Source organism: Drosophila novamexicana, unplaced genomic scaffold, assembly GCF_003285875.2.
Source record: "Drosophila novamexicana strain 15010-1031.04,08,12 unplaced genomic scaffold, DnovRS2.1 tig00000770-arrow-pilon, whole genome shotgun sequence".
Lineage (NCBI taxonomy): Eukaryota > Metazoa > Arthropoda > Insecta > Diptera > Drosophilidae > Drosophila > Drosophila novamexicana.
Window position 1 is genome coordinate 1,397,110 of NW_020824821.1, and position 137,891 is coordinate 1,535,000.

At 41.7% G+C, this 137,891-nt stretch overlaps 21 protein-coding genes across 38 annotated transcripts; 14 read left to right on the top strand and 7 right to left on the bottom strand.

Moving 5' to 3' along the window:
• Positions 1-8,801: 8,801 nt before the first annotated feature.
• LOC115763887 (scoloptoxin SSD552-like) lies at positions 8,802-9,732 on the top strand. The gene is made up of 3 exons (XM_030706664.1): positions 8,802-8,918; positions 8,986-9,395; positions 9,463-9,732. Exons 1-3 carry the CDS (start codon positions 8,802-8,804, stop codon positions 9,695-9,697), a joined length of 762 nt encoding a protein of 253 aa, XP_030562524.1. The 3' UTR covers positions 9,698-9,732.
• Positions 9,733-10,739: 1,007 nt separating this feature from the next.
• LOC115763824 (coiled-coil domain-containing protein 39) lies at positions 10,740-15,227 on the top strand. Of its 2 annotated transcripts, XM_030706577.1 has the most exons (5): positions 10,740-11,061; positions 11,123-11,270; positions 11,788-13,596; positions 14,077-14,607; positions 14,668-15,227. In XM_030706577.1, exons 1-5 carry the CDS (start codon positions 10,795-10,797, stop codon positions 14,775-14,777), a joined length of 2,865 nt encoding a protein of 954 aa, XP_030562437.1. In that variant the 5' UTR covers positions 10,740-10,794; the 3' UTR covers positions 14,778-15,227. The 2 variants fall into 2 exon arrangements, with proteins under 2 accessions (XP_030562437.1, XP_030562436.1); XM_030706576.1 differs by having other exon boundaries at positions 14,077-15,227.
• A 1,087-nt stretch (positions 15,228-16,314) lies between these two features.
• On the top strand, positions 16,315-19,048 carry LOC115763788 (zinc finger protein 665). 2 transcript variants are annotated; one of them, XM_030706516.1, is made up of 2 exons: positions 16,315-17,596; positions 18,473-19,048. In XM_030706516.1, exons 1-2 carry the CDS (start codon positions 16,417-16,419, stop codon positions 18,985-18,987), a joined length of 1,695 nt encoding a protein of 564 aa, XP_030562376.1. In that variant the 5' UTR covers positions 16,315-16,416; the 3' UTR covers positions 18,988-19,048. The 2 variants fall into 2 exon arrangements, with proteins under 2 accessions (XP_030562376.1, XP_030562377.1); XM_030706517.1 differs by having other exon boundaries at positions 16,315-17,589; positions 18,473-18,736.
• LOC115763787 (RNA polymerase II-associated factor 1 homolog) lies at positions 19,010-21,089 on the bottom strand. The gene is made up of 3 exons (XM_030706515.1): positions 20,838-21,089; positions 19,803-20,769; positions 19,010-19,739 (listed from the first exon to the last, which is right to left on the bottom strand). The coding sequence occupies exons 1-3, from the start codon at positions 20,909-20,911 to the stop codon at positions 19,086-19,088; spliced, it is 1,695 nt and encodes a 564-aa protein (XP_030562375.1). The 5' UTR covers positions 20,912-21,089; the 3' UTR covers positions 19,010-19,085.
• Positions 21,090-21,972: 883 nt separating this feature from the next.
• LOC115763729 lies at positions 21,973-22,691 on the top strand. Its single transcript, XM_030706424.1, has 2 exons — positions 21,973-22,341; positions 22,394-22,691. Exons 1-2 carry the CDS (start codon positions 21,978-21,980, stop codon positions 22,540-22,542), a joined length of 513 nt encoding a protein of 170 aa, XP_030562284.1. The 5' UTR covers positions 21,973-21,977; the 3' UTR covers positions 22,543-22,691.
• Positions 22,692-29,756: 7,065 nt separating this feature from the next.
• LOC115763870 (solute carrier family 22 member 3) lies at positions 29,757-55,199 on the top strand. The gene is made up of 5 exons (XM_030706648.1): positions 29,757-30,085; positions 51,526-52,433; positions 52,530-52,684; positions 52,750-52,918; positions 53,201-55,199. Exons 1-5 carry the CDS (start codon positions 29,939-29,941, stop codon positions 54,186-54,188), a joined length of 2,367 nt encoding a protein of 788 aa, XP_030562508.1. The 5' UTR covers positions 29,757-29,938; the 3' UTR covers positions 54,189-55,199.
• A 700-nt stretch (positions 55,200-55,899) lies between these two features.
• LOC115763682 (heat shock protein DDB_G0288861) lies at positions 55,900-70,508 on the top strand. Of its 8 annotated transcripts, none has more exons than XM_030706355.1 (11): positions 59,356-60,071; positions 62,265-62,463; positions 62,526-64,796; positions 68,389-68,714; positions 68,778-68,842; positions 68,907-68,978; positions 69,050-69,154; positions 69,208-69,369; positions 69,436-69,585; positions 69,646-69,827; positions 70,179-70,508. In XM_030706355.1, the coding sequence occupies exons 1-11, from the start codon at positions 59,652-59,654 to the stop codon at positions 70,184-70,186; spliced, it is 3,960 nt and encodes a 1,319-aa protein (XP_030562215.1). In that variant the 5' UTR covers positions 59,356-59,651; the 3' UTR covers positions 70,187-70,508. The 8 variants fall into 8 exon arrangements, with proteins under 8 accessions (XP_030562218.1, XP_030562221.1, XP_030562220.1 ...); XM_030706357.1 differs by having other exon boundaries at positions 59,358-59,628; positions 59,690-60,071; positions 69,646-70,508; XM_030706358.1 differs by lacking the exon at positions 59,356-60,071 and adding an exon at positions 55,900-56,019 and having other exon boundaries at positions 69,646-70,508.
• A 1,051-nt stretch (positions 70,509-71,559) lies between these two features.
• Positions 71,560-72,636, top strand: LOC115763722 (uncharacterized oxidoreductase TM_0325-like). Its single transcript, XM_030706416.1, has one exon. It carries the CDS (start codon positions 71,798-71,800, stop codon positions 72,563-72,565), a length of 768 nt encoding a protein of 255 aa, XP_030562276.1. The 5' UTR covers positions 71,560-71,797; the 3' UTR covers positions 72,566-72,636.
• A 353-nt stretch (positions 72,637-72,989) lies between these two features.
• Positions 72,990-73,960, top strand: LOC115763761 (uncharacterized oxidoreductase TM_0325-like). Its single transcript, XM_030706475.1, has one exon. It carries the CDS (start codon positions 73,111-73,113, stop codon positions 73,876-73,878), a length of 768 nt encoding a protein of 255 aa, XP_030562335.1. The 5' UTR covers positions 72,990-73,110; the 3' UTR covers positions 73,879-73,960.
• A 136-nt stretch (positions 73,961-74,096) lies between these two features.
• Positions 74,097-74,999, bottom strand: LOC115763760 (uncharacterized oxidoreductase MexAM1_META1p0182-like). Its single transcript, XM_030706474.1, has one exon. It carries the CDS (start codon positions 74,957-74,959, stop codon positions 74,186-74,188), a length of 774 nt encoding a protein of 257 aa, XP_030562334.1. The 5' UTR covers positions 74,960-74,999; the 3' UTR covers positions 74,097-74,185.
• Positions 75,000-75,582: 583 nt separating this feature from the next.
• Positions 75,583-76,098, bottom strand: LOC115763888 (2-(R)-hydroxypropyl-CoM dehydrogenase-like). The gene has a single exon (XM_030706665.1). The coding sequence runs from the start codon at positions 76,096-76,098 to the stop codon at positions 75,583-75,585; it is 516 nt and encodes a 171-aa protein (XP_030562525.1).
• An 8,953-nt stretch (positions 76,099-85,051) lies between these two features.
• Positions 85,052-85,920, top strand: LOC115763889 (peptidyl-prolyl cis-trans isomerase A1). Its single transcript, XM_030706666.1, has 2 exons — positions 85,052-85,298; positions 85,397-85,920. Exons 1-2 carry the CDS (start codon positions 85,052-85,054, stop codon positions 85,918-85,920), a joined length of 771 nt encoding a protein of 256 aa, XP_030562526.1.
• Positions 85,921-90,457: 4,537 nt separating this feature from the next.
• Positions 90,458-91,543, bottom strand: LOC115763721 (uncharacterized oxidoreductase TM_0325-like). The gene has a single exon (XM_030706415.1). It carries the CDS (start codon positions 91,507-91,509, stop codon positions 90,736-90,738), a length of 774 nt encoding a protein of 257 aa, XP_030562275.1. The 5' UTR covers positions 91,510-91,543; the 3' UTR covers positions 90,458-90,735.
• A 160-nt stretch (positions 91,544-91,703) lies between these two features.
• Positions 91,704-93,257, bottom strand: LOC115763695 (60S ribosomal protein L13a). Its single transcript, XM_030706382.1, has 3 exons — positions 93,163-93,257; positions 92,528-92,768; positions 91,704-92,145 (listed from the first exon to the last, which is right to left on the bottom strand). The coding sequence occupies exons 1-3, from the start codon at positions 93,181-93,183 to the stop codon at positions 91,790-91,792; spliced, it is 618 nt and encodes a 205-aa protein (XP_030562242.1). The 5' UTR covers positions 93,184-93,257; the 3' UTR covers positions 91,704-91,789.
• A 409-nt stretch (positions 93,258-93,666) lies between these two features.
• On the top strand, positions 93,667-95,456 carry LOC115763696 (DPH4 homolog). Of its 2 annotated transcripts, none has more exons than XM_030706383.1 (2): positions 93,667-93,735; positions 94,875-95,456. In XM_030706383.1, the coding sequence occupies exon 2, from the start codon at positions 94,875-94,877 to the stop codon at positions 95,421-95,423; it is 549 nt and encodes a 182-aa protein (XP_030562243.1). In that variant the 5' UTR covers positions 93,667-93,735; the 3' UTR covers positions 95,424-95,456. The 2 variants fall into 2 exon arrangements, with proteins under 2 accessions (XP_030562243.1, XP_030562244.1); XM_030706384.1 differs by lacking the exon at positions 93,667-93,735 and adding an exon at positions 94,589-94,818.
• LOC115763698 (CDC42 small effector protein homolog) lies at positions 93,667-100,421 on the top strand. 2 transcript variants are annotated; one of them, XM_030706386.1, is made up of 3 exons: positions 93,667-93,735; positions 98,156-98,561; positions 99,533-100,421. In XM_030706386.1, the coding sequence occupies exons 2-3, from the start codon at positions 98,313-98,315 to the stop codon at positions 99,539-99,541; spliced, it is 258 nt and encodes an 85-aa protein (XP_030562246.1). In that variant the 5' UTR covers positions 93,667-93,735; positions 98,156-98,312; the 3' UTR covers positions 99,542-100,421. The 2 variants fall into 2 exon arrangements, with proteins under 2 accessions (XP_030562246.1, XP_030562245.1); XM_030706385.1 differs by lacking the exon at positions 93,667-93,735 and adding an exon at positions 97,476-97,647.
• Positions 100,422-101,787: 1,366 nt separating this feature from the next.
• On the bottom strand, positions 101,788-104,346 carry LOC115763825 (another transcription unit protein). The gene is made up of 4 exons (XM_030706578.1): positions 104,106-104,346; positions 103,975-104,047; positions 103,275-103,908; positions 101,788-103,208 (listed from the first exon to the last, which is right to left on the bottom strand). Exons 1-4 carry the CDS (start codon positions 104,134-104,136, stop codon positions 101,916-101,918), a joined length of 2,031 nt encoding a protein of 676 aa, XP_030562438.1. The 5' UTR covers positions 104,137-104,346; the 3' UTR covers positions 101,788-101,915.
• A 156-nt stretch (positions 104,347-104,502) lies between these two features.
• Positions 104,503-109,696, top strand: LOC115763809 (regulator of gene activity). Of its 2 annotated transcripts, none has more exons than XM_030706553.1 (8): positions 104,503-105,555; positions 106,995-107,130; positions 107,197-107,393; positions 107,460-107,706; positions 108,225-108,776; positions 108,839-109,043; positions 109,221-109,385; positions 109,457-109,696. In XM_030706553.1, the coding sequence occupies exons 2-8, from the start codon at positions 106,998-107,000 to the stop codon at positions 109,674-109,676; spliced, it is 1,719 nt and encodes a 572-aa protein (XP_030562413.1). In that variant the 5' UTR covers positions 104,503-105,555; positions 106,995-106,997; the 3' UTR covers positions 109,677-109,696. The 2 variants fall into 2 exon arrangements, with proteins under 2 accessions (XP_030562413.1, XP_030562414.1); XM_030706554.1 differs by having other exon boundaries at positions 107,460-107,688.
• Positions 109,697-109,927: 231 nt separating this feature from the next.
• On the top strand, positions 109,928-113,320 carry LOC115763640 (golgin subfamily B member 1). The gene is made up of 3 exons (XM_030706273.1): positions 109,928-110,323; positions 110,405-112,270; positions 112,324-113,320. The coding sequence occupies exons 1-3, from the start codon at positions 110,207-110,209 to the stop codon at positions 113,308-113,310; spliced, it is 2,970 nt and encodes a 989-aa protein (XP_030562133.1). The 5' UTR covers positions 109,928-110,206; the 3' UTR covers positions 113,311-113,320.
• Positions 113,321-113,411: 91 nt separating this feature from the next.
• On the bottom strand, positions 113,412-115,348 carry LOC115763641 (O-phosphoseryl-tRNA(Sec) selenium transferase). 3 transcript variants are annotated; one of them, XM_030706274.1, is made up of 4 exons: positions 115,066-115,345; positions 114,882-115,011; positions 113,795-114,823; positions 113,412-113,570 (listed from the first exon to the last, which is right to left on the bottom strand). In XM_030706274.1, the coding sequence occupies exons 1-4, from the start codon at positions 115,261-115,263 to the stop codon at positions 113,431-113,433; spliced, it is 1,497 nt and encodes a 498-aa protein (XP_030562134.1). In that variant the 5' UTR covers positions 115,264-115,345; the 3' UTR covers positions 113,412-113,430. The 3 variants fall into 3 exon arrangements, with proteins under 3 accessions (XP_030562134.1, XP_030562135.1, XP_030562136.1); XM_030706275.1 differs by having other exon boundaries at positions 113,476-113,570; positions 113,785-114,823; positions 115,066-115,348; XM_030706276.1 differs by lacking the exon at positions 113,412-113,570 and having other exon boundaries at positions 114,451-114,823; positions 114,878-115,011; positions 115,066-115,348.
• An 84-nt stretch (positions 115,349-115,432) lies between these two features.
• On the top strand, positions 115,433-121,217 carry LOC115763639. Of its 4 annotated transcripts, XM_030706271.1 has the most exons (9): positions 115,433-115,550; positions 115,607-115,827; positions 115,888-116,168; positions 116,221-117,615; positions 117,679-119,086; positions 119,398-120,075; positions 120,634-120,776; positions 120,847-120,952; positions 121,021-121,217. In XM_030706271.1, coding segments are annotated over exons 1-9 (4,299 nt in total). In that variant the 5' UTR covers positions 115,433-115,548; the 3' UTR covers positions 121,086-121,217. The 4 variants fall into 4 exon arrangements, with proteins under 4 accessions (XP_030562131.1, XP_030562129.1, XP_030562132.1 ...); XM_030706269.1 differs by having other exon boundaries at positions 115,607-116,168; XM_030706270.1 differs by lacking the exon at positions 115,433-115,550 and having other exon boundaries at positions 115,596-116,168.
• The last annotated feature ends 16,674 nt before the right edge of the window (positions 121,218-137,891 follow it).

Consider the following 137,891-nt stretch of genomic DNA (forward strand, 5'->3'; position numbering starts at 1 on the left):
TTCCCAATCTGTTCTTCAGGGTTACTGAAACACTTGTGATTTTTTTCTTAAAATTCAAGCGCCAGTCTAATTGCGCCCCTAAGTACTTGTAGCTATTGTGGTGCGTCACGAATTGACCGCGCAAGAATACTACCGGACATATATCCCTCCGTAACGCATAGGCCACATTGGCGCATTTATTTAAATTAATGCCAATATTCCAACGCTTGGCCCACCTTTCAAATTTGTGAAGATATTGCTGCAATTGTAGAGCCAGTGGGCATGTCGTAGGTAAAGAGGGTGTAGAGCATGGGCCCCAGCACACTCCCTTGAGGAACGCCAGCCCCGATTTCCTTCATGTTTGACTTAACTCCATCGCGTACTACCGAAAATGACCGGTTTACTAAATGGTATTGTACGTTGGTGGCTGTAGGCGGCTAGAAAAGTGCACTGATTTATGCGTGGTACCTATTGCTCTTTCACTTATTCATGATCTATTCTTGTGAGTGTTCGTTTCTTGACACGCTTGACACGACAGGTTGACACATAGGCTGACCAAGCAGGCTAAAATATGGAGTACATTTTAATGAGGTGCGATAATCACTACGCGAGACACTACAAATTTCTGACAAATGCTTATCCCTCTGATCGTTTTTTTCCTTAAGCAGTATTCTTAGTTTAACTAAAATTTCTCTATTTACTCTCTCACTGACATTTGCTTGAGGATAATATAAACCTGTACGTATGACATGACACGATGAGTCCTTTTGATTACTAGCAATAACTTGAGATCGTAACTCGGTAGCCACAATCGTCATAAGCTGTCTTCATCTTCAAATTCGCCTTTTCGAAATTGAACCTTTTGGTATACGAACTTGCCCGAAACACAAGTATCTGGCAGCGAATTGGTATTTTTACTAACTAGCGTTCTTAATTCGTCATACACTGATGATTGAAACTGAAAGTGAACTGGGATGTTCCAAATCAATTTCTGACATGAACTGTGGTGCATCTAAACAATCTAAATATCCCCTTGACAGAGTATCGGGCACTACATTAAGTGCGCCTTTACGGTACTCAATTTTGAAATCATACTGTTGCAATTTTAAGCTCCATCTGCCTAGTCTTCCTGTTACATCTTTTTGAGTCATAAGCCATTTAAGACTGGCATGAGCAGTTATCACTTTGAACTAGACTCTTTAATTTCTGAAAAAACGTAAGCTATAGGGTGTTCTTGGCCGTTGAATCGCATTGTGTTAAAACGCCACGTACTCCTGATCGCGAAGCGTCACATTGAATGTTGAACTCTTTACCAAAATCTAGTTCTACCAACACTGGGGCTGTTATCAATGCTTGCTTAAGATTTGCAACTGCCTCTCTTGCCTCCAGAAATAAATCCGGAAATAAATCCGTTAACGGGGCTGCTAACTCAGCATAATTTGGGATAAACTGTCTATAATATCCTCTACTTTCTCACGGTCAGTTTTCAATGTTCCTTGACCCACAATATAACCTAAGTTCACAAAATATACTCTTCTCGACATTTATAGTTAATTGTGCATTTTTCAAACAATCTGCTACTTGTCTTTGAGTTTTAAGGTGACTATCAAATTCAGAATTGCATACTAGCAAATCATCAAGATACATAACAACTTTTTCTCTCAGAGTTCCTGGTATTACCTTATCCATTAATCTACTCATTCTTTGTGCCGAATTACACAAGCCGAATGGCATAACAGTGAATTGGTATAAAGGTCTTCCTGGAATAGCGAAAGCCGTTTTTTCTCTCGATCCCTCATCCAACGGTATTTGCCATCATCCTTCAGATCTATATCCGAAATGAAGTACGTATCTTGCAATCGGCTAAGTAATCCGTTGATGTGCGGCAGTGGATATGCATCTTTCTTTGTAATAGAGTTTAAGCGACGAGAACCCATACACAGCCTGACCTTTCCTGGTTTTCTAACTAATACCATGGGACTGCGCCAAGGAGGGTGGCTTTCTTCAATTACTCCCAAAGCTAACATACGATCTAATTCTGAATAAACTTCTTTCTGTTTGGGTGGTGACAAAGGATAGTGCTTGAGCATAAATGGCTCTGATGTCCCTGTATCAATCCTTATTTAGTAAATGATGGAAATTCTTCAATAACTTCCTTAAGTTGTCTAGTTTGAGTATTCGACAACAATTTGCTTTCAATCATTGGAACTTTTTCCGGTTGCATTTCTAATGCCGAAATCAATTTCGGAGCTTTATCAAACTCTTTCCAAAAATTAACTCCTAAATAAACTTCTTGTTTTAGACTGGGTACTAAATAAAATAAAATTGTTTTCTCTAATCCAATATAAGAAATCAATATTTCTACCGTTCCCAATATGTCTTGTAATTTACCATCGGCAGTTTTAACTGAACAGTTTAATTCTTTAGTTGATTAGCGCATCTTGTCAATTCTCTCCAAACAATTCTTTCCTAATACACTAACTGATGCACCTGAGTCTAAAAGGCCATATATTTCTTCATCTCATAACTGAATTTTTGCATAGGGTCTATTATCATTAATCTTGCTGTAAATAATAGTTTCTAATTCTTTTCGTTAATTCCTTCTATTTTTATATCTTTCTCTACATATCAATATTTTAGATGATATCTTTCTTAGACTTAACTTACACTTAAGTTGTTCTAAACGTTATGTATGTAATTCATTTAAATTAACTTCACTCATTTTTTCAGTTTAGGCTCATTTAATTGTTTGATAGGGGTTTCTTTCTCGAACGAGTTAACCCCTTTAAACACTCGTTCGGATAATTGTTTCCCGAATGCTTAGAACAAGTAATCGAGGTTACATTTTTCTCTCCACAATGGTAACAGAAAAGAATCCTTGTTTCAGACGGACAGTCATATAACCAGTGATCCATTTGATCACAGTTCCAACACTTATATTTGGACTTATCTGATGCTGTGTCAGAATTTTTCTCGAATTTCTTAAAAGCAGCAATTCTAGTTCCTTCTCAGTGTCCGATCCTTTTGCCTTTACCTTAGATACTTCTATTTCATTTGCGAATTTACCAGTTGTCTGCTGCAAGCGTCTACTTTGTTTACGAGCCATGAATAGGCGGCTAGAATAGTGCACTGATTTATGGGTGATACCTATGGCTCTTTCACTTATTCATGATCTATTCTTATGAGTGTGCGTTTCTTGCTTGACAGGTCAGGTTGCGTTGCTTAGCTCGCCGGATGGGGTGTGAGATCTTGAATGCTACTGCTACCGAAACAATAAATAACAAATACACGTGTCAAGACTGTTGCTTATAAAGCAGTACTACCAGAAGGACGGACAGACGTTATCATACACGATAGTTTTCTGCTCAGTTGGATGGCATAACTGAGGAAACACACTTTATTTTCCCTCCCTATAAATTGCTCTACTCAAAGCAACGCCATGGCAATCCTCGTGTGTAAATTATATGCGATTGTCCCTTTTAGTACTAAGTACTTTTTAAACTTCTACCATGCCTTTATACTTCCATATCTGCATGCCTCAAATAAGATTTAATTCAAAGTGAATTTCATTATATTACTGATACATTTAATACACAAATAATGATCTTGTTAAATGTCACTATATCAACGCTTATGCCGAATATTATATTTTACAATATATGTTTTCTTTTTCAAACGAACTGATTTTGAAAGTTTGGAAACTTTATACGCTAGAAGAGCATGCTAACTTGATCATGTCTTTAATTAATTTGCTTTTGCTCATTGAGGTTACGATACCACTTATGTGCGAATAAAGCGTTTTACACATGATGACATATGAAATTTAAATGATGTAGGTGAACGATGATTTATGAAAGTGATGTTTGAGCTCAAATCAGCACCATCTGTAAATGAATAAGACTTTAGTTTTCGTACATATCAATTAGCTTACATTCTACAAGCAATTATACCGTTCCTTGCAAAAATTATTGAATAAAGAAAAAACACATGATCACTTAATATTTAACCTACCTAAGTTAACCTTATGTTGTTTAACTTGGCTATTAGAACCTATATACACTAAGGATAATTCAAAGTCGGCGCTCCATTTAAAATTTCATCTTGTCCCTCCATCCCTTTGGATCTATCGTCTTGCCGGTCCACGCTGCACCATTAATAAGTTGGATTTGTGAAGATCTTGATTTAAGTTCGCATTCGTTTTTGTTAGCAGCTTTAATAACGAAGGCAGTACTGTTGTCGATATACATGGATGGCTTGGCAGGGTCACTTTTAACATTGGCCTTCCGAAGCTGCAGGTTACGTCGAAGCTCACGTGTTCACCAAAATTCTTGACGTCAAAGCTGCTTATGCCAACGGCACTCCGCCGAAATTTTGCCGTGGATAGAGAAAGTTCTTCTAGAATTTCACACTCGTGGTGGCAGACCCTCGAGGTGGACTTCACACCCGTGGCTATGGCAACATGGCCTAAACTTCGTCGGCTGCTATATTGGTCAGTATATTAGTATTCGGTTGGTGATAAATTTCTTGCACGTGCCTTTAGACGACTGGACTTTTCAGCATGGAAAATATAACTTGATGATGCTTTAAGTGTTATGTTGTCAATCCGATATTTGCCAGGAGCTTTTCTTGTCTTAAGTGCTGCTAGGTGGTCTGATACTTCGTTGGCAGTGATAGGAGCAACTGGGAGGCTTAATTGGCTCTCCAGTGTGAGTTGAACCCTTCTGTTCATGCTTGCCGAGCTTGTATTAAAAGGCTTGAAGCGATCCTCCAAGTCTTCGGCGAATGCATCAGCCCGTTCCTTTAGAGATCTGGCTCAAGATCCATCAGGCTTTCTGGAGAAACTTTTTCCAAAAAACGGTCGGTTTCCCTTTGTCTATTCAGCTGCAGCAGCTTTTTGACACGGTTCGATACTCTGCGGTAGATCCTGTCTACAATTGGATCTCCGGTTCGACAGTACTGTCTTCTAATCTTTCTATTAATCAGCAGTAGTGTATAGATTGCCGGCGGAAGTCTCACCTGTGGTCGTGAGCTTTCTGATCTTACTGGCGCAGAAATGAGGGCTGCCGAGTGAACCTTGTTCAGGAATAGCACATATACATCTTCGATGACTTCTGGTGCACGTATTTCCAAGTTTAGGTCCAGAGTTTCCTCTAGATCTCGTCGAATAGCAGCAATGTTGACTCCAGGAGGCAGCAGACGACCTTTAATTGTTTTGCCCTTTGGAATACAGTCGTAACCAACTACTAGTGGGATATGATCAGAGGATAGCTGAAACTCAGGCCTTATACTTAGGCCATCTGGGTGAAGTCCATTATAAATAAAGAAGTCAATGGCACTCGGCGTGTAACTTTGGGCATACGGGAAATGAGTCCAGTAAGAAGGTGCCTCTTGCGTTAGCTCTGAAGCAACCCCAGCATCTGTTTTTGGCGTTTAAATCGACACCCATAAGGAACATTCTTCCTAGTCCGATGAAAAGTTGCTGGAATTTCATTGCTGACCACAACAGTTGTGGCGGGAGATATGCCGAAGCAATGGTTAATTCACCCCTGCTTGTTGCAATCTGGATGCTGGCCATTTGCAATTTCTTCGTCTTTTCTGGTTCATTTTGGGAATATTCGATCTCCTGCTTAATAAGCACCGCCGCTCCTCCTCTTGCTCTATCGCTAGGATGATCCGCTTTGTGAATTTTGTAGCCTGGAATAAAGTTGGATACACCGGCCTGAAGCCAGGTCTCTGTAATTAGCATCACATCAATATTATGTTCAGTTAGGAAGTGCTTAAGCTCCTCCACATGCCCAGAGATACCACGGGCATTCCACAATCCGAGGCTTAGTGAACTGTGCATCATTTTCTGGCGTTCAATAGACTCAGACACATTTGTTTAAGGAACTGATTCGTCTAGTGAAGTTCCTTAAACATAGCTAAATACTGTCCTGTTTATAAAAATGGCCATATCTCGGAAACTACAAGGGCGATTTCAATGTCCTGTGCACAGTTGATAGGGCTGGCCCGTAAAAGTTGTTTGCCACAGGACTTGTCAGGATCCGCAAAGATATGGCCAAACTGTAGACTTATTTGTGTACAGACAAATGTCCTTATAACTTGGCTACTTGGAGGATGTTCGTTCTTATTTACGAACATTCTCAATAAGCTGGACAAGGACTATCGGTTGGCCAAACGATAACATGATTGATTGATTAATATCCTTTTTAGAAAAATAGTCGTAAGTCAGCTTTTTGACAGGACTTCCTGTGTTAAGCTTGCAATGATTAACTCCATCGATTGACATTGAAGTGAATAGGGATAATCACCGGATCAGACAAGTCCTTCTCCGAAAGTTAACTCCAACCCCTTTTCTTAATACCCTTACCCCCCAAGGAGCGATATGCAAAGAAAGCAGATGAGAAAACGCAATTGTTTAAGCCACACAGTGTATAAGGATATTGTTTAATACTTTGCATATCGCAATAACATAAATTATTAATTAAATAAATAGAAAGCTTAGGGCTACTGTCCTTATTCTATATGGACTAGGACTAGTCGATAGGAACGTGCTTGAGCAGCCATTTGGCCAGTTTTCCGGATACCTTCAGGACGATTTTAGGACGATTGAAGAGAGTAGAGAAGAAGTGGACGCCCCACTGAAAGGATAATAGAATAATTTTGTTCGTAGAAAGATGAGTTTTCTAGCATTTACTTACGCAGGATGCGATTGTTGTTGTTCCGCACATTCAAGAACAGACTGGGCGAATCCTTGCTCATCAGGGGTCGGCGGTGACGTAAACTAGTATGTTCAGAAACAGACCCTAGCTGATGACTTGCAGCTCAGGCATGAAACCGTTCTGTAGGATTCAGCGCAATGTTCGTCCATCTTCTTCTGAAGCCTCCATGCTCTTGAGCGTAAGATTTTATATGCCTTGCGGTATATGATATAGTGGTCCGATCTTGATAGCATTTTGCATATATATGAGGAGAAAAGTAAAACTAATAAATGCCGAGTTTGGTCAAGATTTCTTGAAAAACAAAATGTTTTTCATACAAGAATCTACTTTTCGACCTATCGTTTCTATGGCAGCTATATGATATAGTGGTCTGATCTTAATAGGATTTTGTATATATATGAGGAGTATAGTAAAACTAATAAATGTCGAGTTTGGTCAAAATATCTTGAAAACAAAATGTTTTTTCATATAACAACTTAATTTTCGACCGATCGTTCCTATGGCAGCTATATGATATAGTGGTCCGATCCAGCTGGTTTAGACATATGTGCTACGTGCAACAGAAAAAGGTACTTCTGCAAAGTTTCATTAAGATAGCTTTAAAAATTGAGAGACTAGTTCGCATAGAAACAGACATACGGACAGACGGTCAGACGGACAGACGGACATGGCTCTATCGACTCGGCTGTTGATGCTGATCAAGAATATATACACTTTATGGGGTCAGAGATGTCTCCTTCTATGCGTTACACATTTCACGACAAAATTATAATACCCTCTGCAAGGGTATAAAAAGACCAAAACATATTACAATTAAAATGTTTATAAATTTCTTTTTTTATTTACTTTGTCAATTGTTTAAACAAGTGCCAGATGGACTCTCAAAAAAACACAACTAGCAAAAATTGATATTAGTTAAGATTCTATGTAAGATCTGAGCTAGTAACAATAATGTTCACATACATAGCTTAATTAGTTGCAACCTAGCTACAAAATTCGAGATGTGCTCATAAAATCAAAGATGGTTATCGTTATTGGTGAAAGTATCGATAAAATGAATCGATCAGCCGGATTTTGAAATCGATATTTATCGATCTTAAGCCCGACGGTGGCAATTGTGAATATTAAAAACATTTTATTGCGAATGCAAAATGTCTCACTTTTATTTTTATACCCTGAACCCATTAAAAATTGGTATAAGGGTATATTGTATTTGTGCAAAATCCAAATGTATGTAACAGGCAGAAGGAAGCATCTCCGACCCCATAAAGTATATATATTCTTGATCAGCATCAATAGCCGGGTCGATCTAGCCCGTCCGTCTGTCTGTCTGTCCGTCCATCCGTCCGTCCGTCCGTATGTATGAACGAAAGGATCTCAGAACCTATAAGAGCTAGAGAAATTTTAGATGTAGGTGTTCCTAGTTCCCGCGCAGATCGAGTTTGTTTCCGATAATCGATAACTTACTCCGTTTGCAAGCAATCGATAAAAATCAATATCGACATCCTGTTTTGTGGGCAATTTTGGTAAATAATAAGAGCTAGAGTCACCCAACTTGACATATAGCTTCTAAAATCGAATATATATACATGCATTTGATGTTGGAAGAAGAGGGTTCAGGGTATCCCCTAGTCGGGAGCTTCCGAGTAGAACCTCTTACTTGTTTATATTTATCGATTTTATGGACGATGACGGGAATTATTGATAATACAAAATCAAATTTATCTGTTGCATATTAAGTTTGCTGGCTATAGCTTCGGAAAATCTAAAAATCGGTATTTACTGATTCCGGGAAATGTTAACATAACCACAATATGCACCAGTTCAAGGTACCAATTGATATGCTTTAGGATTCTACATATGTAACATTTAAAATGATAAAATACTAGATCGAATTTAAGTAAGTACAAAGATGTTTACACTAACTTGGATAAGTTACAGATGTGTGGAATATCCCGGCAAACAAACACAGCTGTGCCCACGCTTTATCTAATTACAGTTTGACTATGAAAGTTCAATAAGTTGTTGTTGAACTCAAATATGTGTTGGGACTATATAAGCCCTAGACCTTGGATCTTGGATTAGTTAGTTCTTTGCGACATGTTGCGACTGTTTGTGCTTAGTCTCACGTTGACCTTGGCCCTCGCCCAGACCAACTACTGCCAGCAGGGTCTGTGCAGCAGCGGCAGCACGCACATCGCCTGCCAGAACAGCGGAGTAAGTGCAGCCATCGGGCAAGTATTGAGAGTCTACGAAGACCTAAGTACTCCTTGTCTTTTTGCAGGCCTGGTCTGCGAGCTGCCCAACCAGTCCCGCGCCCTACATCATCGACATGAGCCAGGAGCTGCGCGAATTCCTGGTGATGGCCCACAATGCCCGACGCAATCGCCTGGCACTGGGCGAACTGTCTGGCTATAGCTCGGCGCGGAGAATGGCGCTTATGCGCTGGAACGACGAGCTGGCCAGCCTGGCGAATCTGAATGTGAAGCAGTGTGTGCGCCAGCGGGATGCCTGCCACAATACGGACCGATTCCGCAACAGCGGCCAGAATATAGCGCTCTTCGGCTACGAGGGTGAGGCGGGCGCTAGAACGAATCAGTATCTGCTGACGCAGGCCGTCACCAACTGGTGGCAGGAGCGGGACAATGCCGACATGGCAGTTATCGATAGTTATCCTAGCAACTGGAGCGGAGAGTGAGTACCAGATGCAGTCAGCCCCAATGGAAACTGCTTTAGCTAACCCCGCTCTCCTCTTCCATAGATCCATTGAACGCTTTGCCTTGATGGCGCAGCAGCAGAATATCGCCTTGGGCTGTGCTGCGTCCCGCTTTTTCAAGAATGGCCTTAACCAGTTCCTACTCGTCTGCAACTATGCCGTGGAGAATGTCGCTGGCCAGCGGGTCTACGTGAGTGGCCCGGTGGGCGAAGGCTGCCAAACGGGCATGAATGTCAACTATCCTGGTCTATGCAAGTTTGCCGAGGACTTTAATATATAATAAATAATCCATGCGATCTGATAATAAACAAGATTATTCATAAAAAAACAACTAAAAAATGTCGTTTTAACACCATTGCTGGATTTGAACCAGCGATCACTCGTTTGCTGTCGCAAAAAAAAAGAAATATTTAGTTTGTCGAGGACTTTAATAGTACATAACAAATTCATGCGATCCGATATCATTAGAAATATCATTAGAAAATTGTTGCTGGGCTTGAACCAACAATCACTCGCTTGTTGTGTCCTGTGTCCCACATGTATGTGTGTAAATTATATATACATATATATGTATATATAGCTTAAAAATCTTTAAAAGCTAGATTTGAATTGAATCTTTAAGCATGTATATAAAACAAGTAAGAGGTTCTAGTCGGGAGCTCCCGACAAGGGGATACCCTGAACCCTCTCCTTCCAACATTAAATGAATATATATATTCTATTTTAGAAGCTATATGTCAAGTTTGGTGACTCTAGCTCTTATTATTGACCAAAATTGCCCACAAAACAGGATATCGATATCGATTTTTATCGATTGCTTGTAAACGGGGTAAGTTATCGATAATCGGAAACAAACTCGATCTGCGCAGGCACTAGGAGCACCTACATCTAAAATTTCAGTCTCTAGCTCTTATATGTTCTGAGATCCTTGCGTTCATACATACGGACGGACGGACGGACGGACGGACGGACGGACGGACGGACAGACAGACGGACATGGCTAGTTCTACTCGGCTATTGATGCTGATCAAGAATATATATACTTTATGGGGTCAGAGATGCTTCCTTCTGCCTGTTACATACATTTGGATTTTGCACAAATATTTTCTGGTTCTGGTTCAAGCAACTAGATTGCTTTAATTTCCTTTTATAGTCAAAGAGACCCTCCCTTGGGTTGGAAAATGCCTCCTGGCGAGAATAAACAACGGGCGTTGCTCGGGACAGCAGAGAAACTGAACAAACCGGTTGCCATAGGGAATCAGGCAGTTTTGTTTGTCGAATGTGAACTTCAAATTCATAAAATCAGAGCTGGATGTTGTACAAATATATATAAATATACATACAGTATATCCAGCCTGATATACATGATATACCTGAATGGGCAACGACGGCGTGAATAAAACGGACGACATGAAGAGCAGCTCGCTCGACGAGTTCAAGCTGGAGGCGATGCGCTCCATGGGCTGGACCGTGGAGGCCGACATACCCATGGCCAATGAGGAGAATCTGGCCATACTCCAGCAGATGGTTGGCATGCGCGCTGAGAAATTCAATTTGCAGCAGCGAATCGTGGCCCTGGATGAGCGCGACAAGGCGATCGAGCGGCACAAGCGGAATATTGAAGCCACGCTTCAGCAGAATATTGTGAGTGAGACATGGGGGAGTTGGGGGCTGTACACTAATCCAAAGTTTAACCCGACCACAGACCTTCTTTAACTCGGTGAAGAACGATGTGCTGAAGGAGGCGCATCGAACGCAGCTCGTTATATTGGAGCGCAACAAGCTGAAGGAGGATGTGCGACAAAATCAAAAGGAACTGGCCGAGTACACGGACTATGCGGAGCACACACTACGTGAGTCGATCAATGCCTGAGACTGTCATTATTGTTATTTGAAGTGCATTTCCTTTCGGGTCTTTTGTGCCTCCGTTCAGTTTTCCTAATTATCCCTGGTCTAGGATCCTTTATTCCGTATCCGAGTCTCACCCTTCCGTGTAGTTCCCTGAAATATGCTCTGGCGTCCCACAGATTTCGAGGCAGAGTCTGCAGCTTGCATTTTCCAAATCATATGCTTGTCTAGATGCTAGTCGAGACCCCATGGCTCCGTGGCCGGTTAATGAGAAGGATCCAAGGGGAATTCTGTTCCTATTAGTTACTAATTCCCCACCATGAGTCACGTCTGTAGACAAATATTGGACCGTGTCTAACGGTCCGATCCCTTAAAATGTCCTTGACTACACACATATGCTATCTGGCTCCATTTCCGCCCGCCCTTGGCATCCAGTAGATGGTCAACCTATGGCTCATCCCGACGAATCAGCTGAAATATTCGCTCGGCGTTTTAGTTATCATATTGTAAATTGAATTGCAGGTAAAATCACGAAAAACAAGCGTGAAATTGATGATCTGACGAAGCGCATCAAGACGGCCAAATCGAGCCTGGTCGACTGGGCCGAGGCCATGGAGGATGGCAACAAGGGCTACCAGCTGATCGATCGATACTACCAGGACGATCAGCAGCGGGCACGGGAGCTGAACACGCGCCGCCAGCAGTTACAGGCGGACATCGATAAGCGGCGCAAGCTGGTCGTCCAGCTCTACGATGAGCAGAACACGCTGGAGAAGAATCTGGAGCGCACCGCCTGCCTGTATAGGGAGGCGCATCTGGAGCGCCGCCAGATGGTGGAGACCTGGAAGCAGGCGGTCAATCAAATGACACAGCGCGAATTGGAGATACAGAACAGTGAGACGGAGTGCGCCCAGCTTATAGAGGAAGCGGAGGCCATGGCCACCGGCTATCGCAATGCGAATGAGCAGCTGAACGATGTTCTGGAGAACAATCGCATAGTGGAGCAGGGCATCGAAATGCTGAATACGGAGACCTCGGAGGCGAAAAATGAAATACAGCGGCTAATAGATGCCTCACTGCTCAAGGAGCGCGAGATTCTGGCCCTGCGTCACGAGCTCGAGAATCTGTCAAACATGGTGCACTCGCAGCGTCTGGAGAATCGCAAGCTTCTCAAGCAACGCGATGACAAGAACACAGAGATCGAGAACTTTGCCCAGACGCTGAAGCAGGTGGAGGATCGCCTCAAGTCGATCGAGGACAAGCACACCGATGCCAATCAGCGGCTTCAAATACTGGACGAGATGATGGAGGGCGAGCAGGAGGCGCTCAATTTGCTAAACAAGGAGCAGCAGCGCTGCAACGAGTTGCTTTATCGCGCCCAGCGCCAGATCAACGACCTCAAGGACGAGCAGAAGACCTTCATAGTGCAGAGCGCGGCGCTGCATTCCACCCTGCTGGCGGTCAATCGCAGCCAGCGGCAGGTGGGGCAGGAGCTGAAGCGCCAGACGGAAATATACTATGAAATGTCCTTCAAGTATCTGCAGTGCGAGCGTCGTCTGGCCGATTTGCGTGGCAAGAACGCGGATCCTGAGACGGAGGCGCGGAATCAGCTGTTGCTCACCGAACTGGAACACTATCTGGCCAAGCTGCAGCGTCGTTTGAGCTCGACGGAGGCGCAGAACAAGAAGCTCAACTATAGCATGAACGCTCTGGTGATTGTCTACAACAACGATGCCAAGGATCTGGAGCTGGTCAAGTTCAAGATCAAGGAGGCGCAGGTCTACTGCGAGGGCACCATCAAGCGGCTGCGCATGAATCGCTACGACAACTCCGAGTTTGTCGTGGAGCTGAGTCTGCTCAAGATGCGCTGCTGTGATCTCCAGAATGTGATCGACAATTGCGAGAAGGGCACATACAGTCTGAATCAGCATCGCCTGGCGTTCCAGCGCATCATCAAGGACCGCTTTGTCGAGCTGAAGAGCCAGCAGGATGTCCTGCTGCTCAAGCGTAAACATCTCAACGAAGAGCTGAGCACCCTGCGCGCTGATCTCGGCGAGCGCAAGAAACACATTTCCGCCATGCGCGCCCGCTTCGAGCTGACATCTGCTCTGCTGGGCGTCAACGAGGACGGCACCGTGATCACGGCTACCCAGCTAAAGGTGGAGAATGCCCAGGAGCGCCAGCTGCTCGCCGACGAGGGTGATTCTCTTAACAAGAAGGTGCTCAAGGCTGAGAAGGAGGTCATTGCCCTGGAGAATACACTGCGTCAGTTTGATAAATCCAACGACAACTACCGCAAGAACCTAAAAACCTACGAGGACAACTCAAAGGGTGGGTAATCCAAACAGTATGGTTCGGCTTTGCCCGGACAAAGAATTTGCCATTCCATTTTATGTCAGATATTCCGTTTCCAATTGTCGATAAAACCCCTAAGTAAATATGTCTTCTTTTTTAACAGACCTCTAATATGAGTCAGAAGACATACAAAAACTTTAATTGAAAAAGTTTTCCGCCTATTTTCCGCGCGTAAACGTGGATGGGAACAAGTATTGCAGACTTTATTAAAAAATATTAATTTTATTATCATAGTCGCAGATTTTTCACTCGTAATAGGTGAATTTTTCGAAATAAGAGTTTTTTAAAAATGTGCAAAAATAGTTGCATAAAAAAGTGCCCGAAACTCGGTCTAATTCGGGCTTTTTATCACAAAGGTTAGCTAGAAAAATTGTAGTTGCCTAGTTTTTGCAGTTTGGGTTCTGGGTTAATCATCAATCAGTCAGTCATAAGTTGAACGATTTTTTGTTCCCCCAGATGAACAGCGTGCCGAGGAGGAGCTAAAGAAACAGCAGGAGATCTACTGCAACGATCTGGATAAGCTGAAGGTGCTGCGCTGCAAGGCGGAGTCGCACGACAATAAGATCGAGGATCAGAAACGTTCGCTGGAGGAGCTGATCAAGCAAATCGAAATGGAGAAGCAGAAATGCTCAGAAGATGCGGAGGCTCTGGATAAACTTAACAAAGAGCTGCTGGATCAAAAATCGAAAATCGAAAGAGCCAATCGCGAGATTCATTCGCTAATGAAGGAAATCAAACAGAAGTCCATTAGCACCGAATACCTCGCGCTGTTCGAGCGCGATCTCAATCTGCAGGAGCTAGAGAATCGCAACCGAAAGGCCCTAAACCTATTGTCAGATATGGCCAACAGCGACGTGGACGGACCTCAGATAATAAACTATATGCTGAGCAAAGGATTGAAGTTGCCGCAGCATTTGAAGCCCACACGCAGCTGTGTGTCCTCCAGGACAACCTCCTACTCCTCGCTGGATTGCTACTCAGTCAAAGGTGGGTGGAGAGAGAGAAAAAGTGAGAGACAGTTATCTAATATGTACCTTCCAAATATAGGTTACAGCGCACGCTCCTCCACCTCGGAGCTGAGCCTGGGCAAGGAGGAGAATAGCTCGGCGCGCATTAGCGTCGTCTCCCTGGATTTTCCGCCCAAAAAGAAGAAATAGTTTTCCACAAGTTTTCTTTCTGATTATTTCCCTCACGTGCTTGGCCAATGAACTGTTTACAAATCGGACAACCAAACAGAAACACGAATAAATCGCGCAGCAACAAAGAAAACAACAAGAACCATTAAAATAGCGCACAACACAAAGCGCTGACAAAATATCAACAAGAAACAAGAGAGCAGCAGATACCCAATATATATATATATATATATATATATATACATATTTATATATATAGTATATAGGTATACTTCATTATAAATAGCGTTGGAGAGTGCACAGCCAGCGCATACCCTTGACTGACTGAGCTGTCTAAGCAAACGAACCGCTAGATACCCTTCCTTATGAAACCTGAAAGCCTGGGCGCCCAGATCACATGCTGATTAATATGCTATATATCAACTAGATTAACCTAACTAATTCGATCATTAAATGTTAAGCGAGCAGCAAATGGAATATTACTTTCTGGCATTTTTGTTTTCCGACTGGTTAGATTGATTTCGGATTTCCATCCGCAAGAGTGAAAAATGGGTGAGAAACGGGTAAATGTAAATTTATTGAAAAACTTTTGAAATATACGAAAGTATATCAAAATCCTTTTAAATGTATTCCTAGTATGAATGTTTTTTCTTATCCAATTTCGGGAAAACCCAAATCCCTGAAATCGGATAATATGCATAATACTTGCTATATAGAATAACATCTTTGGCTGTCTTCTAAACTTTTCAACCATTTTCTGAAATATTAGGGTTAACATCTTCAAAATCATATGACAATTGCTGTAGCCCATTTATTTCCAAATATATCTAAAATATGTTCGAAATTCCATCTAGAAGAGTGAAAAAGGGTTAAATGTATATTTAATATACGAAAGTATATCAAAATCCCTTTAGAAGAATGTGGGAGTACTTTTTTTTTACCAATTTTAGAAAATATTGATTTTTGGCTTTTCAACCAGTTTCTGAATTATTAGGGATCATCTTGGAAATCATATGATAATTGCTTACCAAGAATACCCTTTAAAGCTTTTAGCTGTAGCCCATTTATTTCCAAATATATCTAAAGAATATGTCCGAAATTCGAGTACCAGAAACTGTTCAAGCTTTTTCTGAAATATTACCAAGAATACCCTTTAATACCTTAAGCTGTAGCCCATTTATTTTCAAATATATCTATTGAATATGTCACATTTTGGGCCTAGCAGCTGCCCCTTTCCGAACCATTTACATGGCAAGATCAAAACAAAGAGCCAAGCGATCTGCTATACCAAATACGCCCACTAGCTGGGCGGCGGGTTTTGGTGCCCCAAAAAGTGAGAGGAAGATGAAGAAGCAGCAGCAGACAGCTGTCTGCGGGCTAGTTTTCGGCACAGTTCGTACTTTTTCGAAATTCCGATTTTTCTCACAATTCTCGTCGGCCTGGGGAGCAGAATAATTTTCATTATTTTCGATATCGCCCAGACGAACGTTGTCGCGGTCGGCAGACAAAATTTTTCAATATTTTCTTTGCAAGTATTTTTAGAAAATATCTGAATAGGAAAAAAAAAGAACAACAATCTTTTCAAGTTTTTGTCGGTCAGCAATGCTTGAGGATTGTTCGCGTATTGGAAAGTTCCTCGCAGTAGTTTTTGCCTTGTGAAATGTGCTCCATGTCCGTGCTGTGTCCGCTGTGCGCGGTGCCCAGTTTCAATAGCATCGATGCACTGCAGCAGCGTCTGATCAAGGCGGCGAATGGACCTTTGGCCTGCCCCTTCCCGCATTGCAAGGAGCTGTTCCTCGGCTTAGACAAGCTGACCATACATCTGTTTAGCCACACCAGCCTGATGGAGCAGAACGAAACAAGCGCAGCAGCTACGCCAGCTGCAGAACCTGCTGCTCCCCTTCCCCTTCAGCCCACAACTAACCCTTGCCCCGCTGCAGCCAGTTCACCACCGTCGCCGACAACGTATTCGACTGTTGCTGCTGCTGTGCCCAAGCGACGTGGCAAGAAATCGCGTGCCAAGCCCTTGGAGCAGCCGCCTCCAATATTGCCGCCGCCAGCGCCAGCGACGCCGCCAGCGAGATGCGACATCTGCGAGTTCAATTTTCGCAACGAAGAGCTGCGCGACATACACATTCGGCTGGTGCACGAGAATGCAGAGCTGACGGAGCAGCGGCCGCAGCAGCCACAGCAGGAGCCCTACAAGTGTCATCTGTGCTCCAAGACGTTCCGAATGAAGGGCTCGTTGCGTGTCCATCTCAAGGTCCTGCACACGGTCGGAGCAACGCACGGAAGCAGCAGCAGCAGCAGCAACGGCAATGGCAACGGCAACAACTGCAACGGCAGCCAGAACAATGGGAGCAACTGTCTGAGTGCCACTCCCAAAATCAGCATTTGCGATCGCATCCGACACAAGGAGGCGTCCGCCAGCAGCGGCGCCTTCTCCACTGGGTGCACCAACAGCCAGCCCTACGCATTGAGCGGAGCCATTTGCATGCTAAAGCAGGAGCTGCCGGGAGCTGCAACGGACGCGGCGACCGGCTCGGAGTACGGCAGCACGCCCAAGAACTGGGAGTGCGATGTGTGCACCAAGATGTTCACCACCAAGTATTTCCTAAAGAAGCACAAGCGACTGCACACGGGCGAAATGCCGTACACGTGCCAGTACTGCGCACGCACCTTCACCTTCCAGCAGTCCTATCACAAGCATTTACTCTACCATAGCGAGGTGAAGCCGCACGCTTGCAGCATCTGCGGACGCGCCTTCAAGGAACTGTCCACCCTGCACAATCACCAGCGCATCCACAGCGGCGAGAAGCCCTTCAAGTGTGAGGTGTGCGGTACGTATTAGAAGAAATTACTTAACAAATAACAAAATTTCTGCTCAATTTGAACCAGCGACTTTCCTCTAGTTGGTCCGACGCTCAGTCAAAAAATTTACAAAGTCTACCTTACATATAAAGAAAACATCTCTTCCTATTCAGATTGACTCAGTGTATATACTTATATATATACACTCTTTATTGGAGTTTGAACCAGCGACTTTCCACTCGTTAGTCCGACGCTCAATAATCAAAATCTGACTAAGTTTGACCACCATTTACCAAGGTCAGGACAAAATAGTTGGCAAAGAAAACACCTCTTCCTATCCAGATAAACTCAATTTATATACTCGCTACTTTCGCTATATATATATATATATATATATATATATATATATAGTATATATATATCGAAAGTATCTTCTTGTAACAGATACCCATTTGTTTGGGTACAGTGCTTTATTTTAACTTATTTAATGTGGTAGTCCGATATTTTTATCAAGGAGCAAAAAAACAGACGCACGGAATTTGTAGTTAGGCCCGTTTTCTCAGGTTCACTGAAAAGTTCATGGCAACTGCCATGAGCATAAATGCTGTTTACTCGGCACGTCTTAACCAGGCTGATTAAAATGGTTTTCAGTGCTCTGTTGCCCAGTAGGAACACTTCCACTGCAGATAAAGAGCTCTAATTTAGGAATTACTTGTAGGGTATCTGATAACTAAAGAATTCCTGCCCAATAGTAAAAACTTACAATACAGATAAATTGCCTGGCAACTTTTGCAATTAACAATTGAGAACGGGTCCAAAAGTCAGGTTAATATAGGAATTACTTGTAGGGTATCTGATAATTAACGAATTCTCTACCTCACCCTAAAATGTCTCTACACGCACAGGTAAATGTTTTCGGCAACGCGTCTCCTTTCTGGTACACACACGCATTCATACTGGAGTCATGCCCTATAAATGCGAGCACTGTCAGAAGACATTTCGCTACAAGGTCTCGTTGCGTACACATAAATGCGCTGCCAACACTGAGGACGAGCCACAGACACCAGAACAACTGATCAAGGCGCTGCTGGAGTCCTCCAATGTGACAGTGGGCCATGTGCAGACAGAGCATGTGGCTATTAATGCGGCCATTCAGATAAATGGCGGGGATCAGGAGGCGTTGCTCTCGCAAAGCATTGATGACATTGTGGTCGAGAGCTGCCAGAAGCTGGGCATTTGCAGCGTGGAGCCGCCGCAGCAGCCACAGCCGGTGATCATGGACAGCAGCGTGCACTTCGATGGCAGCAGCTCGCCGCTGCAGCAGCTGCAGAATTTGCGCCTATATTCGCCGCAGCAGGCGGAACAGCCCAGCAGCTCGGATGGTGAGCTCTTTCGCCATTTCCTAATGGACGCCACGTAGTTGAGGAAGTTCCATATATCTGTTTGTCTTTTGTGTAAAATTTTGTTGTGTATTGCTCTTAATATTACAGGCTGCTAAAATTTATATTTGTGTACGTTTTACTCCTCCTCGGTGCCGCTGCCAGAGCTAGAGCCAGAACCGCTGGGCGTGCCGCTGCGCGAACGGCTGGGCGAGCGTGAACCGGAGCCAGAACGCGAGCCGGATGCACTGCGACTGCGTGACTTTGATATAGATTTCGATTTAGATTTGGAGGGCGTGTGACTGCGCGACTTGTGGGAGCCAGCTGGCGTCTGGGAACGAGAACGTGAGCCGCTGGGTGAGCGTGTGCCCGACTTGGAACGGCTGCTGGCACGTGAGCCCGAGCCGCTAGCTGAGCTGGAACGGCTGCGACTGCGCGAGCCGCTGGCTGCACTGCCACTGCCAACGCTGCGGCTGCGCGTGCGCGAACGTGTGCCTCCGGAGTGGGTTCTTGACCGTGATTGTCGCTCACGTTGCTGCTGTGCATCCGGTGCAGGAGTCGAGCAAACAGCAGCAACGGCAGCATTAACATCAGCTGGTGTCTTGGAGTTGTCTGAATTCTCCGCTGTTGCTTGTGGTTCCTGCTCAGCTGCTGGCTGTGTTTGCTGAACAACAGCTTCCATTTCATCATCTTCCTCCTCCTCCTCCTCCTCTTCGCCGGGCACCTCCAGCTGGCGTTCACGATAGCGTTGCATACGATGCTCCATGGCGTCCAGCGGTCGATGCTTAACCACCTGCAGGGCACAAAATCCATAAGATTAGCCAATAATTGAGAGAAATATTTGATCGATACGCACCAATTTGGTGTTGTTGGGCTGCTGTCCGACCTTGACGCGTCGCTTGTTGAGCCGCACACGGGTCTCCAGCTCGTTGTAGTATATGCCATCTTGCCGCATGACAAAGAAGTAGTTCTCCTCGTAACCCTTGGATGCTTTTGTCTTGACATTCCAGTTGTATTCGCGCGCAATTTTATATTCATACTCTTCGTCGTCTTTGTAAAGCTCGCCGGCCACAAAATCGATACGACGCTTCTCCAGCGTAGTCTCTGTTGGCAGAAAGTAGGCAACAAACTGTTCACCACTCTCGTCCATCACACCACGAATCATGGCCTGCGACATCTCCTCCAGTTGTGCGGGCACATTTTTTCCCTGTGGCGCCGGATCACTATCGAAAATGACCTGCGCACACGGATATTTCCAATTGGTAAAGTCGGGGAATATGGGCAACACCTCGATGGGAACCACATTTGGCTTGGAGTAGTGCTTGGTAATATCGTTCTTGGTGTCGCTGAACGTCTTCTCGATGGCCTTGATTTGTGCATCGCGATCCAGATAGAGCGTTTCCTCGCGCAGCGACTTCTTAACATTGTAGCCCACCTTGGCTTCGATATTCTCCAGATTCTGTGGCTGGAAGCGTGTTTGCTCCGTGGATATATATTCGGATTTACGCAACCAGGACACGGTGCGCGAATGCTGGCGCGAGCGCACTGAATCTGTGGGCGTCAGCGTCTCCTCCTCGAGCAGTTTTTCATCGGCCGGATCCAATTGTGACATGGGATCCGCCTGGTACAGCTCCCGATTAATCAGATCTACTGTGACGCCCAAATCATGTTCAGTCAGCACATCGTATTTAAAATTGCGCTCGAGCGACGTGGGATTATACTGCACAAAACGATTGCCATCGAAGGGATACTGCAGGAACTTCAGATCGAAGGGTATATCCGGCAGATTATTGCCATATTTGACGCGGCAAATTATCTCTGATCTGGGTATTGCATGCAATCGCAGGTTAGTTCCGCGTGGATGATGCTTCATTTAATATATGATACTTACTTGCGTTCCGTTTGCCGTTGCGGCCGCTTCTCGGCGGCGCTATTGACTGCCGAATTGTTTATAGTGGGCGGCATTTCTGATTATCCACTCTATTTAATTTATTTAACAAATTTCAGAAAACTTCACAAATTTTTACGCAAATTAGACGCGAATAACTTAAGTATGACCGCACTTAAAATCCACAATGATACCACAACAATACCTAGAATGTGGCGGCTTGTCGATAACTGATAAATGCTTGTGTGCGTGTGCTTGTCACAAAGCTGAATGCTACAGCTGACTGTTACAAATTCAAACTTCCTGCGTTTAATAAGAAAATTTTAATTTAATGAATTAAATTTGAAAATTTTACTCGTTTCAATGTAAGTATCTAAATAAAATATAGCAGAATATCTCAGCATTCAAAACATACAATTAATAAAGCAACTAGGCAGTTGTTACTTAATTAAAATGAACTACTGAACTTATGCACGATGTATTCTGTACTCGTTCGTTCAGTCATGAACGATACATTCTTGATACTCGTTCAGACGGTCATGAACGTTGTGTGCAACTCAGCAGTTCAGCCGTTCCTGAACGATACATTCTTTTTAGATGCTTAGTTTTTAATAAACATACAAAATAGCGGGATTTTAATTTCACTTTTGATTTGACGGCATAACTGAACTAACGAATAAGTCATGACCGACTGAATAGCTGAGCAGAATTCATCGTTCATGACCGACTGAATAGCTGACCGCTTTAATTCACGGCCAGAAAATGAACGAGTGAACTTATTCAGCAAATTGAACTAGAAATCCCCACTCTACTCAGAAGCTCGCGCAGAACGATAATCGATAACTTTCCCTCTCTCTAAGCAATCGATTAAAATCGATATCAAAATCAATTTTTGAACTAATTTTATAGGTTTTAAGCGCTTAACATAGCTTCTTGAATAGTATTTATACCTAAATATATAAGTATCTGTGTTGGTAGAAGAGGGTTCAGGGTATGCCCTAGTCGGGAACTCCCGACTAGAGCCTGTTACTTGTTAGGCATGCTTTGTTTAAAATTAATTAAATCAAGCCGAAGCGAATGCGATGCACTCAAATGCTACATCTGAAACTAGAAAAACACACCAGTTCTTGTTTAAAATCTAACATGAGTGGAACTCTGCTGTCCGTTCTTTTATTTATCTTGATAAGTGCGCCCACGTTGCACGCCCAGGTACGTTGCATGATTCCTGTCCCGGGCAAAATGCCCAACGGCCAAAAACGCGGCATGGATACGGACGAATACGAAAGGGTTGGGGCTCTAAGTCAAGAAACGATGGACATTGAACCGGATGCTGATAAGTCCTCACACGAAGGCACGGACAAACCTAATGAAAACGAGCTGGATTTCAATGAAGATGGACGTGCCGTTAAACCCGGCTCAGGGAAAGTTACGACAAAAAAGCCACCGCCATACCGGATAAAAAAGCCATACAGGCAGAGTACCTTTATGCGGAATCCGAACTCTAAAAGTTAGTGCGCGTTTCAGTTCTTGAATTGACCTTACATTAAAAATACTTTCAGGGGCCAACAGGAAGCTTGACAGGATCGCCCAAAGGATGTTCATGCTAGAATTGCCACTGCCGCATCCTGGTGCCCAGGCAGGCAGCTCCAAGGGCTGTGACCAGTCCACGTCAAAACCGACTGTCAAATTTATCAAAGTCAAAAGTTAATAAGCAAACCGCAAAACTGGTTTTCAACCGAACTGGTTACCCGAACTAGAACACAAACAGAACCAAAGAACCGAACCATTTTCTTTATAAAATACCTTCAAATATTTACATTATTAGCAGTAAAAAGGAACAATTTTCATGCTAAAAAATATTATTTTATTATTATTTTTTGTAACAAATCAATTTTTTTTTGTTTTACCAAGTGCAGGAACCAGGAACCACAAAACGAAAGGGGTCGCTGGCTCAATCCATATTCTCTATTTTCTTTATTCTCCGAAAATCGAACATGTCGCTGGTTCAACCCATATTCCCTATTTTCTCTATTCTCCACAAATCGAATGGGTCTCTGGTTCAATCCATAATCTCTATTTTCTCTATTCTCCACAAATCGAACGGGTCGAGGGTTCAATCCAAACTCTATATTTTCTCTATTCTCCTCTATTAAGAGCCGTGTCCAAAGCGTTTTCAAAGTGTTTAATTTGCATTTTATAGCGCCATAATATGGGAAAACTTCGCCATAATTAGCGTAACATAAATTGATATATTTATGTATCATAATTATTATTTCTCGAATCGGTATTCATATTCCATTTAGGCTGACTTACATACATAATGATATGTGAAATGCACATGCAAATAGCGAAAATATGGTAAATTTCAAATGTAAATAAACACAAAACAAATTAATTTAATTAGCAACAGTGGCAAATAAAAAAGTATTTGTATGCATATGAAAGCAAACTCTTTTTTTCGGAAATTTTTTTGTCACCTGTTTTGTTGATTTTGCTTTTATTGTGACGCATTTAATAGGTCTCACTTAGTTTGAAGCTGCGAAAAACATCGCTGGCAACAGATAAAAATCAGTCGGAAAACGAGTTCAATAACAAGGCTAAACGTATGATATCAACTCCCCCCATAGACCCCATCCAGCCAATTCGCAATTCCCAACGCCCCAACTGTCGCCTTTATTTACGCATGGCTTTTGTTGTATTGTCGCCCCGACCAGTTGACAAAATAATCATCACAAGTAATTAGCATAAATTTGATAGCTGTATCTGTATTCGAAGTATAAGCAAAACGAATACGAACATCAGAAATGGCATTTATTTTAAGAGGAACCACCCGAAATAATGATTCGAACCGGGTGAACTGGCTCTACATAACCTATAACACGAATTATTCTCAAATATGTTGCTTAATTTTCTATGTGGAGCTGTCCCTGAATTACGTAAACGCAATTAAATAAAACATAGAATATATATTTGTTTTAATTAAACACTGTGCGTGTAGAAACAATTTCTACATAACCTACAAGAGTAAAGTTTAATATAAACTTAAAGATTATTTGATATTATTGTTCTCTACATCTATAATATATAATTAAACTGTTTGTCCTGATTGACTGACTGACTGATTGATGATCAACGCACAGCCCAAACCGTAAGAGCTATGAAGCTAAGAAATGTTCACTGTAGTTAACTTATGTGATAAAGGTGCACGTTAAGTCGGGGTCTCGGGAAATACCACCCGCAAGTATGGAAAAATCGCGAAAAACGTTTGTATGAAACTTATTTGTTTACCATCCGATCGGCCTCAAACTGAATTTCAAAGATCTTTGTTCAAATTCATTTGAAGGGTGTTTCAAAAATGTAATCCTCCTTGGTGGAAATGGGTGTCAAAAATTTGGTGGGTGACGTTTCGCGCTGAAATTCATTTTCAAGGATCTATAAGAAAAATCATTTGAGACCTGTTTTACATTTTTCGCAGAATCAAAGCATCCTCGGTAAAAGTGCAATTCAAAGATTTTTTGGTGATGTTTTATTTTGATTCCGATTTGCTTCAAATTTACTTTTAAATCTACAAATAAAAACGTGAGTACGTGTATATCGTTCAGACACGTAATTCCACCCGCAACAGTGGTATATTGGAGGAAAACGTTTGTATGAAAGCTGTTTATTTACCGTCCGATCAGTTTTAAAATAATTTTCAAAGCTTTTTGAGAACATTTATTTTATACGTGCCACGGGCAAGGCCGGGCTATACCCGCTAGTAGCCTATAAAACGTAAACTAAGCATTGTTGAGTTATCCTTAAATATGTTTCTTAAATTACGTTAACGTTATTAAATAAAACATCAAATAATATATTTTTTTTAATTATAAACTATTCGTCTATACGAGACACAATTTCTACATAACCTTACAAGAGCTAAGTTTGACATACATAAATAAAGATTATTTAAAAGCTGTGCTATTGGTTCCTCTGAATAACTAGCCAAATTCAAGTCACGGTTAGGCGCTAACCAAAAACGTAAGATATGCATAAAAACAAATTGAAATTTGCCAAAAAAAATCCCCTAAAGATCTACATAACCTACAAAAGTTGAGCTAAGCATGATCCAATATTCATAGCAGCTATAATAAAAAATTTGCTTAAATGTAACTCAGAAAAGAAAAGAAAAAAGAAAAGAATATGTAATCTAGTCTTTTATTTGCGATTTTCCAAGATGCAAATCTGCTGGATTTTATTTGAATATGAACGATATTTGCCTATTGTGGTTATGTCATGTTATTTGCCAAGTTTAAGGAGCTGTTTGCACACGACTTAAAGTCGAACGTCACAAATTCTGACCGTCAGGCGCTCGTGCAAAATAAACGTGACACTTTTTTGGCCAAAAACGAGTTTAGCTTAATTCTTAAATTAGTTATTTAATGTTAATCAAAGGCATCATATGATTGTTTTTTGTGCGTAAACAAAAGGAAACCCAAATAAATGGCAAATAAGAAGAAGAAGAGGCAAACTGAACCGAACCGGTTAATATGGTAAAGTTAATCAATAAAGTAGATTAGTTAAACTAATTGTAACTGAGCGAATTCCCGCGAAAATGTGCAAATTGATGGAACATGCGCTGCGTGCAATAAACAAAAATTTCCACGCTCGTTACCCGCTTACCCGTTTGCCGTGCTTCTTCTTCTTGTTCTTACGTGTGACCAGAAAGCCGTCGCTTTGTTATCGGCGACTGCGTCATCGGTTAACCGCTCGTGCAATCGCCCATCGCTAATCGGCGTCGATCGTTGATTGCCGATTGTCTAGGTTTGTTTTTTTGTTCACCCGTTTTGTTTTTGTTTTTTGCTTGGCGCGCGACCTCAGTCCGCGAGTTGAGTTCAGTTTCAAAAACGGTTTTCATTTCGCAACAAGCGCTAAATTCTAAAAGCAAATAAGCGCGCTGTTTTCGCAGTTCGCAGTTCTTTTAATTCACTGTTTATTAACATAAATATTTGCTCAATATATATATACAGTTATTATCATATATATATATATATATATTTCTTAAGCTGCCAGTTGGCGACATTGCGCTCGTGCGTGTGTAGAAACTACTAGAGCTTAAGTTTTGGCACTTTTGAGTGAAGTGTGAAGAAATCCAGCGAAACGGTATTGCGATCAGTATCCGTTTTATGCTCGCTGCGAACGGACGAGGATCTTAGGAAAGTAAACAATACATAGATATAAAGGTTGTTTCGAAGAAACTCCCCAAACTGTGTTCAAAGTGTTTTGGTAAATAGCAAGAAATATGATACCAAGAATAGAAAACTGATCCTGACTGGATATCAGTGATACCAAAATAACAATAAATAGGTAAGTGGCCAAGGGATTTTCGAAAAAAAGTGTGACCATTCTTTTTTTTAAATCAAATAAGGTTTCTAATTTGTGGATTGAAAAATATAATATATCAATACTAATATAAATATTGGCCATTTATATTTTCAAAATGCAATGCCTGATCCTTTAAGTTTAAGTATTCTAGGCAATATTAAAAGTGTGACCACATTTTTTTTTTTTTGGCAAACCCAATTTTTCACTTAAAACAATTAACAATTTACATTTCTTAAATAGAACTGATAATGTTCCTGCTAAAATAATTGTTTAATGTCATTAATATCGTAATATAAAAATAGAATTTCACGATTTGCTGCAATACGTTTGAAAACTCGTACATTTTGTGGTTTATCGCAATTATAATTATTCATTTAGCTATCCCCTAATCTGCAATTGTCGATGTCTATGTCTAGTCAGAGTCAGTAGCTATGAAATCTTCCAGTTAATTATTGGAGCGCTGTTGGTGGGAAATTACCGAGTTCAGGGGAATATACAAATATATAATTTATATATATATATATATATATCTATTGGCGCGAGCATCGCGCGATTTACACATGACGCGGCGCAATGAGGCGCAAACCCAATGAATTATGCATAAAATGAATTAAAGAAAATGTTTTTTGCACAGAGATATAGAGAGAGAGCGCGCGAGCGAGAGATAGACCAGATCAGAGAAGAATAAATATGTAATATATAAACAGAAAGAAAAAAAAACGTGTTTTGCGCCTATTTTAGGGGTCAGTAACTGGAGGAAAACACGACCTCTTCATGAATCGCTCAACAATTGCACAATTGGAAGCAGCTTAAGCGAATACTGGACACAAAAAGTACCGCACTTGGTATAAGATAGATTAATTATAAAGTGCTGGGCACGTGACAGGTTTCCACACAAATGCATTTATAATCAAACCCCATATATATAAATATTATATATGTGACTAATGGCCGCTGTTACAGAACATAAAACACCTACGTCATATTCATGAACTTTTTACCCGACTCTGCCACTGAACAAGTCAGTGCAAAATTCCACGCCTTTGGCATTTTGTTGCACTTGCTTCTGTTTTTAATTAATGACTAATTGCAGCAGCAGCAGCTGAAGATTAATTGCAGATACTTTACTAAATTACACACGATCATCATTAGATGCGATGGGACTTATGCGGAAAATGGGCTAGTTTTATATTTTCTATTTCTATTATTGCATCTTGTTGTTGTGCTTACTTTTACACGTGCATGCAAATTATGCAATTGAAAGAGTCTAGCCAAACATATATAAATACATATTTTTCATGCAGAATTCAATGTAAATTAGCCAACGGAATACTAAATCGCATTTGTGGGAAATTCATATGGGCATGCTTGAATGCAGCCCGCTAGTTGCTAGATAATCGATCAAGCTGCAGAGGGTGAGGGAGGGAGATGGAGAGATGGAGAGAGAGAGAGAGAGAGAGAGAGAGAGAGAGAGAGAGAGAGAGAGAGAGAAAGGGAGAGAGAAGTTTACACATTTAATTCTAATTTAAATAAAAATTAAGCATGTTTTGAAAATATTCAAAAATTAAAAAAAAAAAAATAATAAAGAAAACAATTGAATTTACATTTTAGAATAGAGATCTTCAAATGCCTTTTGCTTATATTATTAACAAAATTTAGAAACACATTTATATACCGTCAACCTATCTTTTTCAATAGTTGAAACAACTATGCATGGATTTGTCTGGGTTTGAACCCGCAACGTCCCCAAGCAGCTCATCTATCGAGAGCTGCCTTAAAAACTATTTTTCAACACAAGTGAAGCTACACTTATAAGGGCAACATAGTTTACTAGAATGTGGTTTTATTGAAGAATTATTATATTATTTGCACATTTGGGAAATGTATAAATGAATGTGTATATATTTATAAACTTAAAGAAATAGGATCATTAGAATAGGATCAGAAGGTACTGCGCCTCGTTGCTGAATAGAATAAAAAGTAATAAGACAAAAACAAGGTCTGCCTCTAAGAAGTAGACTCTCTCGTCAATTCAAAGTAAAGTCTAATGGAATTAATCGAGCTAACTTCTTAGGTAAACACAAGTGTAAAACGTGCTGCTGAGAACGTGTTGCGCTCATTATAAATATATGCATATTCCCGATTCTCGATAAGGTTTTGACTTAGGACAGCTGCGAGTGATAATTGTTAAAAAAAATTGAGTATAAAAAATAAATAAATAAGAATTAAAACAAATAAATGCTTGTCGAGCAAGACTAAACAAATACACAGGCTGACATTTGAACGAAAGCAGTATTGAAAAGGAAAAACAACAAAGACAAGTACAACAACATAAATAACAATAACGACAACAACAATAATATAAGAAAAAAACACTTAAGCAAACGAAACGAAATGAAAAAGAGAAAATTTGAATGAAAAGAATTGTTTGGCTGTCGGGGCGTATGCGCGTTTTGTAAGCAATCTATGCACTGGGCTATGATATTTCTGTAACGATATGAAGAAGACATCTGCTCTTCTTTAGGGCACATATATTGCTGATCAGTAAGAGGCGCTCAGTTGGTAGAGGTCTCCATAAAGTCTCTCATTTTTGTTGATATCTTGATGGATGCGGCTGTGCCGGATCGAACCAATATATCGTGCAGCTCTCGTAGGAACAGAATCAGTTAAATATTGAGTTTTTCATAGAAACATGTTTTTCTTTTCAAGCTAAGCCAGACCATTATAAACTTAAGCAGATCGGAATTCTAAGTATAACTTATAGCTGACGAAGAAAATATTAGTTGTCAGCTTAGTTAAGATATGAATAATGATATATTATGCATATTGTATAGCTTAGTTATATATATATTGTATATTTTATATTGTATAGTTATATATCCCGCCTCCGCAAGGGTATTTAAGTTTCGGCAATCTGCAGTTATGCTTTCCTCTGGTTCTTTTTTGGCAAGCATTGTACACAGAAGAAGAGCAGACGTAATGTGTGCACCCACACGTGCCTTTGTGTGTTGTGTGTGTGTGGTGTGTGTGTGTGTGTGTCAGTCAGTAGTTTTGGCAGCAAGTACAACAGAACGTCATGAACTGGCCAATACATTCGCCCTCTCCCTTTCTCTCTCGCTCTCCTACTTTTTCTCGCTATCACTCTCCCACTCTGTTGGCTAGCTAGGTAAACTTGAACTTGACTCTGAGCCGTCGCAGCGTACGGAAGTTGCCGCCAAATGCAGCATGCAGATAGATTTGCATCTTGTTGCCGCGTGCTGCGCGGCCAGCTATAAATACCCTAGGAGACAAGTACTGCTCTTGCTTCCTTTTGAGCGGCGCTGGCGGAAATCGAGACACAGACACTTTGCCACTCGGCGACCGAATGAAAAAAGAGGAAAAAAGAGTGGAAAAAAGAAGAAAATAAAAGAAAAAGCAGCCAAGAAATGTTCGCTGACGGCCCTTGGCTCAACCTCAACGCGTCTCAGTGCGACCGCAGCGATTCGGCCGTTCTGTGATTACAATATTTGCTCTGCTCTTTGGCCTTAAATTAAATTCTAATAATTTAAGTTGATTAATTTGGGCGCAAGAATGCAGCAAGAAATTGTTAACCAAATAAAAAACAACCAAATTGTGCTGTGATTATATAAAGTGCAACCAGAACAAACAAAGGGAGCGAAAAGAAATTACACAACAACAATTGTGCATACTTGTTGAATATTCGCAACAGATTTAGTTTGCGTGGAGTTTTATATTGATTTCAAATGAGTTTCATACATCCCGATGCCAGCCTAATGGGAACCAATGGCAACAACAAACAATTCACAGAGTTTGAACCCCAACCTCAGACTCGTGCCAGCAGCCCGACACGCGATAAAGTCGAGATCAAGATCGTGATGCTCAAAGTGCAGGTGATTCGTTCGATTCAGTTAAGATAATGCTAAGCTACAACGTCCGCTTCAGAACTCAGCGAATAAACCTAATTGCCAGCTCCTGGGAACGTTTTGTATTCTCATCTCATTTTAGCCCAGAAACGTTGCTGCAATATGTTATGTGGGTAATTAGGTTATGCGCCGGGTCAAAGGCTGTTGAACCCGAGTTCAGCAGCGCTAAGCGTATCAATTGCTCAGTGCATAATATCCTGTTCAAATTGACAACAATTCAGAGCTAGTCATCTTTAATACTACAAACCTCCGCTCACTATCGTTGTATCGAAAAAATCGATTTTCAGTGGTTTGAAGACATAGGTCGAAAATTATAAGAGCTACATATATCAGACGTGAAAGAACGTAAGAACATTTGACTTACCCTTACCCCTCCCTATTAATAAATATCGATTTTCAGTGGTTTAATACTACTAATAATGGTAATAATACTACTAATAATACAATTAGAAGAGCTAGATGCCTCAGACTTAATATGAAATTTCTTGTGAAGTGTATACAGATTAGGAATATTTTCTTCCCATTCCGGATTCCTTGCAATAAATATCAATTTTCAGAGGTTTTCAAAGCATAACTCGTAGATTACAAGAGTTAAATACAACAGACTTGATATGCAAGTTCTCGCTTACAACTTTTTTTTATTGTAAAATATCGTTTTCATAGAGTTCAGACTACAAACATCAAAGTTAATAAGGAACACATTTCCCGTAGATAGTGTGGGGTAGTACAAGAAATCGATACGGGTTTTGACTAGGAGAAGGCAGAGGCGTATTTATAATATAAAAACTCGAAGCTGTTTACATACATATCGCAAATTGTTAAAAGTTACGCTGAATCATGTCCTTGCCCAAGTTTACCTGCTTCGTCTCAGAACCAAGTGCTTGGATTTATTGCTGCAACTTGGATTATGCGTGTTGCAAGTTTATTGCTGAACTTGGGCACTTAAATTGAGTCGAATTTTCGTCAAGGCCACAAGAATAATAAGATATATTGACTGAAAGAAGAGCTTGGCGTGTCTCTAATTGACACAAGCAATTTGCATAGAAAAAGTTGCGCATACGCCGCATATGACAGCGCAAAAAGACGAGACGCTGTTAACTAATTTGATTTCAAGCCAAAACCTTTAAACTCATTAAATTGTTGGCAACTTTTATGGCATTGTTTCCCTCGAGTTTCATATGTTTTATGTGTCGTAAAAAAAATAAGTTTACATTTTGTTTACATGGCCCGCGTGGCGTATACGTAATCTAATTTGCGTGCAGCACGTGGCACAGGAAAGTCTTTCAAAAAAAAGGTGTTGTAGTATTATTGTTGTTATTATTGTTAATTTAAAAAATTTATTAGCAACTTGCGCGCTATCGAATTAGCTTTGTAAATAAATAAAACAATAAGCGCAGCGGCTTTTGAATTAAAAATATACTTGGGAATAACTTAATAAAATAAATCAGCTCATTGTAAATAATAACTAAAATGGGCCTATTTAAGTTTATATAATCTAGTTAGTTCATAACAAATTAGAGCTATATCTTATATGGGATTTACATTTGCTGTGCTCTAAATATGGTCAGGTCTGATTTCTCGAAACCCAAAATCAATTTAAAAATTCTTCAAATAGAGCTATAAATCTTTTTAAATGACGAATCTGGCACAAGGCACTAAATGTGCTCTAATAATTATTACTAATGGGACTTTACGCTGTTGACGGGGTAAATATTAAAGCCAAAAACAACTTATAAATTGTTTTCATGGAGCAATGTCTAGTAATTTGTATATCCTGAATTTATATAAAAGAGAATTGTACATTGCTTATATATATAAAATGCAAAAGGAGGCCTCTCCCACTCTATAACGACTCTATAAAGTATAAATATAGTCTTTTCTGCCTGTCCTTCTTTCCGTATGTATGAACTCATCGAGTTCAAAAACTTTAAGTGCTATAGACTACAAATGTTAAGAGTACTTATCTTATCTAAGTGATCCTAAATATCATGTTTGCTTCAAGCCATCGGTAGCTTGCCTCGATTCTGTGAAATCGATAAAAATCGATGTCTTAATTCCGCCTATTTGAGCCTATATTGGTACTTATAAGAGCTAGAGTTGCCAAATTAGTTTTTTAGATGCTCGTTAAGTGTGCAAGCATGCAGAATATTTCACTTTTCGATTACCTCCACTCGTCTCAAATACCTCGGCGACATTTGGAACAGAAAGCTCAAGTTCAGCAGACATATCTCAACAGTTCAACAAACAGTGAAAATATATTTTAAAAATTGACTCCTAAAGCGGTGCACATGTTCGGGATTGCCGCAAATTCCCATCCTTTAAAACAGGCGTCGCACAAAGTAAGATTCTTAGAAGAATATGTAATGCTCCTGCGGGAACTCTTGGGTGTCTCTCGGAGCTCCCGTCAACAACCAAACGATACTTTGAGCGTTTTCGCTACCATACCAACCCGCTAGCAAGGCGCCTTGCTTTTCCTAGAAGAGCACGAATTAGGTGCCCCATTTCTGAAGTTTGTCTTTAGAGGGCAATGAACAAAAGACTTAAGCGGTGCCATCCACAGGATCTACCTGACAGGATTCTTGTACACCTAAGACTAATTTATTTATTTATTTATGGTCAACAAGATCTCGTGTCTTCCTAATTATTCATATACATACAATTATTACAAGTAAGAGGTTCTAGTCGGGATCTTCCTAATTATTCAAATACATACAATTATTACAAGTAAGAGGTTCTAGTCGGGAGCTCCCGACTAGGCGATACCCTGAACCCTCTTCTTCCAACATCAAATGCATATATATATTCTATTTTAGAAGCTATATGTCAAGTTTGGTGACTCTAGCTCTTATTATTTATCAAAATTGCCCAAAAAACAGGATATCGATATCGATTTTTATCGATTGCTAGGAAACGGAGTAAGTTATCGATTATCGGAAACAAACTCGATCTGCGCAGGCACTAGGAGCACCTACATCTAAAATTTCAAGTCTCTAGCTCTTATAGGTTCTGAGATCCTTGCGTTCATACATACGGGCGGATGGACGGACAGACAGACGGACATGGCTAAATCGACTCGGCTATTGATGCTGATCAAGAATATATATACTTTATGGGATCAGAGATGCTTCCTTCTGCCTGTTACATACATTTGGACTTTGCACAAATACAATATACCCTTTTTACCCATTTTCAATGGGTTCAGGGTATAAAAATAAAATGCATCACCGTCCGATGAAGGTGATTTATTTGCCCGTCCGGCAAGCTATGCCCCTTTTTACAGCTAATTTTGTCAGTGACGTTATTAGAGCCTACAGCTAAGAAAAAAGTTGTTAGTAGAGAAAACATTCTTCTTAAGATAAATTAAAAATAATCTTAATTAACTATAATATTTTTAAAGAAAATACAATAAATACAAAAATAGAAAGAAAGATGTTATTAATAAAGTATAGAAATTTAAAATAGAATATATAAAGTTTTAAGTAGATAGGGCAAAGAGATAGTGATGGGAAATCAACGACCAGGTGGGGGAACATTTATAGCCTGTCCGGCAAGCAATTAGCAATAAGTCTTGCTACATTTTTTTCCCTCCTTTACTAGTTTAAGCTGCCAATATTAGGTGGTAGCGAACTTGTTAATAATAAAATATATATATACATTTGAAAAAAAAAATCGTTGCAAAAAAGATATAAAAAAAACGAAAGTCTAGACGTACACTTTTACACTTAAGATGTCATATTTATAAGATTACATAAAGATCGGACTATAAGCACCGATGCTTATTATGACAGCAGTTCCCGTGGGAACATATATGTGTAGAATATTTGCAACAGCAGTTTCGCGTTGGCTTTAGGGTATATCCTAGTTGTAACCTGATTTATTAGTTATGTTGAGCTTAAGGGATATATTTTTGATCAGCTGTCCAAATGTGTTGCTACTTTCTTGATAAAACTTTAAGTATGCAGATTTGCATTAAGTTCCTGAATTGGTATTCGTTTTAAATTCCGATTTGCTCTATCTAATGCTTATTAGGTTCGTTCCCTGTGATTACATTTGTTGTAAGTCATAATTCCGGTTTTGTAAACAGCGCCAAGCACCGTGCGACACGTGGGGCAACATTAGGCTTTGCTATTTGCAAATGCCTCGCAAATTGTTGAGCGCTAATGAGGAGGGGAGAGGGGCCGAATGACAAATGAAACTGTTGTGCAACACGAAACGCAATTGGCATTTAATCAAAGCATTAGAAATAATTTGTCAACAGTAATTAGCCATAATTCGGAGTTGCACTAACAAATCAGTTGAGGCTGAGCAGGAAATACATACAAGGGGAAAGGGGTACAGTTTTCCTTTTTTTGTTTTTGTTTGTTTCGTTATCTTGGGCAAACTTCAAAGCTTCAACTTCGTTTTGGGGCCCAAACGAAAGTGAAAAGCGACCACGTGACTTCGGGCCAAATTGAAACCTTGGTCATGAATGGACGCGCGCTGTGCGTGCGTGTGTATGTTTTGGTGTGGAGAGCTTTCGCCCACTCGGTTGGGGCTCGGAAAAACTGCAAGGAAACGCCGAAGCTCGCTGCGGCTGGCTGAGCTTTCAGACGCACTTCACAAAATCAGTTGCGCGTTGGGCGAGCGGCAGCACGAGACAAAATCTAGGCGAGCGGACGCCACAAATGTGCAAAAACAGTTTCATTACCATCCAAAAGTTAAGCGCCACAATAAAAGAGCTGGCCTAATTTCAAAACAATATTAATTTGAATATAAAAACTCAAAACAATTTTTGAGACGGTTTCAATGCGTGTATAATTGATGTTGAAAATATTTTTAAAAAATATGCAAAAATATGTGAAGTTGAATTAAAAAAAAGCGTTCTAATATAAAATCAAGTACTTAAAAAAATACACCTGCAGTCCGGGCGTATGCTTGATTAAACTTCAAACATTACACATACGCAGCGTTGTGCGCCAGCATCGTTTATTTCAATTTGTCAATTTGTTCAATTATTCAATTAGCATTCATTACCACAAACTGCTTAGCAATAAGTAGCAAAGGATAATTGCGGATCAGGCGGCATATACTTGATAAAATTTCAAATTCAACGCATACGCAGCGGTGTTCACCAGCATTGAATATTTTTGTTGTTTGTTGCGCTGAACGTTTAAAGAAACATTTGAGTGGCCTAAACTGCTTAAGAGCACTCGAAACAAAAGAGAATAAAACAAATCAAAAGCGCGTAAACTTTTTTATGGCCGCAGCTCAAAGTCGCAGCTGTGGCCAGATCTGCGTGTGTGTGCGTGGAAATGTGAAAGTGCCGCCTTTTGCTGCAAATGTTCCTTATTATTGACAATTTAGGGGGCTAAAAGGCGCGCTTTCGTTTGCCGGCCGCCTTTCACAATGCTCACGGACTTAGGCAGCGGCGGCGGCGGCGGCGGCAGCGGCAACAAAAGCAATGTTGGCATTGGTCATGGTCAGGCTCTGCTGGGCAACATAGCCAGCAGCATCAGCAACAGCAGCAGCAGCAACGCCGGCAGCGGCAGCGGCTTCTCCAGCGAAAAATTGGCAAACCAAGCGACGCGCAGCGATGAGAAGCGAATCGCAGCTGCCGGCGATGAGGCTGGCGATGGCAACGGCAACGGCGACGACGACGACGACGACGATGACGACGATGAAGATGATGAGGAAGATGAGACAACGGTACTTGCCTTTAACTAGATATTGAGCCCATATCAACCCTCTGTCTACACATAATATAGGCTTATAATTAGAAAACTGCCATCAAGTCAAATTGTGTGGAACTCAGATAAGTTCCAGCCGGCCTGTGCCCGGGCTAAAATCGGGAGGTTGCTCGAATTGGTGTTTGTTAAGAGCCTGACACTACCCCAAACCAACTTTGAGTTCACGCTGCTGAATGTGCTAAAAGATAAGTTTTATTAGCGCGCTTTTATGCCGTGACCCATTAAAAGCGGCCGATAGAGGGTACACCTAGCCCACAATAGTTGTGACCAATTTAAAGAGGCTAATACTTAGCCAAAAATATTTGTTAAAGGACAGCAGGAATTACTTTTCCAACTCAACACATTTAATAAGCACTCATATATCTTACGCAGAGCATGTTTATCTCAAGGTAATCCCCTTCAATTGCTCAAAATCGATAAATATCGATTTCAAGACATGATTTTTGAGCCTATCCAGTAGCGTTAGATATATATGAACTCGCATATTATTTATATTTATTTTTATGGAAGACCCTCCAGCTCAGCGCGCTTTGAGTTGGGTACAAGAATATATCTAACCATGAATTTTTTTATCCTTGCTTAGCTGGGCACAGAATAGCTGCTAGTCGAATACTCTTCGCACTTTTCGAGTTTCGTTGAGATATCAGCAGAAAAGGTCTTTCATAATACCCTGCCAAATAAAGCCGAACAAGGTCGACCTCATAACAGCCCACAATTAATCAAATCTTTTTAAATAATTCATAAAAATAATATGCACAGCATATACGAATCTGGATCCCATGTCCAGGAAAAAAGACCCACCAAGACTAATGACAGCGTTTATAAAGGTGACCCTGGCAATAAATACAAACTGGCGACTTATTTGCTCCTTATATGCTCATTAATAAATAACTATGTATATACATATTTCTTGACAATGCGTCTTTGGTACTGGCAGAAGTATCTGTTCGCTGCCATCTTAAGATAGTTTTATTTTCTCAAAATATATTTTTTTGTTTTGTGGCCCTGCTCCTGCAATACCTCTGCTTGGTCGGGCAATCGCAACGTTGTGCAGCTGTTTTGAATTTTTAATTAAAATTACTTAACTCTAGATGACATCAGCGCAAAAAAATAAGCTAGAGTTAGATAGTTGCGAGTGCTCGGCTAGAAAATATCCTGTAGCATTCGCTCTGCTTTTTATATATATAACGTAAGCCAGGGCTATATACCATATAATTTAGGCAATGTGAAGCCACAAAATTGGTGTCTCTAGCTCTAATAATCTCTGAGATATGATCATAAAACCGAGACTGCATATCGATATTTATCGTTGCGTGCAGGTATCGAAAAATATGTGAACTGGCTACCGACAAATATCGATTGATTTTGCGCTACTCTGTGGAGTTATCGAAAAAGATTTGCACTGCTAATCGGTATTTATCGATTTTAGGTAAAGTAATGGAGTTATCGAAATATAAATAAATTTTACTTTCGTATACTTAATAAATATACGTATACACTTCTCTGGGTCAGTTTCCTTTCCTCCCACTACGTTCTTTTGCATCAAAGCTATATAAATCGTGAATTTGCTCATCTTCAAGGGTTACAGGGTATAGAAAGTTGCGGCTCGGCTTAACTGTACGCTTAGCTCTTTAATTAAGTGTCGTGACGTAGTCGCATGTTTAATATTTGCATAGCTCTTTAGTTTCAGACACTAAAGAAAACACGTGCCACGCCGTCAGCTGATAAAATCGCACAGGTAATGCCTCTTGGGCTAGGCATCGACTTAGGCGGCAGCTGGGGCCAAGTCACGCCCAGTTAGATATGTGCGAGAAAATTCAACTTTTATAGGGCTAACAGCAGCACATTTTACATGTACATGCGATTTGCGTTTCGAGGGCCAGGACAAATTGCCCTCTAAATCTCAAACATTTGGAAGATTATGCAAATTGTATTTTTTTTCAGTTTGTTTTCGCCTAGAGCACAGAGCCATATGCAAACATGTATAGACATGTATATTATTTATATTTATTGCATGTCAAATAGTTGGAGCATTCATCAAATTGAATATTCTTGGCGCATTCAAGCAAAGACGAGCAGAAATTTAAGTTAAAGTTGAAATAAAGTTTTTCCGTATACTTTTTTATGCGTAATATTATTTTTGCTCTCTAGTCACATATTTTATTAATATTAGATAAAGGCAGGACTAATCACAACTTGGCCACAACTGAAGTTACATTTTGTGTGAACATTAGAAATTATAAAGTGAAATAAAAATTGGCAATGAACCCAGCACATGGAAATTAGAAGAGACACAGGGAAAAGCATTGCATATGGGGGTCCTGGTTTTGGTCTTGAATAAAGTGTTTTTGGGACATTTGTTATGCCAATTGCGCATTCGCTGTCCCGAACATGTAAGCAAAGTTGTTATAAAAGGGAAATGTGCACACACGCACGCATACACACTCCAACACACACACACATGGCCGTAAAGATGGGGGCCACAAATCTAAACAAAAAGGGACCCTTTTATGGTACAAACAAGAGTTTTTCTTGCTGTCAACCCCCAAATAAAAACAAAAAAAAAAAAAAAAAACACAAAGCGAGTGGGACGGTCTGCGGCACGGCGAAGATTTAATACCCTTGCAGAGCAAACCTTTTTCTAATGCTCTGCCAGTATCTAAGAAGCACAGGGAAAGCCGTTAAGGCGAGTATGGTTAAGATATCTTGAAGAACCTCATTTTCGACCAATCGTTCCTATTGCAGCTATATGATATAGTTGATCGATGTAAATAAGATTTTGCTGAAATATAGGGAACCTAGTGAAACTTATAAATGCCGAGTTTGGCCAATGTATCTTGAAAAACAAACAACTTTTATATACATTAACTTAATTTTCCACCGATCATTCCTCGGGCAGCTATATGATATAGTTGTCCGATGCTGTTGAGGTTTTGCACATATATGAGGAGCATTGAAAAACTCATAAATGCCGAGCTTGGTTAAAATATCTTGATAGTCAAAAATATATGAACCTACTTTTTGACCGATCGTGCCTATGGCAGTTATGTGTTATAGTCGTCCGATCCATCTGGTTCCGTGAAGTGAAGTGTGAATTCCGCAAAGTTTCATAAAGATAGCTTTAAAACTGAGAAACTAACTAGCATAGAAATAGACAGACGGACATAACTATATTGACTCGACTGATCAAGAATATATATACTTTATGAGGTCGGAGATGTCTCCTTCAATGCGGTACACATTTAACGGCAAAATTATAATACCCTTTGGAAGGGTAGAAAAAAAGAGAGAAGCCGCATGTACAAAGCGACTGCGGCTTGAACCTGAAAATGTTTTGCCTGTGGTCCGGCTCTTGGGCCAGGTCAAAGTTCGCTAGACGCAAAAGCAAAAGCGAAAACTCAAAATAATGCAAAAGTTTCAACTGCGAAAAGGTTATTCGAGTGTTCGTAAGCTTAGCTCAGAATGTGTTTTTATTATAAATTAATTTCGAGTGTTTTAGATGAAAGGTGTATTTTAGGAGGATTGCCTTTTAATTACTTTTCAAGTTGCTTTCGATTTTAGCTGCGTTTTTATTTTGTTGACAGTTGTTTAACCTCTGGAAACGTTTTTTATTACGTTTTATTTGCATATCTCAAGTGCTCTGAACTCCGCGCGTGAATTGAACCTCAGCCGAATGGGGTCAAAAGGCTCGGAAACTTTAATTATTTGATTAAAAGGAGGACACAGACACAGAATAAATGTTGAGACATGTCCCTTTTCCAGTGGCATTTGCGGAATTTTGTCTTTAACCAGGCGTAGACACTAAAACGCTTTGAAGTTCAAGCAAAATATTTTCGACTCAAGATTTTCTGGCCAACTGTGGGTTGAGCAAGCGACGCCCCTTTTATTGTAAGTGTGTGTGGATGTGTGGGTGAGCCTGTGTGCACTCGCTTTTCCCAATTATATAACAAGCCGAGCATTTTACTTTGCCCCCCCTTTGCGTTAATCAGCAGCATTTTCGGCTGCTCGTGCCACGCATTTGAAACTTTAATAACTGAGCCTGTGCCCAGCAAAATTACGGCTGACAAAAGAGACTGAAACCAATTTATATTTGTGGGAAAGGACAATGTAGAAATTTGCAAATAGACGCAACTAATCAAGCGCGAAATCGTCAGCTTTAACAAAAAAGCGACAAGGTTACATTACTTTGTCGCCACATTCCTTGCATGGTACCAATATTAAATATATGCAGAGAATATAAGAATATAAGGTAACACTCAATGTCAATCAGTCAACTTTGACTTCGATAGCTAGTGAAAAATGTATCGATATTTTATGAATGCAAGCTGCGATCTGCCAAAATGAGTAAAAAGGCAAGAGCAGTAAGAAAGGTTGCATCGCTGTTCGATTGCTGTCAGATTAGGTGACAACTATGACTGATGCAAAATGTATCGATATTTAATATATGCTAGCAGCGATCTTTTAAAATGAGTAAAAGGGCAATAACAATAAGTAAGGTTGCACTCCATGTTGCTTACGGGCAGAGCGAAACTTTGTTAGTTGACCAACACTAATATGATGTATGCGTTAACTTGTGCACTGTGTTTCTTGTTTTAATGCATGCAAACGAAATTGACATATTAAAAATTGAGAAGCAAGGAACATCGAGCTGTGACTTTCTTGTTTGTTGTTTACAAACGCTTTGTTGTATTATTAATACGTTTGTCTTGCCCAAGGGGCGCGCACTAAGTGCATTTAAAGAGGCACTTACTCAGGTCTAAAATCAAAGCGTGTTTTTGCAGTAAAATGAGATTGTATTCATGAATTACGCCAATTAGGTACTTCCTGTGCCGATAAATGAAGTAAACGCAAGCGTATTTACTAGAAAATACACTTGTACAAATAAATGACGGCAAATAAGCTGCCAATTAAGCGATGCCCGTTCAAGCCAGAGTGCTCCGACCCCGGGGCATAGGACAATAAATAGCAAGTTGTGCTCAGTTCGTAAGGGCATTAAATGTCAATTGAGCTGTTTACTATAAACAGGACAATACAGGGCAGACAAGGACAGACGAACGCAGACAGCACAGGACATTATGAGTGACACTTGCAAAATGGCGTTCGTCCAGCTAATTGAAATATGTCATAAAAAATTATATTGCATACTTTTGAGCGTGCGCTGCTCTGGGCCCATTGCGCACTCATAACAGCTATAAAAATATAATAAAATGCACGTATCAAGTACTAATTTTATGCACTTTTTGCCCACAAATTATTAATTAAACTAATGCATTTAACACAGCAGCTATATTGTGTTAAATTAAATAAACACACAATTTTAAAAGCTGTCTAAGCAAACTTTAAATTCACTTTCAATAATTTCCGACGGCGTAAAGGGAATTTAGCTTGTTTAAAATTTGATATCTTTGGGTTTACGCTTATAACATTTTTGGCATGAAATTTAATTATGTCTTAAGCTTTTGCTTTTTGAATAAAACTCAAAACAGAATTCTTCTTATATACCAGAAGTTTATTCGGCAAGGATTTGAAAGCAGAACCCTGGCTCCAATCCAATTATGACTGCAGAATATCAATATTTTATATTGTCTATTTTGTTTTCATGTTAATTTTTTGCTAACTTGCAATAATTGTGCGGCATATGCTAAACGGTTCCCCATTGCTTTATGGGCACAGGACATGCAAATCAAGTAAATTAAGTGGAAAGATTACCAAAGACTGCGATGAGATACGGTAAAAGTTGGCTCATCAAAAGTTGTGATTTATTTTATGACTTACCATGCTATTAATCAGTTGCATAGCATATAATTATATGATTAAGAGCTGTGTGTGTGCGTGTGTGTGTGAGTGTGCCATAAACAGCTTAGTCGCAGCTCTGAAAAGGCCGCAATCCTTGCCATTAGAAGCAACATCTGCTGCAGCTACAATTTGTCAGCTCAAAAGGTCGCTGGAGATCCGGATTTCTGACATTTGTATGCAAATAGACTAGATGCGATTAATGTGGCAAAGTCAGACATGACAATAACAAGGCATAAGGACTTAAGCCAAATGAAAATGTTGCCTACTTTGTAAGGCGTGTGAAATTTTCCATCAATGGATCTTATTATATAAATGAAATTCAATATATAAACAAAATCAAGGACGAGTGATTCATTCACTTTACGGTTGGGCATAAGGTAGCCAAATTTTGTTTTTGTTGTTTACCAACGGCGGAAAAAGAGAGAAAATAATAAAACACGAATACATATAAAAAAAACATTCGCATTTGACTTGTAAATTGTGCCTTTTCCTCATTTCCTTCATTTTCTTGCTCGTCTTTCCCAATGTCGATTTCCCGTTCAGCGCGTCGCTAATCAACAATAACAAAATAATCAAAATCTGAAGCTTAGGCCAAAGGAAAAGCCGCCCACTTGCGGCTATATATATATATATATATATATATATATATATATGCAGACCTCAGCGGGTGGGCAAATGTTGCGAGGCATGAAAATTCCATCGAGGGGAATGCAACATCTTCATGTGTGAGCATGGGCTTTAAGCACTTCAGTCAAATATTTGGATAATTGCACGAAATTCTATGAAAATAGCAACCATATTAAGCTAGCTTGTCAAATTAATTCATACACATCAAGCCGACGTGCCAGAGGATAATTAATAGAATGTGTGCTGATTTAAGAAAATTTTAAAAGCAAATTCAACTTTAAGCTATTGAGTTTAGTTAATAAATAATTGGAGGAAGATTGGAATATTTATCATTTTTCTCAGCTTTCTTCAGCTTGTTCAAATTCACTGTCATTCTCTTATTTCTAATCAGAATTTTTGTTATTGATTATTATCGATTAATAAACAAAGTTCAAATTCACAATCATTCTCTTCTTTCTAGTCAGAATGGTAGTCATCGATTATTTTCGATTAATAAACAAAGTTCAAATCCATTGTCATTGCATTCATTCTAATCAGAATGGTAATTATCGATTATTATCAAATGCTTCAATTCCTTTATTTCTTTTTAAATTTTATACAATTTTTATCTTTAAGTTTACTTTTGCAAATAAAGCCAAGCAAAATAATAAAATTTTTCACTTGTTTCGTATTTGGCCGTAATTTTAAACCATTATCTAATTTCTTTTATATATTTTTATCGTACATTGTAACTAGTCAGGTTCAAGGTAAAGCCTTAGAAAATGTTAATCATGTTAAATTCCAGCGGAAACTCAATTAAATTCAAGCGTTTTTGCTACTTAGATAATTGCATTTGCCGAAGCCCAAGGGAAACCTCAAAACTAGCGGACCGAACAGCATCCAATTATGGTCCGTTTTTTCGGCCAATATGTATTGCAAAAATAAAAATAATCGACAATGCGCCCAAAATGTTGCGACTTTTTCTGTTTTTAGGGCTTCCATTTTGTGTCCCAATTCAGAATTTGTTGCCTAACTGCGACGCAGCTGCATAAAACTTGCTTTCGAATTGAGTTAATGACGCACTTTAATGTGTTCTATACTTATAATAATAATGACATTTTCTTTTTTTTTTGTAACATAACTATTTATTTTATTTAAAATCTGCCCCTTATTGGGCAACAATTAAATGTTTTCTGTGGACGTTGGCAGTTAGGTATTGCGTGTATCTATATAATAATGATAATTATAAAGATGTTTTTTGATTACCTTGAAGCTGGGCAGGTTTTGTTTATCTAATTGACGTTTGGCTAAACAACAGCCGCTTGAACAGCAGCCGTCAAAATCGTGCCAAAAATTAGAAACACTTGTTCAAACAATTTGTGGGCCAACATCTGGCAGTGGCTAAAGCTCTGTGCAAATAATACGGGGAGGCGCAGTGAAAGCTTTGATGCTGACGTCTGTAGTTCAAATTGAATTTTGGCTATATATGGCAGAAGCTTGAAGCTTGAGCAATGCGCTAAGAGAGGGGAGCATGTAAAACTTCATTGAGATGAAGTTTATAACTTTAAAGATGATTTAAGTTAGATCCGACTACATCTTTAAGCTAAAAGCAAATGAGAAGCGCTGAGAGAGGCGTAGACAGAATAAAATTTTTAGCAAGTATACTTATTGATTTTCCATTCATTCCATTGAATAAATTCACACTTTAGCTCCTTCCGCTGCAGCTTTTATTTGAAGTTGTAGGCACATGAGAAGCGCTTAGAGAGGCGCAAGCAAAATACTATTTTTAGCAAGTACATATAAAACTTCCATTGAATGGAGTTTTTACATAAGTTCCTTCCGCTGCAGCTTTTACTTGAAGTTGTAGGCACATGAGAAGCGCTGAGAGAGGCGCAGGCAAAATACTATTTTTAGCAAGTACATATAAAACTTCCACTGAATGGAGTTTTTACATAATGTCCTTCCGTTGAAGATTTAACTTGAAGTTGTAGGCACATGAGAAGCGCAAAGAGAGGTGCAAAAGGAATTTCTCAATAAGCCCACATAAGACTTGATTTTGTCAAATTTCGAACAAAATTTCGAACGAAATTTGTCAACACCTTTGCTTCAGACTATTTTGGCGCATATGTATTTTATGTATATTCAAGCGCACGATGCAAATGTTTGCCATATAATAATTCCCGTTACACACGCAAACCTGCACTCCGACACACGTATATTTATAACAATTTACCATATATTACGCATACGCCATGCCGCGTCAAATTGTTTTGACGGCATTTGCTGGCTAGCCAAAGTTTCGGTTGATGCCCCCACTCAAGGCACATTTGCATACACGTGCCACAGCTCGTGCCACACACAGTTCTCTTTCACATCTATCAATAGTACAAAAGTTACCTGGAAGCTGCTGCTGTTTACTATCGCCAGTTCATTCAAGTATTTAGTTTAATAGGATGACAAAAATTCCGTCAACGAAATACTTAATTCGACCAACGTCTGGTCCTACGTCTAGCCGGAATTATGTTCGTGACTCTTGGCTAAATAGTGAAATTGTGGCCTGACTTTTGCAGGTTTCATGGCTAATTCTAAATAAATAATAACAGTTAGACTCGTAGTCATAAGGTTAAATGGAATATACTTTATAGCTTAGGGTAATCCGAGAAAATGTTGTCATCAATAAGGAGTCAAACAGAATCAAGCTCTTGCGGCTGATATGAGTTCCATATATTAAATCCTTTCATTTGATTGACTGACTGACTGAGCTCTTGAAGGAGTTAAGAAACGTCAGGTTGCCTTGGTTTCAAGATGTCAACAGCTTGGCTCTTTCACCTGACATGATAATGACAGCCGCCTTGGCGCAGGTGGTAAACGGGTTTCAGGCGAAGGCGTGTTTGTTATGTTACGCCCATCTTTGCATTTAGCATGCAGCTGCTACAGCTTTGTTCCAATTAACTTTGGCGCCCATTGTTGTCAGGCAGCTCGGAAAAAAGGAAAAAACACCTGAGCAGGTAACAGCACGAGCCCACGATTTGAGCTCTTGTTAACAGTAAATGAATCATTAGCCGAGTAAAATGATCAATAGGGATATGCCCGGCTAAAGAGCAGCCCACTAAAATCACCTGAGCAACCAAAATATTAGCAACTGCTGACAATTAGCATTTGCAGGACATTAGATTGATATGCCAATTAGCTGAATAAACTCTCTGGGAACTGTGCCCAAATTGATTAAAAAATGCACAACAAATATTTTGATTGACAGGCAAAAAGTGGGGAAAAACATGCTTGGGAATACTTTTTAATATATTTTCAAGCCGTCTGCAGCTTGCGGCGCTTTATGAAGTTTTTGCTGGCAGTTTATCAATTTAATTGAGGCAGAAAAGTTATGCAAATGCTCGACTTTCGATTAGCAAGTGAAATATATGTATATATATACAATATAAATATGATGTAGATTTTCTTTACATGCTAGAATTGACTTCATTATATGTAAATATGTAGATTAACAAACGAATGCAAAAAAAATATTTGGTGTTAATTATATTTTTCAACTGTGGCATGTGATTATTAAAGCGATCTGTTTGCTGCTCTAATAAGTTATTTATTTCCATTCATATTTGTTAATTAGTTACAGCTCATGATTAACTAGAGTTTGTTCTGATTGATTTAAAATCAAACTATAAATAGAAAATCAATTAAAAACACATTATTTGCAAGCATTTTAGTTGTTTCTTAATCTGTTTATAGCAAATTGCTGTTGTATTCGAACCAGCGACCTCTCGCCAGCTGGTGCGACGCTCAGGAAAAACAGCCACCTCCACTTTTTGATTTGGGCAGTCAGCCAAAACAAATAATTTTATACGCATAGATAGGATCTCAAAAAAGGTAAACAATTTCTAAAGACTTTTCTTGTGGTTCCAAGAAAAGCCCCTAAAAATCCTATTAGTGCTTACAATTGTTATCTACATTATTCCTGAACTTAAGCATGAGCCCCGAAGACAATGGGCCACTCTTATGGCAAATTGTTGCCTTATTTGGCAGTTTGACAGTGTCCTGGAAATGCGAGCAGCAACAACAGCAAAACAAACCAACCGGCAAATAGGGAAGCTCATGACTCGGAGAGCTTATTGAATCGAGTTATTGGGCGTAATAAATAGGCAAATGATAGGAATGGTAAACACATGTTGTTGCTGCCAGCAACAAGAACTGAGCTGACCAATGCGGCGTATACCTAATAAAATTGTGGGAGACGCTGACCCAGAGGCAAATGTAATTTCCTGCAAGACCAGCAGCCAAATATTTACTGCCGCAGCTGCTAAAGAGGGCATTAATAAGATTATTAAACAGAGCAAAAGACACACACACACCTCAACAGTGTGAAATGCAATCAGTCGTGAATTTTTTGGTGTGGGCGCCCATCAGTCAGCAGAGGCAGCTCCAAAGGAACATGGAGCAAGGAGCAGGGAGCAGGGACTCACGCAGCTTATGAATTATTTATGGCTCGGTTTATTTGGGTTTTGCGCTTATTAAAATGCGAAATCGAAAGAATTGCACGCTGTGACAGGCATCAATTTCAGTTGGGAATCAATTGAAAAGTTCAATATAAAAATCGAGGCAACATTTTTAATGTGAATGAACGAAAACCATAAAGAGCTTAAACTGAAAAGGCAGAAGAAATAAATTGAAATGAATTTTTCTTTATAATTACGTGTGGAAAAAGTGATTTTACTGACAGCTTAATCTATATCAAGTCGGACTGAACACAAAGTTGGCAGATCGAAACACATGCAGACAAAACACTTTAATTGAAATAGCTGTGAAATTGACACTATTCAATATTCAATAAAAAGCAGCATAACATTTATTAAATTTTAATAAATGTTCTTAATATAAAGTCGCTTGAGTAGCGACAAGAACTGAGCACAGAGCACGAAGTTGGGAGATAGGGCCACATGAAGACAAAATATTTTAATCTTAATACCATTAAAATTGACACAATATAATATTTGATAAAAATAAGAAACACTAATTTTCTAGACATTTAATTATACCCTGAACCCATTAAAAATGGGTACAAGGGTATATTGTATTTGTGCAAAATCCAAATGTATGTAACAGGCAGAAGGAAGCATCTCCGACCTCATAAAGTATATATATTCTTGATCAGCATCAATAGCCGAGTCGATCGAGCCATGTCCGTCTGTCTGTCCGTCCGTCCGTCCGTCCGTCCGTATGTATGAACGCAATGATGCTCCTAGCTCCCGCGCAGATTGAGTTTGTTTCCGATAATCGATAACTTATTCCGTTCCCAAGCAATCGATAAAAATCGATATCGAGATCCTGCTTTTTGGGCAATTTTGGTAAATAATAAGAGCTAAAGTCACCGAACTTGACATATAGCTGCTAAAATAGAATATATATATACATTTGATGTTGAAAGAAGAGGGTTCAGGGGAACTCCTAGTTGGGAGCTCCCGACTAGAACCTTTTACTTGTTGTTTATGTGTGTGTGTGTGTTAGCATGTTAATGACATTTTCACAGGCGAGCAACAATGTGTACAGCCACGCTCCACGGACACACGCCCACTAAATCAGTTGACAGTCAGAAGTTAGCTAATTATCCGACCAGTCGCCCACGCGGCTCAGCCCATCAAATTTCACGCACAACGGGGCGTATGAGTAATATTTTTATTAAAAATCTCTTATGCAATGGACCTCGGTCGGGTTCAATAGAAGCGCGTTAAGTGTCTGGGAAGTTTATTGAACCGTCACGTGACCGCACAAAACAGAAGGGTTCATTTATTTACAGCCATTTGTTTTATTTTTACGAGTCGAGTAAAACACCATAAAGAACAAAAACAACAACAAGTGCCGGCAATTGGCATTAACCTTGAGAACTATTTGCGCAAGTGTCGGCCCGAATATATCAATAAGTCGATCCGAACAATCGCAGGGAACAATCGCCCGTTAAATGAACCAACTTGTTTGCTTAACTGATTGTGAAAAGCTCGCACCAAAAATAGAAAATTAACGGAAAATGCAAAAACTCTTGCATATTTTTTGGCAGCGCTTGCAAATGGAAATCGTAACGTGAAACAAGTTTTTCCACATTTTGTATATTCGTGCAGCTCTTGAAATTGATATACAAACACGATTTACATTTTCACATGCATTATGCATATTTGTTACCGAGCTTAACAAGGATTTTCCTCCTCCCTTTTCAAGGTTCCTTGTCAAATGCCCTGCGGTCGGAATTGTAATATTTAGTCATGAATTTTCGTTGATTGGTCGACATATGATATTTTCTAATAATGCATGAATTTGCGGAAAAAAATGCTGTTTTTAGTGCGAATTTACACGGATAAAATGCCCAAAAACTAAGCATATTTCCTATATAAATATTCATAAATAAATGGATTCATCTCAGCTCAGTTATTAAATAAATTATAAATATTACTTCATAGAGAACTTGGCATTACTTATAAAATAACAAGCATATTCCCCCCTCCCTTGTCAAGGTCTTTTTTCATAGCCTTTGGGTTGGTTTGTCGACATACGATATTTTCTAATGATGCATGAAATCACAATGTAAATGAAGTGCACTTATTGTTTTAAGATATTTTGAAATTAAGCAAAAGTTCTCTAAATGAGCATCTCGTTCGGAGTTTATTAAATGTTGAACTTAATTCGAGTAACAAATTCCATTCCTTTAATCCTTCTGCATAAAGCAGGATGTGGTCTGGCATATTAAACATTCTCTCCGACTACATTCTATTAAGTTCTGTGCTCTATAATTTATCTGCTTTGTATAGCACACAAATAGGTCATATGGAGGCAAGTGCTGTACAGCAAACCCGCAAAGCACATTTTACTGTTTTGACTCACGAAACAAACAAAATATTATTATGCCAAAACATAAAAATGCGACAGTAAAACAAAAAGAAGACAAGCATAGCTCGAGCTTACACAACTGCATGAGATATACCCAAACTATACAAAATATATATATATATATTTATATATATACATATACACATATATATATATATATATATATATATATATTTATATATATATATATATATGGGATGCCAGCAGGGGTCTTGTTGATGTCGTTTTTTTCTTTTCTCGACGTCATTTGTCAAGACAAAAAACGAAAATGAGAGGCAAAAACTTTAAGAACTCCAAAGTTGAACTTGACAAGTTTAGGTTATTTCGAGTGAAATTATTATTAAAGAAGTTTAATGCTTGAGAAATCAATTAAAGTGGCTAAAGTAGAACAAAAGACAGAATGCGACTGCAATATACCCTGTACTTATAAAGAGAAGAAAAGGCTATATACCAGAAAATTCTTTCTGCTTTAATCGGAAGGTCTCGATCAGATAAGGTTCGAATATTAGGGAGAATGGGGAAGCTATTCTCAATGAGTAAAAATAAAAGAAGCTTAATGCTTGAGAAATCAATTAAAGTGTTTTGAGAACAAAAGACAGAATGTGACTACAATATACCCTGTACTTATGGAGGCTATACCAGAAAGGATTCTTTAATAGAAATGTCTCGATCAGATGAGATTTCAATATTGGGGTGAATGGGAAAGCTATTCAAGAAGTAAAAATAAAAGAAGATAAGATGGTTTAAGAAGAAAAGACAGAATGCGACTACAATATACCCTGTACTTATAAAGAAAAGGAGAGACTGTACCAGAATGCTTTAATCGGATGCTTTGTTCGAAAAGTCTCGATAAGATGAGATTGCAATATTGGCGAAAACCAAAGACTTAAATGTTTGTACTATTCTACCTACCTAGTGTGACATAACTAACTTCTATAAATGTTGACTTATGCCTTAAAAAACGTCCTAAATTCAATATTTATCAATATTAGAAAATGGTAGAACATGTCCAAAAAGAGTAAGCTGCAGACGGACATGGCATCCTTTTTTCCTTTTTGATATATATTATATCCAATTGTAATGGCAAATTTTTAATATATTATACTTATAACAACTGCCTCTCATTGTTAGTCCCTGCACCTTTGTTATATCCAGTTTGACCCGTTCAAACCCAGCTTTTATGACTCCCTTGTTGCCTGTACTCTGCCTTATGAAAGGGTATGCGCGGCGTGCAAATGAGTAATTAAGTATTTTCGGCTGATTAAATGGCTAACCGGGAGAAAAAAAAATTCTGGCAAATGAATGAAAAAAACTGAATGTACAACGCGGCGTATGCGTAATGCGAATGTGTTCAGTATTCAGCGTGGTGCGGCCCATGAAGGCGACCTGATTCCCAGCCAGCCAAGGACGCGGTCGCTGCCGGCAGACTGTGGCAGCCGGTGACCGCCTTTTCGTGGTCCGTGCCCAGCTTTGGTCCCCGCCTGAATTGAAATGATATCAATGATAAGGCAAGTGTGTGTATGTGTGCCTTGAATTGATATGTAGTTGCCTTCGCATGGCGCTGGGTTTCAAATTACTTGAGTAGCGCTTTAAATAGAGAGATGGGCCCCGGCCCGGCGCCAATGCAATTTATATTCATTATTTTGGTATCCGAGCGGCTGCACCGTGACTGAAGCTGAAGTTGTAGCTGCGGGGTCCCAAGTCGCTAAGCAAAAGATTCCGAGTGGCTGGACTTGCCACTAGAGCGGTTGCAGCCACTCGGATGCTAGGATCTAGGATGCTTAGCAGCACGCTCAACATAATGCACTCGAGTCGAGAATGGCCAACACTTGAGATAATCAGGGGCAGGTCCTTAATGCCATTGTGTGTGGGAAGTATCTGACGTATTTGTCGGTAATGTGGGGTAAAGGCCAGTTGGCAGAGTTGAGCGGTGCAATCAAATTTGCGGCTAGGTTAAATTTGAGGTTAAACTGAATTTGAGTAAATCTTAACTTCAGGTTAATCGGAGTTCGAGGTTACGTAATTTGAAGTGAAATTAATTTTAACCTCAGACTGAATTGATATTAAAAATCAATATTTTTGCACTGAATTTGAGTAAATCTAAATTTGAGGTTAAGCCGAGTTTGAGGTTACGTAATTTGAGGTTAGGTTAATTTTAAGCTCAGGCTGTTTTTGTTTATCAAATCAAGCAATTTGCACTGAAGTCGCTGTAAGCAAATTCGTGATTAATTTTTATATTTAATTAAATTAAATTAGAAATATATATATAAAAAAAAGGCAGAATTTTGTGACTCTTTTGAGCTGAGATTAAAGTTAGTTAATTCAGATTTTAATAACTGTGTGGACACATATACTCATCCTCAATTCCCCCAACTGCCAACTTTTCCACAGGCTGAATCACCATTACTCCCCCTAAAGGAAAACGAGCCGACCTCCACGGCCACGCCCACCAGAGCCCAAACAAACGCACCTGCACAGGCAACAAATCCGCACATATCAACAAACGCTCCACGTGGCCAGTATACCGCACACACGCCCACCGAGTGCCGACGTCGCAGCTCGCTGACCAACTCTCTGGCCTCGCCCACACCGTCGCCTACACCCACGCTTAACGTGCAGGAGGGGGAGCCCAACAACAACGAGGAGGAGTTCTATACGCCGCTGGACAGTCTGACGCCCGCCCATAAGCACACGCACGACTACAAGCTCTATCCGCACGACACTTTCGCACGTCTCGAGGGGAAGCCACCGACGCCCAATATCAAAATGCAAAGTAAAGTGGATGCAGTGGGTCGGATTACCGGCCAGTGGGGTAAATGGCAGCTGCGCACCGTACTTTTAATATTTCTGTGCAAAATACCCTCCTCCTGGTTCATGGCGTGCATCATTTTCACGGCACCCGCGCCCCGGCATGGCGAATTCTTTTGCAAGCCGCCGGCAGAGATTGGCACCCAAAATCAGACACAATGGATCAAGGTGTCGCATCCGCAAAAGGAGGAGAAGGAGGATCAAGAGTTTAGCATCGATTTCTGCAATGTGTACGAGGATGCGCAGGAGCATGCGCATCACTACTACAAATACGAGGACAGTGCACAGGAGCCGCGCGTCTGGGAGAAGCCGCTCAATCGCAATTCGAATGTGATACCTTGCACGGAGTTCCAACATGAGAGCGACTACCATTCGGTGGTCACGCAATACGATCTGGTCTGCTCGCGCGATATACTTGTCTCGGTGACGCAGTTCTTCCATCTGTTTGGCGTTCTCACCGGCGGCATTTTGGCCAATCACTTATTAAAATAGTAAGCTCAATTAGACCAATTATAACTTACCGAAATCCAACTACAATTGTTCACCTCCTGTCTCTGTTTCTCTCTATCTGTGTCTGTCCACCTTAGCTTTAGTCCACGCAGCGTTATGCTCTTTGGCATGATCACGCAAATCTTCTGTGGCAATCTGACTGGCCATGTGGCTTCCTATGAACTTCATGTTTTCTTTAGATGCCTCTCCGCTGTCTGCTGCGCTCAGATGTACACCGCCGGCGGCATGATAAGTAAGTTCTTATTACGCACACCTTTACACAGTACACAATAAATTTGATCATCTTTTATATTCTAGTGGCCGACATTACTGGCGGCAAATATCGCACGTGCGTCTCGACGCTCTTCGAGCAATTCTGGTCGATTGGCGTTATGATGTTGCCAGGCGTTGCCAGCTTTTGGTCCAGCTGGTCTCACCTCTATATGGCCATCTCCTGGCCGACAGTCATACTCATCTACCTGTGGCAGTAAGTAGCAAATTCTTATTGGTCAATGAGAACCACCAACACATACGCGATCTATAGTACCTTCAGTCCGCTTATAAAGACTGTTTTCTTTTATTACACAAATCGTGATATGATTAAAACAAATTTAATTGCACATGCCAAACTATTAAAATTGTTGCCTGGGTGGCAAAGCTGCGCAAGTGTGATGAATTAAATGCTAAAAACTAGTTAAAGAAAAACAAAAGAAGAGTTACAAAAATTTACCATAGTTTTTGATAATTAATTTTTAAAATTTGTTTACAGATGGATACCCGACTCGCCGCGCTGGATGATTGAGCGCGGCCGTGTGCAGGATGCCAAAAAGATATTGCTCCAGTGTGCCGAAATGAACGGAACACGCCTCAGTCTGCCGCATGACATTGACCAGCAGCTGGAGCTACAGGCACAAACGGCCATGGATGCACCTCCACCGGCCGGCTGGTGGTCTATCTGGAAGGGTGAGAAAGCGGTGCGGCACATGATCTGTGTGCATCTGGCCTGGTCGCTGTACATAAGCGTCTACTACGGCTGCCTGCTGAACATACGGTCCTTCAGTCGGGAGCATCTGTACATTAACACCTTTGTGGCCGGTTTCAGTGAGATGATTGGCACATTCATTGGACTCTATTTGATAATGAACACCACACGCAAATGGCTCTGGGCGGGCATATTCAATATTGTGGCCGGCTGTTTTGCCTGGTGCTGCTGGCTGGTGCCCAAGCCAGGCGTGGTGTCGCTGGATGCGAACGTAGCGATGCTCATGTGCACGGCTATGGTATCCAAAATGGCCATTTCTACTTCGCTCTCCATACTTACCACAAGCACCGTGGAGTTGGTTAGCCAGGAGAAACGTAAGATCACCTCCTTTTCAACGATTTGCTGGGCTCGGTTCTGGCTGCTGGGTGCACCGTTCATTGGCTCTACCGTTGTCATTGGCCAGCTGATACCGCAGACCTCCTACACCGCGCTGGCCGTCATTGGCGGCATCTGCATGTCCCTGATCAGCAGTCCACGCACACATCCCATCTCCAGGCCCTCCTCACCGGTTTCGCATGGCGCTCAGAACATGGCAACACAATTTACGGTCATCGATGGACTGGACAACAAAGGCTATGTGCCCAGTTCCAACTCCAATACCATCTACGCTACGAATACTTTTAGGAAATTTGCCACTCCTCAATCGAATCTACCTCCTCAACTAATGCCCGGCATTTGGACGACCAAAATTCACGAGGACGGGTCACCAATGTAATATAACGCACAACTGGACGTGCAGAAAGAGATGCGAGCGATCAAAAAGCTGTTAAAATAATTGATTCGGATTTTGTGTACAAACGGACAGTCCAAAAATTTGATATACTCTATAAACCAGTCTTTTGTGCTGTATACACATAATTTACTATCAAGATTTGTCTAGAATCGAACTTTTATAATGCACATACCCAAACTTTTTGCTATTTGTGCGCTATTCGCCCGAGCACAATTTACAAACTAACTCAATTTGAATGCTCAAAAAAGAAAGTAAAAAAAATGATAACCAATAATTATGTTTAATGTCAAAGATAAATTTTTAATTAGACAAACTTTTAAGCTTAAAGCTAAATACAATATTTTAATTAAAAGAAAATACGCTCTTAGGTAAAAACGTACAGAATGTATATCTCTAAGTTTTAGCATATAATTTGCAAATAATTTTGATCAACCAAATAACGTAACGTATGCTGTTAGACACCGAAAAGACGACCATACATATAGGGTCTAATATAGCTTCAGCATAGCCATATAATAGACACGTAAGTTAGTAAGTCAAATGTGGAACATGCCGAGAGCAGCCCAGTATTAAACTTGTCCTCGATGAAACTGTAAAATATGTCTCAAATTCCACAATTTAGATATGTATGTATGTAGTGTATAGCATTGTTTCCTATATATAAACTTATATCAACCAACTGATGATAATATGTACTTAAAAAGTCCTCTTGAGTACCCTAAAGCTGTTCCACATTTAAGTGATTGTGTTGAAAACACCTGGAGAGAATTACATGAAAAGACATATTTGATAGTTACACTTAATTCTTTATTAATTAATTAAATCAATAATAATTTTAAAGCTATTAGTACGTACACATTAAGTTCAAAATACTTCATTACCATTATGTATTATCAAATGCAGCATAAAAAAACAAAGTTAGTTTTTATCTATTCAATCACTTAGTCGCGTTTCAATTATTTAAGTAATTTATGTATCTAATTACTCAAAAAAAAAAAAAAAATAACGTACACATATATTTTTAACAGAGTCATATTTGAATGTTATATAATTATGGTTACTATATGAAAGTATGTTATGCATGGCAAAAAGAGCAATATTTTTTTAATAAAGCATACCAAAACATAATTGTATTTGGGGCTTATTTTAAATTTAGCGCCCATAAAGATTTTGCTATGAAACAGCTGTTTAACCGTTTACAATTACAGACCATAAGCACAACTGTTGAGCCTGGTAAAAAATATATCGATAGCAGGCCAAAAATATGCCTGTGTGGTTTCTTCATCGAAAATGTTAAATAACAGTTGGGCTCCTATGGCACTGTTCTGCCTATGTTATCAATTGTTGAATAGCCTGATTAGCAGTCACTTAGCGGCTGTTAGGTTTAAACTCAATCTTCGTTCAGCAAATTTCTGGCCGGAAGGTCGTTGATATATTAAATTTAACATGTGCTGTTATTATTTAAGTCATTTTTTCCAGTGTTACAAAGACAAACTCACTTAAGCGAAATTTAAAGGCTTCTCTAGGCTCGCTGTTAATAACAGCTTAGCAAAATGTTAATGTTACAGAGTTGTGCTTCTTCTGCCTTGCGTCTTACTTTAAATTGAAGCGGCATTTTTTTTACGCGTTGCGCTAAAATTATTTGTTATTGTTAAAATTTGCAAAAATAAGTATTGTTTTCTTCAGATAAACACACAAATCCCATGTCATGGAACTAAATGCAGCAGATGCCCCGGATTCTCCCCAACTGAATGTGAGTCTCGGCAGCCGCAGCGTGTTAAAGGAGCTCAATACAAACGATGGCGGCGCAAAGGTAGGCCAAATAATTAATCAATCAGCGTTGCCAGAGCGTGTTACAGGCCCACCGGCGAGTGGGCGTGCCGTTAAAAACAAAATAAGACACAATTAGCATTCACTTTCTAATACACACCATGAACACATACATATATGTATATGTATGTATATTCATGCATGTTTAGAGTGTGTGTGTGTATGTGCAGTGATCGCGCGTTCTGCAGTTTTCTGCCTTTATTGGCAATTGCTTCGCTGGCTTTTGTTGATCGATGGGCTGCTCGCTGAACGCTCGCTGCAAACCAAAAATGTTGTCGCTGCTTTTCGCTGTTGTTGTAGTGTTTGTTACTCCTGGTGCCATACATTACATTTTGCTTGTTTTTATACCCATAAAAGTTGTAAGAATTGGGGTATATTATATGGAGTATTAACAGTATCCATATATACTCATGATCAACAGCCGTGGCCCAGTCGATCTTGCCGTGTGTGTTGACCAGCATTGGCAGGTCGGTTGCCGATTAGTGTTCAGAATGCTTATTTAGCACTTTGAGATGATGATTTAACTGCGACAGTTCGCAACACTGCCAAGGACACTATTTTTCGTATGGAACGGAATATTTGACTTATAATACAGCCCCCTCTTTATGAAGAAGTATTCCATAAGGGATTGCCCTGAAGCGGAAGCATTGAACATTTTATTACTATCTAATAATAAGCTCAAAAGTTATTTATTCATATTTTATTCATAGTGTGCAAGAAGAAGCGCCACTTGCGGCGCGTGCTTACAGGGCCTCTATTAGTCTGGCAGCCCCTATTACTTTTTATAATGGCTTGCTTCTGCCGCTGGTGTTGCCTGTTGTTGACGTTCAGTGCGTTCTACAAGTCGTGGCGATCGGACGTTGACTAACGCGCAGTATATTTATATATATCTATATAACCAGCCAAATGGGCAACAAGCCGGGCAAACACTTGAAGTCCAGGGAGCCCGCATCGTTGGACCATTGGCCACCAAATGTGGTAGGCGAAGTGCGCAAATACCGAATATATATTGAATAGGCATATATGTATTTTATATACGAATTAATTGTGCCTGTTTCAACTGTAAATTGCCATCTGCACTTGACATGTTCAATTGTTTATGCCTGACGGCGTCCAGCCTGTGCCAAAAAAATATACACATACATAAAAGAATATGTTTCCTGGCCACGAGTCTGCAGGCATGATCTGTTCCTGGTAACTTAACTCCTGTCAGATTTTTTTCATGACAACTCTTCCCATCTCTTGTCACATTTGAGCGGCATCTTAGGCGCTTTTTCGGCTACTTTCCGGCATGGCAAAGTTCATTGACAAGTCGTCGACGTTGTCGCCTCCCCCACATGAAACGATGCCGTCCGCATTTGTTTTCCGTCTATTTATAGGCTAGGTTCAAATTGCCTGCACTCTACCCTCCTTAACATCATCGTCTTGATGTTGTCTTTGGCGTCCCCTTGGCTTGTTTGTGTTGATACCCTTTACTTGGAATAGATACTAAACAGAGACCGTATTAAACATGTCTATTAAAAGGAATATGTTACTTTTTGATACATTTACCCAACAGCCTCAATATAAGAAGATAGACTTTGAGCCTTGAGATTAGGTATATTATACAGAATTTAATACTATCGTTATACCCTGAAAATGTCATAATTATTATAGTTATTTAGCAACCAATTTGTGAATTTTTTCCTTTCGCTACAGGGTATCCCCCAGTCGTTCACTGTCAAAACGAGTGCTCTTTTCTTGTTTACGCCTTGACTGTGTCTGCCTGTGCCGCTGGCCAAATGCTGTCTAATGTTGCACTTAAATGCAATGCAGCTGCAACTGTTTAAATGCAACTGGAACTGCAACTGTGAAATGGGAACTGCTTCCATGTTCAGTATGGTATCATATCTTGTCACCTGTCACGCATTTGCCCGCCCTTCTCGCCGGCTCGTCATGGCTCATCGTCTGATATTTGGTTTCCCTCAAAATATGCTAAATCAGCAGCTAAAGGGTGCGGTCAGGTGGGGGGGGGGGCCAAGTGGAGCACTTCCTCAAGTGCACGATGCGCAACAATGGTTGCTGCGGGATTGCATGTCTCTGGCTGTCACTTGGCATCCACATGCCGTGTACAGGGTGCTGCCCCAGCTGAGCTCTTAACAAACGTAGCTTTCTTTCATTAGCCCAAGCTGCATTGCCCCATTATTTCGCGCTTCGCTCTTCTCTGCTTTTTTGTGGTTGCATTTTTTCGCTTTGCATTCTGTGGATTAGTTGGCGTCGGTTGCGCCTCCAAGACGGTCACCTTGTGGCAAGATCAATAAATTGACTGCAGGTTCAATTAAGCAGCTAATTAAATTACATTGCACGAAACACCCACACAACTCGATTTAAATGACTATCGAACCAAACGCTTAACGATTTAAGCTTTTAAGGGTTAGAAACATTTCTTTCCGTGATCAGTAGTCGGAGTGAGATCCCCACTCGGCGAGTGGCAGTATAATCATAAGTACGGCATATAATCACCATAAGTGATCTCTAAAAGCTGATTCACTGTTTAAAAAATTGCCTAAAATGTGAACATATTTTACGCGGGAAAAAGAATTCTTAGTCAAAAATATTTCGAAAGAGTTATCTTTTGATCAATGATCGCAGTTTACAAAGATCATACAATATATAATGTGATCATAGTTACATATATGCTACATAGATGATTTTAGTATTTGACATAAATCCTCTATAATAAAGTTGTTTTGATCTACTTAAATTAATAAGTGATTATCTCCTACTAAGATATTAAATCTACCAATACATGATTAAAACTGAACTGAACTGAACCCAAGTAGCTTAAGGTCAGTGATCTACACTGTATTAAAGAAACTTAAAAACTCGTTTTAATTATTGAAACAAAATTTTAAAACATTTGCAAAAATCTATATGTGAAAAAAAGCGCCTATTATAGATCAGCGATCGATACCAAGATGGTATAAAAGACTGCAAAATAGGTCACAAAATTTAGCGGGACTTTTAAAAATACACAACCTTCTATTGATCATCAGAGATAAGACGATCGTGTGAGAGGGACAGAGAGAGAGAGAAAAAAGAAGGCGACTAATAATAAAGAGAACCCCTTTTGGGGGTGCACAGAGCCCAAAAACGATTGTTTTGTGGATGTCATTCGAATAGACAGCGCTCTCTCTCGTCTCGCTCTCGTCTCGATCTCTCTCACACACACACACATATACACGTTGCGGTCGCACGGCAAATTGAAATGAAAAATATTTTTAAATTGATTTCAAACAACGACACGAAACGTGTAAGTCAAGACAAACGCAAGCGGACGACGCGTATAAATCGGATCTATTATTCAATGATGAGCGCAGAAAAATCAAATATTTTTGAATGCCAAATGTGCGAGTAGCAGGCGGCGACAGCAGAACTCTAAAATACAGATTTTACACAAGTTTAGCTAGAATTATATATATGTACAGTTTTATATGTATATATATAATACATAAAGTGGAAAAGCCAAGCGCCAAAAGTTGTTTGTTTTCCCGTCTGTGGCACGCGCAGTGAACCGTAGTCCGAACCGAAAAGAACGTGCAGCAAATCGTGTGTAAGAAAATTATTTTCGAACAAATGGATTTCCTATCGAATCTCATAAAGCGACCCAACAGCATTGTGCTGCCAGAGACCGAGCCCGCGTCCGCACCCGGAGCCTCGCCCAGTTGCAGTTCCAGTGCCCCAACAGCTGTGCCCAGCTCCAGGCACTCTTTATCCAGCTCCACCGCGTTCATCACATTAGCCATGGATCGCTGTTCCATTGACCCGGAACTGGACAGTTTATTTGATTCAGCTGCCCAGGATTTGGATAGCCTGGAGCGGCAGCACAAAGATTTGATAGATCACGTGGATGCGCCTGTTCCATGTCCAGACTCTCCACCCAAGTCAACAAACAGCACTAGGGAAACCATCAAACAGCTACTCAGTGAGATTAATTTTAATCTGGATCAAGTAACCGCACGTGAAATGGAACATTTACAGGCAATGAGCCTTGAGGTAGGTGTGGATTGTGAATGAATGGCGGATGTGGATTGTGAGTGGGTTTTGAGTGGATTGTAGGTGGAAAACGCGTGGATTGTAAACTCATAATCTGCGTGAAATGTAGGAAATGTGTGGATCTTAGTTGTGGATTGTAAGTGTAAATTAGAAACTGGTGGATTGGTAAAAGGGGTTGAGAGTGAAGAATGCAAGTGGGTTGCGGGTTGGGGATAGAGCGGATGTTTAAACTGTGTGGATTGTAGGTGAGAATTCTGTGGATTAAGATTGCGTTTCAGAATAATTATAGACTTGGCATTAAATCAAATTCAAGCTTGCACAATTTCTCGCTTCTAGAAGCTTCAGCTTTGAAAAGTATTTGACTTTTGCTGCACTTTTATACACGATAAGCTGCTTGTGGATTGTGTTTACTTCAATTTGGATTATAAAAATGTAATTCATATTCACCGTTTCTGTACAACAGGATCCACAAGGTTCGCTAGATAAATTCCCATTAGTCCAATTTTGTTACACACAAAACGTAATTTGTCATCGTGCCTAATGCCCAGGCGCACCCCGTTTGCAAATCACCTGCCCTGTTTCCCCTACCCTCCCCGCCCATAAAACCCGCTCCCGACTGACTTTAACCTTGCGGCTTGCGATTGCTCTAATTAAATTTCGCTTGCATTGACGGGCCACAAGGCCTTCCAACAGCGTCGCCTGCAATTGGCCGCCGACATCGCCACACGCCACAGATTTAATTCCTATTCAGATATTTTTTTTCATTTTTTTTTTTGCACTGGCAACAAGCAGACGCCGCCAGGCGACCCACTTACCCCGGCTTCGCGTCACCTAATCTCACCCTACCCCAATTTCCCCCACCATGTTTCGGGCTGCTTCTAAATTTAATGACATTTACTTTTCGTTCGTCTCGGGCCGGGCAACCGACCGGGTTGACTGCGTCGTTTGTGTGCTGCGTGAGAGTGTATGTGTAGATGTGTGTGGATGTGTCATTGCCTCAAACTTGGTCAGCTGTGACTAGCGTTATATGGTTTGCCTATAATATAGTTCTGATAGAATTCTGTGTCAATAGTATTCGTTCCTCAGAACAACATTAAGCTGTTTTTTTATTATGCTATAGGTATATAGGGTCTACATAGCTAGCTTTCGAGCTCTATTTTATTGTAAGCTTAAGGTGCTAATGTGTTCCACATATGCTTAGCTGTGGTGGAATGTCAGTTGAGCAGGTTTCACTTTCACTTCGCAAATATTCTAAAACGTTCCACGTATGCTGAGCTATGCTGGAACATAAATTGAATCTGTACTGTTCTGTTTTTTAAATACGTTCCACTTTCTTAGAACTATTGCATTAGATTGTAATGAATGCATTCCACAAGAAACATATCGATAAAAGTTATTAAAATGTTGTATTTTAGCAGACGCAGAATGCAATTGGCGTTTCGGATAAGTTGGGTGTAGATTATATTCAATAGGTTCTACTCTAATTAGCACAGATTGGGATGAATGCATTCCACAATCAACATATCGATATATGCTATTAAAGTAGTGTATTTTAGCAGATGAAATGAAACTAACGTTTCATATAAATTAATTGTGGAGTGTATTGAATGCACGTTGAATAGGTTCCACTCTGGCATAGATTGTGATTAATGTGTTCCACAAGGAACATATTTCAGCAAAAGTGGAATGCAATTAAAGTTGTATATAAATTGGTTGTGGATTGTATTAAATACAAGTTGAATACGTTCTGCATACACCGTTATTCGGTCTCTTTAGGGTATTAAACATTTCAGGGTCTACCTTTTGACTATTTTGCGTAATCGTTTCACCCGGATTGTGTCCTATTTTGGTCACCAGCTGTTCCCTGCCGTGCCCCTGCGTCCAATTGGGACATGTCAGCGGTTCAGCCGGGCAGCTGCTGTCGCCCATGTTTATGATGATGATGATTCGTAATTTTTAATTGGATTTTGGCTTGTTTACGTTTCGGTTGCCAATTGCTTGGACTACGTTAGCTGCCCCCCTTAATTTATTTATTTTTCACAATTTTTCTTCTTTTTTCTCGCAAGTCTCCCAAAGAAATTTTTTTTTTGCATTTCACACGCGATGCGCAAATTGTTGAGTATATTAATTTTTGAATTTTAATTTTAAGATTAACGATCTGTTCGTTTTCTTTCTTTTATGCGCCGCCTGCAGCTGAGTCCGCTGGCCGTAAAGCCAGGTTCGGCCAGGCACAACTTGGAGCAGCAGAAGGCACTGGTCGTGGCAATGCGCTCCACATCGCAGCCGAGCACGCCGCGGGACAAGGAGCAGCCATTGCTTAAATTCACGGGTTTGCCCGAGTTCGATGAGACCCAAATACCAGAACTAGCGCCGCTCAGCGTCGAAATGGAAGGTGAGAGTCCGTCAACAAAATAAAGATGAACCTACTTTTTAACAAAGCCCATCTTCCCACAGCTCAACTGAAGGCGGATGCATGTGCTCCGGTGCTCAGCTCGACGACGCTTAAGCTGAGCGAGCACGAATACAACTCCGATTCGGATGTTTATGCCGAGTGTCTTTCCCTGAACAGCGGGAAGCTCTCGGCGGACCAGTCCGAGCTGGAGGCCTACTCGAGCGCCTTAAATGACGTTCTGGAGCATCAGCAGCTGTCCAATGCGACAGCAACAACGCTCGAGAATACGCTGAGCGATGCGGCTCATAACGACAGCTGCGAGCCAATGGATGTCGATGATATAAATGAGACAATGGAATTGCTAAAGGATGTGCTTGCACCGGAGGATCGTCAGCAGCTGCAGCAGCAGTTGCTGGACGGGGCAATGCAGCAGCAAGAGGAGGCTCAGCAGCCGACACAGCAAAGGGGGATGCCGAAAGTTGAGGAACAGCGGGAGGAGGCCGTGCCAAAGGAGCAGTCCATGCAGCAGGAACAACCCGTGCCAAAGGAGCAGTCCATGCAGCAGGAGCAATCCCCAAAGCTAGAACAATCCATGCAAAAGGAGCAGGAGCCAGCCACGTCGCAACCAATTGCTGCTCCAGCTCCAATATCTCCAACCGGACAGACGATCCCAACTATGGACCTACCGCTGGAGCAACTAGTGCCCACAGCTTCAGATTCAGACAAAATTGAGGATCATACAACGCCGAATGCACAAACCGTCTCGCAGCCAGCTCCTGCTCCGGCTCCGCTCTCACCACCATTGCCCACACACCAGAAGAAGCAAGATGTGGAGCAACCAGTTCCAGACTCTGCAGCTTCTGCCCCACTCTCCCCACTACAGATACCCGAAGCAGTGCCAGTCTCTGCTCCATTGCAGACGCAGCAGTCTGTAGGGCAACTGCTGGAGCAGCCCATACCGCCATCCGATGCAGCTCCAATCTCGCCCACGTTGCAGGCGCAGCCAGGTGAGCTGCTGCCCACATCGCCGCCCATACCCACACATCGCATGAAGACGCCTGAGGAGCTGGTGGAGCTGTTGGCCTTGCAGGCCTACGCCCAGCCACCTGAAGAGCCACAGCAGCCGGCAGACGTCATGGCGAGTGCAGCCAGGCACGTGGAAGAGTTGCAAGCGTCGCCGCCCAAGCCCGTGGCAACTGTGGCGCCCGTACCTAAGCAGCCCAGTCCGTTGCCAGCACTGGAACTGAATATAGGTGTTGGCTCGCAGGATGGCTGCTCTGGGCCGACATCGCCCAGCTTCCCTGTAAGATCACCTGCGGAATCACCGAGGCACTTTCCACGCTCACCGCATGCGCCGGCCGAGCAGGAGGAGATGCAATATCTGGAACAGGCGAACATTGAGCCCGCCGCCGAGCCTAAGCTGTGCCTGAGCGGAGTCATAGCCAGGTCGCCGCTACCCATACAATTGACCGTGACGGGTGCCAGCCCAGAGGGGCCGCAGCAGCAGCCCCTCCCTAGCAATTCCCCACTCAATGGCACCTTTGACAGCGCCAGTCCGGAGTCGATTGAGAGAGCTGAACGCCCGCGGGCAACTTTTGGCGTGCCGCTGAATGCAGCCGGCGGCCAACAAAGACTCACCTTCTCGGTGAGCACGGATCGAGCAGAGCAACAGGCGGCCAAGCGGTTCAGCGAGTCCCAAGCGTATGATCGCGGCCAGGAGGAAAATCAATTGAATGCCACCTATGGCACATCACTGCAAGCAGCTCGGGAGGAGGAGCAGCAGCAGCAGCAGCGGCGCACATTTTTCGTAGAGGATCTGCGCAAGGAGGAGGAGCAGCAGCGTGGATTGGGATCAAATCAAATGCGACGCACTTTTTGCATGGAGCAGGACGCATCGCCGGCACTAGAGGCTACCGAGGAGAATATCATGGCTGATGATTTGGAGCCTATGGATGTGGATCAGTCGATCCACAACGTCGACAAGGAGTCGACAGGACAGCTGGCCGAGTCTCAAGCAGCTTCAGAACAGCAAGAGCACCAGCCGCAGCTGGAGCAGCTGCCAATCCAACTCAAGCGTCCGTCTATCCACTCAGATGTGCCAGCTTATGTGGAGGAGCAGAGACTGTCCGTTAAGGAGCAGCTCAGTGCCGGTGATGAAAAGGAGGATGTCTATGTGGACCACTTTGGTGCCATGTCGCCCATTTCTGATGACATTTTCAAGCAGCCACAGTGCATCGGTAGCTTGGCCAGCTTGGCCAGGGGCAAGAAAGCCAGCGTAACCGATGAACAATTCCATGATGCAGAGTTTCACGACGGAGCCAGCAACAACAACAGTAAGTAACGCCCCCTAACATACGCCCCTATTCTATTTGCATTGCATCCGATTACTAAAATTTCATTACAAAAATTAGAGATGAGTGCGTGTCGCACTTTTTCAACCCGAGCACAAACCTAACATTTGTACTTTTTGTGTTTTTGTTCTATTCAATTTCTAATAATAATTTAAAGAAAAATAATATTTTATAATTTCCAATTTCAAAATTAACAATAACGTGATAGCTAGGTTTCGTGCACGTTGCACGTGACACGACACGCATCCAATTCTAAATTCAATATTCATTTAATAATCGTGCACGTCCCTCACCACTGCCTCCCTCCCCCTCCCCTACCTATCGCATTGTCCATTAAAATCAACGTCGTCTGCTATATTCGTGACCTTAGCTCATGAGTTGCCAGGGCGTGGGAGACGGGGAAGATTACCTCAGCTTTGGCATTTGAACTTGAAATGTGGGCACAAGCCAGGGCCGAGGATAGTTTATTTGCATGGGCCACCCGCTTGCCTAGACTGCGTCTAACTGTAAAAATAAATCTCCACATGCAAGGCAATGAACCTGAACTTCAATACCACAACATAACGGCACATAAACAGGAAAGGAAGCAACAACAACGACAACAATGCGACGTCAATTAAGCGCATAATTTTTGTCTGCCGCACAGCTGTCTGCATGTTGTATTGTTGCTTTAAATGCATATTAATGCAGCCGTTGTACTTCGAAAATGCCGCATTGCCCCTTTGCACACTCACATACACACGTGCGGAATCGAATTGGGTGCACGTTTTTTTGTGCGCCCTCACTTACGCTCCCAATCTGACAGCACTTTTGGTCTCTCAATGTTACTCTCTCGCTCTCTGCGCACTCGAACCCTTATCAGTATGCCGTAATCGCCGCAACAAAATAAACGCAAATGTCTCCGATGTGACGTCACGCTGCCCAATTGATGAACTGTCGTTTGTCCATTTGTCTGACTGCCTCTGCGCGTGTATGTGTGTGTGCCCCCGATGAGCGCATTTATATTTTTGGCTTATTAACGTAAGGCGTTTCCTAATTGGAAAATTGCTCATGTATGCAAAAAAATTTCTTTTAATGATTCGCCCACTTCACGCTTTACACTTCACTTAATTTGCCATTAATGAATTCATTTTTAAACTTGCCGCAATTATCGTTATCGCTGCCAAAACAAATGCAACTCTATATACTAATACAAATCAGATAAGTGCATATCGATAGAACTGCCTCTCGGTCAAGTCTAGTTGGTAGAGGGGGAGGCAACTACAGTGGAACCCAGTTAACAAAGAAAGAGCTTAAATCAAATAATCATCTTTTCTAAAAAAAAAGATAATAGATATTACTTTGCATTTGTTTAAAACACATTTTTTTAGTGAAATATTTGTTATGCCCATTCATCACTATAGTCTCTTCATAGCGCATTGCGCCCGTAGCTGGTCGTTCTCACTATCCCACTCACACACTAAGCATGAGAATCTTGCATAGAACTTGCTCATGCACTTTTACTACGCTAGTGAGCAAGCAGCCCCAGAACCCACACGCGTGTACTCAACACACACTAACACATACACGGTTTTTTACTCTCACCATATGACGAGACACTCTCTTGGCGCTGGCGCATCGCACTTGCTCATTGCATACGCGTCACTGTCACACACTCCAGTCAGAATCCAAGTTGCCTCGCGACTCTCCGCGTACGCTCTCTGACTCAGTTCGTGTGAGTGTGTGCTGTGTGTAGGTGTGTGTGCGTGCGTGCGCTGGTTTTCTTATTGGCATCGGAGAAAAGTAAGCATATTAGCATTCCATTTCAGTTAGTTTCCAACTTTTGACGTTGTCGCTGCTGCCACAGCCACAGCCTCTGTCCGCGTCGCGTTGTCGCTAAACAACAACGTCTCTTCTTTTCGTGGAGTACCAGCAAACCTGCAAATGTAATTGAAAATGTTTTATATAAAAACAAATATTTATTGTATTGGCTGTGTATAGCATACATTTGCGAAATGTTTGCCTGGTGAAATTTGCGCAAATACGCTCAAATACAAAGCATCTGGTCACACAGCAACAACAACAACTTGCCCAGTTACACAAAAGTGTCAATGACAAAATGCGAAAGAAAAAAAAAACAAAAAGAAGCATAAATAAAGCCACAATCTGAAGACGTAGACTGAAGTAAAAAGTTGTATTTTTTCCAATGAGAGCGAGAGCGTAAAAATTGATTGTATGTGTGCGTCTGTGTGTAGCTGTGCATGTGCCTTGTATTGTGTCTGTGTGTGCGTGTGGGTGCTGCGTGGTCACGGTTAACATTGAGTATTTTAATAACTGTAAAAAATCTTGAAAATGCAAAAGTTGACAAGAAACAGACGTACAAGCAACTAAAACGCAGCACAGTGTAAAAACTTTTCGCGCGAGAGCTACTCTCATCAAGCTCTGACTCGCGCGCGCTCTCACGCTCTTTCCTTTACCATTGTGTCTTGTCAATGCATCAGTTTGTCAATTAGTTCACGGTTCATAATAAAAAAAAAAAAAAGCAACCCGCTTCGTGCCTTCCTACTATTGCATAAAATGACTCACAAACGGCAATTGCGGCTTTGTTTTTTGTTTTGTTCTCGATTTGTATTTGGATAATATTATTTTTGTTTTGGTTTCCTTACGCCCTGCAGTTGAGTGACCCGCATTCTTATATGCCATGTATCTGTGTTTATCTGGGCCTGCCCGGGTTTCCACGTTTTACTATTTTTAAAGCCGCTTCCATTTGACATTTGTTTATATTGCGCGCATGTTGGCCAAATAATGCGGCTTCTGTGCGGCACACCTCGCCCAATTAGGGCGGGGTAAGACCAGTGTTGCCAATTCAGCTCTTTTCTAGCTAAGTTTGAACAATTTCAGCCGGAAACAGTTAAAATGTTTAAATCTATTTTTTTAGCAATTTCCGCTGCAAAAGCTGATTCAGGTATTTTTTAGCCATTTTTAAAGATTGGATTGGCAACACTTGCGCCCCTTTACAGGGTATCGCCCAGTTTGAGTCATGCCGCAATATATTTAAATGTCGTCGTCGCCTTTTTCCTGCCGCTTTTGTTTTCAAAGGTGAAGTACAAAGAACAAGAGAGCGCATTCAGATACGTGCTGGGCATTAGGGCGCTACACATGTACTTCTATGTGGGGTACATTGGCACAGAGAAACATCATTTAAATATCATGTAAAATGTGTATTGTTCGAAGTGTCGCATATTTAATATCTGATGTTAGTTCTGATTCTAGCAGCGCAATTCAAAGTCGCCTATGCCCAACCCAACAACGTCAATCTTTGTCATGTGCCCAGTTTCTATTGCTTTATCTATACATATAACATATGCGTAAGCATTTAAGAAATAACGTCATAATATGCCAAATCTGATACAATTTAATTATATGTACTATATATATATATATTTATCAACTAACTTTTGTGTTTATCTCTTTTTCATTCAACAACAACAAAATGCACGCGCATGCACTCGTATCTCAACTACACACACACACACACACACGCACACGCACACATTTATAACTGCCGCAAACACACACACGCAAACACATATAGTTATACTCAATTCATCAGATTTCGATTATTTGTACACAAAAGGCAGCAACAATGCGCCCATCGATCGGAGCTCGTTACTATTGAAATTTGATCCGCTTCTGGGTGCTCCGGTGCCAGTGAATCAGTCGCAACAGCAGCAACAGCAGCAGGAGCAGGCGCTGCTAAACATACTCAGCAACAACAACAATTTAACACGTGCATTGAGTCCCACATTGGAGGAGCACGAGACCAGCGGTAGCAATCAGTCGCTTACATTTGAACCCTGTGCCAAAGGAGCAGCAGCTGCAGCTCAAAAGGATTTCAAGCCGCCAGTGGATAGAACAAGAGTGAGTTGTGAAGTATGCCGAGTGTGGCTAACGAGCTCTAATAATACCAAATCTTACCCACAGAAGCATGCAAAAATGAGTGTGGATGTTATCGATAACGATTGCAACAAGACCTTCGATAATTCAAAGTAAATAGCGCTAAAAAAAAATATGTGGAACGTATAAATGAATAAAATTTCTTGTATTTCGCAGCTTGAACTCGGAGGACAAAACAAACAAATACAACAACATGGATGAACTGGAGAAAAAAATCAAAAATGAAGTGTAAGTAAAAGTGGATTTCAATCTGTGGAACGTATCGTAAATAAAAAATAAAATAATATATCTACCCGTAGCACCCGCTCCGAGGACATTGAAAAGAAACTTAAAGATGCCGAGCAACGCGAAGAGGCGCTGGTCAAACGGATTACAGAAAAGGACAAAACAAACGCAAAACTCAAGTGGGTCTCCTTAACTTAATAATATTTCCTCTCACTAAACTCACAATCCACAGCGGCGTCATTGAAGCCTACGAAAAAGCCATTGCAGAGCTGATCCATGATAAGGAGCAGCTGGTACAAAACCATGAAAGGCAAATGCTGGAAGTGCAAACAGATCGTGATTCGAATTATCATCACTTAACGTCGCTGGAAACGACATTTTCCGATCTCCATGTGTAAGAAGAATTACTAGGAAATCTCTGTTAATATTTTTATACTAATTGCAACCTACTTGGCTGTAGCAAATATGAAAAGAGCAAGGAGATGACCTCACAGCTAAAACAGATCGAGGAGAATCTGCTGGAGGAGAAGAAGAAATTAATGGACAAATTGCGACAGCAAGAGCAGCGATATGAGCAAATGAAAAGCCATGCCATGCAGCAAATGGAAATGTATGAAAATTCTTCATATTTTGCCCAATTCGCAATCTCACAGTTTATTTCCTTTTGCAGTGCCAACAAAAAGATGGCCACACTTACAAAAGAGCACACGGATGAGGTGAAAAAATTGAAAGCTTTACTCAAAAAGGAGGAAGTCTCGCGCATCTCGACGGCTGAGCAGCTGCAACAAAAGTCTCGGGAGAATGCGGATCTGCTCAAGATATGCGAGGAGCTTATCTACGATAAGGGACAAGGTGGTAGTAGTTAAACTTCAACCCGAGTGGATTATTTTTGCGGCCTGAATGTATTTTCTATTTTACGCTGTAAACGCACACACACACACACATACTCTCCCTCTCACACTCACAGTCAACATCCACACACAGACACATATTATGGCATGTGGAACGCATGTTTGTCGCATGTTCATTGACTCAATCGCGTACTATCTCATTACATTTTGTAACTTTTGTTGTGTGCTCTTGTGAATTGATTGAGAACCTCATATTAAATCTCAATTCTTAAGCTGTCGTCTTGTTAAATGGCGGATTTCGCGCCCAACACTATGCCTAACTATCCATATATATGTATTGTACTATTTCTAGATTTTTAGTTTACACAAAACAACAACCACAACAACAACACCTACATGCCGAGCTGCAAATGAGTTCCACACACACGTTGAGATCCACACACTCGCCTTACTGGATCCTCCCCGCCCCCTCTCCCTAAAATGTTACTAATTTCTGTCGAATCTGCCTTTTATTTAAGTTCAATGATATTAATGCGTTATGTTTGTCTGAAAATTTAAATCGATTTTCATGCCAAATACCAGAAAATTATTTTCTCCACACACAAACACACACATTGAATTGTTTGTTGTGTTTGATGAAAAGCTGAAGTTAATACGGAAACCCTCAAAAAAAAAAAAAAAAGAAACATGAAAACAGCGCACGCTTGAGGCGCGCCTTTATTAAATGTCTAAGTTTAAAATTAGTTTAATTTAAATTAACCATTTTTAATAACTGTATTAAGCATAAAATTCTGTATTACATAATAGTACTAAAAGCAAAAGCATAGAAAAAACCGAAACGAATCATTAAAAAAAAAAACATACACAAAAAAACTATTTATGCATTAAAAAAACGCTAAAAACAAATATGTAACTTTTGTTTTTAATTTAATTTATTTACAGCTTTTTACTAGTTTTCATTTGCTATGCACTGAAAGTGTTCGCCTTAGAAAAGAAATAGTTGAATTTAAAGAAATCCCCCAAAACCCATTCCCTTCCAACTCTCTCCTCAAAAACACAGAAAATTTCGAGCAATTTTATAGCAAGCTTTGTAGAGAGAACTATTAATGAATTTTACTTCCATTTGTAACATTTATTAAGCTGTAAGAACTTGACAAAAACTATAAAAAGAAATATAACGAAAAGTTGTTAAGACACAAAATGAAAACGAAAAAAAAAAACAAAAGGAAATTGTATACAAAAATTTGTACCCACTCAATGTAATCGAATATTATGCTAACTAAACCACACATACATATATAATGGTATATATACTATATATTTTTCTAAAGTTGTAGCAGTCAGAACACGCGCGCTTCAAACAAATGGAAAAAACCTTAAGAAACGCAAATCAGTTTTGTTGTTTGAGATTTAATATTGAGATGGAAATGATATATATCAATGCGCTGTAAAAAACACACATAATAAATAGTATTAAAACATGCAGAGACATACAAGTATATGTGCTGTGGCATGTGCATGTAAAGGTGATGAACAAGTTGCATAATTCAATAAATAAAAAAATATGTACAAGTAACTGCAAAAGCATTTAAATTTAAATTTTTTTTTAACTGTCGCTTGCAGAAGCTGGCAACGCTACCAGAAGCTGTGAAGCGGTCTGGCAGCCAACTGCGTTCCTGCTAACGTTCTTGATATCAAAGCAAGCGTATAGTTCTCAAAAAAAATAAAACGTCCTACTCAAAAACTTTTATAAATCCTTAATTTTAGGTTGCCTCACATGTCGACCATTTCGGCAGCAAAGTTGTACAAAATCTGAAGCAGACGGCCGAGCAGGCAGCGCAACTGTTGCTGATAACACGGTGTGGCATCTCTGCCAACAGCGATCTTGCGCTCTCGCTTTAAAAAACGCCGATAAACAACAATAAGACAAAACAAAATAGAATAAAAGCTGCAGCAGATGCGCTGCTTGCCATGAATTTCGCCGGTAAAATTGTTCTAATAACAGGCGCCAGTAGTGGCATAGGGGCCGCTACAGCCGTTAAATTCGCCAAATACGCCGCTTGCCTGGCGCTTAACGGACGCAATGTAGAAAATCTAAACAAGGTAGCCGAGCAATGTAAAGCAGCTGGTGCTGCGCCAGCTCTGGTTGTGGGCGACATCAGCAAGGAGGCGGACACGGAGCGTGTGTGGTGCGAAACGATGCAGCAATACGGCAAATTGGATGTGCTCGTCAACAATGCGGGCATCATGGAGTCGGGCAGCATCGAGAACACCTGCCTGGAGCAGTACGATCGCGTGATGAACACCAATCTGCGTGCCATCTATCATTTGACCATGCTAGCCACTCCGGAGCTGCTCAAGACCAAAGGCAACATTGTCAACGTGTCCAGCGTGAACGGCATACGCTCATTTCCGGGCTTGCTGGCCTACAACATCTCGAAAATGGGGTTGGATCAGCTTACGCGCTGCGTGGCCCTCGAGTTGGGGCCCAAGGGCGTGCGCATCAATTCCGTCAATCCTGGCGTTATAGTTACCGACCTACACAAGCGCAGCGGCATGGACGAGGCTGAATATCAGAAGTTCCTGGAGCGCTCGAAGACCACACATGCCTTGGGTCGATCTGGCACCTCAGAGGAGGTGGCCAATGCCATTACATTTCTGGCCAGCGATCTGGCCAGCTTCACCACGGGCCTCAGCTTGTCTGTGGACGGCGGACGCCATGCCATGTGCCCGCGTTAAACACAACCAAGCATGACCAAAGAAGTTTTAATGCATTTATTTTGTTCCTTTTGAAATAAAGATGTCTTATATAGGAAATACCAGTAATTACACAAGCATTTAAATTTAAATCTTAACAGCTCGCTAAACAGTCGCTTACAGAGACTGGCAACGCTGCCAGAATTTGTGAAGCGGCTTGGCAGCCAGTTCCGTGCTCGTACGCGCTGTTAATATGAACGCTAACATAAAGTTAAAAAAAAAACGAACTCATCAGAAACTTATTAACAGCCTTAATTTAAGTGTGCCTCGAGCTTTGACTATTTCGGCGACTAAGTTGTACAATATCTGAAGCAGATGGCAAGCAGGCAGTGCAACTGTTGTTGATACCACAGTGTGGCAACGCTGCCAACAGCTGAGCAGCGATCTTGCGCTCTCGCTCTTATCAAAGCGAACGGGAGAAAACAATTAGGCAATAAGACAAAACAAAGTAGAATAAAAGCTGCGGCAGATGCGCATTTAAAGCCTAGCAAGTGGTTACATAATTTAATCAGCAGCTCTTGCGTGCCATGAATTTCGCCGGCAAAGTCGTGCTAATAACAGGCGCCAGTTCCGGAATAGGCGCCGCCACGGCCGTTAAGTTCGCCAAATACGGCGCTTGCCTGTCGCTTAACGGACGCAATGTGGAAAATCTCAACAAGGTGGCCGAGCAGTGTAAAGCAGCTGGTGCCGCGACAGCTCTGGTTGTGGGCGACATCAGCAAGGAAGCGGAAACGGCGCGTGTGTGGAGCGAGACGCTAAATCAATACGGGAAACTGGATGTGCTGGTCAACAATGCGGGTATCATCGAGACGGGCAGCATTGAGAACACCAGCCTGGAGCAGTACGATCGTGTGATGAACACCAATTTGCGTGCGCTCTACCACCTGACTATGCTGGCCACTCCGGAGCTGGTCAAGACCAAGGGAAACATTGTCAACGTGTCCAGCGTGAATGGCATACGCTCATTTCCCGGCGTGCTGGCCTACAACATCTCAAAAATGGGCGTGGATCAGTTTACGCGCTGCGTGGCCCTCGAATTGGCGGCCAAGGGCGTGCGTTCAAATTGTGTTAATCCCGGAGTTACGGTCACGAATCTACACAAGCGCGGCGGCATGGACGAGGCCACATATCAGAAGTTCCTGGAGCATTCGAAAACCACACATGCCTTGGGCCGACCCGGCACCACAGAGGAGGTGGCCAATGCCATTACGTTTCTGGCCAGCGATTTGGCCAGCTTCACCACGGGCCTCAGCCTTGCTGTAGACGGCGGACGCCATGCCATGTGCCCACGTTAACCACAACCAAATCTTACCAAAGATAACTATGTGCATTTATTTTGTGCCTTTTGAAATAAAGATGTGTTATATATAGGAAATGCTTTCCTTAGCCAGTCATAAGCCTTTCACAAAGCGAATAATCTTGATTAGGCTCGAATTACAGATAAAGGCCGTCAGTTCCTTACCCAACTGCAACAGACAGATCGAAGGAATAACAAAGATCCTAACCAGGAACGTGTTTCAAATGAGAACCGTTTTGTTCTCATGTTATCCAACTATATAATATAATGCAGCTCATATGTACATAATTTTTATTTTCCCCATCTTATCGCGGACACATGGCATGACGACCGCCATCCACAGCCAAATTGACGCCCGTTGTGAAGCTGGCATCGTTGCTAGCAAGGAATGCTATTGCTGCCGCCACCTCATGCACATCGCCGGGTCGGCCCAGTGCATGCGTTTCCTTGGCGCGCTCCAGGAACTTCGCATAGGTTGCCTCATCCAGTCCGCCGCGCTTTTGCAGTTCCGTAATAATTACGCCCGGGTTCACAGAGTTCACACGCACACCCTTGGGAGCCAGTTCCAGGGCCACGCAGCGCGTAAACTGATCCACGGCTGCCTTGGACACATTATAGGCCAGCACGCCGGCAAAGGAGCGTATGCCATTCACGCTGGACACATTGACAATGCTGCCCTTGGTCTTCACCAGCTCCGGAGTGGCCAGCATGGTTAGTTGATAGAGCGCACGCACATTGGTGTTCATCACGCGATCGTACTGCTCCAGGGTAGTGTTCTCAATGCTACCCATCTCAAGGATACCCGCATTGTTGACCAGCACATCTAGTCTGCCGTATTGCTTGAGGGTGGCAGCCAAGATTTGCTCCACATCCGCCTCTTTGTTCATGTCGGCTTGCAGCTGCAGCGCCGGCGCGCAGCCTGCAGCCAGAATATTATCCGCTGTTTCCTTTAATTTCGCCTCATTGCGACCCACAATTACCAGCAGTCCGCCCAGGCTGGCCAGGTGCACGGCAGTGGCTGCACCTATGCCAGAGCTGGCGCCTGTCACAATAATCACCTTATCTTTGAAATTCGGCATATTATGCGTTTGCCTTCTACTGCGGCTAAACTACTTGTGATATCTCTGTTTGACATTGAAGTTGACAGCAGCGCACAAAGTAGCAAAGTCGATCGACCTATCGATAACAAGCCTGTAGCTTCTATTGCAGTCAGTGGTGCCCTACCATTCACGAGCAAAAATAGCTAAAAATACGGATTTGACAACTAGCTAACACTTCTTTTAATCTCTCTTTGTTTTTTAAGTACATATGACCAAGTATAGAGCTGACAAATATATATATTATCTTATATCCAATATAGCAGAAGTTTTACATTGACGAACTTCTGATAAAAATATTTAGTAAAATAAGCTACTTTTAGTTTGTTCAAAAATAGCTAACTTGGCAACACTCAAAGTTGCGAAATTCCAATTGGAAGTGTTTCGATAGCAAATAAACTCGAAAATACTCACTTTTTTGTTCTGCTGGCGCTCTCTCTAAGCTCGACGTTGTGAAATTCGAATTGCGATTAAAGCCGCTAATTGAGCTGTTTATCACGAGTATTGTTAATTTTTGATTAAATGCAAGCGGTGTACACACACCGATTTGCGTTTGTTTTTTACTTTTTAGCGCGGGCACATAGCTTGCCGGCTGCCGTTCACGGCTAGGCTGACGCCAAAAAACCAATCGCTTTCGCCACCTCCTCCACATTGCCGGCACGACACAGGGCATGTGTGATCTTTGAGTGTTCCAGGAACTGTTGATAGGGAGCCTCATCCATGCCGCCGCGCTTATGTATTCCGGCTACCCGGCTTCCCGGGTTCACAGAGTTCACGCGCACACCCTTGGACGCCAGCACCAGGGGGACGCAGCGCGTAAATTGATCCACGGCTGCCTTGGACACATTATAGGCCAGCATGCCGGGAAAAGAACGTATGCCATTCACGCTGGACACGTTTACAATGCTGCCCTTGGTCTTGACCAGCTCCGGGGTGGCCAGCATGGTCAATTGGTAGAGCGCACGCACATTGGTGTTCATCACGCGATCGAATTGAGCCAGAGATGTTGTCTCAATGGTGCCTCGCTCCAGTATGTCTGCATTGTTGACCAGCACATCGATGCGTCCGTGCTTGGCCAGCGTTGCTGGCACAATGCGCTCCACATCCGCCTCCTTGTGCATATCAGCTTTAAGTTTTTAAGCATAAAACCAAATATCTTTAAATGCAGAATTGCAAAATATTAAATTATTTATTATCTACATTCATTCTACATTCCGAAAACCGCATATACACTATTGAAGTCTATAGTTTCACCTAACCAATCTTGAAAAAATTATAAAAAAAAATTATGCAGCACCCTCGTTGCTAGCCCCATACCATAATATCTTTTCTCAGGGCCCTCAATGCACGGTATACCAACTTGAAGATACGTGTTTAAGAAAGCTTTACTAATTAATTCTGAACAAATCTAATTTCCGCTGGTCTTAAAATCATTTTCATACATAAGTGATCTGTCACTTGACCTATGTACATATGCAGGTGCAGGTGCTTGCCAAAAGTTGATCCTTTCGGCCCAGCGGGCTTCTGCAGGTAAAAGGGATCAACATTCATTAGTGGTCGAAAAAATTGAATTTGTGCACATTTGTGCTTGTCGGACACATACACACACACATTTAAAGCACTGAGAAAAAGTGCGAGCGAGATAAAAATAAACAGCGTTGCGGTTCTATCGCATAAATCATATGGAAGAGAGTAAGCCAAATAGTTTCCTGTAGTGTGTATAAAAAGACATCATATGTATGTCTTACCGCCTTACTCGCGGTGCCCAATTTCCCTCTATGTCATGTCCAGGGTATATGTTGTTTGGTTAGTGGTCATACATACGTATGAACGCAAGGATATCAGAACCTATAGGAGCTAAAGACTAGCTGTAGGTCCTCCTAGTGCCTGCGCAGATCGACTTTGTTTCCGATAATCTATAACTTACTCCGTTCCCAAGCAATCGATAAAATTCAATACCAAAATCCTGTTTTTTGAGCAAATTGGGCAAATATTAAGAGCTAGAGTCGCCAAACTTGATATGTTTATTCTAGAATAGTATATACATATCAAATATCTTTTATTTAATACCTATCGCCATCTTCCCGCTACTACGTCATGGCTATAAATCAAGTTAATTGTATTTGTAATTGAATTTCCCACCAATTTAAACCACAATTTAAATGTTATTTACTTTTTGAGTGTACACAAATATTTTGTGGTACAATAAGGCATACTGTAAAAAATTTCATTAATATCGGTTAAGAAAAGCCCAAAAGGTGTTTTACTGCGCAATTTGATGGGGTAGCTAGCGCAAATTGCAAGAATTTGTGAATACATGTACACATACACATTCATACGCGTCTTCTTTGAATTCTATCTACAGCATTGCAATTGCGATTGTATTGTTTTCTGTGCTGCTACTTTAGTCTGTTTTTTCTCATCAAGACTCAATTCTTGGTGTGGCTGTTGAGTAGGGGTGGTAGCAAAACGCGTGGCGTGTTCGAGTCTATATTTTGTATACCCTGAATCCATACAAATTTTTAAAGCTACAAGCTAGCTACTACCTAACTAACTACCCACCAACTTAAACTACAATTTTAAAGAAATTGTCTTTTTAAGAATATACGAATATTCAATAGCACAATAAGCTCTATTGAAAATTTCACCAAGATCGGTTAAGAAACACAAAGATAACGTGTTTTGACTAGCATCGTGTTTGCGGCAGTTAAGGAAAATTGCAAGAATTTCTGTATACATGTACACACGTTCATACGCGACTTTATAGAATTTTATTAGCATCACGGCAATTGCGATTATATTGTTTTCTGTGCTGCTATTTAAATCCGTATTTTTCTCAGCAGGACTCAATTATTGATGTGGCTGTTGAGTAGAGGAGGTTGGAGACCCCTATCGAGGAAACAGTTTTCTTTTTTAATTTATCTATATTTCTAAGTACAAACCAGCGCCTAGCGCTCTGTTATTACCGTTTTGAACTCAAGCAAGGTACAATTTGTTGGTCTGTGCAGAGACAAGGAACAAATAATGTCACTGTATTTGTTGCTGCTTTAACTGTCGTTCCTATAAGGCAGTGCGTAACAACAACAACAATATTTATTAAAAGCTCAGAGTGACTTTTCATCTCCTTCTGTTCATTACTCAATGAGCAAAAATTTTATGAATTTGCGTATGTGCACGAGTTACCATCTCAGCCCCTCTCGAGATGGCACCCCCAAGCCTCCAGGAAGCAAGGCCTGAACGCAACGATAGTAACGACAACGAAAAAGAAGGCTATGAAGATAGCCTTCCGAAGCCTTCCTTCCGTGCCGAAAGCACGCCGAAGATCGAAGGTCTACCCTTGCAGACCCAACCTTTTCATAATGCTCATAGTGCTTTGCCCGTATCTAAGAAGTACCGGGAAAATAGTAAATGCCGAGTTTGGTCAAAATATTTTGATAACCAAAAAAGGTTTTTTCCCAAAAACCTGGTTTTCGACCGATCGTTCCTATGGCAGCTATATGATATAGTGGTCTGATGTTGATAGGATTTTGCATATATATATATATATGCTATATGATATAGTGGTCCGATCTTAATAGGATTTTGCATACATATGAGGAGCATAGTTAAACTAATAAATGTCGATTTTGGTCAAGATTTCTTGAAAAACAAAACGTGTTTTTTACAAGTATCTACTTTTCGACCGATCGTTCCTATGGCAGCTATATGATATAGTGGTCCGATCTTAATAGGATTTTGCATATATATGAGGAGTATGGTAAAACTAATACATGCCGAGTTTGGTCAAGATATCTTAAAAAACAAAATGTTTTTTTTATACAACAACTTAATTTTCGACCGATCGTTCCCATGGAAGCTATATGATATAGTGGTCCGATTCAGCTGGTTTTGACATATGTGCTTTGTGCAACAGAAAAAGGGACTTCTGCAAAGTTTCATTAAGATAGCTTTAAAACTAAGAGACTAGATCGCATAGAAACTGACCAAGAATATATGAAACTGATCAACTGGTCAAAGATGTCTCCTTTTATGCGTTACACATTTCACGACAAAATTATAATACCCTCTGCAAGGGTATAAAAAGGTTTTGAATCAATAACCTGGTTTTCGACCGATCGTTCCTATGGCAGCTATATGATATAGTGGTCCGACCTTAATAGGATTTTGCCTATATATGAGAAGTATAGTAAAACTAATAAATGCCGAGTTTCGTCAAGATATCTTGAAAAACAAAATGTTTTTTTAATACAACAACTTTATTTTCGACCTTTCGTTCCTATGGCAGCTATATGATATAGTGGTCCGATGTTGATAGGATTTTGCATGTATAAAGGGAGCATAGTTAAACTAATAAATGCCGAGTTTGGTCAAGATATAGTGAAAAACAAAAATTTGTCCATACAACAACTTAATTTTCTAATACTTTTCGACCGGTCGTTCCTATGGCAGCTATACCCTTACATACTTAATATATTTATGTTATGAACTTATGAACTTATGAAGAATGCTAACATAACTGGGGAAAATAAGTAAAAGTACACATGACGATGAATATTATGTAAACATGATATTTATATTGAATAAATATATTATATATATGTTCAAACATTCTACATCTTTGTGTAAGCATTCTTTATAAGTTGGCAGCCCCTAACATAAATATATTAAGTATGCAATGTTGCCAGCTAGTTTTTTTTTGCACAACAGGGGATGTAATAAGAACAAGTAAGAGGTTTTAGTCGCGAGTTCCCGACTAGGGGATACCCTGAACCCTCTTCTTCCAACATCAAATATATATATATACATATATATATTCTATTTAGAAGCTATATGTCAAGTTTGGTGACTCTAGCTCTTATTATTTACCAAAATTTCCCAAAAAACAGGATATCGATATCGATTTTTATCGATTGCTTGGAAACGGAGTAAGTTATCGATAATCGGAAACAAACTCGATCTGCGCGGGAACTAGGAGGAGCATCTACATCTAAAATTTCAAGTCTCTAGCTCTGAGATCCTTGCGTTCATACATACGGACGGACGGACGGACAGACAGACGGTCATGGCTAGATCGACTCGGTTATTGATGCTGATCAAGAATATATATACTTTATGGGTTCGGAGATGCTTCCTTCTGCCTGTTACATACATTTGGATTTTGCACAAATACAATATAGCCTTATACCCATTTTTAATGGGTTCAGGGTATAAAAATGAGTTTAAAGTCGATTGGGTTATAATCAGGCATATAGCTTTATGTTAACCCCTAATGGTTGTTAACAATGGCATTAGTTTTTTATGCTCACAATTCAATTGTTTTTAGCTTGACTATGTTGAGTATATGTATAGCATGGACATCCACTGAGTAAGTCAATTGAATTCCATTGAGTTCTGTGGGTGGGGCAAATATATAGTATTTATAAATGGCAATTCCCTCGGCTCTGGCCCTAGCCAATTAGAATTTGCTCGCATAGAAAACCACCCTTAAACCGCCCACGTTGTGTCTAATGAAAATGCAGCTTGATGCTTGATACATGGCAGCGCATGCGAAACAAGTCGAATCCGTTTATGTGAACACGATATGCAACTTATGAGCTCAGTCCGGCAAATACACAATTCAAGGATTCTAATGGACAGCAGATTGACGAATTCCTGGAACTAACGTTTGTGCAAACGGTAAACGTTATTGAAAACTACAAATCATCAGTCAAAGCCGGTAATCGCATATTGAAAATGATCAAATCTTTGACAAAAAAAATCAGTCATGTTAATTGCTTAAAACATTTTGGTTTTTTTTTCGTCTTCTTCAAATTTGGACACACGCTTTTGGTATGAAATATAAATACTCTAAGTGGCAACATATTTTGTAAAACTAATAATCCAATCGGTTTATATATAACTAGCGGGTATAGTCCGGCCTTGCCTGTGGTACTTATGTTATAAAATCAATGTTCTACAAAGCTTTGAATATAATTTTGAAACTGATCGGGCGGTAAACAAACCACTTTCATTCAAACGTTTTCCGCCAATTTACCACTGTTGCGAGTGGAATTTCCCAAATCGCCGAAACACGTATTTATTAAATTCTTATGTAGAGCTCTGAAAATAAAATTGAAACAAATCTGACTAAACTTAAAACTTCACCAATAAAGTCTTTGAATTGCATTCCTACCGAGGATGCTTTCATTCTGCGAAAAATGTGAAACACGTCTCAAATGATTTTTCATATAAATCTTCGAAAATGAATTTGAGCGCAAAACGTCATCCACCAAATCTTTAAGCCCCATTTTCACCAAGAAGGAATACATTTTTCGAACAGTGTGAAACATCCCTGAAATGAATTTGAACCAATAACTTTAAATTGAGTTTGAGGCCGATCGGATGGTAAACAAAAAAGTTTCATACAAACGTTTTTCGCGATTTTTCCACACTTGCGAATAGAATTTTCTGAAACCCCGTCTTAAAGTGCACCTTCATCACATAAGGTAACTACAGTGTCAAATTTCTGCTTCCTACCTCTTACGGTTTGGGCTGTGCCTTGATCACCAATCAGTCAGTCATTTAGTCAGTCAGTCAGTCAATCAGGACAAACAGTTATATATATAGAGATATATTAAAATATTACTTGATGAACGCACAAAGCTCATGCGCATAAATCCTTTTTAGATATTTAAGTATAACAAACAAACACAAGTAAGGCTACTCTAGTCGGGAGTCCACGACTAGGAGATACCCTCAATACCGCGCCGATCTGCCCACAATTTCATTGTTGAGGAGCATGAATATGGCATCAAAATATGTGTAAATACCAAAGCCCAGGACTATACCTCTAAAACTGGGTTCTTTTATTTCACTTTTGGAAAACGAAGGGAGTTATCCGAAAAGTGGCATGTTCTGGATCTATGCATACTATAGGAAGTTTATAAATCAATATTTTGTCACAAGCCCTCAAAATCTTAGTTTTTATCGAAATCATGGAAACAGGGCACTTGCCTGCACTTGCCCTATCGATGACTTGAGGAGGACCTACGTTCAAAATTGTATGTCTCTAGCTCCTTTTGTTTTCCTGATCGACGTGTTCAGACAGACTGCCAGACAATTAGACGAATATGTCAATATTAACTCGACAATTGATACTAGGTAAAAATATACATAGTTTATGGTTTCGTAAATACTTTCTTCTGCCTGTCACATACATTCACTCAAATCTTTATACCCTTTTTGCAAATTACATTACATTAAACTTCAATTTAAATTTAAAGCATTTACTAATATAAATATTGACGGTAACAAAAGTGTCACAAATGATGACATTTTTACTAAAAACTAATTTAAACTTTTCCAATTTCAATAATTTTTTTTTGTCAATAATTTTATTATACCCTGAACCCATTAAAAATGGGTATAAGGCTATATTGTATTTGTGCAAAATCCAAGTGTATGTAACAGGCAGAAGGAAGCTTCTCCGACCCCATAAAGTATATATATTCTTGATCAGCATCAATAGCCGAGTCGATCTAGCCATGTCCGTCTGTCTGTCTGTCCGTCCGTCCGTATGTATGAACGCAAGGATCTCAGAGCTAGAGACTTGGAATTTTAGATGTAGATGCTTCTAGTTCCCGCGCAGATCGAGTTTGTTTCCGATAATCGATAACTTAATCCGTTTCCAAGCAATCGATAAATATCGATATCGATATCCTGTTTTTGGGCGATTTTGGTAAATAATAAGAGCTAGAGTCACCAAACTTGACATATAGCTTCTAAAATAGAATATATATATGCATTTGATGTTGGAAGAAGAGGGTTCAGGGTATCCCCTAGTCGGGAGCTCCAGACTAGAACCTCTTACTTGTTACTATTGTTTTCTTGCTCACTAGGGGAATTTTTCGCAATGTGCGCTCGTCCGTCTGTCTGTTTATATGAATGAAATTTTTCCTCAAGACTTGGAATAATGCTCGTTTACTGTTAGGTTAGTTATCTATATTAATATTTTGGGTAGTATTTATGGCTTTGGCTATATTAGTACTCTAACAACACAAATATGAAAAATATATTGGAGTACATAAATTGCCGCTAGCCAAAAATAGACAGATATTAATATGGAACAGATTTAATGAGGAGTATGACCTTTTACTTGAATCACTTGGGCATTTTTCAAGTTCTTAGATATTTTCTTGCCTTGGTCAAGAGAGAAATTTGCCTCGAAATGAGTTTATTAAATTAAGTTTCCTAAAAAGAAAACGACTTGAAATATGGTAAAAAAAATGATTATTTCTCAAAAAACGCCGTTGTCGATAAAAGAAAGACCACAACAGGAAATTATTCCAGCGTATCGTACGGTTTTGTGCCAATGTCCTGGCCAATTCCATTTATTTCTGACCATATTCTTGTAGAACCCAAAGACTACATTTAGGACCAAAGGTATCTTGGTTAATCTTGTCCGGCAAACTATGCCACTGCTCATAGCTGGGAATGGTCAGTGACTTCCCGAAGGTATCCTGAAAGCAACGATTTTATTAGGGGTAGAGAAAGTTCGGTTGAGAAAACGTGATGCAAACTATTATAATTTTTACATAGCACGCGAAAAGGATTGTGCATAGCGTAGTCTGTTGTGCACGTAGATAGGAATAAGGGGCGATAATTTCTGGTCGGTCTAGCCCGAACAGAGAATTGAAGACGCCCTAGCAGAAAAGGAGAATCTATGTTGCCAATAATCAACTTATGTAGAAGGACAACACCGAGAATCGTCCTACGGTTGGTTAACGACGGAAGCAGTCTGCTGGAATAGGATGGCAACCGAAGATTAGGGTCCCAATTTAAACCTCGTAACTCAAAAAGCAGAAATTGCTTCTGAACAGATTCAATACGATCCTGGATATTGTTATACTGCGAAGACCAGATGCAAGAGCAGTAATTAATGATAGGGCAAACAAGAGAGATGTACAGAAGTTTTGTTATAAAAAGACCATCGTACACCTTTTGCCTCATTAACGATGGTATCTAGATCCAGGTCTAGGCCTAGATCCTTAACTGTTAGTATACGTTGCAAAAGGGGTATTGTCGATTGTATATCTGACAAGATAAGGTAGTTTTTTCTGCGGTTCGTCTTATTTCGGCAATCACCTCTATTATGCGAAAGAGGTAAATCACGATTAATGAGGCAATACATTCACACCTGTTAACAGGTGTGACTGGTTAATAGAGTTTCCGATAAACGGGCTTCGAGTGTATTTTTTAATAAACAAATTTAAACACCGTTTAATTATTCAATTCAAATAGGATCTACATACAAAATCAGCACTGTGTTAAGCTTTCACAATATATTATAAACAACAGAACTACGAATCCATTTAGAAGACCCCGTCCTGTGTGCACTCATGCACTGCATTGTCTTAGCCTAGTTTATTATAATATACCAACAATAGGAAATAATCCCTTGCCAGCTGTCTTAAACAAAATTACATAGAAATATTGCTATAAATCATCGACTCATTTTGCCTGGCTGGGTTTGCTTGTGGGAGGCAGTTATCAGTCCAATTAATTGACATTAGCTGTGCTCTTGAAACTATTAGTCTTCTTTTCTCTTGTTTTCCCCGCTTTCTGTCTGCCTCTCTAGCCAACACATGGGTGTACCCCAGCAACTGGAGACGCTGCTCAGCTGCAGCTTGTGTCGACGCTTGTGGAAGGGAGACGCCGCTGCTGGGGTTTGGTTCGCTGCCCACCAATGAGGGCTTGCTGTTTATGGTGCAGCAGCTGCCGGCTTTGCAGCTGGGCATGGCCATGTTGCAATCGCAGCCGACTAGCAGCAATCCGACCAACTCAGCCTGCCCCAACAGGTTGAATGAGGTGGGCTTGGATAGGCAACTGCGCGGCGCCAACGAGCATTGCCATGCTCATGCCATGCCCAATACGACATGGTGCCACACCTGCATCGTGGATGTCGAGCATCTTGCACATCAGATGACGCGTCAGCTGCACATGTGCGACATGTTGCGTTGCCTGCTCTGACAGCAGCTGAGCATCATTGAGGAGCGCATTACGTATGCCAGGGTTCTGGCCGCGGGCGATTTTTCTATGTTGCGCCAACTCTCCGACGTCTGCGACATGGTGCAGCAGCATGTGCAGCAGCAATTGCTGCAGCATGCCCCAACTGGACGCATATGCCACATGCGCGACTTGTGGCTGCACGCCAGGCTGCAGATACAGCACGAGGGCAACAGCTGCAGGAGCTGTGCACCAAATTCCTCAAGCAGATGCTGTACATTTATCGCGAGTGTCGTCTCCAGCTGCTGGACATTGAGCAACTGCATCGCCGGCTCATGTCGCTGCGCCAGCCGCCATTTGATTCGGTGCCGGATACAGCTGCAGCAGCCGCCCCAGGCGCAGTTTTAGCCATCCCAGGACCAGTTGCACCCGCAGCCGCAGCCGCAATAGGGCTAACCCGTCGTTCTATATCCTTGGGCAATCCCATCTACTATCTGGACATGGTCATGATGAGCAAGCCAGCGGGTCGTGTGCTCATCGAGGTGCGCAACGATGTAGCACCGCGCATGGCCGAGAAATTTCGCGCCCTAATCCTGCACGAGCGTGGCTTTAGCTATAGGGGCTGCTCCGTATTCCAGGCCTGGGGCGAGGAGAGCATTATCACTGACGACTTTCAGCTACACAATGGGCGTGGCGCCTATGCCGCCCTTGAGTATTACACTGGGTTGCCCGCGAAGCGCGGCGCAGTGGGCATGCGACATGGACAGAAGTGTAGACTTGTGAACAGCCAGTTTCGCATGGTGCTCTATGAGAGGCTCCCCTTTGCGGCCATATTTGGCTTCGTTGTGGATGGGATCGATGTGCTGGACAAGATAGCCGGCACGAGCAATCCAACTGGACGGTCCGCGATGTGCACCTATATCAAGAATTGTGGCGAGTATCCCCGCAACGGGATCTAAATGTTTGGTGATGACAGCGCCTTCCCTAACTAATTGTATTTTTCTTAAACTAAGTCCAAACAACTTAAAACCATCCAACTTTGAAAGTAATCAAGAGCTAAACCACTTTAAAAGTGCATTTTTGTCGCAAATATACAGTAAGCACGTAAGAGGTTCTAGTCGGGAGCTCCCGACTAGGGGATACCCTGAACCCTCTTCTTCCAACATCAAATATATATATATGCATATATATATTCTATTTTAGAAGCTATATGTCAAGTTTGGTGACTCTAGCTCTTATTATTTACCAAAATTTCCCAATCGATATCGATATCGAATTTAATCGATTGCTTGGAAACGGAGTAAGTTATCGATTATCGAAAACAAACTCGATCTGCGCGGGAACTAGGAGCATCTAGATCCAATTTCAAGTCTCTAGCTCTTATAGGTTCTGAGATCCTTGCGTTCATACATACGGAAGGACGGACAGACGGACATTGCTAAATCGACTCGGCTATTGATGCTGATCGAGAATATATATACTGTATGGGGTCGGAGATGCTTTCTTCTGCCTGTTTCATACATTTGGCTTTCGCACAAATACAATATACCCTTATACCCATTTTAAATGGGTTCAGGGTATAATAAAACATAAACAAATTATTATTTAAAAATGTTTATCATATTGAAAATTACAATATTCCTAATATACACTATACTACACATTCTATTCCTCATTTGATCAGTTATCTAGTTCAAAAATAATTTTTATATAGTTAAATATTTTAACTCAATTGTAGGATAGTTAGAACGAGCAACAAATAAAAGAAAATTGTCACGAATAGATGAAAAATTGTAAGCTAAGAAGATTTACATTTGGCAAATGCTGAATGCAAATTAAAGTTAAAGCTGTGTCGGATATTTGGAATGTGATATATAATTGAGAAACGCACCCGACTGAATTATTCTGTAATTATGTTAAAAAGATTTTAAATTCAATTGATTCAAGCTCAATTAATCTCACTTCAAGTAACTTGTTTACAGTTTTTCTTATGTTTTTTTTAATGCACTTATATTTACAATTGAAATGTTATAAACATAATCAAAATATTTAAATATATTAATATCTGAGTGTATGTGTTTGTGTACAATTTCCCCACGTACCGGTGAATTACTTATAGACAAACCCATTAGCTCGCTAATTGGAGAACAAAACTGGTCATTTGAATTTGACATTAATTTGTTTGAAACACATTCACAAGCATACAATATATAAATGTGCCAAAAATACAAATATAATAAATTAAATTTGACAGTTTTGATGTCTATATATATACGCATATATGCTTAAAGCAAAGTCAAAAAAAGTTATTGGAATTCCTTGTGTAACAATTGAAAATATAATAGCTGAAGATTTCAATAAATGTTGTTCAAGCAAATAAATTTATTCATTATTAAAATAAAGAGAAGGTGCGAAATACAATAAACTCGTTTCAAAAGCCCAACAATTGATTTAAAGGCAGCATCTTTTTTATCTACATCTTTGTTAACAGATTATATTACATTTCAATATCGTAGTACAATGGTTTTTCGTCTGAAATATACTCAGGTATTTGTTTTTAATGCATTCTTTATGAAAATGTTATCTAAGGGGGGAAACCCCTAAGGTACTTATTTGTGAATACCCTGCGTCTCGTGCGGCTTTATCAAATAACAAAAGTTAGATTTGAGCCTAACATGATATACTTTGAGAACAAAATCTAGCCAGATTCTACATATATAATAGTGTTATGTTTTTAAGGAACGAATCACTTTTACAATCACTTATCTGAACATAGTAGGGTATCTTTTATATAAATATTATAGAAAACATCCGGCACATATTACTTATCACTCGATTATTGATCACTCGGGTGCATCCTTGGTGGGTATGCGACAATTATCTCGCACCAGGGCCATGCACTGGCCTTCCATGTACGCCTGTTTAGTTTGATCACCTTTGAAAGATATTAAGGTAGAATACATATATTTCTATGTAAAAGCAAAAGTAAAAGTATTGATAAACACTCACCAGTCACACAAACGGTCACGATGTTGTGATCCTTAAGTTAACTCTTGTAATAGGGTTCCAGCGCGGAGTAGTGTACGCAATGACCTTTGACATTGTGATGGCAAAGTAAATAAATAAAGTAAATAATTAAAAAACAAGTAAGAGGTTCTAATCGAGAGCTCCCGACTAGGGGATACCCTGAACCCTGTTCTTCCAACATCAAATATATATATATGTATATATATATTCTATTTTAGAAGCTATATGTCAAGTTTGGTGACTCTAGCTCTTATTATTTACCAAAATTGCCTTAAAAACAGGATATCGATATAGATTTTAATCGATTGCTTGGAAACGGAGGAAGTTAACGATTATCGGAAACAAACTCGATCTGCGCGGGAACTAGGAGCATCTACAACTAAAAATTTCAAGTCTCTAGCTCTTATAGGTTCTGAGATCCTTGTGTTCATACATACGGACGGACGGACGGACAGACGGACATGGCTAAATCGACTCGGCTATTGATGCTGATCAAGAATATATATACTTTATGGGGTCGGAGGTACTTCCTTCTGCCTGTTTCATACATTTGGCTTTCGCACATATACAATATACCCTTGTACCCATTTTCAATGGGTTCAGTGTATAATAAGGTTAAATTCTATGCAATTCAACACAGTTAATTAAAAGCTTATATGATTAATTTTATGTAGCTGGATACCATTTTGTGCAGGCATTCACTGGATGCCTTAGATCCTTACGAACTTTAAATATTTTAGATTGTAACATATATTTTCGTGCAAATAGTGTTTTCTTCAGCTAATAGCTAAACTATCAGTAAATTGTAATTACCTTATCTACAGTAGAGCCCTACTCATCGCTATCAGCCTTTTCCGAGCCTCCTCTATTGCACTTACAGCCTACTATCGCATTCACTTTTGATGGTGTAGATCCACCTCATCCTCGATCACATCAATGAAGGGACGAGGGTTGCTGCTAAGCTTCTCTGTAGACAATTTGGCAGCGCTATTGTATGGCAAGTGTCAATGGCTGTGGTGCTCGTGCGCTGCAAGTTGACAAAGATGATGATTATTTATGAAATAAATTAGTATATGTTCAGATAAATTAGTTAATGTAGTTAATTAAAATCGAATGCTCGATCACACCGATTGTTTACATAAGTTAAAGAGACGATGGCGCACAAAGACAAAATGGCGCTTCGTATAGATGCATTTCTCGAGCAACAGCTTTCCACTAGCCATGTTGTTCTTCTTGTTCTGGCCAAATGGCTGCGCTTGTTGTTAAGCGTACATAGCTTAAAAGGCCGAGTATAAAATGAAATATACTTGATATATATATACTTAGTATTCTAGGATAAACATATCACTTTTGGCGACTCTAGCTCTTATTATATACCCAATTTGCCTAAAAAAAAAAGGATTTCGATATCGATTTTTATCGATTGCTTGGAAACGGAGTAAGTTATCGATTATCGGAAACAAACTCGATCTGCGCAGGCAATAGGAGGACCTACAGCTAAATTTCAAGTCTCTAGCTTTTATAGGTTCTGAGATCCTTGTGTTCATACATACTGACGGACGGACAGACGGACATTGCTAAATCGACTCGGCTATTGATGCTGATCAAGAATAATATATACTTAATGGGGTCGGAGATGCTTCCTTCTGCCTGTTTCATACATTTGGCTTTCGCACAAATACAATATACCCTTTTTACCCAACGAGAATTTCTTAAAAACTGGCGGAACGATTTTCTTGATTCAAAAAGCAAAATGATGGATAATTCACGGTCTATATATTAAACTGCCGTGCATTTAGGACCATTACCGAAGAACTCAATTTATATAGATTGAAATTTGTAGAAATAATGCCACCTTTTTGTTATAATACTTTGTATAAATGCATAAATGCACCAAAGACAAACATAAAACATATTGTAAAAAGCAAATTATTTTACAGTTGTTAATTCTTTCATATATAAAATAATTTAAATTAACTTGTTCCCGCTCAACACACACAAATTATTCAACACTGATTCCCAGCAGTGGCTCTGCTCCCGTTGGAGCTAGTAGTTCGATAGGCCTTTTGAATAAGCCACATGAAATGTGTTTACATTTTGTTATTTTACTAATAAACTGGCTGATCGGCTTCCTTAAAAATGTATCTTCAAGTTGGTATACCGTGCATTGAGGGCCATCATTCTGAAAAAAGATATTAGGGTTTAAGTGCAAGGGTAATTTTGTACGGTCATTTAAATATCTTCAAAACGGGCTGATCTTTTTTTATAATTTTTGGTTAGGTGAAACTATAGGCTTCAATCGTGTATATGCGATTTTCGGGGCCATAATCCCTAAATTAGGATATTTAAAGAATGGTGGAAACCTAATTTTTCAACCCATTGGTTTACCCATATTATAAATTAAAATTTAAAAAAAATGAATGCAGACAGTAAATAATTTAGTTTTTGCAATTTTGCATTTAAATTTATTTGGCTTCGTGCTTAAAAACATAAATAAATGCATTATAAAGTGACCGATTCCTATTCCGGCACCAAGTACCACAAATCGACGCTAAGTCACCGCCGCTAATTTGACGCAAATAAGTCAAATTGGGATTTCTTCGATAGCAAATAAAATCGATAATTCGAAGTTGTGAAATTCGAATTGCGATTAATGTCGCTAATTGAGCTGTTTATCACGATTATTATTTATTTTTGATTAAATGCCAGCGGTGTCCATACACAGATTTGCGTTTGTTTTTTACTTTTTAGCGCGGGCACATGACATGCCGGCCGCCATCTACGGCCAGGCTGACGCCCGTCGTGAAGCTAGCCGCATCGCTGGCCAAAAAAGCAATCGCTTTCGCCACCTCCTCCACATTGCCGGCACGACCCAGAGCATGTGTGGTCTTTGAGTGTTCCAGGAACTGTTGATAAGTAGCCTCGTCCATGCCGCCGCGCTTATGTATTTCGGTTACAATTACCCCCGGGTTCACAGAGTTCACGCGCACACCCTTGGACGCCAGCTCCAGGGCGACGCAGCGCGTAAATTGATCCACGGCTGCCTTGGAAACATTATAGGCCAGCACGCCGGGAAAAGAACGTATGCCATTCACGCTGGATACATTTACAATGCTGCCCTTGGTCTTGACCAGCTCCGGGGTAGCCAGCATGGTCAATTGGTAGAGCGCACGCACATTGGTGTTCATCACGCGATCGTATTGGGCCAGACTTGTTGTCTCAATGGTGCCTCGCTCCAGTATGCCTGCATTATTGACCAGCACATCGATGCGTCCGTGCTTGGCCAGCGTTGCTGCCACAATGCGCACCACATCCGCCTCCTTGTCCATATCAGCTTTCAGCTGCAGCGCAGCAACGCCGCCTGCAGCCAGAATATTGTCCGCTGTTTCCTTTAATTTCACCTCATTTCGACCCACAATTACCAGCAGTCCGCCCAGGCTGGCCAGATGAACGGCGGCAGCTGCTCCTATGCCGGAGCTGGCGCCTGTTACGATAATTACTTTGTCCTTGAAGGTTGCCATGGCGAGATGCGAAACACAAAATGTCAGCCGAAATGATCGATTACGATAACTTTAGCTGGAAAAAACGATAAGGTCATCGAAGCACAGCTGCTGCTGCAAAAGCTTTCTCCGAACAGCTGTGCAACGCTTTGCAGTTGAAATCCTGCACGCCCTTGGATTTGAATACCCTATATTATTAAACAAACTGCTAGGGCTTTTTAAACTTAGATGTTGTTTTATTCTCTTTTTAAAAAAACCGCTACGATTATGCTGCTCGTATTGTTGTGTGGTCGGGCACTGCTTAGGCCTCGTAGCCGTAGGATTTGATGATCTTGTTGAAGGGCTCAGCAGCCTTGGCAATGTTCTCGCGCGCCTTCGCCGTCAACTTCTTCATCTCTCTGTTGTGCTTAAGAGTGACATGCAGCTTGGCCTTGCGCTTGCGCTCCAAGCTCTTGATCACATCCTGATAATGCCAGCCAACCTCGTGCGACAGACGTCCAACCATGCAGTATTTGCGATCGGAGCGCAGGGTCAGCACACGCATTGCAATGGGGACAACAACACGACGGCGCTTGTCGTAAGGCGATGGAATACCATCGAAGACGCGCAGACGAGCGAGGGCAGCCTGGCCACGCTTGGTCTTGTGTGGGATCATGCCTGTAAAGCAATAAAATACCGTTAAGTGAACATTTCAAATGACATTAAATATAGAGAGGTAATCCAGTTGGCTGAATCAGTTGAAGGTTTGTTACACGATTTCTCGTTCAAATAATGTAGGTAAGAATATATCAATCATCATGCTAGCAGCTGCAGCTGACCAAAACCAAGCTAGATAAACGTACCTGCAATGTAAAATAAGAACAATTAGTAAATATATACAGCTAAATTAAATTTTAAATGCTTATCGCTTTGTTGCCTGCACTCAGTTATGTTTTGTTTACATGGTTTTCATTACGTTCAAATAATGTAGGTAATAAGGTTTGCACATCATGGTAAACAACAAACTAGGTACTGGACAGACCAAATCATCGAAACGCACCTCGCACAGCCTTGTAGAATATCCTGGACGGGGCACGGAAGTGGAAGGGGCCACGAGCCGGGTTTACGTTGCAGCGTTTGCGCAAATAGGCCAAAAACTTAATTTTGTTTCTGTAGAAGTGACCAGAAAGGTTCAGCTCCTCGCAGCGGACCACAGCCACCTTGCCGCCCTGCAACAGGTACTTAGCAACCACGGAGGCCAGGCGGCCAAGCAAATGGCCGCGTCCATCAATAACAACGGTCTGAATATTAAGATGAAAAACAATTAGTTAAATTTTTCTCCCAAAAAATGAGGTTAGATTGAGCGAGAAGGCATAAACAAATGTGTGTAATGCGATAAATAAATAATTTATAATAAATGCATTTGAAGAATGCATTTGACACAATTAGTAAGCCTTGGACACATGTATTAATACATTTTTACAGGCACTTCCGCGACTGTCATTTTATTGGCTGCTTTTCGGCACGTGTACACGAAACAACTTTGGCGCACTCAAAACAACGTTCCAGTGCTGTTAAAATCAACAATAATGCACATTTTTCGTTAGCACATGGTTTAATTAATGTTTTGTACACATTTGTTATATTGTCCCTTCACGCCAACATGGTTTTATTTGCCAAAATTATGGCACTTACCCTGTTCGTTAAACCAGTCATGTTTAAGAACCGCACGGAAAGAAAGCGGAAATCGCTTTGACAGCTCAGGCGTCACACGGCAGAGTTGCTTTGGGCAAGTGCACGCAGACAAATGCTAATTGCTACAGGAATGCTATCGCGATAAGTTCACAATCGTATAATCGATTGTTGGTTGTGTCGCGTTTGGAAGTATTTGTGCGCTTTCTGTGTGCCGTCACACTGCTAAAAGATTTATTCTTAGGTGTATTTCTGACGGCGGTCAAAGCGGATCGTTTGCCACTTGCGGTGCCAATTTGTTTACACTAAAACTAAATGAATCGAAAATATAAATAAAAGCGTATTGAAAACGTGCGGCTAGGCAGTGGCAATGCAAATGTAACGTGTGTTAAGCACACTAAGATCCAAAGTAAAGTTTTATGTGTGTGTGTGTTTGTGCCCTGATTCTGCCTCTCGATTTGCCCCAAAAATCATAGCTACAAATAAGCAATAACGCAACGGGATCAACAGCAGCACCGACAGTGGCAGAACGTCGACGTTTGTATTGTCGACAGGAAAAAGTCAACACCTTATAAGGCAAGTTTATTTTATTATAATGTAATGGTACGAGGCCGGGGGAAGGTTGTGCATGGGCATACAAATTTTATTTTAGTTTGGATTTTTCTAACGAACTAACATGCGAATGGACATGTGTGTGTGCCGACTTTGTTGCTTTGCATAATAATTAATTCAGGTCGTTTAATTAAATGCAATTCACATAAAAACATTGTTCATATAACCCCGTCTCGCTCACTCACACACACACACACTCCCTTGAGCCTGCCTGCCTGTCTCTTGACATTTTGCCTTTCCCCCTATTTTCGGAGGCGCAAGTTTTCATCCGTCTTGTGGTTAACTTCTTTTTATGCCTTTTGCTAATTTTTAAATTGGGTCAATGCATGCTTCGGACGATTTACTTGTTTTTCTTTTCAGCGCTCTTCATATGTATTTTATGTGTTTTGTCGGTTTGTTTTTGTTGCCGAACCAGTTTCTTAACCTTGTTTCCTCTCTCCAAGTGCAATTGCCGCTTGACTCTTGCTTTTTGACAATTTGAATGTTCTACTTTTTCGCGACAAAATTCGGCATATGGTTGTGTGTGTGTGTGTGTGTGTGTGTGTGCGTGTGTGTGTGTGTGTGTGTGTGTGTGTGTGTGTGTGGTTGCCAGTGACAACTTAATAGGCGAACACTCATAACGGTACTAATGAGATTTGCTGAATTATGTTTAACCGACATGCAAAGGCCAATATAAAAAAAGAAATGAAAAATGTATTAATATTCTTTATGACTTCGATATAAAGAAATGCGTGTTCAGTTTTATCAGCGCCTAGCAACGAGCACTCCTTTTTTGTTGCGACTTCCGCAGCCACAAAGGAAAATGATGACTCTCACATCTATACATACATACATGTGTATGGGTGTTTGCGGGTTTTGGGTGCAGATAGCTTTTTATGGAATTTATAAAATTCCAATTAGAGTGTCACGGGCAAAGCAGAATCAAAAACTAAACAACAAACAGCTGTTCAGCGCAATGCCAGTGCTGGCAAACGTTAAAAATTGCCGCGCTGCTGATCTACGGCTAGAAACATGTGAAACAACAAGCTAAATTATTAAAATCTAAATGTAAGTATTACAAATATTCATGTATAAAAGGTTTTTTATTTCGTTTCATATTGCAGATGTCCAACTTGAACTTCTATGAACTGCTCAATGCGAGCCCAACAGCAACATTTGAAGAGCTTAAGCGCAATTATAAGCAATTAATACTACAATGTCATCCCGATAAATTACAACAACAAGAGCGAGCAGTAACTGTAAACGCGAATGAGAGCGACCCAAATCGGGAGAGCGACAGCAATTTCAATGCGATAAACGAGGCCTGGAATACGCTCAAAGATCCCACAAAGCGTAAACAATATGATGCCGAATTATTGCTGACAAAATTTGAAACACACAGCAATATCTATGCCAGCATTACGTTAAGCGACATGCACAGCACTCGAATTGAAATGATGGCAGAGGAGGAGGGCAGCGAGCAGAGTGCAACCGACGCAGACAAAGAGACGACAACTTTGAGCTGGGCCTATGCGTACAATTGTCGCTGCGGCGGACAATACTTGTTGGACGATGAGTCACAAAGAGAGCAGCTGAGGGCATGTGAAATGATTGTCGAGTGCAGTGAATGTTCTCTAGTGATAATTGTGAAACCAGACGCAAATGTAACATAAATGGAATGTTTTTCAAATAAATTGTAAAACCGTTCTTTTATCATGAATAACCATACTGATTTGAGCTATCGAATTAAGCGCTGATTTTGTCATCGTTAATCGGTTTCTTGAACCTTGCGCCGCGCGACTTGTTTGATATGCATGCAAAACTGGTTGTATCGTGCATACTTAATGCCCTTCCTTTCTTTTCGCCTCTCTCGTTGTTTGACCAACACCAAATGATGTAATATTGTATCGTGCACACATACATATGTACATAATTTGGATTGCAGTCGCTGTCAACCATTTTTCATTTCCGTTGTGCAAAATAAATGTCTTCATTTTGGTGGTGGCTGGTTAATGCTGTTTCTGTCTTTGACGCGTGTGAATTGTCTTCGGGCGTTATGTGGGTCACATTCAAATTGCCAAATGCGGCCATAAAATAGAAATAGGAAAAAGAAGAAAGGCACTGCTGCTTCCCCCGATTATGCAAAAAGTGGTGGATTATGCAGGTCAATGTTTGTAAGCGCCATCCACTATGAAGCCTAAACTGTAGCTGTTTTTGAGATACATTTAATTTAACAGCACTATGCATAGAGTAGTTTATTATTTTTCTACGAGACGCAGTTTCTTGACTTTTACAGAGTTGCCAACTGTCGACCTAAAAAAATTAGATGAAACCAATTTTCGAATTACCTTAACACATCTTAACTAGCTCTCAGATTTGCCAAAAAAAAAAAAAAAATACTAAATCAATTATAAATGAGAACCTCTAAAAAAGTCCAAGTTATCTATAAGATAGCTGAGAATAACAGAGTTTCCAGTTAACCTTTACCTTAACAAAATCTTCAAAAAGTTGTTATGCAGTTAATCGTCTTAAAAGAACATGTATTTTTTGTATATGTATGTAAAGGTAATTACTGTTAAGCATTATTCTTTCTTTTTTTTTTTTTTTGGTGGGGAGAGCGAAATTCAATAACCTCGCCTCTATGTTGCCGGCTGGTGGCCGATCTGATGATGTCAGCGAGTGTAAAATTAACATACAAAAATACGAAATACAAATGTATAAACATTTGCCAGAAAACAACAGCAACAACAGCGAAAACAGACGCTGGCACAAGCTCATTGGAAATCCATTTGTTTATGATATTATTGCAAAGTAATTTGCATGGTGGTCTTTACTGTTGCCCTCTCTCTCGCGCACATTTAGTGCATAAGTGCGTGCGCTTTATTGATAATTAACGGTGTCTGAGCTTTCGTTTTCTATGCGCTGCGGACACAGCTTGATAGCTTGATAAAGGCAGCAGCTCGATTTCCAGCACATTAATTACGCCGGCTGACGTGGAAAACCAAAGCATGAACTAACACACACATATGCATGTGTTTGAGTATGCGTTTGACTGGCGCATACTTTATCTCTTTAGCATCTCTCACTTTGGTAACCTTTTGACACACAAAAATTGAAACGCTTTAGCGCATTCAGTTCCTGTAGTTACGTGCTGTTATTGTTGTTGTTGTTGTTGTTGTGACACGCGCTACGATTTGAAAGATAGCGCTTGCTGCATGTATGTACATACATACATACATATGTACATGTACACAATGGCCCACACACTATTACGAGGAACTTAACTCCAGCTCCAGCTCGCAAACCGTCTCCGTCTACCACTTTCATTTCGTTTTCACTGCGCATTAAAGACGCTCGAGCAGCTTTAATTGCTCAAGAAAATGGCAGAAGCAGACAAAATATAAAACACCGGCTGAAAATAACAGAAAAAAAAAACAACAACAATAACAGTGGAGAGTGCATGATACACGTTATGTGCGTGTGTGTGCGTGCAGCTTGCGTAGAAAGCACAAGAAGTTTGTGGCGTGGAAAACTGTCGGTTTAGCCAGGCGACAGCAGTTTGACAGACAGTCTGTCATTCAATCAAAAACAAGCACAGTATGCTGGTCTGCTTGAATGCAAGAATGTTAAAGAAGGACGAACTAGTATTGTAAAGCTGCCAAAAGTACTTTTAAAAACTTTGCAAGCAAAATACCCAATGAAATATTTATTTTATTTCGCATAAATTATTTAACTGAAACTTAGCCCTTGGATTGAATCACGCTGCGCTTTGTCGGCGCAGCTGAAGAATCATAATATTTATTGATTCAGCTGAATCGAAAGAGCTAAAGAAACAAACCGCAATATGATATTCACGATGTCAATGATAAAAGCAAATGCAGCTCGCCCAGTGCCCAAGTAGGTCTTTTCAGTCTTTTCTTTTATTGTATTCTGCTTACAATGTTTCTTCTTCTGTTTCTGTCTACGCTTTATGTCTTTCCTTCGATTTTAATTACACAAAAGTGCCAATTAATTGTTGCTTTTATTTCCAACTCTGCCTGGTTACCCCCGAGGCTATACAAACAGTAAAAAAGTGTGCTGAGTCTCGCATATCGTATTGTGGTTCTGGCATTTGCCCAGGTTCGTCTCGGGGGAATCTGTCGAATAGCATTTTGGAGGTGTTGTGTGCGGGATTGAGGTATTGTGTATTGTGCGTGGCCATGTGAAAATATGCCAACAACTAGAGCAGATCGAGAACAACATTTAAATACAGTGAACGCTCTATTAACGGACAGCTTGGACCTTGGATCTAGGACATTTCCTTTGCTTTGGGCACAATCTGTTTGCAATAAATCCCCCTTCTTCTCGCACTGAACGTCTTTAAGATACATATGATCTATGAACCAATCTAATGTTCTTTTTGCAGGCAAGCGCGTGTTTCACGCAAGAGAACGGACGTCAATCTGGCTGGAAGCGGCAGTGTTCAACCCATCAGCAGCGCCGGGAACAGCAGCAGCACCACCACCATTTGCAATAATCATAAATATAAGACTGAACGGCCGTCCGGGCAGCTGGCACAGAAGATGGCATCCACCGGGGAGATCTGGCTGCAGTGGTTCTCATGCTGTTTCCAGCAGCAGCGTTCACCCTCCCGCCGACCGCATCAACGCCTGCGCATCGATCGCTCGATGATCGGTAGTCCGACAAATTTCGTACACACCGGTCACATTGGATCCGCCGATGTGGAGCTGTCCGCGAACCGCCTCAATGCGATCTCAACCCAAATGCAGAGCAAGGGCGGCTACGAGACAAACTCGATTCACTCTCTGCACGTAAGTTGACGAGGAGAAGGAGGAACTCGAGCACGAGCAGGAGGAGGGGGGGTATTTTGATCGGTTGACTCATTGGCTGGGTTTTTATTTTCTGTTATTGCTCGGCGCAGGCATATTTAATGTGCGATTCACGACAATCGCAATCCGAAACGTTAACATTTAGCACCTGCCTAAGGTGACAACCACCGACTGGCGGTTGCGGTGGTTTTTATCAGCTCAAGGTGCAGCTAATCACAGCGTGGCATTCAATTTGATTCAAGCAAAACACCTTTAAACAATTTCTATTGATTTCTATCAATTGCAGACTTTATGAGAAAGGAAAACTTAGAAAAGTTCTTGGCTTCTTGTGGCCGATAAGCAGCGGGTCAAGTTGTTAAACTTGATACAACTTTTTTAAACAGACTGACAAGCCAGGGGTTCAATGCACTTGGAGAGACAAAAAATAACGTCAGGTGTGTGTTTTGTGTGTGTGTTCAAGATCCACACCCAGGTTTAGTACAAAATGTGCAATTAATTTTGTGGCATTCGTCGCTTACTTTCATGCTATGCAGCCATTTGCCTGGGCCCCGGCCCTGATAAGATCTGCCTCTGCACCAGGTCGCGGCTCTCTCGGTTATAAGTGCTAAACAATATCAAGTGCCCAGCCCCAGTCGGGGCTTCGTAGTTTGAGCTCTGGCCACGCTCCAGTACGTCGCTTAAACAGCTGACAACAGCAGTGATTAAACCTTCCATTTACAGTGGAAGCTCCCTTGAGCGAACACGCAGCTAATGCGAGCTTTAACTTAAAAGATATGCTGCAACTGGAAGAACACTTAACACGCGGCGCGCGGTCGCCGTCTCAAATCCAGCAATGTTCAATTTAATTTACATTTAATGGGAACCAAAAATTGGTGTTCGTTTATAGAGTTTTCACTGTGCTAGTACGTGCATATATTATTTATTATTATAATATTGTTTTTTTTGCTTTGCAGGCCTGCTGATGAAGAATCCCCACACCCAATGGCCACTAAATGCATTTTGTGCAATTTTCTTCGTAGCAATAACAACAAAAAATGGAAAAGAAAAAATTATAAAACAACATTTTTTTTGTGATACTTCTTTGTTAAACGCGAGCGTGTTATCAAACGGCGAGGGTGATAAACGGAGGAGCAACCGGCTGGGTGGGTGCTGACAACGCCAGAGGTAAAAGAAAGGGATTCCACACAACAACAACAACAAGAATATCAATCATGTGGAATATGAGAACGGACAATGGACTCCATGGAGAGCGAGCGTATTAGCTATTAGTCGGTACTACCCGTATATAAACCAATAACTGTCTAGACCCAACTCTGTAAACGCCCGATTGCAATTGTTTGTGCCTTTTGCGAGTATTATATAGATGAAAAATCGCAAAAGTTCGCAGATCTAAAGTCGAGAGTATTTAGTAGAAAAAAAATAACAGTTCATAGTCCGAGGATTTTTAATTTTTTTCTTTATATTTTTATTTTGGTAATATATAATGTACTTAATGCCAAAACAGTTAAGATCATTGTGCAAGTTTTTCCTATAGGGCGTGCAACTGATGATAACATTTCCATTATAGAATCCAGAGAACAGAACTGCCTTATTTCGAATTGCGTAATGCCAAACAGATCCAGATAATATATATGCACACACACAAATATATATATATATATATATATATATATATATATATCAACTGTTGTGCTAGTTATAACTGAACAAAGCAATTTTACAAAGCTGATTTAGCATTTATATAATGTTACAAACTTTACAAAAAAAAACTTAATGACAACAAATTGTCGCACAATCAACTTTTGAAATGAAAAACAAACCGTAAAATGTATAATTTATGATATTTATAAATTTCGAATATTTGTTTACAAAGCAAAAAAGAAAAATATTGTAATTAATTTTTGTAGATTTTTGCAACCATATATATAAAACCAGAAATATAGTCTTTAACCTTTGGCAGTAGAACGTGGACCTTCCCTTTAAAAAAAGAAAAGAAAAAAGCTTAATTAAATTCAATGTAGTTGTAGATATAAATTGTATAACTAAGAAAAAACGATTGTAACAAATATAAAATTGGGTTGAAAGCGTCATAAGTTGAACGCGCCTTAGACTAATTGTATAAAAACAAAAGATATTTAAGCAATAATTTATGGAAAAATATATATTTAGAATAACAAACATTCGTCTGTTAATAATCACTTGGATCAAATGTCTGTCATAGGAACTCTACGAAAATGAGAATTTCTTTTGGCTTAAATATCTTAAGCAAATTCTACTGTGTCACAAATCTAACATATCGCTCGACATGGTTTAATGTAGGAGGAAGAACCTTTAGACCAAGGCCTAAACTATAATCCCCACTAGAACCCCTAAATATGAGCGATTGTACAAGGAACAATTAGATTAAAAGCTGTGTTCTTCCATGAAATACTTTTCTGCTTTTCGAAGGACTTTTAACAAAACTCATTCATTTTAACAAAAACAATTCATTTCGATCTCTATATATAAAACTGTTTGTCTTGACTGACTGACTGATTGGTGATCAAGGCACAGCCCAAACCGTAAGAGCTAGGAAGCTGAAATTTTCACTGTAGTTACCTCATGTGATGAAGGTGCACTTTAAGACGTTTGTATGAAACTTTTTTGTTTACCATCCGGTCGGCCTCAAAATCAATTTCAAAGTTCTTTGTTTAAATTAATTTGAGGGGTATTTCACAATTCTCCAAAAATGTATTCCTCCTTGGTGGAAATGGAGGTCAAAAATTTGGTGGATAACGTCCTCAAACTCATTTTCAAGGATCTATATGAAAAATCATTTGAGACGTGTTTCACATTTTTCGCAAAATCAAAGCATCCTCGGTAAAAAGTGCAATTCAAAGATTTTTTTTGTGACGATTTAATTTTTTTCCGATTTGCTTCAAAATTATTTAAAAAGCTCTACATAAAAACTTAGTGAATATGTGTTTCAACGATTTGAGAAATTCCACCCGCAACAGTGGTAAATTGGCGGAAAAGGCAAACGTGAAACGTAAACGTTTCAAAATCATTTTCAAAGCTTTTTGAAAAAGTTGTTCCATACCCGCTAGTTTCTATATATAAGAACAATCAAAAGAATATAGCTGACAGGAACCAAAGGTTCCAAAGCACATCCCACACATTTTCTATATGTTTAAAGGGTATTTAATATTCGACAACCATTTGCTGCTAGTTGTTTTTAAGATTATTCCATTTATTTGCTTTACCGAACTTAGTTTAACCATGGTTAAAAACAACTTAAGCTAAGTCATATTGTGTCCCTAATACACTATTCTTATTGGCTTCTGGTTTGTGTATCGGCTAATCATCGTTATCGCTGCCGCTGCCACTACCGCTGCCGGAACCGCTGCCGCTAGCAGTGCCAGTTTTGCTGCCGCCGGATTTGCGGCTTTCATTGTCACTGCCGCTGGCGCTGCCACTGGCGCTGCCGGCGTCGGCAGCGCGGTCGCCGCCGCTTTTGCCGCTGCCGACGTCAGATTCGCTGTCGGAATCGCGCAGCGCTTTGCTGGCCTTTGCCTTGTTGACCTTTTTGCTGCGTCGCGCTTCAAAATCGGAGCCCTCGTCCTCATCCGAGGAGTAAATGGTGGAGGCCTTCGGCTCTGCCTGGGTGCCGCCGGCGCCCTTCTTGTACCGATTCTTGATGGCGCTCAGACTGATCGCATTCTCGTCGTCGCTGCCATCGTCATGCTGATAGGAGGAGTTGCCGCCGCCGCCGATCAGCGGCTCGCCGGCGCCGGCCTTTTTCTTCTTGGGCTGGGCCTTGTGCTGGGTGCGCATGGCCAAACGCAGCTTGGCCTCCTCCTCTTTCAGCTGCGAGTAACGATCCGTGGTGGGATCCTTGCCCACCTGTGTGAGTATCTTAATACCGCTTGTCTTGGTCGAGCGATCCGCCAGCGACATGGTAATCTTTTTGTGTGTGAATGATTCCGTCGAATGCGGCCGGAAGGTTAGCTTGGTGCGGAACACCGACTGACCCTGCAGACCAGTGCCTTGGCGTATGAACAGGTGATTGTGATCTCCCACAAGGGGCTGGCGATACGCATCGAAGATCTCGTTGCCCAGATGCAGGCTCATGCTGCCGTCGGACCAGCGCACGAAGCGCGCATTGGACTCACGGACCATCTCGCCTTTGTTGTTCATGTACTCGCGCCAGCGGATGGTGTTGCTCACCTTGAGCTTGATGCGCTGGCGACCCTCCTCGTCCATGGTTTCCTCCTCGTCGATTTCGTCCTCGTACGTCTCCGGATCGAAAGGATGCGTGACAACCGAAAGAAAATTGGGCAGCTTGATGAAGTGCTGCTCCTTGCCCAGATCGGCTGATATGCGCGGTATTTCCACATCGATGCGCGTCTCCGGCAGCGGTTCCGGCTCATCCTCCTTGGGCACGGTCAACTGCGGCTCGGCGTCGCGTGATCGCGAACGGGAACGACTGCGCGAGCGGCTCATGGAGCGACTGCGTGAGCGGGACTTGCTTAGGCTGCGGCTACGCGAGCGCGCCAAGCTGCCCGCCGGAGACTTATGCGCCGTCTCTTCGTCATCGCTGATGTCATCCGCATCCCCAAAGATGTCCGATGCGGCAGGCGCTTTCTTGGGCTGCAAATAATTGGAGTATAGTTAAATTAGCTGCTGATGGAACACATGGAGCACAGTATGCCCTACCGGCACATCCTCCTCGCTATCGGAGTCAATCAAGCGCGCCTTCTTTGCTTTGGAGGGTGCTGCTGTGTCGCTATCAGGCTTCTCGTTATCCGAATTGCTTTGGCGGCGGGGCTTCTTCTTGGGTACGCCAATGTCACTGCCCGAGCCGGAGGCGGAGCCGCTCCGACTGCGGGATGTGCGAACTGAGCGCGGTGTGCCCGACTTGGAACGTGAGCGTGGTGTGCCCGACTTGGAGCGGGAGCGGCTGCGGGAACGGGTCTGTGATCGGGTCTTGGATCTGGAAGTGCGACTGCCGCTGCGGCTACGACTGCGACTCTTGCTCTTTGAATTGGCGCGTTGGTCGTCAATTTGTAGATTCGGTGAGTTGGAGCGGGACTCCGCGTTGCCGCTGTGCTTGCTATGGGTGCTATGGGGAGTGCCGCTTCGGGAACGTTGAATATGCGCTGAGCTACTGCGCTGGCTATGAGCCGAACCGGAGCGCCGACTGCGCGCCGAACCGGAGCGCGACCGTCGACTTGCCGCTGAGCCGCTGCGTGCGCTATGCGGCGAACCGGAACCAGACCGCGATTGCGAGGATCTGGAGCCAGAACGGGAACGATCGCTGCCGCTGCCCGATTTACGACTGCGGGGCGAGCTGAACAGGTAATATATAAAAAATAATACCACTGTGACAGGCTGAGTTGAATTTTTAAAAACCTACCCCGGTGCGCTGCCGCCTTGCGGTGTGACGCTGCGACTGCGGCTTCCACTGCGACTGGAACCGGACCCAGTACCTGAGAAAAAGGCATTCAAGTACAGCTGACACAGCCAAATATTTTTTAATGCACTTACCGCTCTCGTCATCTGAATTCGGATCGGCCATATTTTAATTTGGTAATATTATTCAACAATCAAATGCCAATGCCAAAAATGCAAATTACAAGATTGGCGGCTCAGACACGTGCAGACTAGCTATACGTATAATTAACTTATATATAAACTTTAAACAATTGAAACGATCAAGCAAGTAGTAACGCTAAAGTTCATTAACATACAACTAAATAACAACTATATAATTAATTTTTTTAATTGCCGTATTTGTTAATCTTGCTTCGTGCCTTGCACTCCTATAACTTTAAATGCGACCCTGCTGTTGCTGTTGTAAACGCTACTATCGATAACAACGCTTCATCGATAACCATCATCCGTCTCCGTCTTTTGTGTATTTGTATTCGTATGTGACGAGCCACAAAAGTTTTTTGCGGAACGTATTTTGTGTACATTTTAAGCGTTTTTCGAACGCTCAAAAATTGTTTATAGCATTGCAATTGTAAATAATAGGCATTTGTCTATTTTGAATTTAAGTGCGTTTAATTGTGCGCGGCGTAAAAGGTGCGCAAATCGCGAAGCGAATTTACCCCAAATTCGCGTTCGGGTGAAATTTCAATGAACTGAGAAAACAAAGACAGAGACATACACACTCACACAAACATACTGTGGAAGCAGTGAAGGAAGAAGAAGCAGTGGCAACAGCGCAATATCAAGCAATTATTTACTTACAAATAAAACCAACATATTATACATAAACCAAGGCAAAACAAACCAAAAAAAGGCCAAACTCTGCAAAACAACAGCAAAACGTGTTAATACCCTATGAATATTTTGCATTGGACGCCTCTGCATCAGCCCAAAATTGTGTAGTGCGCCGCTTTGCGCTGCAAGGCAAGGAGGAAAGCACATTTAAAAAAAAAAAGAAAAAACCTTCGGTACTCCTGCTCTCGGGCAGGCACGACGAAGTACACCAACACACAGTTACCAATACAGCGAGTGTGTACGTGCGTGCATGCATATATATATGTATATATATATGCAATATATTTAGGGACGATACGGCGCGGAAAAATACCAACTAACCTCTCTCCGCACGTTGCGGCTACACTTTGCGCATCATCTTCGTCGTGTGGGTGCCTGTGTGCGTGCGAGCGTTATCCTGCGTGTGTGTGTGCCAGTGCCATTTATAACTGTAACTGTAAACCGAGTCGAGTGATCAAAACTAAACATATTCAAGTTCACAACTACTAGCGTCAGTTGGTGCAGCAGCTGACAAAACGCAAGAGCACACGGCAGCGGCAGTGGCAGCGTCAGCAACAACAACGTCCCCGTCGCTTTGGAATGTTAAATGCGGTGAGAACAAAACATTCAGTGTATGTTGTTGTTGGTAACAGCAGTAGTCGGCAAACCGAAGCATTAACAGTGGCAGAAGAGGAAGAAGCAGCAGCATTATCATCCAACGTTCATTTAGGTAAGTATTGTAAACAACCGCCAGCCCTTCAGCACTCACAGTTCAATCTAGTTTCTATTGGCTTAAGCTCGCTTTTCCGTTTCCAAGGCAAGCTCAAAACGCTAATTGGCCAATGTTGAATTCGCTGCAATTTGTTGTAAGCGAATTCAGTGTTGCAAAACATCCATTGGTCAGCTGATGGAGTTACATACATAGCGAACAAACCCGTACGATCAGCATCGGCGAACCGACGCTGTAAAGCAATCGGGCTATCAGTCTAGCAAAGTTGAAGCAAACAAATAGAGGAGAGCGTGTAAGAAAGGTGCTCGCAACACAGAAGGTACAATGCAGTAAACAATAATCAGTGTAGAGGTGCAAGTGCAGCCAGAGCCGCCGATAGAGCTAACAGCAGATCAGCAAAACTCACACACGCAGCATCGTTTATTGTGCGCACCGCATACACGCTCAAACACACACACACAATTACAAATTGATCGCCTATGTCAAGTGCAGTGCATCCTTTTTCATTTGCTTTTCTTCGTGCAGTCTTTTGGTTGCCATTACTTGTCTGGCTGGTTTTTAGACGGATGTGTGCGTGCGTGTGTGCTTATGCACACACTGACGTATGCTATGTCCATTGATTTTTGTTGCTTTTTTGACAGCTGATGCCCGCGCGGCCATTTAATCGGAATTAGTATTGCAAAGTGAACGCCACTTTGTTTACCTGCTTTGTATTCAAATTCGCTGTGCTTTATTTTTTAGCTGTTACAGCTTGATTACGGCTGATTGTAGCTGTTGTCTGTAACTGTTACGTAAATTTTCCAGCGACCTTGGCTTTATCGAAGCCGCAAATTAATAAAAATCCGCCCCCAACAACAAAAATGCAGAGAATCAGACAAAGTCAGACAGCAAAAAACGTGTAGTCCCCATTTGTGTCTTGTTTATATTTATTTATAAGCATATGTTTGTGTTATTTTCAACGCGCCGCAATTATTATCTGCACTCGGTTTTCGGTTTTGTTATCAAATGCGCGCGATTTGGTTTCTGTTTCGCTCTCCTTGAATCTAACGTGAGTCAGCGTCACGTAGCTCTTGTTCACAAATCAAATTTGACCCTCTCTCGCTCAGCTGCATCAACGTTTCTGATAAACAACAGCCGGCCTCGCATGATTTGTTGTTGTTGGCCAATTGGTATATACTATAAGTATGTATACCGTGTCTGGTGCGCGCCAAAACACACAGCACACGTCACGACTGCATCACAAACTTTTTGACTTATTATCGATTTTTTGCTGTTGATCTGGCTTTGAAATCGATAACTGTAATCGATAACAGCGCTTGAGCTGCCAATCAAATGCAATTAGCAGCAGGCACCATAAAAATGGGAATAAATGTTTTTTTTAGTTGATCCTCGTCAAATACAATTTTTGCTTTATTTTTGTGTTTATTTCTGCTTTGCAGATTATGGCGAATTTAAATTTTCAACAACCTCCCAGAAGCATAGCAAACGCGGCTTTAACGGGCCGCACAACTGGCGGCTTTGGTGGTAGCTCCATGTCTGGCCATGTAACACCCACGTCCGGCATGTTCCAAACCGGTAAGTCGCGTCAAAAACATATGTACTATATTTTCTTAATATGTTTTTTTTTCTTTCTGTGTGCAGACTTCGCAACCTCCTATCCTGGCGCTGCGAATTACGGTCAACAAACGCAACAGCCGCCTCAGCTGTCGCCGAATCGAAATGCGCAGTTATCCGTCGGTGGTCCCGCCTTATCGAGTGGCAATCGCAATGCGAATCTATTTGGCCAGCGGCCGTTTGTGGAGCGTCGTGCCATGCAGGGTCTGGGCAGCGGGCCCATGGTGAGTGCATCTATATATTGCATTTTACACAAATGTGAATTAAATACTTAATCGTTTCCGTTGCAGTCGAACATGGGCAACTTTATGCAATCCGGCCGCGGCGGCTATGGGACTGGCGGTGGCGGCGGCCCTTTAAATAACTTTCATGTATTCGGTGGTGGCAGCGGGGCGGACTCATCAACGCCGGCGCTGCTCGATCCCACAGAGTTTCCATCGCTGACGAATGCGCGCGGCCAGAACGATCAGACACTGCCCCAATCGAATACCCTCCAGCCGCCGGGCAGCAAACCCTACGGTAATTTCTTTACCTCTTGTGAGTTCAAAACAAAAATCCACATTATTTTAATTTACATTTCGGTTACAATCTACGTTTATAACTACAATTGGTTGCGGTTAACTCTCTATTTATAACTCTCTATTTATATATATGTATATATATATATGTATATATATATATGTATATATATATACCTATATTTGTATGTACTTTGATTGCCCACATAATTGTGCTAATGTTTTTTATTTTATATTTATGTTCTATAAATGATGAAAACAGTTCAATTTTGCTAGAAAATAGCTGCTTACTATAGATATATGTATATTGTGTACCATATGTGTCATATGTCTACAAAGATATCTTCGATTTTATTAGGAGGATAACAATTTTATTTTTTACTATTTGCTTTGTGGTTTTGGAATTAACTAGTTTTAGTAGAAGGATTATCCCCTAAGAACGTACTGTATTTGTTTGCTATATCCGTTTGTTATGCGAGTGCACCGCATTCCTTGTACTCTGCCAAATTGACTGATGGGTTTTGGAACTAATTTCAGTTGGCATGGTGAAGCAACCAACGTCAGAGCAATCGGAATTCACGATGTCCAACGAGGACTTTCCTGCGTTACCGGGCACCCAGAACTCGGATGGCACAACGAACGCGTTGGGCGCCAGCAGCGGCGTTGGCAGCGCTGCTGGAGGCGCCGGCGGCGGCGGCGGTATCACAGAGAACAATCTGGATGGCACGGAAAAGGCAATGAATTCAATTGTGGTCAGCGGCGGTGCGGGCAGTTCCGGCGCCGTTGTTGGTGGCAATGGTCACGGCGCCGTTGGCAGCGGTCTGGGCGGCGTTGTTGGTGGCGGCAGCAGCAGCAGCGGGTCAAGCGGTGTGGTAAATGCGACGCATGTAGGTTTAGTAGGCGCTGGCGGCGGCGGGGTTGGCGGCGGCGGTGGCGGTGGTGTCAACAGCGTTACCGGCAACAATGCAATGATGGGCGTTGGCGGCGGTCTCGGCAGTGGCACGGGCAGCGGAGCGGGCGGCGAGCACATGAACGATAATTCCAGCAATGATAAACTTGTGAAGAGCGGCGTACAAACATCGCCAGATGGTAAGGCCCAAATACCAAATAGAAGAGTGCACATACTAACCAAATCAAATCTCAATTTACAGGCAAGGTCACAAACATACCAGCGAGCATGGTGAACAATCAGTTTGGTATGGTGGGTCTGCTGACGTTCATTCGGGCGGCCGAGACGGATCCAAATCTGGTGACATTATCGCTGGGCACGGATCTAACGGGCCTGGGCCTGAATCTGAATTCACAGGAGAGTTTGCATCCAACATTCGCTGGACCGTTCGTGGAACAGCCCTGCAGGTGAGCGCGCCCAAGCCAATTAGATTCGTTTGGCGCCCCTTTTTAAAATGTTGAATACAAACGATATCGATCGATGTCGATACTATATTGCGCTGGGTTGCTTATGGACTTATCGCAATGCAATATCGGTTGCATTCAAATTCAAATCCAATTGAAACATTGTTTGTTTATTAACAGAGCACAAGACGTTGAGTACAGCGTGCCACCCGAATATCTGATCAATTTTGCGATTAGAGATAAGCTCACAGCGCCGGTACTGAAAAAGCTGCAAGAGGATCTGCTCTTTTTCCTGTTCTACACGAATATCGGTGATATAATGCAATTAATGGCAGCTGCTGAATTGTAAGTCCCGTGAAAACCAAATTCTCTTGTTTTTATTTTAAATTAACATTTCTATTTTCTCTATAACACAGGCATAGTCGCGAGTGGCGGTATCATGTGGAGGAGAAGATTTGGATAACTCGAATTCCTGGCATTAATCAATATGAAAAAAATGGTACAAAAGAGCGTGGCACCTTCTATTACTTTGATGCGCAAAGTTGGAAACGTTTGTCCAAGGTTTTCCAAATAGATGCCGAGAAATTAGATAAATGTCCCAATATAAGTGCGTTTATGAATGGACAGTCTGTATAATAATAATAAAACTGAAAAAATTTGAAAAAAGCAAGACAAATCTTTGTACAAGAGTTGTATTCATAATTTATTTTTTTTATTAAACGCATCAGTTTGGTTAATGTTTAATGTGTGCATCCCTGTATTTACTTTATCGATATGCTGACGCACCCTACGCTAGGTGTTATCGACCGGCCACCACGAGCAGCACAGTGCTGCCATACTACTACAGTCTGAACTGGCTTGTGGTTTGCTTATCAAGCGTGGAAAGTAAACATGTTTAAACATGCTTCAGTGCTGTTGCGGTATTTAGCTGTATGATATAAATTTGCTGTAGTGAAAAATTAATAAAAAACTGGGAATATGATTGCAGAGTTGCGTTGATTTGCCATATATCCAAGCAACAGTTGTTAAGTGTCTACTCAAAATTAGCAAGCTAATGTGCTGAGCTGCATACCAAACTTGACGTCGACAACAAAAACAAAAAAAAAATCAGCGCCTGCGCCATTAGCTCAAATTCAAATTTAAATTAATTGTGAACAGACGTCAAAATGAACACGCCCGGCGTCAGCCTTTTCCAGGGCGCCGAAACCCTCAAGGTAAATTCAACGCTGGAGCGCCAGGAGGAAGAAGAAGCGCTGCAGGATCAAAAGAGACGCGAAGCGGAGGTAGTTATTGGCATTTGAGTCGACGCAAGCCTTGTTTACCTGAAGTTATTTTTAATTATTTTGTGCATACATATTTTATAGCTGGGGAATTTATTGGAAAATGCTTTCGATGATTTGGATGACGAGGACGACGAGAGCACAATTGACTCGACAACAAATTATCCTTCCAATTTGTTGCCCACGCATCAACTGCCGCCGCTGCCTACGCAACAGCCCGCCCAGCATCAGCAGGAGGAGTTTGTAAGTGCCAGCGAAATGCATAAGCTAAAGATGATGCTGGATTCCAAGACGCACGAGCTGAGCAACATCAATAAGCTGGCCACGGAGGCGCATAAGAAAATCGATGAGTACCAGAAGCGGCTGACCATAACCCAGGCCGAGCTGGAGCGGGCGCTGCGCGAGAAGCAGCACGCGCACGAGCTGCTCGTGGATAGCAAAGAGAAGTGCTCCAATTTGGACAATAACATTGAGAAGCTTCGCTGCGAGAAGCGTTCGCTGGAGGCGGAGAACACCCAGCTAGTTGGGCAGCTGGAGACAGCTCAAACGCTGCTCGCCGATGTGCAGCGTAAATATGACATGGTCGAGCGGGATCAGCACAGGCGTGAGGATCGCAACACAGATATGCGCATCAAGCAGCTGGAGGAGCATCAACGCGCCCAAACGGAGCTACTGCAGCAGCAGCTGAGTCAGCTGAGCGATCAGCTGGACAAGAAAAAACAGGAGCTCGATCAAATGCATATGCGCTACAATGCGCTGCAGTCCAGCCACGAGTCCATGCTGCTGGACAAGGCGGCCAAAATCAATGAACTCAACGCCGCGCTGGATGTGGCACAGCGGCGCTTCCAACAGTTGGCCGCCAAGCCCAACTACGAGGCGGAGTACACGTGCCAGCAGCAGTGCATAGCCGATCTGCACGCACAGGTGGCCAGCATGGAGCAGACCATAGCGCAGCTAACGGAGCGTGTTAATGGCACCACAGCTGAGCTGGATCTGATGGATACGCTGATACAACAGCATCAGGCCGAAACGGAGACGCCAAATAGATTGCCGTCCCGTCTGATGGGCAGCACGCCCCTAAATCCAGCCGATCGTATGGGACACATCAAGCAGGAGCTCTACCGGGCCCTGGCCAGTTTGAAGAACAAGCGCGAGGAAGTGCGCAAGCTGGAGAAACAACTGGACGAGCGCACCAATGAACTGAGCATGCTGCGGGCGGAGGAGAACAAAACGCTGGTCCAGTTGGCCACGCTGAAGGAAGACAATTCGCGTCTGGAGACGCGCATTCGGGTGCTGCAGGAGCAGCTGAACGAGCGACAGCACAACTCAACGCTGAATTCGTCCAAGCTGCAAGCTGAATTGGATGCGCTGTTGGCCGAGCGGGAAGCACTGCAGCAGAAGACGCTGGCGCAAACGACAGAGCGCCAAAAGCTCGATAAGCAGCTGAAGCAGGCGCAGCTGGATTTGGAGCAACTGCAGTTGGCGCATGAGCAGCTGCGGCGCCAACACGAACAGCTAACGGATGACAATCGACAGCTGCGCACGCGGGCCACCGCGGACAATTTGCGCCTGGAGCTGGAGCGGCACAAGATCTTGCTGAAGGATGCGCAGGGCGAGGTGGAACGACTGAAGACGCTCTACACGGACATTGCCAACGATAAGGAGACGCTGAGTTATCAGCTGCGCAAGCTGAGCGAGACGGATAGCATCAAGGAGCTGCAGGAGCAGCGCCAGCAAATTGCCCAACTGCAGCGCAATGTGCAGCTGGCGGAGCTGAAGGCGCAGGAGCTATCGAAAATACTCGACACGGAGAAGCTGCGACACGAACGCGAGCTGCAGCTGCTGCGCGAGAAATGGGAGCGCGAAATGCACGAGGAGGTGCTTAAAACAGCCAAGGAGAGCTCCAGCAATTGCGGCAAGTGCAGCGATCAGCTGGCCGAGGTAACCAAGGTAGGATGTGAAGTGTTCCAAACGAGCGCTGCTCTAACTAAATGTACTTACAGCTTGAAATCCAAATGCTAAAGCTGCAGAACATGAACTCCATGCAGGCCAAGGAGCTGAGTGAGCTGCGAAATGAGTTGCAGCAGGCGCAGGCTCTGCACGCGGAGCTGGAGGTGAAGCTCCAGCAGGCGGCGGAGCAAGAAAAGCTGCTAGCCGAGCTCAAGGCTAAGGCAGAGCTATATGAGCAGCAGCTGCAGCAGGAGGCAGCCAAGGCGGTCAGCTCCCCCAAGCAGGCAGCCGCGAATGAAGCCGAGGCGGCGTCACCCGCTTCACCGGAGCTGACGCAGGCACGCATCAAGCGCATCGAGCAGCGTGTGCGCGACGAGATGGCCAAGCTCTTTGCCGCCGAGCTGAAGCGGTTTACGCAGCGCGTTCAGCAGACGGAGGAGCGCAGCCTGTGCCTGCAGCGCGAATATCAATTGGTCTGCCGGGATCTGCAGCAGCGACAAACGGAGGTGGAGCTGCTGAAGCAAACGATACTCGCGGAGCGCGAGCAAATGCAGGAGCTGCTGGCCGAGCAGGAGGACAAGCAGAAGCAAATGCTGCACAAGTGCCGCAGCGAGCTGCAGTCGAAGAACCAGCGCATTGCTGACTTGCTGCGCGACCTGGACGAGCAGCATGCGAGCATCGAGTCCGAGCGACGTTCCATGAAAACCGTCATGGCCGAATGGGATAAGCAAAAGCAATCCATTGAACAGGTGGAACAGCACTGGCGCACCCAAGTCCAGACGCTGCGCGACAGCCACGAGGAGGCAATGCGTGCCGCACAGTTGCGGTATCAGAGCGCCAAGCGCACCGCCCACAATTACAAGCTGTACGCGGAGGACAAGGAGGCGCACATGAAACGCGAATACGAGCGCATCAAGCTCGAGTATCAGACCTCCCTCACCCAAATCGAGGCGACCATGCAGCAGCATCTGCAGCAGCGCAAGAGCCGTGACCGCCAGCGCAAGGTCAACGACAAGGAGAACGAGCCCAGCAATCGATAGATATAAGCTATATACTAGTATAAGCTATGCTTAGTCGAATTATTTATAGTTGGCTACAATTGTTTTTTTTATGCACCCGACTTAAGAATAGAGTATATACATTCCAACAGTCCAACTAAGCTAAGCAGGTGCCTTTTTGAGCAGTGTCCAGCATTTGTCCAAGATCTCAAAAAACTTGTCGATTTCCGGGCGACGGATGCCCAGAGCTGCGGCCACAGTTAAATACGGCATCTCCATCAGCTCATGATGCGAACCAAAATCTGATGAAAATTAAATAGAAATCAAATTGCATATATATAATAATATGTTTACTTGTTTCTTTACTTAATTTGTTATTGATTTGTTCTCTGTAAATAATAACAAATTAAATAAATAAATACATAAATTTAAATTGACCGAAAGAAGCCCTATCTTACATATATAATTTATATAATTTATATAAAAATTTATATTATATATATAATTGATATTTACAGATACCCACGCTTAAATTCGTAGCCATCGATGGATTTGGTCTGACCAACGGGCACCACTCGCACACCGGACACGCCGCGCGAGTGTAGCATGGCGCCCAGTTGGGTCACGCTGTGCTCCTCCTCACCAAGACGTCTCAGTGTGCTCACGGTGAGCGCCAGGGATATCTGATTAAATGTGCTCTGTGGCACGATTTCGCCGTGCTCTGCCGCAAATTGTTGCAGCCGCTGTTTGAGATATTGAAAATTTTGCCGGCGTTCTCGTAGCAGAGCCTGGTAGCCGCTGCGTCCCAGTGAGAGGAGCGTCATGAATACGTCCAGTGTCTGGGAGCTGCTGGCGCGACCTGCATAGCTGCTGGCCAGATGCTGCAGCAGCTGCTCATCGCAGCTGGCCACAATGGCGCCGCCCACAGGCACTAGAAGATTCTTGTCCGTGCTCTGGACAACGTAATCAATGCGTCCCACGCGCTGGGCACGCTCCAACTGGCCCGTGATGTCCTCGCACTGAAGTCCATACGCATTGTTGACCAGATGCGGCACAGCCGCGCTTTTGGCCAGCTTTGCCAGTTCAACAACGCTGTCACAGTTGCGCGGTGCAAAGCAGCTGGTTGTGCTGTACAAACAGAGTATATTAGCAGCGCCCAGTTCCCGGATGCGCTGCTCGAACTGGCCGCAATCTGTGACCAAGGTGCACTCGTGCGCCAGCACCTGGACGGGTATAACAATGGGCTGCAGGCCGGCGGCGGTGATGGCCTTAAAGCAGGACTTCTGATCGATGCGTGACCAGAGCACATATTTGGCATTTGGTCGGCGCTTGCGCAGCGCCTGCAGGCACAAGGTCAACGTCATGCCCGTCGCCAGGGGCACCAGAAAGCAGCCGCGACAGCTTTGCAGGCCAAGCATCTTCATCAGATCCAGCAGCAGTGCGTTTGTCAGACTGGCCAGCAGCGTGGAGCCGGCGGCCTTCGGCTGTGCCTCCAGCAGATCTCCAGAGCGCCCGATGCCATGGCCAAAGTTGTAATGGCGCCGCGCCACGAGCTCTGAATTATCCAAGAATAATCGCAAGATTTCTTTATTCAATTTAAATTTTTTACTTACTGCACGCAATGCGCGCCTCCCGCTCGCCGAGGCCCACATTGTGTGCGAAATTGTTGCTGTCCAATGCGGCCAGCTGGTGCACCAGCTCCTCGATCTCCTCATCCCGCCAACCATGCTCTGGCAATTTTCGCTGCAAAACAAACAATTTCTTATCTCTATTTGTTTTACGTTTTTCTTCTGCTACCTTTTCCAGCAGTTCTTTGAGTTGGCGCTGCCTGCCTCGCTGCGCCGCCAATCCCAGCTGCAAATAGTTGTGCGGCACCAGCTTTTGGGGTATATTTATTCCATTGAAATTCATTGTGTAGCGCGCCCAATGTTTACTTAAGCTGGTATGACACCTACAGCCTTGGTATTGGAGGTGTAATCCTACTAGCCTAACCATAACCAGTGCTGCCAATCTTTACTGTTTATAGCTATTTATAGCGGCGATTGGCAGCACTGATTGCAACCGTAGGTGTCGTTTAACTAATCGTTATCATCGATACATTTAGCGCCGTGAGAGCAACTTATCGATGTTTTCAGCACTGCCAGCGACAGTCTTGCATTTCAGTGTTGTAAAGCAAGTGAGCTGAAGCAGCGCGCATCAATAAAACGGCGTCACATTTCGTTTCAAATTCCTTTACAAGAAGTATAAATAAACAATTTGCCGTAAGGCGCAAAACACAACATGTAAGTGCAGCAACAAAAAATAACCGAGCACACTGTAAATAAGGTGGTTTTTGCAGGCCGAAAATAAGTGAGGACACAATGCGCGAGCTGGATGACATTCTGAATGAGAGCAACCCAGATGCAAATCGTTTGACGGCGTTTCTAAAACTCAAAACCGCTCCAAAGCCAAAGGCCACGCCACAGTACGTGCTTGGCGGCTACGATGTGTCATTTGATGTAGACGTCGACTTGATCAAACTGCCAGAAAAGCAACAACAGCAGCAGGTTCAGTCAAAAGGTACACAGAGAGTGGCTAAGAAACAAGAGCTCCACGAGACATTTAACCTACCCATTACAGAAAATGCGCAGCATTTGGTGACAGAGTCACAGCCGCAACCCGAATTTCCCAATTCGCCGACACGCGAGAATCTACCACCGCAGCGGCGCTCCCATAGCGTCTCGCCTGCGCACACTCTACGCTTCCAAGCAACTCGCAGCGAAGGCGCCCTGCCCGAGCCTGATAAATTGCGTCGTGTGGCCTTGAACAGACGCTCCCAGTTGGGTGGCCGGCGCGAACTGCAGCAGGAGTTCGACAATGCTGTAAATGAGACTCGCAAGACATCGGGCACCTTTGATTTTGTAAGTTTCGTTATATTTCAATATCAGCTCACATTAACTGACAATCTCACAGCTGCCCACAGTTAGTAGCACGCCTGCTTCAGAGAAACCAGCAACCAGACAGTCGCCACAGCAACAGAAGGATCCGCAGCAATCGCCGCAGCAATCGTCGCAGCGTAAGCCACAGCGGTTGCCGCAGCGTTCGCCAGTAGCAGCAGCAATAGGTGCCGCCCTTGAGCCTCCGCCGCAACATGACCACTTCGAAATCAGCTTTGAGTCAAGTCTAAAGCAAATGGACCGCAAGGCCGAGCGGCCTTCCAAGATAACAGCAGCACGGAGACCCTCGACGAGCACAGCACAGCGTCTAGGGACACCAACTAGTGTAGGCAATCGGGGCATAGAAATCATAGAAACAGAGCCCGCGCCCTCAAGCAAAAGCCCAACCATGGGACAGCTGGCAGCAAAGACTGCTCCGTCACCTGCGCGCACGGATTCATACGTAGTAAGACAGCCTCGTGTGCGTTTGAGACGCTCACCACAGCTGCAGAAAGCCATACGCATAGCACAGCAAAGCGACCAGATTGTGACTGAAACACAAACCCAGGAGAATAGGTCACAGGTGGAGTCGCTGCCACAGGCGCCTCGAGTGCGTCTGAGACGCACATCCGAGCTGCTGGAGTCAACACGAACGTCACAGCAAGTCGAGCCGGACACGGAGCATATTGTGCCGGAAACACAACCAAAGGAGACGTCAGCTGCGCCGGCAACACCGCCAAGATCATCAGAAGCAGCTGCTGTTAGTTGTGGCATACAAACCACTTGCAGTCCGGATAATATTCGGGATGATACAATGCTCGACGAGAGCGACGCTGAGAATACGGATAGTACAGCGCCGCTAAACTTGGCGCCACCCGGCGGCAACACAACCAGGCTGCAGCGACGGCGCAGGCAGTCATCCTGCCAGGAGCCGACCATGCAGCTGCTCGATTTGCATCGCACGCGCACAAATCATTTACCTAAGCAGAGCACACAGAAGACCGCACAGGTGGCACTCAATAAGCCGCCGCGGCCGGCCATCAACGGCGAACAGTTTGCCGAGGAACTGGCACGCATGAGCAACTTTGAGATACTTGATTTGCGTAAACGCAATTCATTGGGCAAGATCTATCCGCAGAACGGGGAGCAGCAGCAGCAGCCGTCCATCATGGAGCAACAGCTGGCCTTGGAACAGAGCATACAAATGGAGATATTGCGGCGTAATCTGTCTGGTCAGGGCGAAGGTTTGCCCAACAAAGTGACTACACCCAGTTTGGAGTTAAATGCTTTGCCACCGCCAGCTGCATCCTCTACTGGACTCAACAAAAGCGCAGCAATGGGGCGTAGCTTATCGATGCAACAGTTCAATACTTCTTCTCTTTTGATGGAGCTGCCGCGACGCTCGCGCTCCAGACGCCGTGGCGCACCCGTGGTGAGTTTATCTAATCTTACCAAACACTTCATATATTAATTTCAATTTAAAATCTCTTTAAAGACCACTGAGCTCTTGAATTATTTGGAGCTCTCGCAAGCTATTGAGAAACGCCTCAGGTCGCGCTCCAGGACGGACACTAAGCGTAGTCTTTACACCAAGGGCAACTCGGATATCGAGGACAATCTGTCGCCGTTGCCGGCAAAGCAGCCAAAGCGCCTAAGCGACAGCTCCCTACAGATCGCACCCGTACCGTCGCCACATTCAATCATTGAGGATATACCCATTGTGCCGCCGCCATCAATCTCCATACGCTACTCGCGTCAGTCGCGCAGATCGGTTCGCTTCAGCTCTATCGATGTTAACGAAGAGCCGCCAGAGGAAAATCAGGTGCAGCTGGAGGTAAATGCTGCACCAGATCAAACACAAACCTCTCCAGTTGAGATTGTCGAAGAAATACTCATTGTACCTTCTCCGCCAGCCCCCTTAAGATACTCGCGTCAGTCGCGCAGCTCGGGGCGCTTCAGTTCTATTGATGTGAACGAAGAGCCGCCAAAGGAAACCCAGGTTCTGCAGGGGGCAGGTGCTGTCGAGGAAATACTCATTGTACCGTCTCCACCAGCCTCCTTAAGATACTCGCGTCAGTCTCAGAGATATCTGCCGGAGCCACCAGAAGAATTCATGTGTTCGGAAGCGGAGGTGCAGCAAAGTCCAGATGCAGCTACAGAATTGGAGGATGTACCCATTAGGCCACCTTCTCCGGCTGCCAAACGATGTTCGCGCAGGTCGGTGCGCCTTAATTCTATTGCTGTGGATGCAGAGCTTCGGGGAGAACTCAATTACGCGGAGGAGGAGCAGGCGGAGCAACTGACAGGAAGCTCTCAACCTAAGGTTATTGAGGATATACAAATTGTCCCGCCTGCGCCAGCCGCTATTCGATATACGCGCCAGTCGCGCAGATCTCTGCCACAGCCGTCTCAGGAGGAGCAGGAGCAGCAGCAGGAACAGGTAGAGCAAGGCACAGATGCACAAGGCGCAGCTGCTGAGGAGGAGAATTTAGTGTTGCCGGCACAGCTTATCAATAATACAGAGGCGAGCAGCACGTGTATGGAGGAGTTGCACATGGAAACGCCAACACCACCAGCTGTACCAGAGGCATCACACTTGGACCCAATTCCGTTAGATGAACAGCCGAGCACCAGTAGAGCTGCACGCGATGCACTCCAGCTGTCGATTCGCCAGGAAGAGAGCCAGAAGAGGAATGAATCAAAGGATACAAGAAAACAGCAAAAGCCAAAGAAGCAAAAGAAGCCACCAGAAGATGATGCTCTGTTCAAGAAACCATCTGCGCCTCCGTCCAGGAAAAATCGAAAAAACCCATTGGACAGCGCATTGGATAAGCTGCGCATTACACTCGTCAACGAGACGTTGCCGGAGGACGCGAATGCAACGAACGGAAACGATGAAACAAGTAAGTATTAACATGTATGACTAACTAACTAACTGACTGATTGACGTGACTGATTGATTGATTGTTTGATTGACTGATGCACAACCATAGCCAGAAAGATTAGTTTTTTATAGAAGCTCTTAAGACCTTTATTAATGATACAAGCTGACTGATTGACAGATTTACTGATCTAAATGTAATCCAAATCGCAAGACTGACAATAGAGCTATAGCTAAAAAGACTAACTTTTCATTACAGGAATCTCAAATTCGTGAAACTAAAAAGTGACTAAGTTTAATGAAAATAACCAAATTCTTTTTTTTAATTGCCAGCTGGAGTTCGCAGATCGAAGCGTGGCCAGGTTCCGCTGCGCAACACCTGGGTGCACACGGTCAGCAATCCTTTTAAGTTTACTTTCTTTGAACGCTCGCTCTCCACCTTTCCCAAATTCGCAAAGGATAAGTCCAAGACGAGATCAGCTCAGAATCGCACCAATTCGTTGATTGTGAGACCGCCGCTCTGTAGCAGCACGCCGCGTGATGACAGAGAGCCGGGAGCCACAGAAAGCAGTTCCGGGACGCTAAAGCGTAAGCGGCATCAGCTGCAGGAGCCACTGGACGCGGGCATATCCCGGCTGCCCGAAATAACCGAAGAAGAGGATCAGCAAATGGAGCCGGAGAGATTAGATGTTAGGCAAGGCAAACGCAAGGCAGCAACGAAAACGCGAGCCCGACAAAAAAAGAATTCTCGAATATACTCTGACTCAGATTCAGAAACAGAATCAGAAGCAGATCCAATGCCACGCACAGAAAAATTCTATGCTGCAAACGAGCCAGAACCTGAGCCGAGAGCAGCGCCTGATCTGCCTCCGGTGCCCATACTTAATGTGGCGCAAAACCAGCTCTTGCAAATGACGGATTGGCTACGTGGTGTTAGCGATGCGGCGCCCGAATCCACTGAGGATGTGGCCAGCATCGCGAGTGAAGAAGAGAACAATTCAATGCGCTTCAGTACGTTATATTTTTTATACATAGCTTTTAATTTAGGTTCGCAGCCTTTTTCAGACCTCCTAAACATAGGCTGTGAGTTTGAACCTGATATCCTTACATTCTGGATTTGAACCCGCTCCTTTTCGTGAAGCTATTTTTCCCCAACTTCGAATTCCCGTTTTAGACATTCTCTATTCGAATCATCCATCGCCATTTCTGGATTTGAACCAGCGCTTTTTTGTGTAGCTTGTTTTCCACAACTCTTAACCGAAGCTTTGAGTTCGAAGGGTTCGAATCCGCGTTTTGGACATTATCTATTCGAATCTTCCGTCGCCATTTCTGGATTTAAACTAGCGCATTTTGTGTAGCTAGTTTTCCATAACTTTGCACCGAAGCTTTGAGTTCGAAGCTTCGTTTTGGGCTCGCATCTGAGTTTTAGACATTCTCTATTCGAATCTCCCATCGTCACATTCTGGGTGCAAACCTTTGCACGTCACATTTTGGGTTCTAACCAGAATACCTGCTCAAATCCAGTCTTCAACCTGATTACTTATATTAGTGTAAACGTATTTCTTGCAGCATCGGCGGCCAACCTGGAGTTCTCGAATTTGGACGGCGTTGAATACAGCTTCTACGGAACGGAGGACAAGTGCGCCTTGGGCTACATGCGCTTCCAGCCGCTGCAACAGCGTGGCATGAAACGCAACAAGACCAATACTTTGGTGCGTATAAATATATATATTCAAATATATATCGCGCTTCAAAAAATTAACATTTTGTTTTTCCTTCCAGCGGTTTCTGGCGCTCTATGGCGAGTTTGAAGTTGAGCTGGACAATGGCTCGGCCGAGATGCAGAGATGCATTTTGAAAACAGGCGATTTGGTTGAGATTAAAATGGGTAACTATTACTTGTGAGGATTTCAAAGAGTATATCACATAATAATCTATAATCCAATTGCTTTGCAGGCAGCCGCTTTAATATAACCAATCGCTTGAATGAGATCAGCCTGCTGATCGTGAATCGCAAGTGAATAGATAGATAAGCAGTTTATGGCATCTGAATATGCCACACCCACCGATAGATAAAACAAAATCTGCACATACAATGTATGTATATATTTCTTTGTTTTTTCCTTCGACTTTTGAATAGTTTTAAATCTTTTGTTTTTGTCTGTGCGACATGATTATAAATATATTTTGTTAACGTGAACACAAGACCTCTTGAGCTTGTGAATTTTTTTTATATTGTTTTTATCGTCTCGTTTCGGTATCGGTGACGGGTCTTGTAAAATGCAGTTAGAGAATTGCTTTAATTATGATTTTCTCCAGGTGGAATTTGCATATTTAAAGGGTTTGCTTAATAGATGTAAATTGAGTTTGTTTTTTTTTTGTTTTTCAAGACTATCTTCATACAACTAGGCAGTTATGAGCCTATTAAATGAATATTAATTGAATAAATATGTCTTGGAATTGTTTTCTGTACTTTTCGCAACTACTCAAAATCGTTGCCTACTTTTCAGCGCGCGCGCGAATGAAACCCTTAGAAACCTCTAAACCCCCTTTTTGTTTTTGGTTTTACTCTTTTCCGCATTTTGTTGTTGTTAGCGGAAAACTTTTGCATTGGGGCTAGCGAGAGCACCTACGCAAAAGTTGAGAGAACGTCATCGCCGAGCTGCCACATTGTGTGGCAGCTAGGCGAGCCTAATCCTAGCCCAAGTACAGGCACACACGCGTCTGTTCTACATATGTATGTGTATCTATCTCTCTATCTGAGCTGCTTACAATTTCAAGTTCATTTAATTTCCATTTTCTCGCAATTTTAGCAAGTTGCACGTAGCATGTGGGTGTGTGTCTGTGTCTCTGTGTGTGAGACTTCAAAAGCAAAACGCAAACAAGCAAAAAGCAACAACATCAAACAAAAACAACAACAAGAAGAACAACTGGAACAACAATGATGATGATGATGCTGCTGCTGTCCGACTTCTGTTTCTGCTCCGCTCTGCATGCAACTTTTTAACACATTTTGCACGTTTGCTTTGTGTAGCAAATGTCTTAAAAGTAACAAGAAAAAAACTGTAATCTACAGAGTGCTGACAATTTAATACCCTAACAGTCACTATCTGTCATATCAGATTTGGGATATATATACACACACACACGCACACAGAGCTAAGGCAAAGTTAGGTCGCATGTTTTTTAGTCAGTTGACTTATTTTCATTTCGATATTTTAATAATTTGCTGTAACTTATGTAATTCGAAATTTATATGAAACTCTGGCAGAGGTTTTCATGCCATATTTCTCTAGTAGAGATAATCGGTTACGACGGGGATGAGGCGGTAGCTTAAGTGGCTAAAAGTTCCACTCTTATCAACTTTTTAATACAAATCCCTTTCTTTACTTACTCAAAAATTTAATTTTCTTTTCGTTTTTCCCATGAGCGCTTAATAATATAGTTGCCCTTTCCTTTTTTACTTTGCTTTATATGTGAAATTTTTCTATAAAAATTAGTTCATATTTTTTAAAGTCAGTTTAAGATATAATGAAAAACAAACTACCAGAATTTTTGAATATTTTCTACAAAAGCAAATGTACTGTCTATAACTAAAAGAAGTATATATGCCAAGACAGCTTACGAATATTCATATTCATGTTTAATGATTTCTATACCTTATTGAATCAGAGATGTCTCCTTCTTTTTGACAAAACAATAACAGCCGCTGAAAGGGTAAAAAAAATACTTACAGCTGCCGTGAGAGGACGCTGAAGTGTGAGGAAATGTGTAACGAGTGGGTATGAGGTGCATAAACTGTGCAAGGGAGTGTGCTCTATATAGGTATACACTATAGTTGCATAACGGTAAACGACTAGCAGGTACCCTTCAAAAGTTCAGATTGTATTTGGAGAGTTTTTAAAATGTACTGTATTTTATTAGAAATTAGAAATTCTGGACATTAATTCTCCTTTATATGGGGTTCGAAACAGCTTTTTTTTTTTGCTTACTGTGACTGTTTGTATTTGGAGAATTTGTTATATTTACTGTTTATTAACATAAACTCTTAGGTAGTTAAGAAATAACGTTGCCATTAAGAGTCTCTAATATGGGGTTCGAACCAGCTTTCATTCTTTGCTTACCCTGACTGTTTGTATTTGGAGATTTTATTTTGAGAATTTGTAATATTTACTATGTATTAAGATAGTAATGAAATAGCATGTGGACTCTCTAATATGGGGTTCAAACCCTCTTCCTTTTTTTGTTTTCTGTGACAGTTTACTAGGAAAGTACAACACTTTTGTGTACTTTTTATTATGTTGATAGCGTCTCTTATAAGTTGGAAAAACATTCTATTAAGTAAAGGCTCACAAATATTTTAAACTTCTCGCGATAAAAGCTTGGAGCAAAGCATGTTAATCTGATAAGATTCCTTAGTCGAATATACTCTTTACGCACGTTTAGTGGGGGTAGCTGAAGTAAAATTTAAGAGTCGAGCAGTGATGAAAGGTCACAAGGAATCGACTGCCGGTTCGTGCCAAATGCTGTGTATTTTGTGGCTGAGAAATTGTATTTAAAATTAACAAAACAACAACTGGCATGCATTACCAATGCGCAAAGCTCAAATCCTTTGATCAGGCACACGCGCACAGCGGGCTGATGAGCACCTGGCAATGTTGTTGTTGACAACATTTACCAAGCCTTGCCTCGAAAGTGGCCTGGTCAAATGGCCGACGCGTCACGCCCACTGTCAAGTGAAACTTGTGCATGCCAAACAGTTTGACACGCACCACACACCCTATGCCAAATACTTAGCGAGTGGACTACGTGTCCAACCAGTTGCTCCTGATACGGGCTGCACTTAAATTCGGACAGTTTGACTCTTACATACCCATAGCTAAGCACAGTTCAACATTTGGGCTGGAAAAAATTGCAAAAATTAAATTTAAATCTTATATTTACATTTGGAGGTGGTTTCTTATGTGCGATGTGTGGAGATTGAACAGCCTCCCATATTTTAAATATATGGCTGATCTTTACGAGGAAACCAGCTTAAATTGAAGCTGAAGACAATGCACTAGTTCATCGGCTCGCAGCTCAGCTCTGTTTTACAAATGGTTATAAATATCTGGCATCAGTGAATATACAATGTGAATATTATCCAAACATTCCTCAATCAACATTCTGGGCAGGCTTTTAAGGGCGGCATTTTAAGTAAGAAGAAACTTGGTCATCCACATGGAGTATGGGGTTGCCTTAAGAGAAACAGTTAAAGGATTAGCGATTATTTATTTATATATAAATATACAATTACGGTTATTTGTACATATATATATATATATATATATATATATATATATATATATATATATATATATTTCATTTCTTATGTATAAAATTAGCTCATTTAGATAAATTTAATACTAATTATTGAAAAAGATCTTTTAATGGTGGTGGTGTCTCGGCTTCGAACCTGCGGGTTTCTTCTCGCCGTCGGGGCGAACGTCTTGCCATTAAGCCACACCCACTATAAGCAAACATTACTTCTTATGTTAGAAGAGAGCGAGAGAGCGAAATAGAGAAAAAGAGAAAAACATTGAAATTGTACGCAGAGCGATGTGGGTCAAATTTTCGTTTGTTTTAAGCCGCAAAGATTAAATGCTGAAAATCCTTGCATTAAATATTAATACCTAAAATGATTTGAATTTAAAACGATTTGAAATTAAATGTAAGCCAACATTTTGAGCTGTGTCGGTTATAATACACCGCATAGCATTTGTGGAATGATTGATGGACGAATTATGATGATGATGATAATGGCAGGTGCTTGTGCAGGGCATAAGCAGCTGGCAGACATCAAACATCTAAGCTCATTACAAAGGTAAACATTTTAATTTTGTGCACACATTTGCACAGGCGTCGACCGCCCTGAGACGATGCGATAAGCTCTGCCAGGATATCGTCCTGCAAGTAGTCTACACACTCACACACACGCACACCACACCCATATAGAGCCATCCCACTGAGGTGTAGCAAACTTTCAATTGAATTGCATCAACGTTGAGTCGAGTGCTGTAAAAACTTAATTAAAATGTCTGTCGCATGAGGTAAATAATATAGAAAAATTATAATGCACATTATAGATGTTCCGAAACGACATTTGTTTGCTCTGAGCTTTTTTCCTATCTATGGATGGGCACAATGGGGCTTTGCTTCCTTTTTTTTAACATAACACGAGACGATCACGAATCCCGCGCGTAAAGCTTTACGTACAACCTTAGGATTCAACATTTTTTTTGTTTAGTTAGGCAAAAAAAGTGTAGCTGTTGAATGTATTGAGTCTGATTATATAGAAATGGTTATTATATCAAATGTATATTTTATATATATTTTCCAATCAACTCTAATATTTATTTTTAATTCCAAAACTGAGAAAATATTTCTGTTGAATTTAAGTTTTTATGGCTTCTTTCTTATTCTATGTTCCTCCATCCCTCCATTTTATTCATTCATTTATTTTTCGTGTTGAGCTGTGCATGTTCGTGTCACGCGCTTAAATTTTGCCCGCTCAGCCTTTTCTTTGTCTTGTGTGTGTGTCGACGTTGAAACGAGATTTGTGCTATCAAGTATACGCCGTGTGTGCAACCCAATCCGCAACCCGTAGCCCGCACCCTGCTCGCTGGACACATTACGGGCTTCCAAAAAGGTGTTCATGCATATTTAAAAACTTGACGGGGTGTGAAGTGCGGATTGCTTGTTGTTGTCCACAAATCCATTCTGAAATTGGCCACCGTGCATCTGCATTGCGAGCCACAAAAACAACAACCACAACAAAGTCCAGAAAGGACTCGCCAACAAGTCGAGTGTAAACTTTTTCGGCATGTCCCGCATCCCAAATCCCGCCTCAACACTCGCCTTCGTCGGCGCCCGAGTGTCTCATGTGCCTGGCACATGGTCGCATAATGGACCCATGTCAAAATTTAATGTGGTTCTTTTTGTGGCCGGTCAACTTTGCATATATGCCAAATAGCTGACCGCAGCCTTTTGTTGCCATTGTTGTTGTTGTTGTTCGAAAGTGTCGGCAAAAGGCAGAAGAAGAAGAAGCGAGTGTGTGATATCACAGTTAATTGATTTGCCAAACCAACGATTGTGCAGACGCATATTAAAGAGGCATTAGATCCACAAATATATGGCAAATATTATTTACCACACATACAGAAACACACACTTACAAATTCCTTATAATATTGCGTTTAACAATTTTTACATTTTAAGTTGAGCTACATTTTTGTCAGTGTATTTCATTAATTATCAATTTATAAATACAATTTAATTCCTTTATTTTTTACATTACATTCCATTTAAACTGATCAAATAAAAGCATTTAATTTATTGCTCAAATTTTGTTAATTTTAAAAATAACTTTGACATGTTTTTAGCACAAACATAAAACTTTTTTTATATGCAAACCAACTATTTTTGCCGCGCACGCATATTTTTCCTAAATATTTGCTTAATTGCATTTGTTTCATATGCCAAAATATTTTTAATTGAGTTCTTAACGTTTCCCACACAGTTATGCAAAATCAAATGTAATTTGCTTAAAATTGTTGCTGCTGCTTTGTTTGGCTCTTTTAAAAATAAATTCAATTATATGTTTTTATTGCGCTCCATTTAAACGCGAGTGCCCCAATAAGCAGGCAACAGAAATTGAAAATCGCCGCGTGGCAAATGCAAAACCAAATGCAACGTGTCGGGTTGGCCTAATTGCACGCCAGATTTTAATAGCATGCCACAAACTCACACACATGCACATGCACCCAACCACACATACATACTCGCACACTCACACCCTCACACACTCCCACATTCATTCCCAGAATTTCGCCCAACTTTCGGCACTCTGAATCCGCACGCGTCTATATAGTCGCTAAACAAATATACTATAATACTTGCCCACTCGCATATCCATGTTCAGGGAAATTTTCAGACACGTTGCACCTCAGGAATGTTAATTAACGCTGCGTCTACGTTCATTGCATTTGCGGTATGATTAAAGCAGCCCAAAACAAGTCCAAAATATCTATGCAAATGCCAAATGGCAAATGGGCGCCACGGCTGCAGTGTCTGGGTCCATTAAAAGTGCAGCTGCTGACCGAGATCTTCCATGCTGCCGCATAATATATTTAAGTACTTTATGGTTGTGTCTGCTAAGCTTTTCCCCAGGTGAGCCTGACTTTAAAACTGTTGTTACTTTTGTATTCATTTTAATGAATGTAAAATGCCCGTTGTTGCTCATGTTTAAATACCCTATGCGCCCAGAAGACGAGTATATTGCTAATGTGTGAATGTACGTAATAGTCGGATGTTAGCACTGAAAATTCCTCGCATATTTCCTTCGATAACTGCATTAATTTCCCCAAGAAACGATAAATATCGATTTCAATTTCTCTTTTTTTATAATCTGAACCCATTAAAAATGGGTATAAGGGTATATTGTATTTGTGCAAAATCCAAATGTATGTAACAGGCAGAAGGAAGCATCTCCGACCCCATAAAGTATATATATTCTTGATCAGCACCAATAGCCGAGTCGATCTACCCATGTCCATCTGTCTGTCCGTCCGTCCGTATGTATGAACGCAAGGATCTCAGAACCTATGAGAGCTAGAGACTTGAAATTTTAGATGTAGGTGCTCCTAGTTCCCGCGCAGATCGAGTTTGTTTCCGATAATCGATAATTTACTCCGTTTCCAAGCAATCGATAAAAATCGATATCGATATCCTGTTTTTTGGGCAATTTTGGTAAATAATAACAGCTGGAGTCACCAAACTTGACATATAGCTTCTAAAATAGAATATATATATGCTTTTGATGTTGGAAGAAGAGGGTTCAGGGTATCCCCTAGTCGGGAGCTCCCGAATAGAACCTCTTACTTGTTTTAACTTATTATGGAGTACTTAAAAGCCATAAACATCATGTAGAATCATATATAATATAGAATACGTGTCATTCCTCCATTTACCTCACTCTAAGAGATACAAACTTGATTTTTGGGTGCCGACTTTAAGGCCTCAATTTTTTTTTTTTTTTTTGGATAATAAACATGAAAGTTATTTAAGAATCTATTTATAAGCTCATACGAAGTAGTAGAAGCCACCTGTGTGTTGTATCCGCTAGTCGGGTTTCGGCAATTGTTGCAAGCTAAAATAAATTATTCAAATTACTTCTAGTTCTGCATTGAGAAGGGTTTGATTTGCGGATTTTGGTATTTTGGTTAACCAAGAAGGTTTTTCGTTGGCGGTCAACATAGCCAAAGGTGTGTGTATGTGTGCGTATGTGTGCGTATGTGTACGTATGTTTGCGTGTGTGTGCATGCGAGTGCGTGTGTGTGTGTGTGTGTGTGTGTGTTTGTGTGTGTGTTCGTGTGATCATAATTAAACTGCGGTAATTTGAATAGCTTTTGAAGGCCATTCGGGCGCACTTTTAAATGGCATCAGTTCAAGTCTGAATAGAAATAAGTAATAAAAAATAAATTTAGAATAAAATTGAAAAAGTTTTAGTTGGAAAATCTTAGTCAATTTTCAATTTCAATTGCCGCAATTGCTTATAATGCAATTAAAATATATCCATGCCAAAACGCACTGAAATGAAAATTCAAATGCGACTTTTTTGTTGGGCAATATATAAATTAAACATGGAGCAGATATTAATACTATTTAAATTTGATTGGGCAGCGGAAATGCAACGTGTGACTTATGCATGGCGGCATTTGAATTTCCTGTCCTATCTCTGAGAGGGCGGTGGGTTGATGCCAGGCTCTGGACCAAAACGCAAACTTCAATTTTTGACACACAGCCGCCGGCTAATGGAAAAGCCTTTTGCCCAACCCCAACCGCAAGGTAGGCAGTCTAGCATATGTCCTGGACACATTGTTGCAGGCGTGCCCCAAAAATTGCAATTGATGTCCAGCCAGAGCGCAGCGCCTGGCTAAAGTGTTTTCATATGTAAGAAAGGCAAATGGTAAAGCGTAAACGTGTACGAAATTGCAGGCAAAGTGGTTGCCCGCCGGTAGTCTGTACCGCGTCCTGTCCAGCTCAGTTTAGACCAGAAATGAGCAACAGTTCGTTTTGGACCGGAAAGCGGCTTTCCAGCGCGGGCTTGTTCAATTGGGGCTGGCGCAAGCGCAAAAAAGGTATTGTGGTAGGGGAAACTTTAGTCGAAATTGTAGTGCAAAAGGCAGTAGGAAGTGGAGTAGATTTAGAAAAGTAGTTAATTTAGCAGCAAGTGGCTGTAGTAGAAAATATAAGGAAAGTTAACCTGAAACTGAAGCAATATGTTGTCATAGAAAATGTTGTTTAAAGTGAAGTTGAAGATGTTGTAGATATCCTAGTAGAAACTTTGAAATTTACTGAAACACTTGAAAAGAATTTGTATTAGAATGTGGAGTAGATCTATCAAATTTTACCGACAAGTTCAATATAAGATAAATTTATAAAAATACTTATTTTCCACAAAACAATATTAAAATTAATTAGGGATCTTTGAAGGCGAGTCTTCATCATTATCCATCCATTTTCCACCTAAGCAGGGGGAACTCTCCAATACCTTGTCACTTAGGTCATTAAAAGTTGGGGCTTGAACTGTGCGTTGATCATCTATCGTTCAATCCGTCAATCAGCTAGGTAAAATAGTGTGTATGTACAATTATGTATTTAATTGATGGATTATCTTCTGAGCTGAGCTTCATAGCAGTATGCAGTGTAAATGTTGTCATTTAGAAAAACTTTCTCCTAATGAAAAAAACCTAAATTTATTCCACTGATATAACTGTTTAATTTGATTTGAATGATATTTTAATTCTATTTTCATAAAATACAATCTCTTCGATTTTTCTACGATTTTTAAAACAAATTTTGTAGCAGTTCGCGTTGCTTGTCTCAAGCAGCTTCCTCTCCCAGGCCACTCGCTGTTGTGCCCATATCAGCTGTTGGCCAGCAGCTGGCAGCTGACTGTGTTATCAGCCACCTTCGAACACCCACCCACCTAGCAGGTGGCAACACCTGCTCACTGGAACAGGTTGCAACTGGAAGCCGCCAGGCGCCACTGCCGTCGTGAGCTCGTCGTCGATTGTCGGCTGTTGGTTGTCGGCATTCGGCTGCGGCTCGTCTGAATCGTTTTGTGTTGCCCTGTCATAACAGTTTGGGCCACATTTCAGTTCCTGGTCGGCGTTGCACGTTAACGGTACCTCGAACGGAACCTAATCGGAGCACAACAAGTGACGTTTTTTTCGCTTTTGTTTTCGTATTTGAATCGCGAGTTTCCACCAAAAAACAAAAGTGTTAACAACACCAATTTAGGCGTGCGTTAATCGCTCAACCAGTGCTAAAAAACAAATAAAAAGCGAAGCCAAACAGTGCTAAAAAATTGATCACGTTTATAGAAATTTGATGTTATAAGCCATTTGTATGCGCACCTCTTGGGCTGATTGATATTCAATATCACTTTGAAATATCGCAAAAGGTAAAGCCAAATGTGTTCCTGTGAAGTGTTGTACATAATTATTTTATAGTAAGCGACAGTTTAGTGTTGAGAGACACTTATCACACGTTTGTTTTTATATTAATTTCTAATTAAATTACAAATTGGTTTTAAATAGTTTTTGTTAACTATTCGAAACCAATTACGAGTTGAGTCGGTGATTTGTTAAAAGAAATGCTAGTTTATGGTCTATATTTATTCTTAAAAATGGTTACACATTCTACTTGATTTCTTTATTCCTACATACAGTTAATAGCCTTGCAGAAGGTATTTTAATTTTATCACAAAGTGTGTAACTTTAAGAAGAATACCTCTTTGAACCCATAAAGCTATTTACAATCTTGATCTCACCCTTAAGCAGTCCTGATGAAAATTATGAGCTTAATTATGTTCCTATTATACAAGCAAAATCTTTTCAGCATCGTACTCCTAAAGTGTGATTAGTAGAGAATAATATCGCTATATGCAGGAAAGGGGTTTTAATTTGGAGTCTAAAGAGAATCAATATTTCTCTTTTGCTCTTGAATATTAGTTAATATTAAAACATATTTCTTTTTGATTTGACAAGTTTTTCGATGGTTTCAGCAAAGTTAAAAACTGTTTTTTAAAACATATTCCTTTTTGATTTCACAAGTTCTACGGGAATCTTTCTTGGTTTCAAAAAAGTTAAGTACTGTTATCTGTTAAGTTAAGAACTCATTTTAAACTACTTGAAAGCTTTCATAAGCAATTATTTAGCTAACAATTATTTTTGCCAACATTTGGCCCTAATTTAACGCCCAATTTTGATTCATTAGCACTGCCAATGACATAAGAAGCCTGTAATCCTGTATAATCCTTCACAATGTTGCAGCCTGGCAGTCAAGTCATGTTTATCTGGCGTCAATTGGGTGCGGAAAATTTTGCATTTTGTTGCAATAATTGCCAGCCATGGCAAGTTTGCCCTACACGCACACACTCACTGAGGCGGCATAAACCGGGCCGTCAGGCAATTCATATCCAAAGAACGCCTTGACTTCGGCAGCTGCCGTGGCAAGTGCCCCTCAGGGACAACCACAAAACCCACTGTTTGCCACGCCTCCTTAAGCGCACAATGCCGTGCCAGGAACTGCAGCTATAATAACAACAATAACAACAAATAACCATTAAAATGCAGCCAAACTAAAACCAAAAAAAGAATCAAAAGAAATAAGGGGTCCGTTTGCCGAAGATTGAATACCCTTCTAGAAGATTTAATCTTTTCTAGATTAATATCACATTAATGAACAAATGTTTTGAAATGCTTAGTATGATATAGAATTACGATTTTGGTTAAATAATGATCATATCTGGGAATATCGCTCAAAGCTGAGATTTTTAAATATATATTACAAAGGAAAGCAGTTTTTTATATTGGCATTCAATTATTGTCCAATTGTTCCTATGTGTGATATGATGTAGGAGTTCGACCATAGGCAGTTCTAGACATATATTAGAATTTTGGACCAATTCTTCCAATTGCAGCTATATGATATATTGGCCTGATGCAGCTGTCCTCTAATTATGTTCTATATTCTACAAAAAGGCGGATATGAGAATATGGCTATGGCACATTTTACTAGCTAGTTTTTATACCCTCAATACCAGGGCATAATAAAACCAAAATAACAATAATAATGTCTGAAATAGCAGGAAATTCATTTTGCAGCGACAACCGAAGCGATTTGAAGCATGTGCCTGGCCAGGGAATTGGCCAGAGGATTGGTCTTGTACTTGGGTTTTCGGTTTGGCATTTCGTGCCCGTTTCGGGGGCAGAGTCTGGACAGCCACTTGGTAAATGCATTTGGACTTTACTCGTAATCGCAATCGCAATTGCCTTGCCATCCCGTACATTCCCTCCTTGGCTGTTTCTCTCTCTGTTATTCTGTTGTCTCTGGTTTATCTTTATCTCACTTTTGCTTTGTTTCGCTCGCCTTTGTTAGCAATTGGTATTTCAATGGTTTTTATAATTGAGTTGAAAGTTTGTTTTAATGTTGGAATTCATTATGTTGCTGTCGTTTCGGGCATAGTTCTAACTTTACCCAAGCGCCTCTCTTTGCGCTTCTCAAATCCATTGACAATAAACATGCCATAAGCTGAACAAAATGCCTTAGCTGGAATTTAATAGGCTGCTGTCGTTTTAAGCATAGCTCTATCTACTCTCTGGCTCCTGTCTCGGCGCTTCTCATGTGCAGCACTTAATCAACTGACATTAAAAATGTTATGTCATGTTATCGATAAAATGCGTCAGGCATGAGCCCGACTCTTCTTACTTTCCGCCGCCCTAGCATTCGCTGGTCAAACTTGGCGAACTCTTTCACGATTTGCCCATTCCCAATCCATTGTTGTCCGGACAACGCTGGCACGCAGGCTTATCCATTACCCCAATGGCAAGGACGCCCGCTGGGCCGCAATTAAAAATGGTGCCCATAAAACGAGGAAATTCCTTGGAAATTTCTACCGCAGCAACAAAAGTGACCATTGATCAATTTACAAGTCATAAGCAAAATGAACAACATCATGCGGACAACTTTCTACGGACGTCCCGTCCCCTATCAGGTGTTCAAGTCACGTCTGCTCTTACACTCGAAGAAAATACATAGAATTTTCCAAAACTTCCAACTCCGAAGTACTTCAAAATTTCTTTAAATTATTTAAATTAAATTTTCTTTTATATATTTTTTTTAATAATTCTTTTGTCTGTTCGAAAAGAATTAATATTGGGATATTTTCTCAGAGTGTAAATTTATAGCTCTCTTTCGTTGTGTAGCCCGCCGCGCACTGGCTCTTTAGTTATTAAGCGCAGAATTTTTAATTAAATTTTCGCTTGAATTAGCCGCATTTCAGTCACGTGTTAATAATAACAATCAAACGTCCAAGTCGAAGCTCCCAAAAAGCGCCCACCACTACCCGCTGCGCCACCTGATGACAGCGCCGTGACTCTGGGCCGTGACGTAAAGCCCCCAATGATAAGTCGAAACTTACTACGCCCAATTGATTTTGGCTACGTTTTAGAGATTTATGACTACCGCCTGCTCTGACAGCTGATTATAATTATGCCCTTACCGCATTCATTGGCAAAGGGTATGTAAAGCCAGCCAAAGTGTTGAGATGTCAAAATATTGAATGGGTATATCATTGACTGACATTTGAGCTGAAAATTGTCGAATCTAGTCAGTGGGAGGGCTCATCAAAATGAATTATTAAACGTCATTTAATTTACTCATTCATTCATTCAAGCGGTCATGAACTATTCGCTTTGCTCAGTTCTTCGGAATGCATCGTTCATGACCGACTGAGCAATTGAACGAGTGAATCAAATTACCGATTTAGTTTACAACTTGAACGTGAACTATTGCACTTAGTTATCAAATTGAAGTGAATGTACCCACTTTAGGTGAAAAGTACCATTTTTTATCAAAAATCATGTGACTTGTTGCATTTTTCTCGCTCAAATACATTTAACTCTTATTTTTTTAAGTTTTTAATTAAAATTTTGTTTATTTCCAGATCTGGTATCTTGTTACTATGCTAGCAACTTTTATCAGAGTGACGTTAACTGTTGTTGGTTATATAATTAATTTAAATTCAAGTTTTCAATTTTTTTTTTTATGGAAGTGAACACCAAAATCTCTCTCCTTTTACAATAGAGGTAATTATCGTGTCGGTCGCCTGGCTAGAGAAAACCATGGTTCAACTCCCGTAAAATTTAAGTCCGACAAATGTTTTGTTTTATTTGCCAATCAATTTATTTTTAGCTGTTAATTAGCGTGCGAAGGAAGCATAAGTTGCTTAATGGTTAGTCGGTCGCCTGGCGACTAGAGAAAACCATGGTTCAACTCCAGTAAAATTTTTTTTATTTGCCAATTAATTTATTTTTAACTGTTTCTTTTTACGGAGTATTACTTTAAGTACATTGTAATAAGACATTCATAAGACCATATCCCAACTCGGTTGGGGTATATTTAAGTCGATTCCTTGTGGGGTACTCTTCTTGTTTGACGTTGTTTGCTTGTTGTTCATTAAAGCCAAGCGGCTATAACTGCTGCTGATAAGCCTTATGCATACATATAACATACATCTCATATATGTATATATATATACTTCTTTATTATTGGGATAGTCGCCTAAAGCGTTGCCTGCGCGCAAGGCGCTTAATAAATGACTAATGCATAATAATAATAAAAGCTATGCAAGTCTTTTTAGCACAGAAATCGTTGTCTTTAAACTTTGGAATGCGCAAGAACTCCACGAGACAGCCATTTCCACGCCCGCACAATACATTTCGCCCATTTTCTTACTTAGACTACAAAATACCCATGTGGAAAAGTCGCGCATATTTCTGCTAGTTACGTATTTTCGTTTTTATTCTCATACATTTTACAGTGTCTGCGGCATGCCATAGCGTTTCCCCTGTCAGCCTGCATCCCCTTCCTCCGCTCGAGGAGGGAGTTGGAGTGCTGCGTGGCGTGTGTTCTGGCCGGTGAAGAGTCAGGGGGGGGGGGGGGGTTGACAGCAGCAAGCCGAAAATAAGAAAAATCTGTCAACGGCACTTTTCACTTTCCGCTGCCAGTCAACAGCAGGAGCGGGAGCAGCAGTAGGAGCTGGAGCTGGAGCGCGAGCGAGAGCCCATCTCCCCCATGCCCATCCCTCCCATGCCCATCTTCATGTTCATCCACAAAATATGCCAAAGCGAGCGCAAATTGATTTAAACGCGGCAGCAAGGAGGAGCTGGGCTTGACTGCAGCTTGTGGAATGGACTCGAGGCTGTGATGCAGCTAAACGTAAGCATAGCTATCACATAGCATAAGCACTTAACTTGCCTCAGGAAAGTGAAGAACCCAAAACTGAAATGTTACAAGAGCTCCAGTTGAGACGGCTCGACTAGCAGATACTCTGTACGCAGCTATCCATAATCCACATTCGAGTTAAAAAGTTTATTATTTTTGATAAAGTGAATCTGTCGAAATTCCCAAATTGAAAATTCTCCAAGACGTGTTGATTATAGATTCATGCAAATTTACGACTAGCAGATACCCTGTATTCACAATCCACAGTGAATCTGTCAAAATTCGTGTCGAAATTTCTAGTTTGAATATTCTCCAAGGCGTGTTTCAATAAAAAGTAAATTTCGAATGTAGACTAAAGATTTCTATGTATCAACAGTTAAAAAGTTTATTATTTTTGATAAAGTGAATCTATGGATATTCGTGTTTCTGGTTTGAAAACTCTCCAAGAAGTGTTTTATTAAAAATTATATTTCAAATGTAGATTACAAATTCCTGCAAATTTACGACTAGAAGATAGTCTGTATGCAATCCACATGCGAGCTAAAAAGTTTATTTTTGATAAAGTGAATCTGTCGAAATTTGTATCTCTGGTTTGAAAATTCTTCTGTAAATTGACGCAACTGCTATTTATTGCAAAGGGTATACCCTTCATACGCATTTTCAACGGGTATGCCCCATAAATAGTGAAAAGCTCTTACCTGCTACAGCAGCTAACGCTCTAACTGTCGTAGTTAAAGATCTCAGCTACAAACTGGCATTGAATCAAATTCATAGCATCTTAAGCCAACCCCTTTCTGCCCCTGCCAGCCCCTGCTTCCCATTGCCACCCCCTCGCGCGTGCCCTGTTAATAGTTCGCTTCCGAAAGAGTCGTTCTTTAGAAGCATTTAAATTAGCAGCTGCCAAGTGGAAACTGAAAACTGAATTTAATTAGCTGGCAAATGAAAGGAAAACACACACACACACGCACACACACACACACACGCACACACACAAGTTAGCCATGCTGACGAAACCCGACGCCTTCGCCGAGACATACAATAGATGTCTGCAGGACGGTGTATTTCCCAAGAGATGGAAGCGACAGAAATTAATCCTCCTACCGAAAGGGGATAAGCCAATAGAGGAACCCTCGGGATACAGGCCAATCTGCCTACTGGACACGGCGGGAAAGGTTCTGGAGAGGATCGTGTACAACCGACTAATAAGGGTGGTTGAAGAGAAAGAGGCCCTGTCCAAACAGCAATACGGATTTCGTAAGGCTAGATCTACGGTCGACGCAATTAAGGCGGTGGTAGATATTGCTACTAAAGCAATAGAGGGTACCCGATGGAGGTGGGGAGAGAAGGAGTACTGCGCGGTGGTTACGTTGGACATCCGCAACGCCTTTAACTCAGCTAGCTGGTCTCGAATACTGGAAGCCTTAGACCGAATAGGGATACCGTCCTCCCTTTTCCGTATAATATCCAACTACCTGTCCGATCGACTATTAACTTATGATACGGAAGACGGTACTAGGAGTTACATGGTCACAGCAGGGGTCCCACAGGGGTCGGTCTTGGGACCACTCCTGTGGAACATAATGTACGACGAGGTGCTCAGAGTACAATTGCCCCAGGGATGCAGAATCATAGGATTCGCAGATGATCTGGCCCTATTAGTGGTGGGCAAAGAAATAAAAGAAGTAGAAGCGGCAGCGAATGCAGCCATAAGGATCGTGGCCAGCTGGATGCGTGGCGCTAGCCTGGAGCTGGCAGGCCATAAAACAGAGGCTGTGCTTATCACAAGTCGCAAGATAGTTGAGTTTGCTAGATTTCAGGTAGACAGCGTTAGTATCGAGTCAAAGGCTTCCATCAAGTATCTGGGGGTCATGTTAGACAACAGGCTTAGCTTTCGTCCTCACGTAGAGTATGTTAGCCAGAAAGCGGCAAAAATGCAGGCGGCCCTTTCAAGGATGCTACCAAACATAGGAGGACCAAGAGCAGGTAGACGCCTACTCCTCGCGAGAGTTGTAGCCTCCGTGCTGCTCTATGCTGCACCGATATGGGCATCAGCAGTCGCAAGCCAGAAAGGCCTCAGAAGGAAAATGTCAGTCCCCTACAGGCTAAGCGCACTCCGCACTATCTCTGGATTCCGGACGGTGTCGGACGAGGCGGCCACAGTATTGGCAGGCATGCTGCCGGTAGATATATTGGCCAAGGAAATGGAGAACATATTCAAAGCACGAATAGCGACAGGCGAAGCTGTCTCAATAGACGTCATCCGACGGTCGGAGAGAGCTAAATCAATGGCAACTTGGCAGGAGAGATGGAACACGGCGAACAAGGGGAGATGGACACACAAACTAATCCCCAATCTGGAGCAATGGATTAGGAGACGGAACGGAGAAATTAACTTTCACCTAACGCAGTTTTTTACTGGACACGGCGGGTACAGGAAGTATCTCCACAGGTTCAGGCATGAGGACACCCCGGAGTGTCCGACATGCCCAAATTTG

Bases quoted from the DNA above. Each gene is read 5' to 3' on its own strand.
- LOC115763729 (XM_030706424.1), top strand. From the start codon at position 21,978: ATGAGTGGAACTCTGCTGTCCGTTCTTTTATTTATCTTGATAAGTGCG. The intron at 22,342-22,393 runs GTTAGTGCGCGT...AAATACTTTCAG, and splicing joins GCGGAATCCGAACTCTAAAA to GGGCCAACAGGAAGCTTGAC.
- LOC115763889 (XM_030706666.1), top strand. From the start codon at position 85,052: ATGTTGCGCCAACTCTCCGACGTCTGCGACATGGTGCAGCAGCATGTG. The intron at 85,299-85,396 runs GTCGCTGCGCCA...TTGCACCCGCAG, and splicing joins CAACTGCATCGCCGGCTCAT to CCGCAGCCGCAATAGGGCTA.
- LOC115763640 (XM_030706273.1), top strand. From the start codon at position 110,207: ATGAACACGCCCGGCGTCAGCCTTTTCCAGGGCGCCGAAACCCTCAAG. The intron at 110,324-110,404 runs GTAGTTATTGGC...CATATTTTATAG, and splicing joins AAAAGAGACGCGAAGCGGAG to CTGGGGAATTTATTGGAAAA. The intron at 112,271-112,323 runs GTAGGATGTGAA...ATGTACTTACAG, and splicing joins AGCTGGCCGAGGTAACCAAG to CTTGAAATCCAAATGCTAAA.
- LOC115763870 (XM_030706648.1), top strand. From the start codon at position 29,939: ATGAGTTTCATACATCCCGATGCCAGCCTAATGGGAACCAATGGCAAC. The intron at 30,086-51,525 runs GTGATTCGTTCG...ACTTTTCCACAG, and splicing joins TCGTGATGCTCAAAGTGCAG to GCTGAATCACCATTACTCCC. The intron at 52,685-52,749 runs GTAAGTTCTTAT...TTTATATTCTAG, and splicing joins CACCGCCGGCGGCATGATAA to TGGCCGACATTACTGGCGGC.
- LOC115763888 (XM_030706665.1), bottom strand. From the start codon at position 76,098: ATGCACAAGGAGGCGGATGTGGAGCGCATTGTGCCAGCAACGCTGGCC.
- LOC115763761 (XM_030706475.1), top strand. From the start codon at position 73,111: ATGAATTTCGCCGGCAAAGTCGTGCTAATAACAGGCGCCAGTTCCGGA.
- LOC115763760 (XM_030706474.1), bottom strand. From the start codon at position 74,959: ATGCCGAATTTCAAAGATAAGGTGATTATTGTGACAGGCGCCAGCTCT.
- LOC115763696 (XM_030706383.1), top strand. From the start codon at position 94,875: ATGTCCAACTTGAACTTCTATGAACTGCTCAATGCGAGCCCAACAGCA.
- LOC115763825 (XM_030706578.1), bottom strand. From the start codon at position 104,136: ATGGCCGATCCGAATTCAGATGACGAGAGCG. The intron at 103,909-103,974 runs GTAGGTTTTTAA...TTACCTGTTCAG, and splicing joins CAAGGCGGCAGCGCACCGGG to CTCGCCCCGCAGTCGTAAAT. The intron at 103,209-103,274 runs GTAGGGCATACT...AATTATTTGCAG, and splicing joins ATAGCGAGGAGGATGTGCCG to CCCAAGAAAGCGCCTGCCGC.
- LOC115763641 (XM_030706274.1), bottom strand. From the start codon at position 115,263: ATGGTTAGGCTAGTAGGATTACACCTCCAATACCAAGGCTGTAGGTGT. The intron at 115,012-115,065 runs GTAGCAGAAGAA...TTTGTTTTGCAG, and splicing joins TCAAAGAACTGCTGGAAAAG to CGAAAATTGCCAGAGCATGG. The intron at 114,824-114,881 runs GTAAGTAAAAAA...TGGATAATTCAG, and splicing joins GGAGGCGCGCATTGCGTGCA to AGCTCGTGGCGCGGCGCCAT.
- LOC115763721 (XM_030706415.1), bottom strand. From the start codon at position 91,509: ATGGCAACCTTCAAGGACAAAGTAATTATCGTAACAGGCGCCAGCTCC.
- LOC115763722 (XM_030706416.1), top strand. From the start codon at position 71,798: ATGAATTTCGCCGGTAAAATTGTTCTAATAACAGGCGCCAGTAGTGGC.
- LOC115763887 (XM_030706664.1), top strand. From the start codon at position 8,802: ATGTTGCGACTGTTTGTGCTTAGTCTCACGTTGACCTTGGCCCTCGCC. The intron at 8,919-8,985 runs GTAAGTGCAGCC...GTCTTTTTGCAG, and splicing joins TCGCCTGCCAGAACAGCGGA to GCCTGGTCTGCGAGCTGCCC. The intron at 9,396-9,462 runs GTGAGTACCAGA...CCTCTTCCATAG, and splicing joins CCTAGCAACTGGAGCGGAGA to ATCCATTGAACGCTTTGCCT.
- LOC115763787 (XM_030706515.1), bottom strand. From the start codon at position 20,911: ATGCCGCCCACTATAAACAATTCGGCAGTCAATAGCGCCGCCGAGAAG. The intron at 20,770-20,837 runs GTAAGTATCATA...TGCAATACCCAG, and splicing joins CAACGGCAAACGGAACGCAA to ATCAGAGATAATTTGCCGCG. The intron at 19,740-19,802 runs GTGCGTATCGAT...TGTGCCCTGCAG, and splicing joins AGCCCAACAACACCAAATTG to GTGGTTAAGCATCGACCGCT.
- LOC115763695 (XM_030706382.1), bottom strand. From the start codon at position 93,183: ATGACTGGTTTAACGAACAGG. The intron at 92,769-93,162 runs GTAAGTGCCATA...CTTAATATTCAG, and splicing joins TGACTGGTTTAACGAACAGG to ACCGTTGTTATTGATGGACG. The intron at 92,146-92,527 runs GTGCGTTTCGAT...ATTGCTTTACAG, and splicing joins ATTCTACAAGGCTGTGCGAG to GCATGATCCCACACAAGACC.
- LOC115763809 (XM_030706553.1), top strand. From the start codon at position 106,998: ATGGCGAATTTAAATTTTCAACAACCTCCCAGAAGCATAGCAAACGCG. The intron at 109,044-109,220 runs GTGAGCGCGCCC...GTTTATTAACAG, and splicing joins TTCGTGGAACAGCCCTGCAG to AGCACAAGACGTTGAGTACA. The intron at 109,386-109,456 runs GTAAGTCCCGTG...TCTATAACACAG, and splicing joins TTAATGGCAGCTGCTGAATT to GCATAGTCGCGAGTGGCGGT.
- LOC115763788 (XM_030706516.1), top strand. From the start codon at position 16,417: ATGTGCTCCATGTCCGTGCTGTGTCCGCTGTGCGCGGTGCCCAGTTTC. The intron at 17,597-18,472 runs GTACGTATTAGA...CTACACGCACAG, and splicing joins CTTCAAGTGTGAGGTGTGCG to GTAAATGTTTTCGGCAACGC.
- LOC115763639 (XM_030706269.1), top strand. The intron at 119,087-119,397 runs GTAAGTATTAAC...TTTAATTGCCAG, and splicing joins GAACGGAAACGATGAAACAA to CTGGAGTTCGCAGATCGAAG. The intron at 120,953-121,020 runs GTAACTATTACT...ATTGCTTTGCAG, and splicing joins TTTGGTTGAGATTAAAATGG to GCAGCCGCTTTAATATAACC.
- LOC115763682 (XM_030706354.1), top strand. From the start codon at position 59,652: ATGGATTTCCTATCGAATCTCATAAAGCGACCCAACAGCATTGTGCTG. The intron at 69,155-69,207 runs GTGGGTCTCCTT...CACAATCCACAG, and splicing joins AAAACAAACGCAAAACTCAA to CGGCGTCATTGAAGCCTACG. The intron at 69,586-69,645 runs GTATGAAAATTC...TTCCTTTTGCAG, and splicing joins GCCATGCAGCAAATGGAAAT to TGCCAACAAAAAGATGGCCA.
- LOC115763698 (XM_030706385.1), top strand. From the start codon at position 97,595: ATGATATTCACGATGTCAATGATAAAAGCAAATGCAGCTCGCCCAGTG. The intron at 97,648-98,155 runs GTAGGTCTTTTC...TTCTTTTTGCAG, and splicing joins GCAGCTCGCCCAGTGCCCAA to GCAAGCGCGTGTTTCACGCA.
- LOC115763824 (XM_030706576.1), top strand. From the start codon at position 10,795: ATGGGCAACGACGGCGTGAATAAAACGGACGACATGAAGAGCAGCTCG. The intron at 11,271-11,787 runs GTGAGTCGATCA...ATTGAATTGCAG, and splicing joins CTATGCGGAGCACACACTAC to GTAAAATCACGAAAAACAAG. The intron at 13,597-14,076 runs GTGGGTAATCCA...TTGTTCCCCCAG, and splicing joins CTACGAGGACAACTCAAAGG to ATGAACAGCGTGCCGAGGAG.